Source organism: Chenopodium quinoa, unplaced genomic scaffold (genome assembly GCF_001683475.1).
Source record: "Chenopodium quinoa cultivar QQ74 unplaced genomic scaffold, ASM168347v1, whole genome shotgun sequence".
Classification (NCBI taxonomy): domain Eukaryota; kingdom Viridiplantae; phylum Streptophyta; class Magnoliopsida; order Caryophyllales; family Amaranthaceae; genus Chenopodium; species Chenopodium quinoa.
The window spans coordinates 2,257,056-2,359,829 of record NW_018742733.1 but is presented as its reverse complement, the minus strand read 5'-3'; the positions used below and the strand labels follow the sequence as shown (position 1 = coordinate 2,359,829).

General features: G+C 34.1%; 11 protein-coding genes, 1 long non-coding RNA gene and 1 pseudogene across 23 annotated transcripts; 5 read left to right on the top strand and 8 right to left on the bottom strand.

Annotated features, from left to right (window-relative positions):
• Positions 1-3,591: 3,591 nt before the first annotated feature.
• On the top strand, positions 3,592-5,335 carry LOC110723814 (fatty acid desaturase 4, chloroplastic-like). Its single transcript, XM_021903200.1, is given in 2 exon segments — positions 3,592-3,987; positions 3,989-5,335. Coding segments are annotated over 2 exon segments (927 nt in total). The 5' UTR covers positions 3,592-3,930; the 3' UTR covers positions 4,859-5,335.
• A 5,027-nt stretch (positions 5,336-10,362) lies between these two features.
• Positions 10,363-11,519, top strand: LOC110723571 (fatty acid desaturase 4, chloroplastic-like). The gene has a single exon (XM_021902920.1). The coding sequence runs from the start codon at positions 10,634-10,636 to the stop codon at positions 11,426-11,428; it is 795 nt and encodes a 264-aa protein (XP_021758612.1). The 5' UTR covers positions 10,363-10,633; the 3' UTR covers positions 11,429-11,519.
• A 4,652-nt stretch (positions 11,520-16,171) lies between these two features.
• On the top strand, positions 16,172-17,342 carry LOC110723537 (fatty acid desaturase 4, chloroplastic-like). The gene is made up of 2 exons (XM_021902890.1): positions 16,172-16,281; positions 16,581-17,342. Exons 1-2 carry the CDS (start codon positions 16,172-16,174, stop codon positions 17,170-17,172), a joined length of 702 nt encoding a protein of 233 aa, XP_021758582.1. The 3' UTR covers positions 17,173-17,342.
• A 6,549-nt stretch (positions 17,343-23,891) lies between these two features.
• Positions 23,892-25,312, top strand: LOC110723570 (vegetative cell wall protein gp1-like). Its single transcript, XM_021902919.1, has 2 exons — positions 23,892-24,024; positions 24,230-25,312. The coding sequence occupies exons 1-2, from the start codon at positions 23,976-23,978 to the stop codon at positions 25,258-25,260; spliced, it is 1,080 nt and encodes a 359-aa protein (XP_021758611.1). The 5' UTR covers positions 23,892-23,975; the 3' UTR covers positions 25,261-25,312.
• Positions 25,313-29,627: 4,315 nt separating this feature from the next.
• LOC110723813 (tobamovirus multiplication protein 1-like) lies at positions 29,628-34,529 on the bottom strand. The gene is made up of 11 exons (XM_021903199.1): positions 34,193-34,529; positions 33,742-33,832; positions 33,589-33,641; positions 32,397-32,489; positions 31,948-32,019; positions 31,239-31,311; positions 31,093-31,138; positions 30,945-31,008; positions 30,533-30,586; positions 30,178-30,255; positions 29,628-30,090 (listed from the first exon to the last, which is right to left on the bottom strand). Exons 1-11 carry the CDS (start codon positions 34,349-34,351, stop codon positions 29,998-30,000), a joined length of 876 nt encoding a protein of 291 aa, XP_021758891.1. The 5' UTR covers positions 34,352-34,529; the 3' UTR covers positions 29,628-29,997.
• A 1,698-nt stretch (positions 34,530-36,227) lies between these two features.
• LOC110723812 (vacuolar protein sorting-associated protein 22 homolog 1-like) lies at positions 36,228-43,636 on the bottom strand. The gene is made up of 7 exons (XM_021903197.1): positions 43,448-43,636; positions 43,240-43,350; positions 42,048-42,183; positions 41,680-41,834; positions 41,151-41,258; positions 36,792-36,881; positions 36,228-36,707 (listed from the first exon to the last, which is right to left on the bottom strand). Exons 1-7 carry the CDS (start codon positions 43,496-43,498, stop codon positions 36,597-36,599), a joined length of 762 nt encoding a protein of 253 aa, XP_021758889.1. The 5' UTR covers positions 43,499-43,636; the 3' UTR covers positions 36,228-36,596.
• Positions 43,637-44,649: 1,013 nt separating this feature from the next.
• On the bottom strand, positions 44,650-50,461 carry LOC110723811 (probable folate-biopterin transporter 4). Of its 3 annotated transcripts, XM_021903194.1 has the most exons (7): positions 50,381-50,461; positions 48,325-48,452; positions 47,405-47,626; positions 46,738-47,196; positions 46,075-46,272; positions 45,817-45,954; positions 44,650-45,281 (listed from the first exon to the last, which is right to left on the bottom strand). In XM_021903194.1, exons 1-7 carry the CDS (start codon positions 50,459-50,461, stop codon positions 45,020-45,022), a joined length of 1,488 nt encoding a protein of 495 aa, XP_021758886.1. In that variant the 3' UTR covers positions 44,650-45,019. The 3 variants fall into 3 exon arrangements, with proteins under 3 accessions (XP_021758886.1, XP_021758888.1, XP_021758887.1); XM_021903196.1 differs by lacking the exon at positions 48,325-48,452 and having other exon boundaries at positions 50,381-50,426; XM_021903195.1 differs by lacking the exon at positions 50,381-50,461 and having other exon boundaries at positions 48,363-48,434.
• Positions 50,462-53,092: 2,631 nt separating this feature from the next.
• LOC110723810 lies at positions 53,093-56,061 on the bottom strand. The gene is made up of 2 exons (XM_021903192.1): positions 55,671-56,061; positions 53,093-53,561 (listed from the first exon to the last, which is right to left on the bottom strand). Exons 1-2 carry the CDS (start codon positions 55,849-55,851, stop codon positions 53,281-53,283), a joined length of 462 nt encoding a protein of 153 aa, XP_021758884.1. The 5' UTR covers positions 55,852-56,061; the 3' UTR covers positions 53,093-53,280.
• Positions 56,062-57,388: 1,327 nt separating this feature from the next.
• Positions 57,389-59,152, top strand: LOC110723809. Its single transcript, XR_002511768.1, has 2 exons — positions 57,389-57,476; positions 58,797-59,152. It is a non-coding gene; the product is annotated as an uncharacterized LOC110723809 (long non-coding RNA).
• An 883-nt stretch (positions 59,153-60,035) lies between these two features.
• On the bottom strand, positions 60,036-66,780 carry LOC110723808 (cyclin-dependent kinase F-4-like). 4 transcript variants are annotated; one of them, XM_021903189.1, is made up of 16 exons: positions 66,596-66,780; positions 64,760-65,014; positions 64,606-64,657; positions 63,990-64,532; positions 63,823-63,901; positions 63,676-63,744; positions 63,493-63,582; positions 63,260-63,398; positions 62,741-62,843; positions 62,584-62,636; positions 62,379-62,445; positions 62,156-62,264; positions 61,238-61,303; positions 61,081-61,149; positions 60,663-60,948; positions 60,036-60,517 (listed from the first exon to the last, which is right to left on the bottom strand). In XM_021903189.1, exons 4-16 carry the CDS (start codon positions 63,995-63,997, stop codon positions 60,306-60,308), a joined length of 1,350 nt encoding a protein of 449 aa, XP_021758881.1. In that variant the 5' UTR covers positions 63,998-64,532; positions 64,606-64,657; positions 64,760-65,014; positions 66,596-66,780; the 3' UTR covers positions 60,036-60,305. The 4 variants fall into 4 exon arrangements, with proteins under 4 accessions (XP_021758881.1, XP_021758883.1, XP_021758880.1 ...); XM_021903191.1 differs by having other exon boundaries at positions 63,990-64,522; XM_021903188.1 differs by having other exon boundaries at positions 64,606-65,014.
• Positions 66,781-72,154: 5,374 nt separating this feature from the next.
• On the bottom strand, positions 72,155-79,037 carry LOC110723807 (protein FAR-RED IMPAIRED RESPONSE 1-like). Of its 7 annotated transcripts, XM_021903183.1 has the most exons (11): positions 78,743-79,036; positions 75,839-78,019; positions 75,693-75,749; positions 75,511-75,585; positions 75,369-75,437; positions 75,214-75,282; positions 75,061-75,108; positions 74,848-74,979; positions 74,206-74,261; positions 73,884-73,948; positions 72,155-72,481 (listed from the first exon to the last, which is right to left on the bottom strand). In XM_021903183.1, the coding sequence occupies exons 2-8, from the start codon at positions 77,993-77,995 to the stop codon at positions 74,923-74,925; spliced, it is 2,532 nt and encodes an 843-aa protein (XP_021758875.1). In that variant the 5' UTR covers positions 77,996-78,019; positions 78,743-79,036; the 3' UTR covers positions 72,155-72,481; positions 73,884-73,948; positions 74,206-74,261; positions 74,848-74,922. The 7 variants fall into 7 exon arrangements, with proteins under 7 accessions (XP_021758875.1, XP_021758879.1, XP_021758872.1 ...); XM_021903187.1 differs by lacking the exon at positions 74,206-74,261 and having other exon boundaries at positions 74,826-74,979; positions 75,369-75,431; positions 78,743-79,037; XM_021903180.1 differs by lacking the exon at positions 74,206-74,261 and having other exon boundaries at positions 74,826-74,979.
• A 4,553-nt stretch (positions 79,038-83,590) lies between these two features.
• LOC110723805 lies at positions 83,591-86,162 on the bottom strand. The gene has a single exon (XM_021903179.1). The coding sequence runs from the start codon at positions 86,006-86,008 to the stop codon at positions 83,918-83,920; it is 2,091 nt and encodes a 696-aa protein (XP_021758871.1). The 5' UTR covers positions 86,009-86,162; the 3' UTR covers positions 83,591-83,917.
• Positions 86,163-88,987: 2,825 nt separating this feature from the next.
• On the bottom strand, positions 88,988-92,116 carry LOC110723804 (annotated as a pseudogene).
• Positions 92,117-102,774: the final 10,658 nt, after the last annotated feature.

Sequence of the window (102,774 nt, the reverse complement as noted above, 5' to 3'; positions counted from 1 at the left end):
AAAACCCAATAAAAAACCCATAGTGCATCCTAATTATCATAATCATTTTAAGATGGAGATATTTGAAAATTATTGAGCTACTCAATAAAAAAAAACCCATAGTGCATTCTAAAATAATATCTAAAATAATAGTATAGTTTTTTAAAAAACTATATATTCTAACAAATTCTAGATAACTTTTTTACTTTTAAAATTGTTGTTCTATAAATATTTTCATGTAGAAACTTTATCACTACTCGTATATTCATGTATTATTGCTACTGCAAAACCCGAACACAACCACGAATATCACAAAACAAAACATAACCACGAATTTTACTTATCTTGTCGTCGGGGGGGGCACGCGCATCGCGCGTGCTCCAACGACTAGTTATAATAAAAATTAATAAGGTTCCATATAAGTTTAGATAAGATAAGATAATATAAGATAAGATAAATATACATAAGATAGAAGTTTATTTTAATAAGTAAAAACAGGTTAATAGAATATCGCTTCACACATTCATTAGTGTTCAATTTTTATTAGTTTTGAATATTAGCATTTAATTTGTTTGTGAAGTTCTTGAGCATGAAAATTTCTACATTGTTGTCCCTCTTTTTGGTGATACTCTTTGTCACTTCTCATGGTAAGTTTTAAGGAGCATTACTTGTGGTTGTTTAATTATTATTATTATTATTATTATTATTATTATTATTATTATTATTATTATTATTATTATTATTGTCTCAAAAACAAACTCATACAACCTACAAAAAAAAAAATTATTATTATTATTATTATTATTAGGCAAAAGCTAATGAGCGCCCCCGGGGCGTTAAATAAGAGAATTAAAGTGTAAATATTAGAGTAAAATTAACATTAATTACACCGAACGACGCGTGATTTTGTCATGAATTCCTAACTTAATACTATTTCAACCAATATAATTTATCCTTATCTAACGCCCCGGGGCGCTCGTTAGCAAGATCGTTATTATTATTACTATTATTATTATTATTATTATTATTATTATCTTTAACGATTTATGTTAGCCAATTTATTTTGAAACTAAGATGTTGTACTATGATAAATATTTTTTTTAATAGGGATATCAAATCAAGATCATTTAGATCCTTCTAAGTTGGCTTTGAAACCCCAAGCAGAGATTCTCGATCAACATCACAGATGTTATATGCTTCAAAATTGTGACAGCGGGTGCACTTTCTCCCCCCCCCCCCCCCTTGCGAAAAAGATGAGTGCTTTAGGGTTGGCCCAGGGCTGTTTTCTTGTTGCTGTAATGACTAGAAATTTTATTTTTAGATTTTCACCTTTATTTTTAGCTTCTCAAAGATCATCTGAATAATTTTTTTTTAAAAAAATTACAATGCGTTTTTGTGTCCGGGTGGCTACATTATATGACTGCTTGTAAAAGAAAAAATTAAACCCTATAACACTAATAGAGTAACTCATGTAATACTGACGGAATAACCTTTATAACACTGACCGAGTAACTCATATAACATTATAACTCCTATAACACTGACAAAGTAACCCCTATAACACTAATCGAGTAACTCCTATAACACTCACTGACGAAGTAACCCTAATAATAGCTGGCCACACAGTATGACCATCCCGCATGTTATCCTTTTTTGTATATTAAAAATAATAAAAATCTCGCTTTTGCAAAGTTACGCCTGTGGCATATCAACTTTTTTTTACCTTTGCTCTAACGTATCTTGGTATTTTATAGCATTCGTCTAGCTCAATCATCTGTTATATACTTTATGATTATTTCGTATGATTCATCTAATTATTGTAGTCTAAGAATTAACCTCTTTAGTTGATCATGCATAAATTTTTACAAAAATTATTAACTTTGTATAATATTAAACTCATATAATTCAACTATACTCGAACAAATACCACTATAGAGGACATGCAAGTTACGCTTTTAAAATGATATATAGGGTTGGAAATAGCCAAAATGTTGATTAAATCAATCATCAATAACTATATACTAAAAGACACACCAACAATGACACATGTGTGTCCTTAGTAGGGTTTTTTTTTTTTTTTTTTTTTTTTTTTTTTTTTTTTTTTTTGAAAAAATTATTTAAGAATCAAATCCTTTACATATATAAAGTATAATAGAAGATTTGATGCATCTTTCCAAAAAAAAAATATTGACAACTATGATGACTTAAATTAAGCAAAAAATAAAATAAAAAATAATATTCTTATCATATGGAGTATTTGTTTTAGGAAACACATAAATTATATATGTACGTATTTTATATATATATGTGTGTATCGCGTACGTAGTACGCACTACATACATTTATTACAATAAGATTATATATTTTCTTAATAGAAGCTAAGCTACAAGATTCAACAATGAAATGCCCATATTAATTAAACTAATAAAACTTTTGCTATTTCCTTGAATTATTTATGACTAGACTATTAACCAATTAATACTATACTATAATTAACTATGGATACTTCAATAAAACTTTCCAAGACCGGCACATGTTGATTATTATTAGTGCAATTTTTTTGTTCCATTTAATTGATATGAATATAACATACGAAAGTAATTTTTTTTTAATGTAGTGTTAATTTTAAAAATAGTTATTGGAAATTACAATATAGTGTTAATTTTAAAAATATTAATTGAAAATTACCGTGTATGGCACGGGAGCTAACCTACTTTTGACTATTTTCGACTTGCTAACTCTAATTTTTTTTAATTAAAATCTAAAGAGAAAAGAGAGAAATACTCTTTCTGTTTTAAGATTGTTATAACTTATCTGCAACATGCCTATTTTATTTTTGAGTGTTTAATTTGATGGTCTTTATTATATTTATAAGCGTAACGAGTTGTGCCACCGGGCCCATCATCCATCACCATTAGTCCATTATATTATTAATGAAATTAGAATCGAAATTGAAAAGAAAAAGGAAAAAAAGGTACTCCATAGACACTAAGCAATGTATTGAACACATATTTGCCTCATGTTCTTAGTAGCATCTTGGAATATACGGCTATTTGCCCACTATTTTGGCACATTAGCTCCTTTCTAACAAAGAAGAGCTATTTGACAACCAATTCCGTTTATCATTTTTCTCTTCTACCTTTAATTTTGGCAAGTTGAATTGCAAAATGCAATACTTGTAATTTTGTGGAGGAAAATAATTAGGAAAAAAGAAATGAGTTGGAAGTTTGATTACTTCAGAATACATTCTACGGAGTATTTCTTTGAGCTTGTTCCTTGATTCCTTCTACCTCCAACCCTTAAATACTTTTTTTTTTTTTTTTTTTGCAATAGTTAGTGTTACATTTGAATCGTAATTTTTTTTTAATCAATCTGTTGGAAAAAAAGCCATAAAGGGATTATGATATACATAGTATACTGGTTTTCAATTTTTATTATGCGTTTAGTACCATCGTGTATGTAAGACTTTCACTAATTAAGATTATTGACATCCACATTTTATAGATATTAATTCCATTTACATATTCAATTCTTCCTACTCACTTTTAGTTTCTTTACGTTTTTAGAATATCTAGCTTTGATACCAAAATATCAAATATGACTTACTAATTAATACGAAGTACTAACTAATAGACATGATCATAAGTCATAACTAATGCGAAGTATAACAAGTGACCCCCATATCACCATCCAAAAAGTTCCCTAATTGAGGCATCCAAATAGTCCCACGCATCTCTTCTCCATACCACATTACTTATCGATTCTATCTTCTCATCCACCACAAGTCCTTTCTCATCAACTCCAACCACATTTATTTATTTATTATTTTTCTAATTATTATTTTCTAGCAAACGTATTTACAAATTATATTGTCCACTTATAAAAATACCACCCTATTTCATATTAATCCCCTTAGGCACCCCTGCAAGTCTACCACCATCTTAATGTCCAATGTCAATCTTACCTCAACAAAAGAACCTCTTCAAGAAGTCTCCTTACCAACATGCTAACAAAAAACTACCAAATTATCCACATCATTCGAACTCGGGTTCATTGCACCGCCACCCCGGTAAAACCAAACCTTGGTCCGACCCGTTTAGTAGTCAAACCAAGTTCTACTCAACCTACACCGGCTCAAGTTCCAATAACCCCTAAAGGACCTAGGCCGGATGATCCGGCCTTAAAGTCCACGTGGGGCCATAGAGCCTGGTTGGCCAGCGGGTGCACGACTTTGCTAGTTTCCCTAGCTAAGTGTGTAGCTGTTTCAGCAGATTCCCATATTTGGGCCGAGCCTATTTTAGCTGGTTTAGTCGGGTATGTTTTGGCAGATCTCGGATCAGGAGTCTACCATTGGGGCATCGACAACTATGGAGATGCCACAACCCCGTTATTCGGAGGCCAAATTGATGCCTTCCAAGGGCACCACAAATGGCCATGGACCATCACAAAGCGCCAATTTGCTAACAACCTCCATGCATTAGCCAAAATAATAACCTTCACGGTCCTACCCATAAACCTAGTCCTCAACGACCCGATCCTACTCGCATTTGTCGGATCCTTCGCGGGTTGCATCATGTTTAGCCAACAATTTCATGCATGGTCACATTCAACAAAGAGCAAGCTACCACCAATAGTAGTAACGTTACAAGATATGGGGGTACTAGTGTCACGATTAGAACATGCTAATCATCATCGTTCTCCTTACAATAGTAATTATTGCATAGTAAGTGGAATTTGGAACAAATTTTTGGATGAAAATAAGATTCTTGAAGCACTTGAAATGGTTATATTTTTTCAATTAGGAGTTAGGCCAAGGTCTTGGAGTGAACCTAGCTTGGAATGGACCGAGGAGAGTTCTATACTTTCTTCCTTGCCTTAATGATGAAGTTTCTATTATATATTCTGTTCATATACTTTTTTTTTATAATTTTTTTTTTTTATTTAAACATTGGTTCTCCAATATATTTTTGTTTGTAGCACAATTTTATTTTTTTGGTGCAAAGGAGGGCCAAGCCCAAATAAGTTTGTACAACAATTCGTGAAGTATCTTCTATTCTTCTCCAATTTATTGTATACAAGAAAATCATTATGGAAGAAATTTTTTCATTTTTTTGCATACGTTACGCAAACTATTCTTTAATTTTTGAGAATTTTAGAACAATGTCTTATTAGGAAACCAGCAAAGTCAATCAGTCTCAATACTACGGACTACATGGAGTGTTTGTCGTTTCAACCATTAGGAAAATTATATTTTCAGCCCTTACTATACACAACCAATTACACCATTAAAAAAAATAATGCATATACATATATAACCAATTAAGAGAGTGAGGGATAGCTAAAGTGGTTAGAGTTTCCCTCCCGATTCCAGGAGATCTTGGGATCGATTCTCACATCCGCCCTTGTGGCTCTCTAAACAAAAAAATATATATAACCAATTAAGCTAAATTAATACAGTAAAATATTAAGAAAAAATATGCATAGTATAAGAAAATTAAACAGAAAAACTGAAGTCATGTTCACTACTTCATCTTAAAAAAAATAATGTTCAGTAAAAATAATTTCAGTTTGATAAAAATAAGTTCAATTTTTTTTTCATGTATTGCTGGATAGGAGCGGATTTTCATGGTGGGTCATCAGGGTCTAGCCCGCCAGTACAAGCCCAATAAAAATCAACATAGTTAAAAGCCCAACTTAAAAAGGAGCCAGCTCTACTCTCTTGCTCTTTATCAATTCCAAGTTTTTTTTTTAGTTTCTTGCTGAACTTACAAGTAGCTATGCTATATTCTTTTGAGCTTATGGGCAGATTTTAGCAGAGTTGAGTAGAGCAAGACTTCCAACACATTACAAAGCAGAACATAGTAGGTATAAACAAAGTAGGGCAGAGCACATCAGGTTTCAGCATAGCAGCAAAGCAGAGTAGAGGCATAACAATTTAAAAGAACAGGGTAATTATCTCATACACAATACCTACAAAATAAAGGAAAGCAAAAGCCCTGGATTGTATACAACTATACACATATTAGATCAGTGGCGGATCCACAATGGGTTCAAGTCGGTTCATTAAACCCAATGATTTTTCGGCGAAAAACAACTTTTTTTTTAAGCTTAAAATAATTAGAGAAAAAACAAAGAATAAATAGAATATGTGTACATAAGTGAGATAGGAAAAGAAGTGTAGCTCCATAGTAGCAAGTAATCCTGGGCACCGTGCCGTGCCGGGCCGCCGCGGGCCGTGCCTGGCGGGCCGCGAGCTGGTTCGTGCCGTGCCGGTCGTGCCGGCGGGCCCAGGATTTCGTGCCATGCCGTGCCGGCCATTTTCACAGGCCAGCCCACGGCACGGCACGGCCCTCGTGCCTGGCGGGCTCGTGCCGTGCCGGCCACGTGCCGGGCTGCGGGCTGGCCTGCGCGGGCTGGTGCAGTTTTCATTTTTTTTTTTTTTTTTAAAATGACAACATTATTAATTAATAAGTTTATAATGTATATAAGTTATAAAATTATAATTATAAGTTTTATAAGGTAACTTATAAGTTTATAACTTATAAGTTATAAGTTATTAAGTTATGAATTTTATAATTATAAGTTGAATATTTATGTTTTATAATTTGTATATTCAATATTTATATTTATATATTTACTTTATACTATTACTTTAAAATTTAATGTTTATGATTTATTAGTAATTGGTATAATTTTATTTTTTTTTAATATGAATTTACAAATTGTAACAAAACGGGGAAAAAAGGCAAATTGGACTTTGGATGTGAATAATGCGTACTTTATATTATTATTACTTGGGTTGAGAAAATTGTACAATGATAACAATGATAAAAATCATACAATGATGGTATTAAACAAAAATTGGAAAATGATAAAATTGATATTTTTAAAATCGTACAATATACAATAATTGTCTATTCTTCTTCTCCTTCTTCTTGCTCGTCTTCGTCTTCGTCTTCGTCTTCGTCTTCGTCTTCGTCTTCGTCTTCGTCTTCGTCTTCGCCTTCGCCTTCAAGGTCATCGGCTAGTTGCATAGATTGGGAACTAGCCGAACCCGAACCGGAAGCGGAGGTTCCTTCTTCGTTGTCGTTGTGGTCGTAAGAACGGTCTTGTGAGCGATTTTCCGCATCCAACCAATCTTTGAAACACACGCACATTTCTAGTGTTTCGGGTTTTAGACTTGTTCTTCTATCGTCTAAAACCCTTCCGGATGCGCTGAAAGCTCGTTCGGAGGCGACGGAGGAAACTTGGATAGCAAGAATGTCTCGTGCCATTGCCGCCAAAGTTGGATGCTTCGAGCTTTGTTGTTTCCACCATGCAAGGAGGTCGAGGCTGTTTATCTCATCGTCGTCCATGCCTTTGGTGAAGTCGTAACTCAGGTACATCTGCAACTCCGAGACGTCGCTTTGCGTTCTCTTGATTGATGAATCACCTGAAAACCTTGAAATCAAGTTAGTAGCTTGTGAAAATAAATGTTTGGCCTTCTTACTTACGTTTTTGGATGGTTGGGAAGGCCCTGAGCGAGGAACGGTGCCATATTTGGCTTCATAGACTCTATATAAAGCAAAAAACTTATCCTTCACATTAGTCTTATAGTTTTCTACATCATCGTCAAGAAACATGCATTGAAAGTAAATGTCAACTAACATAAATGTGTTTTCATACTTTTGCCTAGGATCTAATATGGAAGCAAAAATATAAATCAAAGGAATCTCACTATAATATTTACGCCACTTTTTTTCCATTGCTGGAAGATACTGATCATAATCACTTTGATCGCGATGATCAGCGAAAAGTTGGGCGAGTAAGCATGCATTAGAAAGAAAGTTTTGAGCACAAGGATTGTAAACAGTAGAAAAACAATACGTCATGTTATATAATAACTGTAAAAATTGCATATATCTTTCACAGTTATTCCAATCATCATCATACAAAGCATTTTGTGGAAATTTTTGGTTGTAAAATAATGTTAACGGGCCCTTGTACTCAATTGCCTTTGTTAACATGTCATAGGTGGAATTCCACCTAGTTGGGCAATCGGTTCTAATTTTTATTACCCTTATCTTTTGTTGTTTTAGAAAACTCTTCCATTCTTGGTATCTCATGTTAGAGCTATTAATAGACATAATAGCATCTCTGATTTTGCTGTAGTATGGGCCAATTGCCCGAACTCCATCCTGTACACATAAGTTAAGTACATGGCAAACACATCTAGTATGAAGAGCTTCACCGTCTAATAGTACATCGGTTAAGTTTTGTTTGATAAGATTAGCTGTGTATGTCATAGAGGTTGCATTATCAAAAGTCATAGACATCATTTTATCTCGAAGGTTGTATTCGTCTATTGCTTGCATTAAATGGTGAGCAATGTTAATGCCGGTGTGTGGGTATTCCAGCATTTTGAAATGTATTATTCTTTTTTGTAACATCCATTGATCATCTACCCAATGGCAAGTCACACATAAATAGTGATATTTATAACCACTATCCCAAGAATCGGCTGTTAAAGATACTCTACAGTTAAGGTTACTCAATTCGGCTTGTAACCGGACTTTGTACTCTAGGAAATTTTTCATTGCGGCGGAACGAACGGTTTTCCTAGAGATTCTTTTATGTTGGGGTTGTAGTGCTTTGTTAATGTAGGTGTTGAATGCGTCACTTTCCGAGAAAAGAAAAGGTTGTTCGGCGTGTACTATCATTTTTCCTAGTTCATCCCTATCCCTCTCATAGTTGTATGTAAAGCCGTATGGATGGAATTGGGAAATTTTGGGCTGGGTTGGATCACTAGCTGGTTTTGCACAAGCTTTCATGTGTCTAGATAAGTGTCCCGTCCCGTTTTTGGTAACTGCCGTGAATACACTATTACATGTTTTACATTTTGCCCATTGTCCACCATCTTTACTTAGGACAAAATAACGCCATACCTCACTCCTTCGGTTTTTCAAAAGTAGCATCTCGGTTTCGGTTAACCATTCATGATGTGTGTGATGGTTAGTAGGGGGACTAGTGGGAGTGGCAGTAGAAGGGGTAGAACCGGAGGGAATTCGGGTACTTTCTTGGCTACCTTGGCTAGAACAATAGTTTTGTTGATTACCGATATAATTAGGTGGAAATTGGTATGGTGGTAGTGGAAATTGGTTTAGTGGTGGTGCTGGAAATCCCGACGTATTATATGGCTCATAGCCCGGGGGGAAGTAAATGGGGTCATTGGTTTGACTCGTAATTTGGGGGCTCGTTGTATTTGGTGGTTCCCTAGAACTACTACTACGGATAAGTCGGCCTTTCCCCCTAGACCTAGATGATGGGTTGTTCGATGCCATAATTAACAATTAATTTTTTAATAAAAAGTGGTTAACTATAATAATAATAATTAATAACAACAATTTTAACAATAAAAATATCAATAATAATAATTAATAACAACAACTATAACAATAACAATAACAACAAAAATAAATAATAACAACAATTGTAACAATAATAATAATTAATAACAACAATTATAACAACAACAATAACAATTAACAACAATAATAATTAAACAAGATTATTCTAATAATAACAATAAAACAATAATAAATTTAAGATTAGTTTAGATCTTACAACCGTGCTTCAACGCTCCACTAATTACGATTACGAACTTTTTAATTTTTTCCGATATTAGGAAAATAATTAGAGAATTTAAGAGAATAATTAGAGAATTTAAGAAAATAAGGATTATTAGAGATTTAGAGAATATAAGAGATAAGAAGAAGAGATTGTGATTTTGTGATTTGGGAATGAAATGGAGGTGAGTATTTATAGAATTTTTGGCAAAAAACTAGCCGTTTATAGCCGTTTTATAGCCGTTGGCCCGCGGGCCGTGCCTGCGGGCCAGCACGGCGGGCCATGCCCGTGCTCGTGCCGGGCCGTGCCTGGGAATTCTCCACCGTGTCCGTGGCACGGCCCGTGGCACGGAAGTCGAACTTCGTGCCGTGCCGTGCTTGACTTCGGGCCGTGCCGGGCTGCTCCGAACGGCGGGCCGTGCCGGGCGGCACGCGGGCCAACCCGGCCCGTGCCCAGGTTTAGTAGCAAGGGTTTGGGTTTGTGCACTTGGGCCAAATATAATAGGGTTGCTTAAATGAACAAATGGAGTTACTTATTTCTAAATACTTGAATTCACTCGTATAATAAATTTGGGTTACTTTTATGGACAATATGAGATTACTCTTATGAAAAATTGAGGCTACTCATATATATAAATGAATATTATTATTATAATTTAAACTAATGTGGTCACACTGTGTGGTTAGCCAAATATAAGACTTACCCTTTAATTTAATGGCTTAAAAAACATTTCTTAAGGAAAAAAAAAAAAACATTTTCACATAAATGTTGTATGACTTGATTAACTTATTCAAGATAAACTGTAATAGGCTAATAGCCACTATTAGCTTAGAGAAATCCACATGAATATTGTATGATTTGATTAACTTTTTCAAGATAAACTTAATATTGTATAATTTTTTTTGTTACCCTCCACAAGTTTGGCTAGTTTTCCCAAAACATTTTTTTTTTGGGTATAAATTTTATTATTGATCTTCCGTGTACGTATTTCCACCATATCCTTTATTTATTTAAGGTACCACCCCTTCTCAAACACTTTTCAACAAGAATGTGTCCAATGTCAACCTCCTCAAAAGTCGAACCGAGCTCTACCCAACCCATAGTGGCTCAAGCTAAGATCACCGAGGGGCTCAAGCACGATGATCCGGCTTTCAAATCCACATGGGTTCACCGAGCTTGGTTAGTTAGCGGGTGCACAACCGTGCTAATTGCCCTAACCAAGTCAATGGTGGCCTCAATCCATTCCCATATATGGGCCGAGCCAATCATAGCTGGCTTAGTTGGGTATGTTGTAGCAGATCTCATGTTCGGAGTCTACCATTGGAGCGTAGACAACTATGGAGATGTAAACACCCCCATATTTGGAGCTCAAATCGACGACTTCCAAGGGCACCATGACATGCCTTGGTACATCACAAGACGTGAAGTAGCCAACAATTTTCATGCTCTAGGCCAAGCCGCGACCTTCATTTTCTTACCTATTAACCTCTTTTTTAATGACGCGATTTTAATGGCATTTATTGGATGCTTATCGACTTGCCTCTTATTTAGCCAACAATTTCATGCATGGTCTCACTCAACAAAGAGCAAGTTACCTCCAATAGTTGTGACCTTGCAAGATTTGGGGGTGCTAGTGTCACGCACACAACATGCTGCCCATCATCATGTTCCTTTTAATAGTAACTATTGCATAGTAAGTGGAATTTGGAACAAATTTTTAGACGAAAATAAGGTATTTGTGGCATTTGAAAAGGCTATATTCTTTTGGTTTGGAGTGAAGCCAAGGTCTTGGAATGAGCCGAGCTTGAAGTTGACTAAGGAGAATATTACACCTCTTTCCTAGTCTCGATAATAAAGTGTCTTTTTGAATCACTTATTTTGTATTTCCTTGAGAATTTAAATTATTGTGAACTATCTAAACAATGTAATCTTTGTAGCGGTTGATGTCATTGTATTATAATGCAATATAAATATATAATTAGTTTCCTGGTCCGTGCAATGCATAAGATACTTTATCGGTGAATATAGTATTAGAAAAATACACATAAATTTGCATGATATTGTGTTTTGTGTATAAAACATTATGCCAACACAAATTAGTGATTTCACAAAATGCAAAGATTAGTAAAGTAAGTAATATGCAATAATGGAGTATGCCATTTATAGTGAGTGTAATAGTGTAGCAAATTATGTTGTTTCTGAGCCATTTTATGCAAATTTATTAAGATATTGATATGTTTCGTATCAGCAGTTTATTTATTTATTTTTTAAGTTAGGGTATTGTTTTGAGAGAATATTATTCTAACTTCTTGATTATCTTTCCTTAAAAAAAATAATAAAAAAAGAAAAATTTGTGAACTACACGTTTAATAGAGGTATTTGAAAACAACTACCCACTAAAAAATTTTATCAAAAAAACTACCCCTAAATTTAAAAAGTTAGAGTAACACTACCCATTTGCATTTTCCGGCGAGAATGTCCGGCGCATGGGCCCACTTTTTCAATTTTTCTCTGAAAAAACACGATGAAATGACAAATTGGACCTTAATTTGTAACCCTAAGATAACCAATTTGAATTAAAAGCAATAAATTCAACCAATTTCAAATTATCCCCAATTTCTAAGAACCCTAATTTTTCTAATCGTTACACCCTAACATCAAAATTCATAATTAATGGATTAAAAGAGAAGAGTTACCTATGAATTGAATACCTTACTTGTTTTCACTTCTTCAATTAGGAATTTTCAGAAGAAAAATTGAAAAAGTGGGCCCTACACGCCGGACTTTTTCATTGAAAAATGCAAATAGATAGTGCTACTCTAACTATTTAAATTTAGGGGGTAGTTTTTTTGATAAATTTTTTTAGTGGGTAGTTGTTTCCAAATACCCCTATTTAGCATGTAGTTCCTGACAATTTTTCCTAAAAAAAAAAGCAATGGAGTATGCCATATATAATAGGGGCACGTTCACTATTTTAACCCTTTTCAGTCTCTATCATGTATTATCATTTATCTTGACCTCACTTCTCAACATGTCTCATTCTATTCATCCTTTAATTTAAAAGTTTTGAATACCACACCATTATTAACCCACTTTCATTTAACCTCAAAACCTTTTGGATCTTCTTCTCTATTAGTATTAATGTATTATACTCTCTTACAGGACTCTGCATCTGGTGAACTATAGGTTTTTTTTTTTGGCAGTGTGGCGACATGCCGACATAGACTATACTACGTACGGTAGTATACGCAGGTGGAGACTGGAGATGGAGTATCGTTTTCCCCCGACATAGATGAAAATGATATAATTACTCCCTCCATTCCATTTTAATTTGATTGTATCAATTGCTGAAATCTTGCACAGCTTCCAGTGTAATATTGTTGTTAGATACAGGTCTGGGCCGCACCCGTCATGGGAAAGTACAACTCGTGTTCAATGCTTGAAAATGTAAGTCAATGCTAGAATTTCTATAAAAGGTCCTTAAAAGAAAAGGTTAGCCATTATGAGTTTAGACTATGCCAACCTAAAACTCTACGAGACTACATACGTATCAACCTCTTAACGATAGAGTATTTTGAATTTTTGACTACTCAAGCTTGACCATAGATTAGGATATGTACTCTTGACTCTAGGTTGGAACTTTGCATACTTAAGTGATAAACTTGTTATTTGCCTATATGCTATATATTGATTTATGCGTACAATGTACAATTTGTATTATTCAATGGCTCGATGCTAACAGTGCGTCGCTTTTCCCCCTGTACCGGTGTTGTGTTTTCCGATTCGGTTTCCTGCCCTCCACACCGAATCTCCCTTATAACCCCTCCAACCATTCGAAACACCCTCAAAACCCCTCCCCCGGCCCACTCCCGAAAATCTCCCAACAGCCACTTCCTCATTGTCAAAAACCCTACCCGCTAGGGTTCGGGCCGGAGTAAGCGGAGTGGTGGTTGGAAGTTTTCAAAATGGAGGATCGATGGGTTTTATAGGTGGTTGCGTAGGGGTTTCAAGGAGGCCGGGGGGACTGTAACTTAGGGGAAGCATCAGAGCGGCGATGATCCGACGAGGGTGGTGGCTTCTAACAGTGCGTCGCTTTCCCCCTGTACCGGTGTTGCGACCCACCTCCACCCCCAATCCCGTCATTTTCCGATTCGGTTTCCCGTCCTCCACACCAAAACTCCCTTATAACCCCTCCAACCATTCGAAGCCCCTCCCCGACCTACTCCCGAAAACCTCCCAACAGCTAGGTTTTCGGTCGGGGTAAGCAGAGCGGTGGTTGGAAGTTTTCGAAATGGAGGATCGATGGGTTTTACAGGTGGTTGCGTAGGGGTTTCAAGGAGGCCGGGGGGGACTGTGGCTTAGGGGAAGCGTCAGAGCGGCGACGATCCGATGAGGGTGGTGGCTGGGCTACAGGGGTTGCTGGAGATCTTAGGGTGATTGGGGTTTTGGCTGGGTTTTTTTAAAAAAAATTTTAACCAATTAATTTGCAACACGTGTCATTTTAACCAAAAAAAATTCAACCAGTAGTCGATGTTTGGGATTGAAGAAAAAGAACTACCTCCAAAGTTCGGATTATTCCATAATAATCCATATTTGGGATTAATTTAGCAAAATTAATGACAGTTGGAATTATTATTTCTAATTTTGTTTATATATCAACAATTTAATTTTTTATAAACTTCATAATTATAAATTACTTGTAATATATATGGTTAAAGTTATGCATTATCAAGTGTGCCTAAATCAATTCTCTAAGGATTGAGTACATTATAATTTCTATGCATAGTTTTGATGGAGAATGGTAAACCGCCTCTAAAGTCTTCATCTATGATAGTCAATGAAACCTCACTTTGCCTCTCCATTCAAGTATCTTCCTCAATCCGGAATCATATGAATCTTGTTTCTTTTCTTCCTTTGTTAGTTATGATGTGTAACAAAGATACATTATTCTTTAGTGTATTGAATTTAATAACAAGAAGGCGATCATTTTGTATAATGTCCTTCCACGTGTGTACTTTTATTTTTTGGTGCAAACGTGTGTACTTTTATTATATAATAAATTATCTTATTATATTAGAGTTTCATACAGGTCAACTTGACTCCTCACGTTACCTTTTTAATTTTTTTTTATAGGTAAAGAGATTGTCTTATTGGACCAATCCAAATATCTTAGAAATCAACTCAACTTGAGTTGGTAGGCTAGTCCATTTGAGAGTTTGTAAATACTTTTACTACTCCATTTTGCAACACTAAGTATTTTACACTTGTCAATATACATGTTGGAGTATACAGTTGGAGCATGACCTTAATTGAGTTTGTTAGTCTTAATACATAAAAGAATTAGTTAAGGGATAAAGTAGTTTGGTAAGATTAGTATAAATACATTCTTGTAATTAGAAGTATAGTAGTATTATATTCATTTTGGTAATAATATCACAAAAACTCTTTCTCTCTCCTCTTCTCCCTATATCATCAATTTCTTCTAATACAACTCCACCACCTTCAAGCTAAGCCATTTTCATGGCTTCCTACCACTTCTACTATACCCACCATAAACGCCCAATTTAACAATACAATTTAAAGTACTACTATTTTTTTATTACATTTTGATAAAATTATATTCTAATAAAGTCTAAATTGAGACGAATTTAAGGGTCTGTTCACATTTACTGAACTGAGCTGAACTGAACTGATTGGAACTGAACTGAACTGAACTGATTGGAGCTGAACTGAACTGAAATTAAGTAAATGTGAAAAGGCCCTAACAAAATCACATGTGACATATTTCCTCGAATATAAATTACAATATGAGGTTATAAGAGATAGTAGAAATAAATATTGCAACTTTAATTTGCAAGCAAAATAGATTGAAGGAACGTTTCGTAATGGCTCACACCTCAACGTAAATACTAGAATTTTCTACGGAATTTCTTTCAACCAGATGACATAAAACTACTTTTTTCCCAAAGCTAATGTGGTTTTACCTAGAATGGAAAGTTCTTGTTGCAGACTACAACCAATTTATTTCCAAAAATAGGAATATAAAAGTACCAAATAACAAGCTTGACTTGATTTTCTACGTAAGATTTTTTGAATTTTGGTGAAGCTGTTGCGTTGAATAAAGAATATATATAGTACTTTGTTTGTTAAATTGGATTATGCCTTGAGTTGGGCGTTGACTTAGCACATAGCGTAAACATCACTTAATACTTCATAAGTATAATGTAATTAAATAGTCTGGCTTCAATATTTATTAATTAGGGTATGTATTGGATTAACAAGAAATCAAAGGCAATCATTTTGTAATACTATGTTCTTTCGTGTACGTATTTCCATAAGCAAAATTGTCTTATTTGACCATAATTTGTAACTTAGCTTAGTAAGTTAGAATATACATATCTCCTCCATGCCCACTAATTATATATACATATCTCCCCATGCCCATTAATTTTATAAGTTCAAGTTATTGTCCCACATCAATATAATCCTCTATCATTACAAAACTTCTTCGAATTTGCACAAAAAAATCCTATCAAAACTTATCAAATTACTGCCCACACTTCGATCTTGATTAATAACCCTAATAATGGACATCCAACCGAGCACCACTCGAGCCATTCGAGCTCAAGATAAAACCACTAATGAGCATAAATCCGATTATCCAACCTCAAAATCTATATGGGTGCACCAAGCATGGTTGGCGATTGGATGCATCACCGTGCTTATTGCCCTAGTCAAGTCCATAGCCCTTTCAATCAATTCCCACGTATGGGTGAAACTGTTAGAGATATCGGAAAATATATGTGTGATATATTTTCCGTAGATATCATTTAAGAGAATAATATATTTAATTAGGATATTTATGTTAAGATATTATTTTGAGAATATATCTTTAGGGTTTATGGTTAGACGTATATCTTTTAGGAAGATTGTTTCCTATCTTATAAGCTTAGGTTTTGTATAAATACTCAACCTATTGATTAATAATAATCAAGCAATACAAAAGCTATTCTATTCTATTTCTCTCTAATTTGTCAGAAACCCATCTTAGCAGGCTTAGCTGGATACATTTTCTCAGATCTTATCACTGGAGTCTACCATTGGAGCATTGACAACTACGGAGATGCCAAAACCCCAATATTTGGATCTCAAATCGAGGGTTTTCAAGGGCACCATGAGAAGCCTTGGATCATCACTAGAAAACATATAGCCACCAACCTCTATGAACTATCCCAAATCATTACGTTAATTTTCTTACCTATTAACCTAATTTGCAATAACCCGATTTTGTTAGCATTTGTCGGATCTCTCTCCACCGGTGTCTTATTTTGCCAACAATTTCATGCATGGTCCCACACAACAAATAACAAATTACCCACAATAGTTGTGGCCTTACAAGATTTGGGGGTGCTAGTGTCACGCTCACAACATGCTGCCCATCACCATGCTCTTTTTAATAGTAATTATTGCATAGTGAGTGGAATTTGGAACAATTTTTTAGATGAAATTAGGGTTTTTGAGGCATTTGAAAAGGTTATATTCTTTTGGTTTGGAGTAAAGCCAAGGTCTTGGAATGAGCTAACTTGAAATGGAATGGGTAGAATATTGCATCTCCTTCCTGAAATTTACGCCTTCTTAAATGTTTTGGAGGTCCTGTGCTACTACTGAAAACAAAGAACCTTAAATCATTTAAATTTGTACAAAGTAATCTTAGTATTACATAAAGGTGGTATTAATAACTACCAACAAAAATTGCGAATAATGTAATTATGAACTTTCTAAATACAGTTTAATTTTATTTGTACATTTTTTTTTGTGACATACGAAGTACTTTGTACATATGTTATTCTCCTTTTGTTGTACTTCCTTGCTTGTCATTGGATTATTCATCATTTTTCCTTTTATATCATTCATAATTTAGCTTTGAGTATACATTTTCTTACATATATGAATACATAAAAGCCTAAAAGAGCATTATTGCTTGCTTTATTCATAAGTGCATAATATAAAATTTTCAAGTTTTGTGTCATTTTTACTGATATAATTATTAATGACCTATTTACCACTCACCAATAATAAAATTTATCTATTAAATACAAAAACTAACTTGATAATTAGTTGATTTGGCATACTTGTATTCAATTGTAGTCAAATAAAATATCATATATACTATATATAAGTTCTCTATACATTTGCTCAAAGTGTATACATAAGAAAATTAGCAAAATTTATCGCTTATAAATGGTTCAAATTAACTTAATTTCATACTCTTCTCATATTTATAGGTTTAACTTAATTTAAACAATATAATAGATCGAGTTCTATATTATGAACATTTGTTCAACTTAATAACATTCAATGAACGACGACAATTAACATGCTAAAATATGAGAGGATGTTGACGAGCTTAATTTTCTACACCTGAAAAATTTAAGGGCTAAACACCATTTACTATTTTGATCCCCCTTAATTTTCCAAAAAATAATGCATTGTTCATAAAGTTGGAAATGCCTCTTGTGTATAAATTGACATTTTATCATCAGTCTTTTTCATAATTGTTTTTACGTAATAATCACATACAATAATCTAGTTAATATCACAAAATCTCTAAAATTCAATCAAGATCATCAACAATATGAAGGGATCAGCAGTTTTCCTGGCTACAATTGTCCTCTTCAGCTTTTGCTGTAATAATTTAATTTTATACTTTCATTATTCATATCTTTCACAATTATACATATCAAAAACAATATTAAATAATTATTATGAATTAATTTACGTTATTTTTTTTTTAATGAAATTACAGGCACAAGTTTAGCTCAATCATATGCGGATTTCTTACCTCTTTTGGAACCAATGTTGAAACAACAACAACTTGGTGACGCTCCAAGCCAAGCACCCGTGGGCAACGATGGCGAAGGCGAGCCGCCTTGTATGGAGACCGCCGGTGAATGTGATGTCGACAAATGCAATGAAAATTGCCAGACATTTTATGGTCAAGATGGAGGGTGCATGGCTGTTCCTGGTAGAAATGTCTGTTGTTGTGGTATGTAAACACATACATTAGGAATAAAAATTAATTAATTACCATCATATAATAAAAATTATATATATAAATGACGGTCAGTTAATAAGCCTACTTTGTAGCTGGGCTTTATCTTACGTATTATGAGAGAAATTGCTACATTAGATTGAGGCAATTTAGTAGAAGAACCCTTAATTTTTATATTTTTGTGTTCTTTTCAAATATCAAATATTTTGTAATTTTTTTACATTACTTGATGATGTACTTGTAGGATTTAATTATTACTCCGTAGTTTGTAATTTGGGATGTATACATCTTATCGAGAAGATGAGAATGATATCTTTTTATGAGATAATATAAAATATTTGTATTCATTTTGACAATAACATATACTTGATTCCTTTATTTTAGCTTATTTACTTACTCAATAATCTTTCGTATGTCCTTTGGAAATAACTATTGTAATACATACCTTGACTCAAATAAACTAATAATCTTATTGGTGGTTGTTCTTATCGATATCAATACTATCATAAAGATATCTCATGCACGTATATATTTTAATACCCATCCATATACTACTACTACAACAACAATAGTAGTGTAACAACAAAAAAGCCTTATTTCCAAAATTATTTGGGGTCGCCTATACTGAATCATCATAAGAAACTGTATGATAGAAAGAGACATAACAAGATAATTAGTTAAAAGAGTGTGCATAATATAATTATTTGGGGTCAGCTAATATGAATCATAATAAGAAGTTGTATGATAGAAAGAGACATAACAAGATAATTAGTCAAAAGAGTTTGCAAAAAAAGTGAGTAAAGTGAGAAAAAGTAAGAGCGTCTATCCAAGATAAAATAAGGGAGTTTTAAAATTAAAGAGAACCACGAATAAAATTTTAGAAAGTTTTAAAGGGGTGGTACATTGGAGTAAGATAATATGTATTATAAAGGTTTTGAGGAAACTTTAGCATAATAAAGTAAATGCCTATTTTCAACTGTTTTTTTTTTTTTTTTTTGAAGAAAGATTCAGTTGAAAAAATTAAATCGGAAAGAAAATGCAAAAACATCAAAAAGATGAATAGAAATTTGCATGGTTCGTCCAAAAAAAAAAATGCATGGAAATTTATTGATGGAAGTGTTGAAACTTTGCAAGTAACATTTATTTATAAAGAAAAAGACCCTAAAGAGAGAAATAAATCAGGAATACAATGCCCCAAATATGATAGCTCTAAATCTCTAATACTACGTACAACGGTTGTTTCAAAAAAAAAAATACTACGTACAACACTACAACGGTACAAGTAAACTCAGCTCATGAACTTCAAGTATCCTAAATAAATCAAACACGTACTACGTACACTCAAGGAATGGAACCATGGTCAATGAAAACCTAAACACGGCTAAACCTATGCTAAACCACATGTCGCAGTCCCAAACAAAAAAAGGCCAAATTTCGTACTGAACCGCAAAGTAAGTCACACAAGCCTAAGCTCCTCCCCTCATAACATGGGAGATACGGATATATTACTATATTAGTAACATTCCAACCTGCACCAACACTATGAGCCACCGGATCCCAAGCACCGTCAAACATCGTACCAAACAGACTTCAGAAATAGTCTTAGAAGCCCGGTGACAAAAGTTGTTAGCAGTGAATATAGAAGACGCAAATCATGTAGTGCATCTGTGCATGCATGCGTGGATCACTATCCCATTTGTTAGTTTTTTGTTTTAGCTTATGTATGCCTATATAATATTGGTTGTTATTGAATTGATTGATTTATTTGAATGAGAATTGGCTTTTTCCTTGTGTTTTACATTCTTACACTTTGTTTGGATAGCAGATAAAGAAAGGAAGGGAATGGAAAATAAAGGGAGTTGAGAGGTTGTTATACACCCTGGTGAAGTGTACACCTAGAGCTGTCAAAAGCTGATCCGACCCGAAATACCGACTCGAACCCGATTATTAACCGATCCATCTGAACCCGAAAAAATGGTGACCTGAACCCGACCTGAAACCAACCATAGACCCGGGATGACCCGAGTATTTAAGACCCGAACCCGAACATGAACCGACCTGGAATTGACCCGACCCGAATATAACTCGTAAATTATTGACCTGAATCAAACCCGACCTGAACCGAAATTGACCCAAACCCGTTTTAACCCATCAAAACCCATTTTAACCCTACCTGAATTCAACCCGACCCGTTCCTAACCCGACCCGAATTTAACCCGACATGTTACTAACCAGACTCGAAATTCAACTTGTTGACCCAACCCAAATTCAACCCGACTTGTTATTGACCTGACCCGAATTTTATTGACCTATTACTAACCCGACCCAAAATTCAACCCGACCCAAAATCAACACGACTTGTTATTGACCGACCTAAATTCAACCAAAATTGTTCCTAACCTGATTTCAAATAACCTTAAATTCAATTTAGACTACCTTATTATTATTGGATTGATCAAAACATTTTGTTAGGTAGACCAAGTCGGTCCAGGCCAACAAAAGAAATAAGCATCATCTCCAAATTTAAGAGTTAGATATATTATATATTTGTTATATGGTCAAAGGAGATAATTATCTTCCTAAATTATAGGCTATAGTTCCCTCGTATGTTGCCATAAACTTCCTCCGTTTCTATTTAGTTGACGCGTTTGATTTAGGCACATATATTAAGGAGAGGAGAGAGTGTGAGAGAGAATGAAAAAGCAAGTGGGGTAGCATGTAAATGCAAGGTAAAAAGTTTACCTCAAAAGGAAATGTGTCAAAATTTCCTAAAAAGGAATACGTGTCAACTAAAAAGAAACGGAGGTAGTATATTGTTATATTGTCATTAAATGAACGGTTAACAAACCGACCCAAAAAATGTATCCGAACCCAAGATGATTTGACCCGAAATCAACTCGAAACCCAAATTAACCCAATATTTGAGACCTGAACCCGAACATGACCCGACTTGGAAATTACCCAACCTGATAATAACCCGCAAATTATTGACTTGAATTGAACCCGACATGACCCGACTTGAAAATGACTCGACCTAATTGTAACCCGCAAATTATTGACTTGAACCGAACCCGACTTGAACCCGAGAATGACCCGACTTGGAAATGACCCAACCTGATTATAACCCATAAATTATTGACTTGAACCAAACTTGACTTGACTTGAACCCGAGAATGACCCAAATTGGAAATAACCGAACCTGATTATGACCCACAAATTATTGACTAGATCCAAATCCGACTCAAACCCGTGAATGACCCGACCTGATTCTAACCCGCAAATTATTGACTTGAATCGAAGTGGACTCGAACCTAAAGATGGGCATGGGCCGTGCCGGCACGCGGGCGGCACGGGCCCGGCACGATTCCGGCACGGCACGGCGGCCCACCTATGGGCCGTGGGCCGTGCCGTGAACAAAATCCTGGGAATCGGCACGAGCACGGTACGCCGGCACGACACGTGGCACGGTCTGGCACGACAGTGGTAATTTAATTTTTATTATATGTATTGTTGTTTTTTGCTAAATTAATAAAATTATTTATATAAACTTAAACATAATTAGATAAATAATTTTTATAACCTTAATTAAAATAAAGTTTGTTCAAAACAAAATATATTAACATTAACATAAACATAAATTAATAACATTATTTATATAAAATTAAGTTGTACTAAAAAATATTTATATATCGTTTTTTTTACGTTCATTTAAAAAAAAAAAAAAAAAAAAAGAAAGTGGCACGGTTTGGCCCGCGGCCCGGCACGACCCGCCAGGCACGTGGGTCGTGCCGTGTCGTGGGCCGGGGTGTGCCAAAAGCACGGCCAGGCACGGCCCGTTGCCCATGTTTACTCGAACCCGAGAATTACCCTAAACCGTTTTAACCCGTGAAAACCCGAATTAAACCCGACCTATTATTCATCACCCAACCCGAATGTAAGCCAACCTATTATTAACCCGACCTAAACCCGATAGGATGTATGACCCGACGTGACCCGACTCAAGCATGACCCAACCCGAACCCGACCCGCATATGTTACGACATTAACCCGAATTGATCTGACCAGAGTTGACCCGACCCACTCTTACCCGATACAAACCCGATCCATTTACCCGAATTGACAATTCTACGGTGCACTCATGAGTATTTGTTCTCATTTGATGGTTGTTTTTCATTTTATTATCAAATAAAGAGCAAAAACTAACCTTAGGTTAGTGATGTACGGTACACCCAGGTGTATATAATAAATTCTAAAGAGGGGGTTAGCTAGCTCCATTTAAATCTCTTCAATTTTGGGGGATTAGGCTTATTAAAGAAAGATGGAAAATGAATCTCTCCCTCTCCTATCCTTTCTTCCTCCTGTCATTTACCCAAACAAAGTGTTCGCTGCTCCGATCTAACAATTGTTACATAAGTTCACCTAATATGACCCATGTATTAATAATCATCAGTAATTCAAGCCAAAAAGTTAAATTATTGATATCTCATTTGATAGGAGGTAATAAATTGTGATATTATTATTGAAGGGTTTTTATTTAATTTGTAAGGAAATAAGAAATTAACAAATAAGTGCTTGTCATAGTATTATTAATTTGAATTTGAACATTATTGTCAAATACGGGATGGACTGCACTTGAGACTCAACTTCACAAGTTTAAGGAAGTTTAATCTTGAAAACATATAAAATAGAGGAGTGGCTTCTTATCATTATAAAGTGTATAAGACAACTTTTGTCACTATGTGATATTTACAAGTATTGTTTGAAGATGTTGTATTTTAACACTTTCCTCAAACGTAGGGTTACATTAACTCTGTCACACAACACATTTGATGTTTTTATAGGGCTTGAGCGTATTTTCACACTCTCCCTTACATGGACAACCCACTCAAATTTAGCCCAATGTACAATACTTAATTAATGGTCCCAAAACATTGGCCATGTAACATATTAAGAAGGGCCTAAAGCTTAAGATCAAATCTCAAAATACACCTTAGATAAAATCCTATCCTAACAAATCCTATCCTAATAAATGCTATATTAATTTAGGAAACAATCCTAAGATAAGATATCAAACATAAGTGCTATATTAATTTAGGAAACAATCCTAAGATAAGATATCAAACATAAATGCTATATTAATTTAGGAAACAATCCTAAGATATGATATCAAACATGATCTTCACAATTAATTAGTTGTTAATTCTCCACTATAAAAAGAGGTCATTGATTAAGCATTGTCACATATACAGTAAGAAACAATCCACCACAAACTAGCTTTTAATCAAAAGTGTTAGTTCATAACTTCATACATTTACAGTGCTCTAAAGTGGTGAATAAGATGGCTTTTCTCCCCCTTCTAATGCTCTTACTCCTTGCTGCTTCCTCTGGTAAATATATAATTCGATTAATTTTCAATTCTGAATATTTTCTAATGGTATATTAATATGACATGACGTGACATGTATACCACTTCTTATATACTACGTATGTAATAATGTTATTAACAAGCTAAGACTCGTTAATTCTTAATTAACTGCTAATCAAAAATCTATATATGACCTCTTTTATTATTTTATTTTTTTATAAATAAAGGAACAACATCGGCTCGTGAGTTTAATGTAAAGCCATCTCACTCTAGACCATCTCCTAGCACACCACCGAGTCTTTCTGATTTTACACCAAGCGATGTAAAGCCATCTCACTCTGGACCATCTCCTGGCACACCACCGAGTCTTTCAGATTTTACATCAACTATTGATGTCAAGCCATCTCACTCTGGACCATCTCCGGGAACACCACCGAGTCTTTCAGATTTTACAGCAACTACCGATGTAAAGCCATCTCACTCCGGACCATCTCCCGGCACACCACCGAGTCTTTCAGATTTTACAGCAACTGCCGATGTAAAGCCATCTCACTCCGGACCATCTCCCGGCACACCACCGAGTCTTTCAGATTTTACAGCAACTACCGATGTAAAGCCATCTCACTCCGGACCATCTCCCGGCACACCTCCGAGTCTTTCAGATTTTACAGCAACTACCGATGTAAAGCCATCTCACTCCGGACCATCTCCCGGCACACCTCCGAGTCTTTCAGATTTTACAGCAACTGCCGATGTAAAGCCATCTCACTCCGGACCATCTCCCGGCACACCTCCGAGTCTTTCAGATTTTACAGCAACTGCCGATGTAAAGCCATCTCACTCCGGACCATCTCCCGGCACACCACCGAGTCTTTCAGATTTTACAGCAACTGCCGATGTAAAGCCATCTCACTCCGGACCATCTCCCGGCACACCACCGAGTCTTTCAGATTTTACAGCAACTACCGATGTAAAGCCATCTCACTCCGGACCATCTCCCGGCACACCACCGAGTCTTTCAGATTTTACAGCAACTACCGATGTAAAGCCATCTCACTCCGGACCATCTCCCGGCACACCACCGAGTCTTTCAAATTTTACAGTAACTACCAATGTAAAGCCATCTCACTCTGGACCATCTCCTGGCATGCCACCAAGTCTTTCAGATTTTACTGTAACTACCAGTGTAAAACCATCTCACTCTGGACCTTATCCTGGCACGCCGCCAAATCTTTCAGATTTACACCGAAGTGATTGAGTGTTAACTAATGGTTGAGATAAGGGCATTTTAATACTTGCCTTTTTGTTGTTGTTTGAGCAATAAAAACAAATTTCCAAATTCTAATTTAATTTTCTGTTTAACTAAAACTTATCAATGCTTTATTATATTGTTTGTTTATCTTGTATTTATTAATCCAATAAGGGGATGTCAATGGGGCAGAGTGAAGCAGATGTTGACCTTCTCATCCCCATCCCACTCCCACTTGAATATTCGTACCCACGAAATTATCGTCTCCAAAATACAGCAAAACTACATTATATAAATAACAATTAAAAAATCACATAATAAGTTAATATTCCACAATTTTTTTTCTTTATAATACGACTAATATATATATATATATATATATATATATATATATATATATATATATATATATATATATATATATATATATGCAGGTATGGGACGGGTACGAAGTGGGGCGAGTGGAGTGAGACAGGGATGTGCGGGTCGTTTACAACCTAACTAAAATTCACCCTACCCCATCACCCATGAAAGATATGGTTTTTATTCCTATCCTCGCTCCACCACCTGCCAAATTAGATCGGGACTTATCCTCGTCCCATTAGATGGGCAGGTCTCCTATTTGACTTGCCCCACTAACATCATATCCCTAATTTATCCAATATTGTTTATCAATTTTAAATATCTCCAAAGTACTTAATTTCGTATATCATCTTGAAGTACACTCCTCCATCACTCAAAAATTATGGAGTAGACCACCCTTCAATTAACACCGTCTCTTAAAATCATATAATACATCTGTTTCACAAAGATGCAACATTTTGACTATGTGCACTTTAACACCACTTTTTTACACATGTATAAAAATTAAATATTTATATGTATACTATTGTTGGATTTATCTCAATGTTTATTTTCAAAATAAAATTGTAAAATTTTGCTTTAATTTATTAATGTATAAAAAAAAATAAAGGTCAAAGTACTGTGTTAAAAAGAAATTCAAAACATTGTATGCCTATATGGACTGTATCTATTGTTAAGTAGAGGTATTACTTTTTTATTTTATCAAGTTAAGTGTCAACTTTGCGATATTCTCAAGTCCAATTCACCATTTGTAGTCTAGCCCATAGGTGTGCCAAAATTTTAGCTGGTCTCGAGCCCAACCAATTTTCTCAGGTCCCTCATTTTGAAAATAAAGATTTAATATAAAAAAATGAACATATTCTTACTATAAGATATTTATTCTTACAAAATTAAATGTTTATTTTCATACCGATGTTCATTCTTATAATGTTAATGGTCACAATATTGACAATATATTTTCATAATTATACTGACTTAGTCTAGTAAGCTCTGACACTCAATATCTTAAAATATTCCCACTTTTCCCAATTGGTCTAAGGTGCACCCTTGTGCACCTTAGATAGGTGTAACAGCAGCCTAGAAGCCCAATTACACACAACCCAATTAAAAAAGGCCTTAAAATTAAAAAAAAAACATGGTAATTACAATATACTCACTCATACCCAATACACACACCCACACCCACATCTACACCCACACCCAATACAAGTAACGTCACTTTCAAACTCAAAACTCTTCTTCTATATGATTTTCTCTCTCCTCTTTTTCACTTTCTCTCTTCTCTATTTCATTTTCTCTCATTAAAAAACTCAAAAACATCAATGGACATTAAAGAAGAGATGCAAAATCAAAAGGATCTTCCCTAAAAAAAAGGCAATTTTATGTAAATTTCACTTAAGTTTGTTTGAATTATATGATTATCACTGAATTTTGTTTGAAATTGTTCGAATCTCTATTCTTCGAAATTTTTTATTGGAATTGTCAAAAAAAAAAATAGTGAAATCAAACGGATACTTATGTTCACATTTTAAAGTTCATATATTCATAATTTGAATCCATTTATAAACTTTCTGAAGTGCATATATTCACTTTTTAAATCCATATGTTCATATTTTTTATGTATCTGCTCACCTTCTCAAATGCTTAATTATGTTCATACGCATTCAAAAATGAACCAATGTATATGTTCATATTTTGAATGCATATGTTCATAATGCTTATGTAAACAATCTGAAATCCATATATTCATATTTTTTATGTATATGTTCACCTTCTGAAATGCTTATGTTCATGCGCATTCAAAAAATGAACCAATAATGCATATGTTCATATTTTGAATACGTATATTCATTTTCTAATATGTGTATATTCATATTTTTAATGCATTTTCATATTTTTTTTTTTAATACTTATAATGTGTATCTTTCATAATTATTTTATTTTTTATTTCTTCAATTTTCTTATGTTCATAATTAAAGGCCGTAAATTCAATTCAAATGAATTACATGTTCACAAACCTAATCGAATTGATAAAAATTCATTACAAAATCACCACATAATAAATCGAAATTCATACATAGATCAAACTGATATAAATTTAACAAAATACAATTGCAATGGAATAAAACCTTAAAAAACACTAAAATGAACACATACAAAAATGAACATGATAAACAAAGTTATAAAAAATTAGTTTATTAAAGATGAACATGATTTTCATATTCAAATAGTTCAAATTCATTGTTTATAATAAAATTGTTCATTTTTTTGTAGTAAAATGTTCATTTTTCATGTACTAATGTTCATTTTGTATTAAATGTTCATTTTAAATTATTACATGTTCATTTTTCTAACATAAATTATACAAATATTCGATTATAGTTATTCCAACTCAAAAAATTGATTATATATCTTAAATCTAATCCTGACTCATCATAGATAAAATAATTACTGATCTATGATTAAGAATAAAAACAAAAAATATATATAAAAAAAAAAGAAAAAAAAGGAGAAGAGAGAAAATAAAATAAAACCCACCTTCTTCTCCATTAGTTCTCTGAAACTCAAAATCATTTCACAAAATGACGAAGGGATTCATTGTAATTATATCATCAATATTGCAAATTTTTAATCAAGATTAATCTTCAACAACATTCGTGGTTGGATTTGATGAATCAATTGAAATAAAAAAAAGAAGGAGAAAATACAGAGTTAAAGAAAATATAATGGAATTTATGATCGAAAATTTTGGTGAGAATTAGGAAAGAAAAGAGAAAAGATAGAATTGGGAAGAAGGAAACTAAAAATTTTAAATAAGAAACAAACTAATGCGGGAAAAACATTTTGTATGATTTGAGTTTGGGCTGCGTTTCATCCATAAATTCCTGCGTTTCATACTGTTGCACCTACATTAGGTGCAGGAGGTTACACCTAAAAAATATGCCCACTTTTCCAACACAATAAGCCCAACAACACCCATATAATCCATTAAATTAAATTTGAAAAAAAACCCACCAAAATTTTGTCTTCATCTTCCTCCAAATCTACCACCATTTTCTCTCTCCAAACCTTCAAATTCATCCTAAAATGGCGGCAGCACTAGAGCCACATCTTTCGCCATATCACGAGCAGTCACCTTAGAACTCCGCCATTGATGGGTGGAGCTCGGTGGTCGTCATCATCGACGTGGTGGGGTCATGTGGATCCGGCACCTATATTAGACCCTCTTTTGATGTCACTGAAGCTTTTTTGGCCGATCCTTCTCCTAACAAAGTCAATGTTTATTTTATACGAAACATTATATTGTATGAAAATGAACATTTAATTATTGAGAAATACAAAATTATTGTAAAATATGTTCTATCAGAAAATATTAATTTTTGTTATAATAAATGTTCATTTTTGAACGAGGAATCATGAATATGTTCTTGGTCTCGAGATCAGCCTTCAACAACTGCTTGGGTGTGGATTAAGTGGGCTGGTTACGACTCATTGTTAGTCCACACTACAACTGTGCCTGGACTGCCCAATAGCCATAGTTGTTAAGTCCAATGATACAACAAGCAAAGCATAATTCTTTCTAATGTTTTAAATTACAGCTAAACTCTCGTGATCAAAGATACACTTTTCTAACTCTCCTGATAATTTTAAGAGTTAGAAGCATAAAGTTATAGGTTTATAGACATGTTAATCTAATACAAGTACACAATCCGAGTATTAATGATAATCATGGCCTGATAATCCAGCTAAATTGCCAAAATTATAATGTTACTGATGGATTTTTATGTAATTTGTAAGATATTTTTCATGTCAATGCTCGTCTTAGAAGCCTTAAATTCTATTCTCATGTGAGAACAATCTTAGCAAGATTTCTTTAGCACTCATTATTTTAGAATTTAGATGGTATAGAAACACCGAAGATGCAACTCAATGGAAGACGCCGAAATCAGAACCAAGTTCTTCATAGTTGAAGAATCATGTGATTGAATGGCAAAAATAAAGAGAAGTAGGAGTTTGGCATTTGAGGTAGCTGAAATATAAGGCGGTGATTTCGACGGAAAAACACGCAGTACAAGACTAGAATTTCTGTATCAAAATTGAATAATGGAACTTTATACAATTTGGGACCTTTTTAAGATCTATTAGTAATTTAGTACAAATAAATGAAGTAACACCATGCCCAAGGTAGTCACCTGAACTAGTTCTAACCAATATGGCACAAAAAACTGCAAACAAGATGCATGCACACAGATGGGGCGAGTACGAGGAGATACTACTTGTCTGGCAGCGCAGACAGTACATTGGGGATTCGGATGATACTCTGATCCAAAATTCAGCTCAATCCTAGGCCAATGAATCGCAGAAGATGGCAATAATTTAAGCTCACTGGATTTGGTGGTATTGACCAGATGCTCTTGTTTGAGGAAGCTTTCGCAGAATATAGAGGACAAGTGCGGAAGGTAGTATCTCAACTACCTAATATTCCAATATAAGTAAGAAATAAATATGTTGTGTTCAGATCATAGATGTAGATATGTTCAAAAAAAGATAAATAAAATATACCGTGTAGTATATGAGATCCAAAATTGGATGATCCAAGACTTCAAGTGATGCGTCAGAATCAAAGGCAGATATTACAACCTGTAACCATATTTTTTTATGCAATGAGAACATCGTCAAGCAGATAAAGCATGTGGCAAGTAAAGACAGACACCAAGGAACGTAATTCTGAATACTCGTGACAGGTTCAACGCATTAGATCATGAGTATACAGAGAAGAAACAGATGAAAGGCAAAAACAGAAGATAGGGACATGGCATCAATTATATGATCTCATCAATAATTAAACCAAAACATCAGAAACAACAGAAAGGCTAAATGTGCCCATATGATTCAGATGGCCGAGATCCAAGCTTACCATAACACAGCGAATGAGAAAGCAGGTGAAACATATTGCTGTAACTGATCCAACCTGCAATAATATGTTTTAGTTAGAATGTTGGCACTAACTTGATCATCTATTCCCTAAATTAATACTGATACATCTTGAACGTTCACAGACACACTATACAACACGAACTGAACAAGCAATATTTCCTCGTGGCATATCTACAGTTCTACACCCTCAAACACCAATTCTCAAATTTCAACTATCATTCAGTTTGGGTAATAAAGTTGTGCTTTAGTTTTCGAAAGTTTATAATGATTATTTAATTGACACTTCAAAATAGATATATAAAACACAGCAGAAAGATGTTTTTTTAATTAATCTAAATGGTAATGATCTATTGTCTTGTGAAATATGTTGTCATAGGGATAGGAAAAAAAACCTCATGAAGTTTCTTTCTTCGCCCCTTTGATTCAATTGGGAAGCGCCGCAACATGTTAAATAACCTATGAAACCAAGCAACAAGAATTATACTTCTCTAGATTTTAAATTATGCTTATGCACAAAAATTAATGAAGATTAATGTCTACCTTCCCCCGTACAACAGGAAACCAAGTGCTGCTATAAAGGACACCACTGCAAAGAAAAAATAGCGTTATGATGAATTAACAATCCACACCATGGATAAGATAAACAGAAAGCTAAGTTCTGTAAAACATTAAACTGCACAACAAACCTGCGATAAATATTTGTCCAATGGTTTCAGAAAAACTGCTATCATGTATCCATATGTATATCCAGATTAAAGCCTGTCATGCCAGATTCACTTAGTGCATTGCAGAATTAATAAGACTGTATAAGGTATATGTAAAACAATGCAAATACTGATCATCATAATCACACTATTTTCCCTGCTCCTCCAAGATTATTCAACATACATAAGAGCACCTGCCTCAGTGCTAATCCCTCCCGCCTTAAGATCATTATATCACTTATCATTTCAAAACCCATAACTTGCCAAAATGTTTGATCTTATTAAATAGTTCCAACTTATACAAAAATGTAATAAAGGAGAATTATGCTTATTATTCAAATGAGTAAGCAGTGTCCATAACCAAACAAGTGAAAACATATATGAAGTCCATACAGGGTTAGGATCATCAAAAGTCTCCTATAATCCTTGTCCTTGTACCTTTCATGAGGCTTGTTGAGGGCAAGGAAAGGGAATTACTAGGACATAAAGTAGATAACATTGGCCTTTTCTATCTGAGGTAACAACAGGAGTATAAGTGCATCCTTAGTAGTTCATAAATCCTGTTACTTTCCCATATCCCTTTTTTGTTTTGCTTATAGAAAACATGCACTATACCAGGACTGACCTCCCCTCTCCCAAGGTGCTTTAACCCGCTCTCACAAGATCTCCCAAGAGGATAAAGAAGACTGACCTGTATAACATAGACTATACAATTAACTGCAATATACCAGGCCCTGAGCTTGTTTGTTGAAAGACTTTTAGCCTGTTAAAGAAACAAAATTTCAAAATCAGGAAAACATGCATATGCATCATGATTGAAGAGTACATTAAGTTATTAGAACAACTACCCCTCAAAGAATTGCATGAGCAAGATAACAGATAACGCAAAAATATCAGTCAAAGTGGACACTGAAATCATGTGAAACAATAAAAGTTGCATCGAAAAAGTAAGGTTCAGTGATGCAACTCAGTTGTTTCGTGCTCACAATAATCATTTCAGTAGTGCTGATATCCTACACAAGCAGATAACAAAGCAAGCCAAATATACACCATATATCTCATTGCATGAATAGGTTTTTTTAACATGAAAATGCATCAGAATGGTACAGAAAAATAGATCAAGAACACCTCCACACTTGCCTGATAATATATCTCAGCCCAGAAAAGAACCAAAAGTGTGTATGTCGTAAAGAATAACAGCCCGGGGAAGTCCAATAACACTGATGTTAAGACCTGTGTAAAGCATAACATAAGACTATTACCATGAGCAACATCACACATTTATATCTTAAAAAGTAATAAATCAACATCACGTCATCACAATGTAAAAGAATGAATATAATGACCAAACATAATGACTTTCCACACACAATGTCGTTTGTGATAAATCGAAGCACTGCTTTTTCTTGGGAATATGCTTAAGCGTGATGGACTCGGGTCAGCCACAGCCCATGAGGGTCTACGCCAGAAGGAAAGTCAAGCAATAGGGGCTCTAGGAAGGTCAACCAGCAGCAGGAGTGGTTTCCAACGCATCAAAACTCCGATGAGCAAGAGGACAAGTTTAATTAAGAAAAGAAGAAGGAAAGAAAGCAACTCACTTCTAATATGTTTTTCTATGGTCTTCCTATTTATGTTAAGTAGTCACATGTTAAGAATTAAGGTCACCTTTGAGGCTTTGACCATTAGTATTCTTAGTATAAGTAGCATGGTATGTGTAACTAGGAAGGCATCCAGAAATTTGTGAGGAAACTGAGATTGGCAGCCTCAAGTTGCCAAGTTGCTAACTTGTTATCTTAATTATTAATGAACAATCAGTCCTCCTTCTATATTGAGAGTAATAATCTGTTAAATTAGTCTAGTCCATTACATTAAGCCTATCGAATCTCCGGGTCTAAATAACAGAAAGTAACAGCTTAAACTTCCAAAAACACAAACACTCCATCTTTAGGGCTATTTAGTGTATGTAATATTATCCTTGTGATGTGCACTAAACGATGACAATGTTTGTATTTTTGTTATACTCTTTTTAACAAAGGCAAAACAACATCATGGTCAAAACTGTCGCTGGTGTAAGCTTCAAAGGTTACTAAATCATCAATATCACACACATACAGCTACATAATAGTATAATACTCGAAGTACGAAACTTCTCTTGGATGGAAACTCCATTAAGCATTCTGATGTAAACATTACAAAATTAATCTCTGAGAATTTCACTTGGCAACATTGTTGTACCATGTTGCTTTTGACTCTTAATATATAGGATCTAATCATAATCATAAAGACTCAAATATAACTTCATGAAGTAAGAGTAACAAAAAGGTTTGCTCACCTTGGGCTTCAAAGTAAATACAAACATGTGAAACCCGAAAATCACAGCGCGCACTGCAACAAACAAGGTACCAATCTTAACACCAAGTAATTACACAAAACTATAAGAGGCAAGAAATAATATAAGCAAGCTAAAGAGTCAATTTTCAATCACCTCCATTGACAATAAAATTCATCAAATGGAAAACCTTCTGCGTTGTCCAACCATATTCAGGCACTCTCATTTCAATCCTTATAAGTTGAGTCTGCTCATCATCAAATTCAACCAAACCCAAATAAATTTTCAATATTAATATCAATTTAATCAACAAAATCCCAACCAAACCGAATTTGATCAAAGTCAAAGCATTGGAATTAGCCAATTAAAGTCAAATTAAACTCTGACTACACCTAATTTTAGCTCAATTTTAAAATTACAATCATCTGAGCAAGTTAATCAACAAAAACCCAGATACCCAAAACTCAAAGAAAGTCAAAGGATTGAGCTTTAGCTAATAAAATTCAAATTTATGCAAGACCCAGTAATTAAAAGTAAAAGAAGTTAACTTGAACAACTAAAATAAATAAAATTGGCAGAAAATTGAACAAGAGGAAAGAAAGATTACAAGAGCAACAGCAGAAACGATGGCATAGATAGCACAAAGGGTGAAAAAGATGGCATCTTGCCACTGAGTTGACTCGTTGATCTCGTCCCACCAATTCAACACGAACAAGGGGCGTGTGAATCCAGGTGACGCTAAGAAGTTCAGCGCCAAAGTCGCCATTTTTACACCAAGAAACAGCAAACAACACCAAGAAAGAGTAGAAGAAGGTGATGATGATTCTGGAAGACAGACAAAGAGAGAGAGAAAGAAAAGGTCCTACCAATGCCAATGGGTAGTTCCCACGTTGCCGAGATAGAAAGATAGAGAAATTTGAATTATTAGGGGGAGATCAATATACGTACTCCTCACGGGTTATTTAGGGGAATTAAGTATGGAGTTTGAACTATGGAGGAGTTTTACTTGGTTTAAAATTTTAAGCCAATTATAATTACTTTCTCCGTTCTTTTTTACTTATCGATTTTGATTTTAAACTATTTACTATCCTTTTTTTTTTATTTTTTTTGTATAATATGTAAAGAAAAACAAATTTATATGATATCTTTTTGAATTCGTCTCAATTAATACTATCTTTAATTATGGAGAATTAAATTTATTGATCGTTAAAGTTTTGCATTGACAATCGTGATAAAAAAAACAGGTCAAGTAAAAAAAAAACAGAGAAAGTATTATTTAATGCTTTATTTTATTTTTCTAGGATTGAACCTCGGTTTTTTTTTTTTTTTTTTTTTTGTTCTGAATTTGTAGACCACATAAATTCTTTGCTGAAGCTCATAGCTGGTCCAACTAAAATAAGCTGCAATTTAGGTATTGTTTGGCTGACAATTGAATTAATTTCCTATGGGCATTTATATTTCATGGAAATTAAAATCACACATCAAATTTCCTAAGAATTAACTAAACTTGTGTACTTGTATATGGGTGTTTACAAACCATGAGAGTTTTGAGTTACCATGACTAATAAATTCCCATGTTTTGTGGAAATTGGAAATTTCCATGATTCTACACTTTTCACAATCTCACTAAACAAGTCCTTTATTTTCTAAATTCATGGAATTTTTCAATTCCTCCATGTTTATGTGCAATCAAACAACACTAGTATTTTATGGCTTTACTTTTCTCGCTTCTTTCTCAATGTCACTCATTCTTTTGTTCTTTCATATCGATTCTTTGTGTCCCTTATTGTTTGCAACATTTAATCCAAAAAGCTCTCATATAAAGTGGACCCATGATGTAAACAAAAGGAGAATAATGGAGTTATAAATTACCATTTCCACTAATACTAACAACTTTCTCTCTCCTCAAGGATATTCCTCTGTCCCTCAAAACTCTTCTCTAGCAACAATCATGCTAGGCTTCAAAAGAGCTTGGAAGTTGATTATGGCTGCAGTTTCCATAATTTTGCCCCAATTTTTAGCGGTGTTTGTGGTTGCAGTTAGTCAACAATGATTGTGATTTAAGCCTACTAGTAGATATTGTTCGCCCAAACCCTCAAGGGTCTACTTTGATGCAAGACAGATTTTCTACCCAAAAGGGCTCTACTAAATTGAGCTATTAACCCAAAAGGATTTTACAATATGTACAGGCATACGCTGCCTTCATTAGGGCTTTTTTACACCATATGAAAAAAAAAAAAAAAAAAACATGTAGCAAATGTACGACAAATACTTAACATGTATGTAGTTACTAAGCATTGGATTTCGAGTTCAAAAGGGCAAATGTGACTAATAATCTGATGGAAACTATTTAAGTTTGTGGGGCTTTGGAACGAATATTTAACTAAAGGAAATTAATTTGCTTGGTCCCCTTGATTTAGGGCTTTAAATTTTTGTTAGACTGATTGGATGGCCCAGGCCAATACAATACACTAGTATTGTATGTTCGAATCAACTAAATGCAGATTTGCAGATAAGACTTTCATACAATTAAGTAGTTTTAATTTGTTGTTTATTTATTTCTGTATATATAAACCATTATCGTCTAAATTGTGAAAAATTTAATGCACAAGGCCATAAACAATGGAAGAAAAGACAAGGTCTTGTGAGAAAGAAGTAGTAATTTTGGAGTAGGGTAATGTTACGACTTTCACAGATTTATGTAGCGTAATTGGAAGCCTAGAAAGCAATACAAATTCCGGTTGCTACATTGTTGAAAGAAGGTGAACAAGGTGTTACGATGGCTTTAGGACTGGTTATCTATAATGTCAGCAGCCGTAACATCAGCAACAGACCACATTTCTTGAGTAATAAATGGAGACCACGAAATTTACTTCAGAGTTGAGCAACCACAAATTTTATAGAGTTTGGGTCCGATAAGTGGAAGGCTGCCCCACAGCCCCAGTCATGTATTGTTAGGCTATTATCCATGTTGTGTTCCCCTTAAGATTATATAACATGCCTTGAGAGGATCACATTGCGATAGTATCAGCTTCCACAACAGCGGAGATGGAAGACACACAAAGAAACCAGTATCGGCGTTTGCCATCTTTGTGGCCGTCATCAATCATTGCAAGACCTTCCTGCAATCATAAACACAATTCCCTAAGCACCAGCTGAAAGTTTTTAACAAAACTGAGATCAGAAGGCATAGAATAAAGACTCGCCTCTAACAATGTATCAAGAGCATCAATTGCACGCCCTGCTGACCAAGAAAGTCGTCTTTCTACCTCTTCTACAGTCACATAGCCTTGCGCCTGAAAGTGATATACAATACAAATTGAAAATAAAATCAGTCATTTAGACAAGACCCAAAAATAAAAAATGGTCAGTGATATAGAGCAAGTTCATATGAGCACTGGTTTTCAGATAAGATGAAGCGCACAGCCATCTCAGTTTGACAACTTTACATGATTGTAAGACTTGCATCAGCTATCTGAATTTAACAGACCACCATTCATATACTTTATCTATCCACTGCCCTTTTATTCTTATAGGCATATGAAGATGCCACTATTCATCAAGAGCACATAGCTTCCAACTCCAAACTAGGAAGAATAAGCATACAAAAGTTCAGAACAGTTAAAGAATTTATACATAACCTAGAAAACTACATGCGAGTATTAAAAGAAAAGCTAACACAAACCTCCACAGCCATGAAATAGGATGATAACAGGATATAATAATTTCACCTCAAGTTAATTTACGGACCTGTCAGACCTCTTCAAACTAGAATATTAATGATGCTAGATCTATCCATCATAAGAACACAAGGAAGTATGGACAGAGGCCAAATAAGGACCAGTAAAAAGCACAGGATTCCCCAAACTGATTGATGACAGGGATGGATTGAACCCTGTATACCAGAAAATAGAGGAGGCTAGGATAAAAGAAAATAAATAATACATAAAATATTGTCTCCTTATATGACAATTACTGCAGCATAATCTGCTTTATAATATAAAGTCGATGATTTCATAAGGGAAGAAGCAACTAAGAGGGCTCTACCAGCAAATCCAATGCAGAAGCTATTAGCACTTTAGCGGTAAGATAACAGAAGTTGTAAGCACCTGTTTTAGAGGGCACACTGCATATATACAACACAAACATCTCCGGAACCAATATAACATTAGAGATCAAAATTCAAACAGGTCAGATCAGCTTAGACAAGATGAACCGGCCACTCGGCCAGGAACCAGTCCTGCTTTAACTTGAATGCCTGGACCCAAAACTTGTCTACCCTCTACCCACAATCCAGCAATATCATCTAATGGACCAAATAGGATTTGTGACTCAGACAGGCCTGCCCCAGGAACCAGGCAAGACAAGGTGAGAAACTACACAACACATGCCATGTAATTTCTTCTTTAAGTAATTCTTAAGAGACACAAGGAAAAAGAGTTAGCTTGGTCTGTCGGTCTCTTGCCTGAGTCAGATATTAATTTTCCAGAAAGAACATTGTTGGGAGACGAATTATCCAACACTAAACAAACACAATAAGTGCGTGAATCAATAAATAGGAACAACAACATAAAGAGTCCTTTATTTTCATAGAAGTTGCATTTAACTAGCAAAAAGTTAATTAGTGACCTTTGAATAAACACTTTAGATAGCATAATTTTCAAGTTATACAAGAAAAGGTGCAAGCAATAAAAATATTACATTGAGATCACTAACGAGTTTATTAGAAGCTCTATCAGGTTCAAATATAAAAGAGTATGTTTATGTTAGTATCCTAAAAAACCTACCCCTTTTATCTTAATAAGTAAACAGCTCTACTGTGTATACTATGTTTGCAAATCACATCAAAAGCCAACCCATCGAGCCCCATTGAACTTGAGGGCAGAAATTAGAGCATAAATAAAGAGAGTATCTCTCCGTTGAAATGTTAATGACATGGTCAGGCTTATTTTCTTCTAACATAATATGGCCAGATAGAAAGGATACAAGGATTTCACACAATTGAGATTATGAATCCTGAAAGATACATCCTCCTTTCCAATACAGCATTACAGCAACACTAAAAAGAGCCATATAAAGTTAAAGATGCATTCTAACAACTTAAGATCCAGGTTCTCAACTGGAAGTTTGTTTGGCAAATACTCAAAAGTACAGCTCTACAGCTACAGCTTCAGAATATATTGAAAAAGAAACAGTATGAACTTATACAGTCAACCATAATTCATTCTATGGTCAATCATCACCAGATGTATGACATGTATCCACAATAGACATTTGCACCCTTGATTATTATGTTATAGAGCTCATTATCAATCAACAGTCCAAGAGGGAAAAGGAATTATATCATTGAGGTCATAATACATATCCATTATCAAGGAAAGATGCAACAAGAATGGCATGAGGATGTAAGTACTTCTTAGTCAGGTTTCCCTAAAAGATGATAGGGCTCAAGTCTATGGTAGAAGTGAGGACTAAATTCATACAGGTAGATAAAACCAAATCAAGTTAGCCAAATATATGGGAGACTGATAAAGAGAAACTTTTAAGTCTCAAGATACAAACCTAATCTAAACCTATCAACCAAGCTTTGAAAGAGTGCATGCTGATCATTACTAGTAAAAATCACATGGGAGTAATTTGGACTTCAAAACAATGTGGAGAAGCAATTAATAATGAAATTGCTACAATCAAGGGTAGGACACTGCCTAAAGAAAAATTACCAAGGTCAACACTAATTCCTTTTCCTAATTTATTACACTAATGAAAAATCTAAGCAAAAAAAATAGAATAATAGATATATCAATGGTAAAGCAGTCCTATATAACAAAATTCAACAAATCTAGAAACACTTCCTCCAGTAGATGGGTTAGGAAGGGAAGTTACCTTAAAAGTTCCAAATCAACTATAATCATTAGTTCTTAATTAGTTTGCAGTCACCAACATCTTAGCTTTATAAGCCATCAGTAAACAAATTAACAAATTAATGGGGAGCTTTTATTCCACAATCCTTTATTACTTCCCAAAAAAAAGATATTTTTTTTTCCTAATGAGTTGGTTCATCCGTTCATGTTTGTCCATAGAAAGTCTCTTCCTATTGAATTTGAAATGTAATGAACTGAATAAGGATTTTTTGTTTTTTTGTTTTGTTTTGTTTTTTTTTCTGGACTTTCTTCAAAACTTTCCTCATTCGAGCTCTAATAATGCATCTGATGAGTACCATTTTCCGCTTCAAAGAACTGAGCACAATAAATTTAAATACAGTGAATTAAGTAGCCTATCTGTCCATAAATGATACACCCTATCAATAGTTTTACATCCTCCCCTTCCCTTCCTCTCTATCTCTTGCAATCTAGTCTTATGTTGTTTCTTCAGTAGAAGGCTCAGAATAATCAGAAGTCAAAAAAAAAAAAAAAAAAAAAAAAAAAAACCCAGACAGTGATTCATATATCATAATAAAAACCATGTTTTTATACTCAAAATTCACGGAAGAAAGCCAGTCTGTAAATAAGCACCTTATATCCCAGACAAAATTGATTATTATCAAAACCACATAGGGCATAGCTAGGATAATTTCATAGTGCTCATTAGAGTATGAGGCATAAAAGTTTTCATATCTATTATCTACCCATACAGAGCTAGAAATGGCAGGAGCCACGAGATATCATTGGGTAAAAAATGTCAAAGATTCTTGAAATGCACTAAATAGCTATTTTGGACTGTGTTGGCAACAAATTAAGAGATATTCCATGATTCCATCTTGTCATTTTACGATCACATAGAATGCTAGGAATCTCCCGATTGGATCTTTTAAGTTTTATCTCTCTTCCATTCCCTTTCCTCACAAAAAAATTTAACAATGCTAAGACTCTTCAAATCGACACCGCCACCTTTCCTTCCTTTTCATGGTCCCCAACACTCTGAGAGACGATACAAAAATCAGGCAGAGGTTTGTAGCAGATCAATCTGGGCTCTTGTGGAAGAGACCCTCCCTTGGGTCTCTGTCTCCATTATTGCTTAGGAAAAAAGAATCCAAGGATTCACAATCTAAAAGCCCTGATTTATATCCTCTAACAAGGGAGTGCTCACACTTTTTGCCTACGTTATACGAAGTATATGATTACAGAATCAGTCTGTTCTGATATGTCAATCTCCTACTGTTCACTCCAGGCTTTGCAATATATTTATCAGTTTGAAATAACACAATTTCTAAAGCAGGTCCCAAGGGAAGATAAAGTTAGAGTCTGATAAGTGATAACCATCAATGCGTACCCAGTCTCAGAGTTATCCACTAGCATTATAGACTACAGCATGTAAAAAAAAATTATATACAAGAAACAAATTAGCTGTGTCAAAGTACACTTCCAAATTTCAAGCAGGTATACAGTCCTACAAACAAATCTCTGACAGGTAGGCTTTGTAAATTAGTATCCACTAAACTACAAATTTACAATATCACATCAACGAAAAACTATTATAAAATAATAAGTGTGGATTGTAGACAAAACAATGAAATCACACAAAGTGTAAAATAAGCAATTTTCAAGAAAATAAAGACAATAAACAACCTGAGCAAGCTCCAAGATTTCATTGTGATCCTTGTTCAACTCAGTTGGAACAGATCGTATGAGCTTTTTCTTGCCAACAGATATCACCTCGAACCCACTACCTAAAACCTAACAATGGGCACGACAAATGTAAGTCTATTGCAATCACCCTACATTAAGATTAATAAATGTGCGAATTGAAAGCACAATGGTGCACTCAGTAGCTGCAACTAGGTGTTTTGAGCTTAAATAATTTAAGTTGATTAAAGTGCCCCATTAGGATGGTATGGAACTTTCAAAGCTACAGTCATAAGAGTAATTATTTGAATTAGTACGAAATTCTGATCAAAGTCACTTTAGTAACTATACATGATGCATTAGTAAGGATATTTTCCATAGCAAGTGCATCCAAGTAAAAAGACAATAACGTTGAAGCTATAAATTGACAGCCATGTGCACTTGCTGCACAATATCATAAGTAAATGTATATGATTTTTTACATGTTTTGACCAAAAAAATAAGTTCTAGAAATACAAGCAACTTGCAATACCTTCAGCTTAGATATAGCACGTAAACAGTCATCCTCTGATACAGGTTCACGGGCATTTTTACGCTTCAAACGTAGCAGGTCTAATAACTCCTGCAAGTTTATCAAGCCTCCATTGAGGGATCTAGTGGCCAAACATATTTCAACAATTTGCACCCCTTTCTAGGCAACAAGAAGATGTATCAGAAAATACTAGACATGAACAAAAATACATCACACCAAAAGCAAAGGCAGATATCATCATATGCCAAAGCAGGTAAAGCACCATAACATATAGTAGTAGTAAAATTTAGCAAAGCCACAGTAAATATACTATATCGAATGGTCAACAAATGAATCACACAAAAGAGCTAAGTCAGAATGACACTCACCAAGTTCATAATAAAAGTCACCAATTCCCAAAAGCTCTGCCCAAAAACCCTTGTTTGAGGCAAGAGGATCCACCCCTACTTTAGAGCACATCTCATGAAATTGAGCTCTGAACGTCGGGTTTTTCCGTATATCATTCTGCAGATCAATGAAAAGTTAAAAGTAGAATTACATTAACATCTCTGCTTTATGCCAATTTGCACAGTTTAAAAGGATTCTTCTGCATTTAAGTTTTAATAGTTCAAGGTCCCAAGCATAAACTTTGTGGTTACCTAAAGTTCAAGACCATGTAAACAGTAATCCTAATGTCTACTTAGTCAATCAATGGCAGTGAATGATAAAGAAAGGGGCCAATGTGCCCTTACTTCAAACCTCCCCCCCCCCCCCCCAACACCTCCTCAATATACACACACACACACACAAAAGGAATTATCACATACTCCAATGCTTACCTTATCTGTCTAACTATTCAGTACAAATCACTATGTTATTACCCCTCCCCCCTCTCTCAGTACACGCACACGCAAAATGAATTATCACATACTCCAATGCTTACCTTATCTGCCTCACTATTCAGTACACTAACTAGTATAAGTCTATCCAGTCAAATTTTCATTTCATAGTACATTACTTCATCTGACTCGAGAAATCAATCTTAAATTCAAGAGATAATAGATCAATGGAAGCTTCTAAAACAAGAACTATATCCCTTTTCTTCCCTAAAAAGATGCCTCTAACCAGGAATCCCATTGCAATGAAAGAAAGCTCTAGTAATTCTTTCTAGCATCTTTCGGATGGGGTCCGGGACTTCAAGCAAATAACTTTTTAAGCTATATACAGTATCTAGACAATCTAGTAAGTCAGTTGCAGGTAGCTTATTTCCCTGCTTATCTTATAACTCACCTTCACATAAACAATCACTACAAAATCTATACTCAATGTTATCTCACCTTAACATCAATAACTTTACTGTAACAATCCCAACTAATACCATCTAATTTCAGAAACAAATAAGATAAAAGTCAACAGCTCATAAATTAAGAATAGGGGTAAACAAAATGTAATTTTAATCCTACCACAAATTATTTCTAAAATTATTACCAAGAACATCAAAGAAATTCAAATCATACCCTAAATTGTTGCTACATAATAACAATCAATAAAAATATCTAAAACTAATTATAAAACAAAAACCTTATGTTTGCGGGCGAAATCCTCGAGCTGAGAACGAAAAGTGGACAATTGCTCCTTCATAACATCGGTTTTCATGGAGGCTATATTTTCTCCAACTACTCGAAATTGATTCTGCAATATTATCCAAAATCAATTTTTTTTTTTTTTTTTGGGGTGTTGTTTAAATTAATCGAAGAAAATTGAAAGACGAAGATGATGAAGGACTAACCCTAGTAGCAGCAGATGACTGTAAACCTCCGATTCCCGGTCGCCGCCTCATTTTTCCGGCGAGATTTCACACTCTTACGCCGTTGGAGAAAGAGGAGAGAGAATGTGTTTGTGAGTTCAGTTTTACCGGTTTTACCAGTCTGATTTTGATGCCAACGAATCAATAGCTTGGGGAAAGAGTCCACCAGCGCGTGCCAAAATCAATTTTTATTTTTGACTCCCGACTAAACTCGTAAGGGCATGTGTTTCACCCTTTGGATTAATTTAGATTCGAGGGTCAGTTATGGGTGATTAGGTTCTATTCCCCTCCTAATTATCGTTGCGGGGGATTTAACACGAGTGTTCCTTGTAGACTCAATCACCACTACACCAACAACCAATTGGTTGAATGGATAATATTTTAGAATTCAATTGATGTGATTCTAATTTTATCATCATTTTTATAAAAAAAAAAAAGTTAATCAACATCAAAATTGTACCATTTGTTGGGAAATGATTGCTTGGGAGTGATTGAATCGCTGCGTGAGGGTCGAATGGCTCAAACTCTTTCCATCTTATTGTTGATGATATCTTAGATTTATGTTCTTTTTTTTTTTAATGTAGTTTGGTCTTTTGTTAAAAGGAATGGGAATAGGATAGCGCATGAATTGGCTCATTTCCAACCTTGGAAATTTGGTCAACGAGTGTGGAATAATAATTTCCCTGCTCGCATTTTGGATGTTACAAACAATGGTTCATTAATCTAAGTTCCCCTTTGTGGGTTTTTTCAAAAAATAAAAAATAAATAAAATTGTACGGAGTACCATTTTATCTTTATAGTAATCAACTAATCACAATCCTAATTTGTTTTGTATGTAAATCGAACATTTTAATAAATAGGAGTATTGGACACCCATAAACTAATAAACTTTTACTCCGTATATAGGTATGAGTTTATGACTTTGCATTTCATTTTAAGAATAGATGAGACAAGTTCTTGGGAAATTATGAGTACATGCTAAATTTATTGTGGTCTAGCCACTCCAACTAAATTTCCTTCAAGCAATTTTCGAACAAGAACATGTGGTGACAATCAATTTCTCTTGTTTAAAATTTATCTTGGCAAACAAATGCTTTAATAATTTATTCATAAGAAAAAAGCTAAGATTTTTTGTTACTGCATCAATTTCTTTGGTGCAGCAATTACCTGCATCACACTATGCATGAAGAAGCTACAGCTACATCTGATTAACCTTATACTCATCCATGAACACTGATAAGGCAATCAATTGAATTCCGGTGGAAAGCAGAACAGTCATGCTACAACTTCTCGTAGCCTCATAGTTTACAACTAATCATTATACAAAATTTCCAAGAACAAAAATCTAGCTCTAAGCCAGAGCTATGAATCTACACCTCTACATTTTCTATGGTATATTGTGATCTCTCAACAATCTAATCAATGATCTTTCTATACTGTGCTAGCTGTGAAAAGGGAGATAACAAAAGGCAGTGAGAACGAAATTAAGAGACCAAAGATGGGTGTCTTCACTGTATAGTCTGTACTGAATAGTAAGTTTCTAAATTAACCTATCTATGCGGACAAGCCAGTGGCATCCTTAGGTATCAGAAAGAGAAATGCCAGGGGGATGAATGAACAAAAGAACTGAATGACGACTCCAAGAAGAAGGTTGTCAAAAGAACCCGAAGAAATGTTCAAAATCGATGCCAACCAAGCACCAACAAATGAGCCCACGGTGGATCCAAAGTTGTTCATCGACATGAATAGAGCAAACAAGGTCCCTTCAATGCCTGGAGGACACAGCTGTCCTGATAAAATCAGAAATGGCATTAACCTGGTTTCACAACAAGGAATGAAACCATGTCAATATCACAGTATTTAAATAAAGAAAAAAAAAAGGAAAAGAAATCACTACATTAACAAGCAAGCACAAGTATTCCTGACACAACCAGTACTCCATCAATCTCAACTGAAATGTTTTCCTCACAAATGAAATCAGAGAAGAAACAGAGAATATATAACAGCATTCTTTCGAAGTGAAATCAGAATATAATGATATCAAATGTGGCTGGCTGACTGCAACAGACAGCAAAACTATGGGAGAAAGTCCACAATCAAAAGTAAAAACTTCAAAGTGAAATAAGAAAATAACAGTGTCCCATGCAACTACAATCGACTGGTTTTGTGACTGTGTCTCTGTGTCTCTCCCCTCCCAATTGGAAATAAGGTGGAGAAGCAGAAAATAATAAAAATAATGTACAAATGTCTGAATGAGTCACCCAAGATGTTGTCTACAAAAAGAAAAAAAAAAAAAAAAAAAAGCAAAGACAGATGCAGGTTCTGATATGCGAGTAATAATAGAAGCTTACTTGAACTGGTTGATTGCGTCAGCAACTGCAGTCCCCCATAAGACCAACATTTTATCTGAAATCCCGAATGCAATATTTGCTCTAGAAACTAAAACCATGTCTATGAGAATTAGCAAAGACAATGCAATCTGGGCCCACCTGCACAGCATTTTTGACAGAGCATCAGACACATCACACACAGTCAGTATGTGTACAGAAAGGGAAGAGTGCAATAAACAAGAATAAGCATGTATGCAATAAAATTCACAAACTACTTACATAAGAGTTTTTTGTAGCTTCTTTCTCTTCAAGTACTTATTGTAAATGGAAGTTCCAAGCATCAGGCCTAACCAGCCCACAACTCGTACATTTCCCAGGAAGGACGCATCCAAGTTCAACAACTCAGTCTGATAGTAGAACATCACAGTTGAAATGTTGGGGAGGGTAATGTGTGCCAAGAAAAACCAAGCCATGGATCTAGCCTTCCAATTGAAAATAATGATTAGAGGTTGAACACATCCATCATGCATAATGGAAAATAAAAAAAATTATTAACATGATTCACTTCACAAGAGACATGAGCACGAATGAACCAACATTCTAAACATGATCTTATCAAGACATTATGGTGAATTGGGAAGAAATGATGCCAAGGAAAGCAAGGACCATTTACCTTACACAAAATTGACCAAACTTATGTCAACCAAGTTTACCAAATCAAGCCAAGATTTCAGCCAATACAACATCGTCTTAAAAAACAGAGTCCACAGTCCAGACCATATCATGTCACCATACTAAAATTCCAAAATCAAGATATCTTTTTAGGTCACACAATCTAAGTCATTTACCTGTTGACGGTTATCTAATAAAATGGCCCAAAAACATAATGTTTAGCTTTTTGGTGCCGATGAGTAAAATTATTACTCCAAGTAATTTTCTTACCTCAATATGATAGGCTGCCTAAAAGCATTGAATAAACTGTAACTGGCAGTCTTCAACGAGTAAAACCATTGTAATGAAAATGACTTATTCTTGACTTGTTTTGGAGAGTTATTGAACGAAATTGCTTTCTTTCTGTTTTTTTGGCTCTTCTTTCTCCTTGAAGTGCTAGTTTTGGAGAAACCATTAGTTAGACGGTCCACATTTGCTGCATTATCATCACCATTACTCATATGCAAGCTTGTCGAATTTGAATCTTCACTTAAATCTTTGGAATTTGCAGGACTCTCCTCAACCAAACCACAAGACACAAGCTGTAAAGCTGGAAGAATGGCAAACAGCAGAAATATGGCATCTATTTGCAAGTTACTCAGTACATATCCTCCCAATAAACTCCCAAAGATTCCTCCCAAGGCCATGGACATCCAAGAAATTGACTGAAGATCTCCAGCAAATGCAGCCCTATCAATAAATAAATAAATAGATAGATAAATAAATAAATAAAATGAAGTGAGACATAAAAATATTTACATATATGCATCTGGCAGAAGCAGGCTGGCAAGCAATAGAGAAATATTATGATGTTTACAAGAGCTCTTCATTTTATACTAAATCTCGAATCAGTTCATGCAACTAGAGCAAAGAATAAGATTGACATTAATATACATACCTCTCAAACCTTACAGCTTCTGCAATCATTGCATCAGCTACAACATCAGCCATGGCAGAGCCTATATTCTGTGCTGTTAAAAAAAACATGAGTGGCACTTTGGACGATCTCAGTGATGCATTTAGGCCTAACATAATCCATGGCACTAGAGATAGCACTGTCGAAATAAATAAGTATGGAGTCCTTCTCCTCCCTCTTATGGGTATACAATCTGATATAATTCTGCAAACAAGAGCAAACCACAAGCATCAGCAACAGAAAGAACAAATATACAGAATGCTCTATTACCCTCATTATGTGAAGCAACAAAGGAAGGTACTACTTAATAGCTAATGCAAATCTGCATGGTAAAATTATACCACAATATTACTTTAGCAAATATACAGGATGCTTCAGTACCCTTCCCCAAATGTCATTATGTGAAGCAACAGGGAAAGTCATTACTTAGTAGTTAATACAAATCTGCATGGTAAGATTAAACTACATTATTACAATACTGATAGAAAAATTTAATATCTTGATTACATGCATAATCAAGAGCATGCCAGGAAAACACCACCTTTTTATCAACAATTATTCAGAGACATCATAAAATCTTCATATGGATCAAACTATATGTTCAACATACGGAAGCATACAAATGGATGTTTATTTGGGGAAAAAAAATATTTCTTAAAATTGAATCCTTGGAAGTTGGTTATGCATTGACAATTCCCTTGAGGATTACCTCGTGCGAATGGATCCCTTGGCAATTGGCACACTACGCAAAAATGAAGTGTATACTTTGACTTAGTATGCATATGCACATGCCAAGAACACTAAGCTTGTCTAAAATAACTAGAATTGGCAGTATACGGGTACAAGTACGTCTGTTTTTATAGGAGTAGCATACTTATTCAAAAGTAATAATAAAATCATACCCATATAATGGTTTTATACTCCAAGGAAAAAATGCTACCGAGGTTACAAACTGGGATGCTGCGGGAGACAGCTTCAGATCGTCCTTTAGATGGTAAGAAACTGCTGTCCACACAAAGGATCTAAAACCCTGCATTGGACAAATTTCAAGGACAAAAGCCAATCATTAAAAACAATAAGGAAGATTCAGCAGCATTGCTGCAGAAATTCCAGGCCCCAACAGCACTAACACATCACCCCCCCCCCAAACCCCCCTAGGCCCCCAACCCCCCAAAAAATAGAAAAAGGGGAAACAAAAGGTCACATAAAACTGACGAATGGGAAGAGGGTATTAGTGTTTGCTCCATTTCTGACCCTTAAACACAATATTCCTGTCAGAACATAGGTCACTATTCTGTCATAGTGTCATGTGTCTAAGTGGAAGACAGAGTGACAGATAGAGGGTAAAAGCTTGATAACTATACTCCAGAACACTAATGAAACCATCAGTTTAGTTTAGTAAAATGCTAAAGCAGCTTAACTACACTTAAGGAGAGAAGTAATAGCCAGATTAGCCACAACCTACAAAGATATATACATTCTATTATCTATAGATAAGTGTATTGCAAAATAAAATATCGGATATCAGCAATCAGTGTTAATTTTTCGCAGGCCATATCCTGGGAGACACCTATACCCCCTCACAAAAAGGTCAAGAAGATAGAATTATGAGGCCTAATCAACATTATAACCATTGAATATATGACCAAGATTGCAAATATAAATCAGCCCTAACATTCAGGTAAGGAACCTTCTTAATAAGAATAGCTGCTCGCAAACACAAGGGTTGGCCCTAATTAAGTATTTTTCGCTTTTCTTAATCAGACTTTGCTATCACTCTCTACTGTCTACACTGGCATAGGATTACTTTTTCCTCAACAACTTCACTCCCACACCAATGAAAACATCTCTCTTGTTTGTAAAACCCAATACCCAACTTACTCCAAAAGACAAACATAGATATGCACCGAGACTTATGAAGACTCATAAACATATAAAATAACCTCTTTAAGTTAATCAAATCAATGAAAACCTTCAAGACTTCATACACCAGAGCTACCTGCACCAATGTGCTGCATTTATAGCTGCTTTCTCGCCCTTCCAAAGCATCAATATGTCACTAAGCCAAGCACAAACTTTAATTCACCTATAAATTTGAAGCGCCACATGTCTGATCTGATTTTTTTCAGCAGAAAATTGTAAGCTACCAATCTACCACCCCAGCAACAAACTTTGGGAGGACATTACATCCAATCCTCTACAAGCTATGGAATAACTTATCATTGTAGCATGCTAAATTGATGTGCCAACCACATTCTCCTATTAGACTCAATATGTTTCATATGTATCCTATAAGCCTATAGATCAGCATCTCTACTAGTCTTGGTCCCATCCGAAAGCAACTAAACAAAATTTTCTTAACGTTACCATCAATTCAAAAGTTCCACCAACAATTTCTACCAAGGTAATTTCTGTAGAAAAATAAAAATACCCTAATGAGGCGGCCGGGTGTGAATCAAAGCCAGGGACTTCTCTACCTCCTGAAGACCTGAACCCCTATACTTTCCATATCATTAAAAACACATTCTTCTACCCCATCTCAAGATTGGCTGATCCAACTGGAATTTGCCAACTCTAACCAATTCAAATAGGCCAACTATAGAAGATTAACCATCTACTATGATCTTAATATAAGTATCTCACTTCATAACTCCATCAACTACTTACTACTTCAGGCCAAAATCATTAAATCACAACGACTTTTCCTATAAACTGGCAAATTTAAAAAATTAAGTAGCAATAACCATGAACATTATCAATCCTAGGTCTAAAACACAAACCCAGAACCACATAATCGCAAATTTAGCCCAGATAAATCTAAAATTAATTAAATTTAAAAAATCACACCCCACTTCATAAAACTAAAATGTCATCATACCCAGAAAAAAATAACAATCAAATTTCCCAAAATATCATCAACCCAGAAAAAAAAAAATTGAAAATCATAGAAAAATTAACCTGGGTAAAGTAGATCAAACAAATGAGCCATATGAAAGAAGCCCCAAAGGCGGATTTGAGCTGCTTCGACCATTCTATCATCGTCGATTTAATTTTTGCGCCAAATGATCAATGTCTCGACCTTTGAATAATAGCTGCATAAACCCCAGAAATTAAAATTAAACAATAATAACTACTGGGAATTTTTTGTATAAAATATTTCATGAACTCCTCAAATTCATCAGCATTTGAAGTTTTTCTGGTGCGAACTGTTTTCTGGCAATATAACGGGCGAAGTTAGTTTTTTTTTTTATAAATAAAAAGGGAAAAGAGTTGAAAGAAAATTCCAGCAAGGATTGAGGGGTGCACGTGGCGGAGAATCATTGGGTCCTGTTAGTTGTTCCCTCCCTTTCATTGGTTTATTGAATGAAGTATTTGTTACGTCCAACTTTGTGAAAACTTGAGAACAAACCTATTGACAATAGGGGTAGATCATTCAATTATGGATGTTTACTATTTACACTTGTTACTCCACCCAAAAAAAAAAAATCATAATTGTTTACTTGCTTTGATTCGGTTACTATCTTGATGGAATAGACACGTATAAGTTGACTTTGAGTCATTACGATCTCTAATAAAATCAACTTCGAGCCCTTAGAATTAGAATGGTTCGTGAGGTTGAAGTCTTCGACACTTCAATTATTTCCCCAACAATGTATATTTGAGAATATGTGAAGGCGAGTCACCTTTCCCCCTAAGGCAATATGATTTATTTGGCCCATGTTTGCTCTAGCCAAAAATTAGTTAGGTCTCAACATCTAAGCAACATTTTCTTTTGTGACTTTTGTTAGAGTGAAATTAAGGGCCTATTCTCTTACGTTGAAATTCAGTTCAGTCCAGCTCCGCTCCTAATTTCCTTTTCTTATAAAATATTCAGTTCAGTTCAGCTGAGTTAAGTCAATGAGAACAGGCCCTAAATGGAAATTAGCTTGGTTGTTAAATGTAAAGGGGCAATATTTTATATGTGATCGAATCTTGTCCGAAGCATTTGACTACTTTTACACAATTTACTTAGTTTATACTTTAATTTATAGCATGAAATTTAAAAAAATAAAAAATAAAAAATAAGTTATTTCTTATTAAATTATAAGTGAGATTGATGAAATAATGCATTGGCATACATAAAATATGAAATAGATTGATGAAATAATGAATTGGCATACATAAAATATGAAATGGTGCAAGTAAAAAGAAATAGATTTAGGAGTAGGTAGGACTTTACTAGTTTAGGGTTTACGAGTTAGGGCTTAGATTAGAGTTTAGAGTTATGGTTAAGGATATAAGTCTATGGTTTAAGGCTGTGGGTTAAGTCTTAAGGGTTAGGGTTTGTTTAGAGTTGAGGGTTAGGGTTAAGAGTTAAGGGTTAAGGTTTGGGTTGGATTTAGGGTTTATGGTTAAGGCTTAGGGTTTAGGGTTAAGGGTTAGGATTGGTTTGGGTTTGATTTAGGGTTAAGGGTTAGGGTTGGTTTGGGTTGGGTTTAGGGTTTAGAGTATTTAAATTACTGATTTGTCCTTATTTTTCTTATTCTATTTTTGTGAAATTTTATTAGAAAACAATAAATTAAAAATAATAATTCCAATGAAGGTTCTCAATTAAAAAAAAAATCAAAAGATTAGATTCACCACCATTTAATAAGATCAACCATTTAGACTGAAAATTGCCTAGAAAAATGAAAAAAATAAAATAGCCAAGCAGAAGATTTCCTTTCGCCATTATCAAACTGAAACTAGGTTTAAAAATATAAAGTAGTTGTAAAAAAAGTAGTGGACCATTTTTATTCGATTTTAAATTATAGGAAAATAGAAGAAATTGAAATGAAAAGAAGGGTTTATATTTCCAGAATTTGAAGACATTGATCTTGTTTTCTAAGAAAGAGGGAAAAAAGGGTTAGGGTCTGTTCTTATAGACTGAATTCAGTTGAACTGAACATAAATGAGCTGAACTGAACTAAACTAAACTGAACTGAAATGAATATTTTATAAGAGAAGGAAATTAAGAGTTGAACTGAACTAAGCTGAGCTCAACTGAACTGAACTTCAACGTATAAGAACAGACCCTTAATATGGAGAAAAATCAGGGGAACGAGAAGAGAAGACAGGGGAATTAGAGGAGAGAAATAACGGGAAGAAAATAAAAAAAATAAAATAAAAAAATAAAATAAAAACTGGGGAATTAATTAGGATATTAAGTCTGTATATTATTATGATGATCCATATAACTCTGAAAATATACTTCCATGAGACCTTGTGTACATCTAAATAGGCAGACCTTGAGTATTTCCATTAGAGGTATTTTTAAGCAAGCTTGTATAATAATATAAACCTACTAAACTTTAACTAATCCAAATTCAATTCGAGCTTGGTCAGGCCTCATTTAGAGGAAAGTTCTCCCAACACATGTAACTGATTCAAACACTTGTAATTTTCATATTTATGAGCTTAGTGGGTTTAATTACAATTGTTGGTTAGGATGTGGCAAAACTCCAAAATACTATGATTTCCAGGTATGCACAAATCCCTATATTGTTAATAAAAATTAGTGAAGTTGAGGGCACAACTTAGACTTTTGAAATCGCATGGGCACAGGTTAGAAACCGAAAAAATTTGGGGGCATAACTTAGAAAAACCCCTTTTTTTCTTATCGAACCTTGTATATGGCAAACTTCAACCTCCTTTAGCCTTAACTGTAGCAACGATTCATTATACTCACACAGGCTGTCTAAACAAAAAAAAAAAAAAAAAATACATATATATATTCACACAGAGAAAACGGAATAATAAGTTAAGCAGCAATTTGTCTATTTATCTTCAATGTATGCATTGCATACAGATTATTACACACCATTATGTAGCATGTTAACTTAGCAGTACATTGGGGTATTAGCAAACTGGTAAACAAACGGCTTAAGAGTGTAGGAATAACCAGAAGGACGCTTATAAGTGAACTTGACTCCAGAGCTGCCATCCCCAAGATGATTACACCGCTCATGAAAACTACTGATTGGCCGTGCTAGGCATGCATCCCAGCGTTCACTTTCAGACATTGTTTCTGCAACTGTATATACTCCTTTGGAATCAGTGAACGCCTGATAGTTCACAACCTCCCCAGATTTAGTTATGCACAGGACAGCCACCTCAGCCCCTGCATGAATACAATTATGAAGTATGACAAAGTTAGCTACTTCAGCTGCTACCATAGCCAAGGAGCTTCTATGCTGTATTTGCCTCCTATACATTTGATCACTACATATTTTCTTTTTCATTCATGCATTGCTAGGCAAGCCCATGAAATAAAAGAGTTAATTACACCTAGTTTTGGTAATTTAAGCTTCAAAAAATTTGTCCTATTCTTATCTTATATTAGGAACTAGAATGAGACATGCTCAATAGTCAATATAGCAAGTGAATGGAACCTCCTACCATAGCACATGCCACCATAAGCAGACTAGCACCATTTGGCAGCAGTACAGCAGCAATCACGTCAACAACTACTAACTTCTAATAAGTATAATTTTAATTGACATTTGAATCTCTATCTAATATAGTACTGAATATGTTATCCAGAATCAAAAGCATTTGGCACATTTCATACTGATTGTAGCTTTTAGCTTCATTAAAGGCAGGATGTAAATAAGCTGAATGCTAAGATGAATCTATCTCCTAAGAATAATATAATGACATTGTTGGTAGAGAACAGACACGTATAGGGATGATGGGTTGGCTGTTAGATTAACCAAAATAGGATAAGAATCCCCAAGATGGGTAGCTTCAAAGGCCCAAAACAGCAAAGAAAATATAATTAGTTTTTCAAAATCACTTAAAAATACTTCTGTACAAGTTTTGATGAGTTTATAGTTTGAGATCACTGTACAGTTTACACGCTCCTAGAAGAACATTCATGAAAGCCCCTAAGACTTGCCCTCTACTCAGCCAGGATGCTGCTGCAATCACAAGGATTGTTACAGTACTCGTCTAACCACATTCCCACAAAAGCTCTTTTCTAGACTTTGAATTGTTTGATTTAGTAAACAATTACAAAAAAGAAGCCTTCCATCATATGTGAGTGTCCAATCAACTTCTCAAAGTTCAACTTCATCCATGAGATATTGTAGACCCACTATCCACCTCCAAAGAGCCACCTTTGAGAGTTTGAGGGTGTAAAGAGGAGAAGAGGGGACAAGAAAGAAGCACAGCAGGGGGAAAATCAGCACAATGTGACAAAAGTCATCAAGGAAACACTAAGGGAGTGGCATCCTTGGTCTGATTATTGATGGTGAAGAATCGTAGAAGACATAGCTAATTAAGAAGTAGATTACCTATTGTAATGAAGCTTGTGTATATAAAGAAGTTGTAGAATTAGAATGTAAAGGATTATATGGAAATTGTGAGAGAACTTTGGAGAGAGAATTATAGCCTAAAGCTACTAGTTGAGAGTAGTAGCCAAGCTACCTTTTGTAAGCTTTCAAGAATTATTAAGCAATATATCAAGCTTTCATCTTGTTTAATTCTTACTGTTCGTATGATATTTACCATAAGAAAACCAGTCTATTTCATGAGATATCATATAGAAAAGACAATGATCTTTTGGTACAGGTGTACAACAGACATGGTTGAATGCCCTTGAATAAGTAAGTAGTCCCACATCACTACAAGAACAATATTTAGTATGGATTTTGTCAAAGTTCAGATTATGCAACAAGAAAGTCCCACACATAGAGCATTACATCCATTCCCATAAAAATTCAGAGTAAGAAAGTCTGCAATGCCGGAAGGGATTCATGAAATACATCCTACATATATCAGCTAATTGATCACTTTCCCATCAATTGATCACTTTGACACTTTCCCACATCAAAACTATCCTCAATCAACACTATCACCATATTTCCATGAGTATAATAATAAGCAAAACCCATATACTGTAATTTGATCAAGAAATCAATGAATTACTCTTAATTAAGAAGTACTAGTCAATTACTAGTAAAAATGCAATCAGAAGAAACCCCATTTCACACTGTCGGCAACTCGGCAATACCTAAAACAGAACAATTAAAGTGTCGGCAACAACAAATTCCATCAAAATCAGTATATACTTTTGGTAATCCAAAAACCCAATTCATATAATCCATAAAACTCGATTATACTACATACCCATCAAAATCCCCAAAAATAAGCAAGAAAACATTATTAAATACATAATCAGAAATCATAAAGTAATCCATAACACAGAATAATAGGAAAAAGATGATACCTTGAAGAACATGATCTTCAGGGCCAATTGAAGAATCCCCACAAACATCACAAACAACTCTGCCTTTAATTTCACCAGTCCAAGCAATGGCACTAGGAGTCAATACCAGTAGCAATAAAAAGAGAGTAAAAGTAGTAACAGAAAGTTTGAGATTATGACCAAAAATGGATTCTTTCTCCATTTTTATCGGTGTTATTGAATTTTGGAAGACCAAATTATCCTGATTTTTGGGGTTGAATCCTGCTTCTGGTATTGCTTTGATGGAGTTCAACCAGTTTGTTTTTAAGAGGTTTTCTTGTTTCACTTTGTGTGCACTTTTCTTTTGTTGACCTCTTCTCAAGATTTTCAGTGACTTTGGCACTTTGGGCAGTTGGGACTATGAGAGAATTTGGAGTTTTTGGACTCTCTCTATTAAGGTTGTGTCAGCTCATGTATTTTGGTTTTATTTTAATGTAAAATTAATCTAAACAAGATTTAATTCACTTGATTTTTACTTGTATTTGATGTTAATTTTTTTGTAATTTGTAAATAGGTAATTCTTATTGGATCTTATTTTTCTGAATCATTTTATAAACTTATAAGACATGAAATACCACTTTCTTTTCATATAATATTTTTGAAACAAAGAAATTTTTATTTCCCACAAATTATACCCCATGTCGCAATTAATATAAGAGTATAAGACGGAGTTAGTAAGTGAAACTAAGGTGAACAAAGTCCTAATATATGTTTGGATAGATACCCATTGTTTAGATGGCTAATGTAAGGAAGAAAGGGAAGGAAAATGGAAGAATCTATTTTCCGTCTTTGTTTAATAAACCAAACCCCTCCATTAAGTGGAGAAATTTGGAAGGAAAATGAATAGTGACCTTCTCCCTCCCCTTACCTCCCTTTCCCTTCCCTCAATTTCCTTCCCCTCCTATTCCCTTCACTATTGTTATCTAAGCATAGTGTAAGTTGGTTTAGTTAAATTAAAGTAACCAAGTTTTATTTATATGAAATTAATATTTTTGTGAATTGAGTGAATAAAACAAAATTTTAAATAATATAAGGCACAACATCTGAGAAGAAATAAAGTTTTGATGTATGCAAGAAACTTTAAAATTAAGACTCGTACTAAATGAGTCAAGCCTTGCTTGGTCCATTTAAGTATTATACATTGGAATACTTGGTTAGACTTGCCTACAAGTTTTGTGTGAGCATATGGTAACCTTAGTATGTTATGGTAAGGTTGTGGCAAGCAAGGTCATTCATGTGTTTTTTGAGATGCATATTATATTATTATGGCATAAATTTGAGTAGTTTAATTCGTTTTATGTGTTATGTTAGTAATACGTAATCCCATATTTACACTTGCTCCATGATTATCAAATACAAGCATAAGGTACTTAGATTGAGCATGCTCTTTTTTCCTCAATACCTTTGGAAGTACGTCCACAAAAGACACTTTCAAATCAAAGTTACAATAAAAATCAACTTAATGTCAATTCAACTCAAAAAATGGAGTTGACCACCCATTTAACATGTCAACTTTGAGTATTGCAAATCCTAAGATTCCTAACTATTCCCAATTAGTTTTACTATGGGTCAAAAATCAAAATTACCCAAAAATAGAAACACTACTTAGTCCAATATGAATTGGGCTCAAACATGGGCTTGATGATTTGGTATGGTTAGGTTAATCACTCATCCATCATTATTTCTAGGCGCCGGTATTATATAAACCAAACTAACAGATTATTATCTCCCATTCCCTCTTGTTCTTCAAGCTTCTTCTATGCTATATCAATCAATCGCTTTTGTTGGGTGAGATGTTCTTGTATTCTCGCCCTTTTCTGTTTCTTCATCGTAAATTCATATTGCTCATATATTATGCTGTTTTAACTCTTGTTTTCTGTTGATTATCAATTGATGTTGTCCCAATTTATGCTAAATTACTCTGTGATTTTAAAATTTTATTTCTAGTTAGTAAAGGGGTTTTCTTATAATTTGCCAAATTAACATCTTGAATCTCTTTCTTCTTTGACAATTAGTGACCAATTAATCTGGGTTATAATTCAATAGCTGTTAGTTTTCATCAATTTTTGTAATTCTTAAGGATGGATTTTTCTAAATGATTCAAAGTTTGAATCTTTTTCATTAGATCTTGTTATTTATTGTGTTTGGTATTCAGATGCTATTGCTGTTGTTAAGGTGATTTAAGGTTAGAAATGTACCACCTTTGTGAGTTTAGTTGTCACGTTACTAGTTCAAATTACGACTATTGGAGTTTTTGATTAGGTGTGTTTGTGTCATTATTTTATTTCATTGAGTTATAGGTTACATCCCAATGAAGAATGACTTATGTCCAAAATTAAAAGTAGTGGACTGATACATTCATGATGAACAATGTTATTCTGAGGGATATCTTTAATTACTTAAATATTTTCTTAGGATAAACTTAGTTTTTACAAGTGATTAGATTATATATAAAGGGCTGCGTGCTAACAGGGGAGAGTGTAATTACTTGACTCTGAAATACCTGTAGGTTTTCTACAGGGTGCCCGGCAACGCTTGCCCGAACACGAATGAATGGCATCATAGTACAGGCTTGTGCTTTGGTAATGGGTGTTTGTTTCAACTAGCCTACTTACTATGTTCTTAACAAGCCTGCCTCCAAAGGCCATTACAATCTTTTAAACAATCGTGTTCGTGTATTGAAATTGGACTCTCGATGAGTAAAAGAGAGCAGGCGAAATGATGAAATCAGTTGAGCTGAAATTCTTTTATGTGGAATTCATTCATCCGAAAATTATGCCTTCAAAGTTCTCTGATTGCTTTGCTCTCTTTTACTCAACATTTCATTTGTTGTATGTTATTTGGGTTGTGAGCACCAATTAATACGTAGTTTGGCGTGAAAAATTTGTCAAACGCTACACGAGCTTGGTGCTAAAGCAAAGTATATCTTCTCTAATTTTGGCGTGTGCTTTTATTCCATGGCTAATCGGCAAATTGGTTAGAAGAAAAAGATGATGATCAACTTCTACTTTACTTTAACTAATGCTTTGTTGTATAGTCTTTGTTCTGTTTGAGTGGCTTGCTCTGAATCAGCTGAAAATGGACATTAACTAATGCTTTGTTGTATAGTCTTTGTTCTGTCTGAGTGGCTTGCTCTGAATCAGCTGAAAATGGACATCCTTGGACATACTGCAATCTGGCTCACTCTATTGATCTGTTGAAAATGGATGGCCTTGAAACCTATACACCTAAAAAAAATGTATAGGACATACTTCGATTCCACTGGCATTCTAAGTATCTCGACATGGATGATGGATCGATTGCTTGACATATTGGACATTATTTAGCTTCAAGAATATAACACTGAAACTGGCCAAACAGCTGATCGCAATACCTTAGAAGTGGCTTGGAAGTTGGACTTGAGACAATGATTCTTGTACTTTGTAGACAACAACTCATTTGATGAAAATAAAGATGCATTGTGCAAGTGATATGGCTTAGGATATGTTTTAATTCAGATTCAAGTAAAATTTGGTTGTTGTAATGAAATAAAGATGTGTGCAAGTGATGTGAGTCATGTGACTTATAGGCTATGTTTTAATTCAAATTCAACCAAACCTATCAAAGATATTCAAAAATAAGTAGACACAAATTAAAAGATACGGAGTAAAAAATAAAATTTGATATGATCAGATCAATTCTGAATTAACCAAATATTTGCATAAGTAAACCATTTGAACACTTGAACATAGCCTTAGCATATTAGCATATGACCTTATTTATTTATTGCTTAAGTCATTGGTTTAATTACAACCTGCATCACTAAATTTACAAATTGAAAATTGATACTGCACAACCGGTCGAGCTCGTACTGCTCGCGGGCTTTGGGAGGAAATTTGGCCAAAAGGTCACGACGGCCCTCTCCATGGTGAGAAGAGGCTCTATCTTAGAACGAAGATCGGCCTTCTGCCGGGCTAACACATTAATACCATTTAAGGGAACATATTTTGACCTCAATTGAAAAAGCTGATTGAGCTGAATCTGATAATTTATGAAAGTTCAGTCTGTTATTTTCATTCTTACAAAAGATACAAACAGGATTATAAATTGTTCAGCTGAAGGCATACATCAGACTATATTAATGTTGGAGAAGATTTTAGCCAATTTTATCACAAACCGGACCTGGATCATCAATTCATCATTGGTGTAAATAATTTATTACTATCAACAGAGCAGCTCGCAATAGATTAAGGGAGGTGATTTCATTTAACTACATGACTCAAGTTCAAAAAATTCCTAAGAGGAAGCTGTAATAAACAAAAGAACAGCCAGGAAGGGGGATATCAAGCTAATGCAAATTCTTGAAAGTATATGATAATATAATCAAAGCAACATTCTCCATATATAAACTTTAAAAGTTATCATTGTTTAAGTTGAGATACACAACAGGTAAACACAGGTAATAAAAACTAGATAGTCTGACATTGTCACTCCTCCAGTAACACTTTTAGCGAACACCACACCAGTAGTTAAAAAAAAAAAAAAAAACAAATTTAACACACTATAGAACTGCAACTGCCTGAACTTTAGCTGTATGTTGCTTGTTGCTTTATTGTAAACCTCAGTAATAAGAACAGATCATCCTGCAACTTTTCTCGTAAAAGTTCTGCTGGGTTGGATCTCCTGAGATCGTCCCATAAACATGTTAGATTGGCCATGCCATCCTCCAGCCTTCATAGGTGGTGGTACTGATTGCCTGATTGTTTGTCTGCCAGAACCCAGAGACATGTTGGACAGCTTCTCTGCTGTTTCACTTACTCCACGAGTGGTCCTACCTGGGTATATGGAGGCTACATACCAATACCTTTGCATATTAGTTTCCATAGCAAGCAAGTTTTACAGGGAAGAACAAGCAAAAGAGAAGGCAAACAAAGATTTTATGTATTGACAAAACCTAATAACAATACAATTAATTCAACATGAGAAGTGACCTACATGGGCTGTTCCTAGCTGGTGGCCGATATTTTGGCTGTTTAACAGAGCTCTTAACAGATTTGTCATTCTTGTTTAAATCCTTGCCATCCATTTCCAGTTTGCGTTGTACACCCGCACCAAAGGCAACATGAGGTTTCAGATTTGTGGTCTTAGAGACGGGATGAGTTCCAGGACCAGAACTCTTCCTCGCAGATTTCTGATCAAAATATCCCCTGGTTCCCAATGATGGGGGTGTTCTGTTGACAGTTGCTTTAGGCCGTAGAGATGGCGGGACATAGAAACAATTCTGTAAAAAAAAAAAAAAAAAAAATCAATTGTAACTCCCATCTACATCATCCCATGCTAATCAAAACCAAATAAAATGTACAAATTCTCAGTTCTAGAAAACTGGTGCAGAAAACATGTCAACAAAGAATACCTTAAAGAAGGGATGCTGAAGGACCTCTGCTGCTGTTGGCCTCTGAAAGGGGTCCCAGGAACAAAGTGACTGAAAAATGCAATATATTTTCAGTTACAGAGATAAATATCACAAGCAAGCCTTGAGCTGGATTAAAAAATTAAAGCATTCAATTTACCCTAATAAGGCTGATTGCATCATCACTTGCAGAAGGTATGAGACTTGAAAGATGCATGCCAGGAAGCTGAAAAATATAATCAACATAAGATCAGTAAGGGGAAGAAATTGAGTACTAAAACAACAATGATTTGGGGATGGCTAGCATGAATCGTCATAATGAACCATCCGCAAAAAATTGATCACAGAAAAAGAGAAAAAACGAAAGTGCAACAAAAACAAAACATAGGACAAACCGACTAATACGAGGGCAGTGCAAAGTGAAAACCCAAAATCAAGTACTGCAAGAACTTAAAATCATGACCAAAATAGGTTGTACAATATTTTACAACACTGCACCACATAATGTATGATATTATTCACAATACTAAGTATTAGAAGCTTAAGTTTTAGAAGACAATTCATCAAACATTTTATTGGGATGCATGAATCGGCTGCTGAAAAATATCTACTTCACCAACAAAGATAGACAAGGACACTTACAGACTAGATGTTGATTAAAAAAACATACTAAAGAAATAAGAAACTAAGGAAATTTAGATGGAAATAAAAAACACTTGAGCATTGTTGGTACACTTAAAGACAACATGGAACTTGCAGTAAAATATTGTGAATAGAACTAAGCCTCTAGAAACATTATGCTATCAAGCAAGATAGTATTCTATAAACAACAGATAAATACAAATAGTCCTAGAACTCCTAAATATTACGACCTGCTTCATATAAACTTGTAGGAGGGTCCCATTGGTGTGCATCTAGGAGTTAAATTAATAAAATGCCTAGTTGTATCATTGGATGCTGAGACCTAATATAGGGTGATTGGAGCAGAAAGATATCCCTCTCACCAATCACTCCAGAACTCTAGAGACAGAAGAAACAGAAAAAAGGAATGTACACAGTCAATAGGCTTCTGACTCACCTGTGGAAACTGGTAATTCATTGATCTAGAAAGCATGAGCCCGTGAGCCCAAGAGTTCTCTGTTGGAGTTCCGATGACACTGCATATTTTATAGATTTCATCTGCTTCACTGCAGTAACACCAATGACAATAAATTATAAAAACAAAGGGATGAATGGATGACAAGGCAACCAGAATTCATGTATTAATATGTGCTCTTAATAATTAAAATTGATGCCCATACCTTAACCCAGGAAAAAGTGGATGAAGAGTAAACAGTTCTGCCATTATCGCACCCATTGCCCACATATCTAAAAGACCAAAAATACAAAAAGAATTCAGAATATCATAATTAATGACAAAGGTCCAACTATACAGAGACTTGGCTAAATCACTTTTTATGTCCTTATTTTAATATATTTAAAGGGGACATTAGCCATATCACTTACCCACAGCAGAAGTGTAAGTGGGAGACTGCAGCAGAACTTCAGGAGCCCTATACCTGCCACATCACAGAATTTTCAGGTATATACAACCCGGAAAAATAGGCAAATAAAGAAGAGATAGAACTCTTTAAAAAAAAAAAACAGAATAAAGAATGCTTACCAGCGTGTGGAAACATATTCTGTATAAGGTGGCCCAGAACTTACTTCTTGTGCAAGACCAAAATCAGCTATTTTGATAACATCTTTTGATACCAGCAGATTCTCTGTAGTAAAACAAGAATACAGCACTTAGCTACTAAACAAAGTAATGAAATTTGTGAACGTTAAAGAGTACTTAACTCACTGCAACTAGCACATTGCAAAGTTTACACAGACAACAAACTTAGCCAAAAAGTAAGGCTGTCTACGAATACAAACCAATACTAGTGATACTGGACAACACAGTAAGCCTATGAATCGATTTAATACCCAATTGGGAAAACCTAAGGTGTAAAAATTAGAAGGGAACTACATCAACCAATATAATTTCTGAAAATGAATGGTCAAAGTTCAGAGTTAGATTGATGCTAGTTTAACAATGATGAATTAAACAAATGTAAAGGATGAAAAATTCAAAGCCAAAGATGCCTAAAATCATGTCATTTCTGACCACGACTAGTTTTATTCAGGCAGCACATACCTGGTTTCAGATCACGATGAAAATATCCACGCTGGTGCATGTAGGCAAGGGCTTGAAATACTTGAAAACACCAATTTCTGAGCTCATTTTCAGAAAAGGGCCTTCCTCTATCCTTCATAAGTTGGTACAAATTGCACTCCTAGTAAACAAAATGTTACATGGACTGGTATCAGAAATCAGTTCGATTGTACAGAGGAACAAAAAAAACCAGGACCACGCACAAGAAAAGTTACCATATATTCAAACACAAAATGCAGAATATCATGCTCTCTAATAACTTCTTTCAGCTTCACAATATTTGGATGGCTCATCTTCCTTAGTGACTGCAACATTTCCAAATAAAAAAACTCAAAAAAAAAAACAGAGAAATGGAAAACAACAAATTCAATAGCATGATGTAATTAAAATAATGTTACCTTCACTTCTCTTAGATTAATGCATTCATCCCAGGAATAATATTTTTTCTTCATTTTCTTTATAGCAACCTGTGAACATATCTCATGATATCAAATTGCTAATCAAAAAACAATATCCCAATTTAATAGCAAAGGAATGTAACTTACAACTTCTCCACTCTGTTTATTTATAGCACGCCAAACACACCCAAAAGTTCCATCACCAACTTCCTTAATTAGCTTGTACCTGAACAAGCAAGAACTCACCTTAATTAGCAGTGCTCATCACAGAAACACAGTAAGAGGCCAAAATAATGAAGGTAGAATAAACTCACCTCTCCATTGTTAAGTCAGAAAACGATAAAGCTGAGTATCTGATGAAGGTCTCTTTATTCAACAAAATTGATAAATCACTAACACGAGAAACATAAGAAGACGATGCCCAATAGATGTCTGTAAATAACACTATACGATAATAGATTGTGTGGTTGTATTGATCCAGCAGAATCCACCCTTCGATTTTCTACCCCAACAGCACGGACACAAGATGTGAACTCCTGTAATCGGCTTAAGTTGTGGGACTAATCACAGTAAATTCATGACCAGAGACTCTGAGACAGTCCAAAAGGGTAAATAGCAGAGATGCTTGGAGACTCAAGAACATGTTCTTTAAGAAAATTCCTGTTTCACGTCATAACACCAAGGCTACCACAGAACTCCACAGCTGTCTGGAAATTGACACCTACTCACCTAACAGACACCCGGAGAAACAAAGAAAATACTACGGGCACAAAGAGTCTAATTTGATAGGCTTATCTAGTGGTGACTACAAAAGCAATCTGCATTCCTCAGCCTGCAATTATCAGCCCTGCAGGAGACTGTTTGATATTAAGTACCAAAATTATTTTACGTATCACAAAACTGAAGTCAAGATTAAGATATTGGTAGTACCCCACAAGATATCTTTCTGAAACTCTCGACTTGATATATACTCCACAAACCGCTGATAAGAGATTCAAAGAGGAACGAAAAGAAAGTAAAAAAAGATCAGAAGGAGCAAAAGCGGCATGAAACCACCTCTCAACACCATGAGGAGACAACTTACTCATATGAGAGCACTAAAGATCCAACAAATTTCTTAGTAGACAATTGCATTAGGCCTCCTATACTGATCATTTAGGAAAATTTGGGCACTAGGTGCTGTTGACAAAGGAAACAAGAAGGAATCCAAGAATTGAGAACCTCCAGTCAAGAGCTTTCTGGAATGAAAGGACCTGAAAATGGAAGCAATTTGACAAGAAGTGGACATGCTCCATATCTTAGTAAAACAAATTGAACTTCTTAAATATAATTCTGGAACCTGCAAATCAAGAAGACAAGAGAGATTAAGATTAGTTAATGAAGCTCATATATATAATTTAAGTACGTGAAGCTTAACAAATAGAATTAGACCAGTTTTAATACAGGAGGAACAAGTACATTGCATCAGCTCTATTGTGTTCAACGTTAAAATACAACGATGCCACAACCATTGTGTTTCAACACAAATAAATAATGGTATTCCATTATTAAACCCCTGTCTCCTAAAATGTGCTTTCAGTTATGTGATCAGCAATATGGAAGAGGTAAAATCTATATACTTGATAAACAATTCATTGTAGAGGAAAATATCAACATATATAGCATCGTAGCATGAGGAATAGAATATTCTGTATAGAACTGCGTCTTGATTCAAAATTAGTTTCAAGGGATCATTTCAGGCAATAACAAAATAACTCTAAATAAATAATTAAAAAAAAAAATTTGAAGTTGTCCACAACCCAACAAGGCAGTCCTGAATCATGATAATTCTATTCAGAAAAGGTATTCCCTTTAATTCTAATTTTGAAAGCACATCTAATGGCTATAAACAAAAACAAGTAGGTCCATGTCCAAATTACATGACAATTTCAACCAAAAAACAATCAAAGCACAAAGTTATCCCTAATATTAATTAATTGAAAAAAAAAAAATAGATCTCAGTTACACAACAAAGTTATCAATCCTCATTCATCAAAAAGCCAAATAACTCAACTAGCAGCAATCCGATTTCTATTCATTGGTTAATTTCATATTTTTATATCTAATCAACGGTGTATCTCCTAGATTGCCATAACCCAAAAATTCAAATCACAACATCCAAAGCCCCAAATCATTCGGCCGATTCCAAAATACAAGCCAAACTGAAAAGTTCCTTAGACGATGTAAAAGTATTAGAAAAAAATACAATCATACAATCGAAAATATCATTCACCTAATTCGATCACATAACCTAAAATCATTCGCCTAATTCAATCACATAAGCTAAATCCCAACAATCATTCACCTAATTCAATCACACAATCTAAAAGCCCAAAATCATTCGCCTAATTCAATCACATAAGCTAAATCCCAACAATCATTCACCTAATTCAGTCACACAATCTAAAAGCCCAAAATCATTCGCCTAATTCAATCACATAAGCTAAATCCCAACAATCATTCACCTAATTCAATCACACAATCTAAAAACCCAAACTCATTCGCCTAATTCAATCACATAATCCACAATCCCCCCCCCCCAAAAAAAAACCTAATTAAAAAGTTCCATCAATTAGAAAAACTCAAAAATCACACAAATCCAATAACCAGAAATCATTCACATAATCCCTAATTCAATCTCCATCTCTTGATACATTGAACCAGCTAATATAAACCCAACGAATCAGAATACACCAAAATCAAAACCCTAGCTCCAGATCTAACTCCAAATCAAACAAATAATCAAACAAAAATCAAAAATCGAAATAACCTGAAACTAAAATCAAATCAAAAACACAAATCAAAACTAACTCCAATTAAAATAAAAAAATAACAAAAAATCAATCTAGAAAACATGAATGAATAAGAAAGATCGAGAAACCTGTAAGCCAAGCGGCAAAAGTACCTCCCAAGACGCGGAAGGGAATGGGTCGACTCCAGAGCGATAATATTTTATTCTCTCTCCTTCCAACCAATTTGTGTGTTTCTCTCTCTAAAATATGAAGGAGTTTCTCTCTCTAAAAATAAAAAAAAAAAGCGAAAGAAAGTAGGAATTGTAATTTGCCTAAAATTGGAGATCAAGTGTGCTTTTAAGCCACGAAAATTATGAGGACCCTACCAAGTACCACCCTACCGCCCGCCTTCCTTTCTTTGGATTAGCCTGTCTTATTTATACCTTTTTTTTTTTTACCCTTTACCTAATTTTATTATCACTCGTTTTCCTTTCCTCCCTTTTTTCACCGCCTTATTTTTTGTAATTTTTTTAAATTTTTTTTTTATTTTTTATGGTTTATTAATAATCTCACCAAAAAAAATAACAACCATAAGAACTTGGTTACTAGGCTAAACCAATGTATTTTAATTATATCTTTCAAAAAAACATATACTTCCTTCGTTTTTTAACTATTGCAGCACGTGTCTATTAGAGAAGTTTTACAAATATTGCACTATATATTCATTTAAAGAAACAAAATATCTTTGTTCACAACTGCAAATGCCCTGATCTAACCTCACTTTAAACTTTTGATTATTTAGTTTATGCTAATTTCACATGGTTACTTTTGTACTTCTACGGTTCTAAACCCCCCCCCCCCCCTCTCTTCCTTTTTTGCATTACTAAAAAAATCATGCCCAACCTATATATTGTGATAAAAAAAGCACGGAGAAGTATATACTTATTTTTTAAAAAGATATTGTGTTTTAAAGTTTTATTATCATGTACACCATTTTATTTGTATTTTTTTTTTTTAGAAAAATCTTATTTAATTACATTTTATAATTTATACTTCAAAAAGTAGTTATTATTAGATCCGTCTTGATATATACAATATTAATGTAATTGAAAAATTAAATAAAAATTCATTGTTGATTGAGGTAGTGAGAATTAAGGGTGAGTAGGGTTGTTCATCGGTCCAAGACCGGATCGGACCAACCCGGATAAGACCGAAGACCGAAAATTAGAATTTTAAGAACCAAAGACCGGACCGAACCGAAAGAATCGGTCCAAAACCCGAACCAGACCGTTTTGGACCGATTTAAGAATTTTTTTAAAAAGAATATTAATTTTTAATAAAGTCAAGGAAAACACAAAAAAAATATTGGAAAAACGATATTGTAACGTCATTTTTGCGTCTTTTTTTGTATGTTTAGTGCAAAAAAACTTATAAACTTAAAGTATTCTAAGCTTATTAAGGATAATTTTAAACGTTATTTAAGATTTCACACATTTTTTTTATAAAAAATTCGGTCCGATCCAAAACCGGTTTTGATAGGGTTTTGGACCGGACCGGACCGAAGACCGGGAAAATGAATTTCAAGACCCGAAAACCGGACCGATTAGTTCGGTCTGGTCCGGTCTGGGTTCGGTCCAGGGTGGTCCGGTCCATTTTTCCGGTCCGGACCGATTTATGAACACCCCTAGGAGTGAGTATGTGTTGGGTATTTGAACCCATTATCATTATTGAATTGGGTTGCTAAGTGTGAGAAATCTCATCATGACTTTCCATTACTATAAGTTGATAAGACAAAATTTGACTTAACTCTAAACTAACCTACCTAGGAACCTACATACTAGATAGAATCATTCTAAATTGATTTGAAATCTTGAAAATTCTATGCTAGAAGAATTTGTTAGGGATATTGGGTACATTTAAAGAATTATATCATAGGTGATTTGGTGATATATTATCCACATGGATTTAGATATGATTTGATAAATAATACTATCTTTTATGAAGTTTGATATTGAATTATATGATTCATGGAATATGTTCTAACTTCCAATTGTCTAGGTTAATTAAGATAAATTAACAACAACAAGCTTGACATTGCCACCTTTTAGTCTAAACTTAATTGACTTCACTTTCAATGTAAAAATTGAGCTTGATAAAAAAAATTACTTAAAATATACATAATCGGTATATTCAAGTAAACAACCTAACCATATTCCAAAAACCCACTAAACAAAATTACCAAATAGAAATTTGACTTAAATTTTCAATATAATTTACACGATTCCAAACTGACTCGAATACCAATCAATCCTTTTTCCACAAGGAACAAGATCGACCCTTGCGGCAAAGTACCCATAAGCACGTGGGTGACCCAAAGTAGTAAAATTGACACAAAATTTCCTCTTTTGTCTGACATATCTTATACTCCAAGAATGATCAAAATACTCGTAATTTGGTTTTAGTTTGAGTTTAGGTACAAAATTATTAAAATCTGTTCGCCATATAATTGCGTTTCATCGATCTCATAGCCACCCAGCTAATTCATACCAAAGACATTTCTAAAATATATCTATTATTACTTCTATTCTTAGCAAGATTTGTGCTTATCTATCCTTAGTTTTATATTTTGTTGTTATATATTATTATTAAAAATCTTATAACAATCATGATTTGTGAGAGTATTTATTCTTATCTAGCTTTTCATGCTAATTACATAAGTTGCTTACATGTATCACATGATTAATTACTTTATATGATGGAGCAATAATTAAACATTCCCCCACATGATGATATCATAATCCCTTTACAAAATTAATTTAGTTTGCATAATAAATTAAATTACTAACTTTATAATATGGAGTATGTTTCTATTTTTGTTTTCTATAATGTCTCAAACTACTATTAAAGGATGCTCGTCTATACATACATGTATTTTTAACTTACTGCTCCATATTTATAAGGATTATTCCATATAAATATACTTCACAATTAAAAAAAAGTTTCACGCTTATATATTACGAGTTTTCCGTTTATAGCAATGAGAATTCAATCCCTCTTTTATCTTTCTTTATCCCACCATGCATATACATAAAATTAGTAAAACATGTACTCCGTAATTATTATTTTTTATTTATTTTTTGTATATATATAATTAGTGCAAAAGTCAAACCATGACAATTTATTAGTTTTCGTTAATAAAAGAAAGATTTAAAGAACACTGTATTGATATGTATTATGAAGATGATATAAATCAATTTAAGTCTTAAATACAATTAAGTTGGGGAAGGTTTTAGAATTTAAAACTCAAAGTGGAGGAAGTCATCGTTCAAATGAAGCATAACAAATTATTAGCATTCCTTTCAATTCCTTTAAGAAAAAGTATTCCATTAAGATTTGACTTAGCAAATTAAATTCAGAGAAAATTGTTAGGACAAGCGCATGCCATGATAAAACCATGGATCATGCATGCTAGAATCTAGATTAGCCTTCATATATATTTTCTAATTAATCAAGTTATTAAACTTGACCAACCTTATCAAAATTGTTAATTTATCATAATTTTATTTGTTACTTGTCTATTTCCTTTTAATTATATATCATGAACTTATGACCTATAATTCCTAACCAATAACTTTACAACAATTGCAAGTCAACTACTAGGAATATGAGATACACTGCAACATCTCATTGGTGACATTTTAAAGCACCCCTATAATTTCAAAAAGGGTAGTTAAAAAAGTTGATGTTTGACTTGACACTTAGATAACCGGTGTACAAAGTTATACTGAGTACATGATTAAATGACACACACGTTAATTAATCGATTTTTATTAATGTTTTACTTGACTAGATATATATTCTTATATTTACAATTTCTTAAATACACACATCTTTTCACGAAAATTGTAATTTTCCGACATAATTATATTTGCATTGAAAAAATACTCATAAAAACCGTATATCCGTACTTCATATTGTTTGTAATATATTTATAATTATAACTTAAGACAAGGACAATACAATACTTGTTTGCTTCAATTTTTAGCTTCATAATGAAAAAAAGAATAAAGTTCAACAAAGCTATTCATACAAATACAAATAATAATGTAACAATATGAAAATAAACAACATATTGAATCAAGGAGAGCTTTAAGGTAACGGGATAATTACTAAACATCATTTTATTTCTCAAGAAGCCCTTTGATTGAGACCTATACAAATAAATCTAGGACACACTTTAATCACATTGAAGATATAAAGAACACTTTAACTGAAAATTCTTTTTGAAGTTTAGGATTGTGGACCTATTGGTAATGATAATAATGAATTAATGATGGAGTTTGAACCCTCTTTTAATCCTTTCAAAACTAAGTTTATCACAATGATATCAGATTCATCATAAACTCTAAAAGCTTGGGTTATTAAATAATACATTATAAAAATATTGTAATTGATACTCGGTATAATCTATTCACAATTTCACACCATATAACTTTGTTTGATTCACTTATTTTTTTCCCCTGTAACATTAGGTCTTCGATTAGAGATGTTTATCACGTAAAAATGTAAAATGGATAATCTACTGAATGAATAGCAGAATTATGTTTCGATTTAGATTATGTTTGGATTGCACTTAGCTTGAAACTAGGAAGGAACACATTATTACACCTACATCTTTATTTCAAGTTTGATGGTTAAAGTTGGGTAGCTTTAAATTGATGAGTGAATAATTGGTGTATTATGATGAGAGTAGGCATAAAAATCAGAATAATAATGTCAAAAAGAAGTAGCAGCCAACTAGATTAGAACTAACAAAATGTCTGCAAATATTTGATGAAATTGGGCCAATAATCAATTAAATATTGTCTAGTCAGAAACACATAATAATCAGAATAAAGAATAAAAATGGGATGATTTCACAGTGGATGAGTAATAGATAACAAGTGCTGTAAATCAACCGCCCAAATTGCTCAACTTCAAAGACATGCCAACCAACAATGAAGAGAGAGAAAGAAAGAGATCCATCTCATAATATGCTCATTTGATTCCTACTTTATCTTATTTTGCCAATAACAGCTAAACAACAAAAAATATGAATTAAAAATATAAAAAAAAAAATTAAAAAAAAAAAAAACCAAACCTAGTCAATTAAGTTACCAAATTCTTTTAAACTGATAAAAATCATCATATAATTTGAAATTCTCTACATATACAATAACTCAATAATTGTGTACCTAAATTATTTTGTTTTGATCAATAGTCGTGTACAAAATAAATAGTATTTTGTAATACTATTTTAAGTTTTAAACGTTTTTTTCGAGAGTACATGGAAGTGTTGAGTAGGATTTCACTGTCATTAAGGCACTAATCTCTATTAGAAGTGGGTAATTATCTAGCGAGTAAATGGAGTATCTTCTGTTACAATTCTCTCTTCAACTTGTCATAGTAATTACTGAGTAGTACTCTGTAGCAACCACTTGATAGACAGTAATGAAAAAGTTCAACCTTTGATTAGGTAATGAATCTAATGATGCCTGGTTTTTGGGTAAAATAATCTTCTTGTGTTTATATGTTGAGGTATTCTATAACTGCATGAGTAATTTTAGAAAAACGTTGGAGTATTAATAAGCGGGAAAGACACTTCAAGATTAACCTAACAGATTAATACAGTATGTGGACAAAACAAAATTAAGGATTCACAGGAGATATAATGAATGAATGAAGTGTTTAACTCCAGAAGTGTAACAAGCAATACAATATATTGGCAATATGATTGAATTCCCGGTTTCCAATCCATCAGAAATGGAAAATATGAACTAGGGTTAATTCATGACGGAAAAAGGACACCTTAAATACTGATATATAGATGAAAGATTATGCATCAATGTGAGGTTTATCTGCATACTTGTCATTACATTCTCTAATTGCTGTAATAAAGCGATATAGCTTATTAGCATCAATATTCTTCCAGACTTCCGGTACAACTGAAATACACGACTCCTGATTGAACGAGCAGTGCCAAAATCAGCAGCTACCTGGAGGAGGAATAAGCAGAGGTAGGTACAAATCAGATACAACAACATCATCCAACCTTGCAATGCTGAGATTTCTTTGTTAAATGAAATTTTACTTGCTGAATGCCCAGGAAAACAGATCAACTTTTCATGAAATAATTATATATTCTTTAATGCCATAAACTTTGCACAAGTGCATACAGTCTAAGTTCATATGCATGTCTGCAGATGAAAAATAAATCATGGCATTATATATATATATATATATACTCTTGAAATTGCCATCAAACCTTTTACCTTGCCTCATAAAACTACCATAATCAACTAATGCCAAAGTATGGGAGATCGGATACTTGGCAACTGCATTTGTCAATCCAAGACTTAGGATACATTTACTTAAGGAAGGCTATTTTGATCCGGCAAGCTAGTTCTCCTAAGCAATCTAAAGTTCGGCAAGGAAAACCTACAAAGTGACAAAGCTTACAAATCCGGTAATAATATCAGGTTTAAAAACCAACAGCCAAAAAAAAATCATCTGCGAAACCATATCAAGATGTCCTTTACGGCTTCATCCCACATTATACTAAATAAATGCACTTATTCAGTTGTTTTTACGCATGCTTCATATGTCATCCAAGTTTAACTTCCTTGTGCAGCTTGTTACAGGCTTATTTCAACTAATTTGAACCCAACATTTTGTCAGGGGATTAAATAAAAATATATTATAACACCCTTACTTTTTATACTTGCTTCCTCAAACTCGTGCAAGTATTTTCTTCAGTAGTTTTAACTTTTAAGTAATTTTATCCAAGGATAACACAACTTTTAGCTCAAACCAGCACAGCAAAATATTCCTTCCAGATAGGAAACAGATACTTGCATATAAAGCAAAAACAAACAAAAAAGCATTTGCACTTGCAAGCAAATGATATTTGATTACACTATTTCCACTTCAATCCATTCCATAGAGAAAGCTAGCTACATATCATTTGAAGTAATCAATATAAAAAGCAAATGAGATGATGAAGTGGATACTTGTAGGAATTAACAGAAGCCAAGATGATAGATGAGTATATAATGAATAAGTCAATATAAGTTAAATTTGACTCCAATGATCCAATCATAAATTTGCATTAGGAAAACAACATAATCATAAGGATTCCCGTGAGATTATTAATATTTTGCAAGAAGATTATCATAAAACTTTAAAAGAAAGAATCAAACAAAACTAGAGGAAGTAAATTGGTGGAGATAACGAGTATAAAACTAGGAGATATACAGGAAACCAAGATGAATATAGGTGTAATTTGTAAATGACAAAAATGGGCAAAAAATTATTTACTTTAGGGAGGAAGATGGAAGGGGTGGGTTAGGGACTTTAGAGAGAGGTGGAGGAAAAAAAAGGACAGACAAGAGGAAATACCTGAGGCAGAATTTGTATTTTCTCCTCAATATGGTAGTCACATGGAATACTTCAGCTGAGTCACTCTGAAATGAAATCCACATAAAATCATGATACTACAATTCTATAGTAACATGGAAGTTCTGATATAGTGATATCAACAAGTCCGAACAGCAGCAACCAAAAAATCTAAAGAAGCTAAATTTGAAATAAAAAATCTTTTGGTTAACCAAAAGTTTGTCCCAGGATTATGCAGTGTTGCCCAATCTTGTGGGCAAAATAGTCATTTCATGTTATTTAGTTTCAACTAGTAGTATATAAATCCATTTTCACAAAATCATACCTTCATTATTTTGAGTAGTGGTTCAAAATAGTGCCAAAGCTGGATCCATTCCTATGCTAATCAAATAAGTCAATAAGTGTTGGAATAGGACACAATATTCGACAAATATAGATCTAGTCTATAGTTTTTCCAAGGCTTTCTAGTTTCTAAAAAATATTTTGAAGGTTCATGACACAGATATAACAAATTAAGTGAAAACAATGAGTAATGCGTGATGGGTCCATAATCCATATCCTGTCATAAACATTGCAATAATTAATTTTATTTTCTCCCCAAGAGGCCAAGATAGACAAAAATCTCCTAATTCCACACAAACTTATCACCCTTATTGCTATAAGGTCGATGATCTTCAATTGCATTGTCAATATACTAGATCCAGCTTCCTTTGGTATCATCCTACCATTAACAAAATTTTACATTTGTATATATGAGCAACTTGAATTTACTAATCCTGTCTCCCCTATCCTAAATCAATCCATTTCTTCAGGGATCTATGCTGGGTATATGGAGATTGTCCAGATTAAAAAGAAAATCTAGAGTTTGAAAAGAGCACACAAGGCATATCTAATACTTCAAATGATAAAAGAACATCATATTGAAAATAAGTCCATAGTAGATACCTCATATAGTACCAAATCTAACCTTTAAAGATATCTACAACTTGATCAATACACGAAGATATCTACAACTTGACCAACACATGAAGAAATCTCATTCTCAAGTGTGCCTAGAAGCATCTCCACGCAGCTGTGCAGATCTTAAATCATGGTCATCCTGATATAGGATCAAACTACGAAGGTAAGAATCATAAATATAATAACATTGTTTACAAACACGACATTTTCAAAAACTTACCTGTGAGCTGTAAGAGAAGCTAGATGATGATCGAAAATCCAAATGTCCCTACAAAGTATAAAAATTAAGCTGGAGGATTCTTTTCAGGAATGGGGATCACAGTATATAGAATTATTGGCTATTAGGAATTTAGGATAAAATTCGAGAGTATACCAGCCCATGTACAGTTTGTTGAGCCCCAAAAAATCCTTCATGATTTGGTCCTATGGAGTTTAATTGCCCCTGTGTCATAAAGAACAGATTAAGAAAAAGAACCATAAATTATATACGTAGTACATAATATCATACAAAATTTCATAATCGCATACCAGCCCTGGTATACTTTCTTGATCAACATAGTAATTATCATGTGGTGGCTCCATTAAGTTCAACTGCACCTGTAATTTTGACAGATTATTCGCAAAACAATAAACAACTTTGCAAGAAACTCCAAACAGTGACTTGGCATACCAGTCCTACTCCTGGCACGTTCTGTTGGGAACCATAGTAATTATTGAGCGATATCCCATCAGAGGTTAAATTTTCCTACAAGTAGCAACAATGTTAAATCAGAATCCAGAGTGCACACTTACAAAACTAAATACAGCCAAAATGGTGCACTATCTAATTGGGGAAATAGCTGAAGGACAAACCATTTGATGCAAGTTGTCCTCAGCATCAGTCAGCATCACTTCTGTTTCTGAAGCTACCTGCACAACAAGATAGCTGTAACACAATCTACACCAAAATTGCACCATCATTCGTGAGCATAAATATTACTCCTAACCATAAAAATTACCTTCCTCTTCTTCACTGCATTCTTTTTTTTGCTAGTTCTAGTTGAAATATTTCCGTGGTATGCTTCAACAATATCATGATCACAATAAGTGTCCCCAACTTCAATAGCACTTCTATTCATGTTATTCACACTAACACAATTTTTCAGAGTATCCACCAGTGTTCGCAGGGTAATGTTGTGGCTTTCTTGAGTTAAAGATCCTTCTTCACTCAGTTCAATGGCTTGCTTACACAAGGCCACATAACGCTGTGCCCTGGTCTGCAACCTCTCAGTTCCAACTACCATCAACTGCGTAGTTTTTGCATCTTTTGTCCACCTCCTCAATATGTACTGAGATGGTATTCTAGAGATACCACAGATTTGTAGAACAAGCATTGCGTGTCTACACAAAAAACCTCTGTACTCAAATGAACGACATAAACAAGAAACCTGAGACTTTGTTTCATCCCATGCTACAAAAAAAGTTTCATCCTTTTCACAGTCATCTACTCGATAAGTAATGGATGTTCCATCTTCACCTTCTTTCCTAGGATGACAGCCGACCACACCCAGAACTTCAACCTGAAATTTTTTGAATATTGCATGTGTATATATAGTTGACATTTGTTTCTCCCAAGGTGAAGGAGACTTCAGTGCAGGTTGCTTGTGCCATGTGTCAAAATCTGCTATAGCCTCTTCCTCATACCTATTCTGCAGAATTGCACCATATTGTTTCACAAACTCTTTCAAAGTAAGTTTTCTTTGAATATATTTGTCAAAAAACGAATATACGCTATCAGTTCGATGAGGAGGGGACATTCCAGCCAAGAAAATATCACTTAAATAAAGAGGAACCCATTTCTTACGATCTTCATACAGTGACCTTATCCACTCATCTTCTTGAAGATCAAACCTACCAACCATTTTCCACCATCTTAAATCAAATTGTTCATCCGTCCATGACTTGAATACGCACTCATTGAATTTTCCAGTAAAATTTTCGTGTCTCTTAGTGACATGTGCAAGATTTTCTGGGAATTTCTCCAGAACATTACACAGATGAAAGCAATGACGTGTATTAGGTAAGACTTCCTGGATGGCAGATTTTATTGAAGGATGTTGGTCAGAGATAATCACCTGGGGTGCACTCCCTCCCATTGCCCTGAGCCAAGTCTTCAGCAACCAAACAAATGTTGACGTCAATTCCTCTGCAATCAAGGCACAGCCAAGCAACATCGCCTGGAAGTGATGGTTCACCCCCAAAAAGAGAACAAGTGGTAGCTTGTCATTTGTCCTTATATATGAGGTGTCAATAGAGACAACATCACTAAAACTTGCATAGTCACTCCTACTTTTAGCATCAACCCAGAAAAAATTCCTAAGATACTGTTCTTCGTTCAAATCTATAGCATAAAAAAAATTAGGATTTTCTTTCTTGACACACTTAAAGTAATCGAGTAAGAATTGGGCATCTCCTTCATCTAGAACCAAGCGATTACCTTTATCAAGTAGAGAACTGCGCGCATCCCTAAGGGATTCATGATTCATAAAACTAGCAGACTGTCTAGACATATCAACAAACATCTTCTTTGTTCGCTCACTAACAGCATGTAATATATCAATATTATTCTTCTCAATCAATTTCACATTTCTGTGAATACGAAAATAGTATGCCAATGCTGGTAAAAGTTCGTGATTATGCTCCTTAATGAACTCATGTATGACCCATTTTCCATACTTGTTTCTCTTGACATGCATGCTAGCCTTACAATCAGTCTTCTTAACACTACAACGCCGGCTACTACCAACATCAGATTCTGGAGTGACCCCATATCTGGAGCATGCAAACTTTGCATCGATAAAATCTTTCGATTTCTTTGAACGTCGACTGTTCTTTATTGAGGTCGTGAATCCCATAGATTTGGCATATTCTTGGTAGAACTTGTACGCAGCTTCATGGGACTCAAATTGAAGGTCACTATCAGGCCCAATATCAATGTCTCCTTCAAGCAGAAGACTGCTTGTCGCAGATGTAGCAGCCCCTACATCCTGATCATGTACCACATTGACAATATCAACCATATTTCCACTAGCCCCTTCACCATGACATATGTCTCCCCTTTGATCAACTATACTACTAGCAACACCAGGGTGACTATCCTTTGTTAGCATATCCATCAACGAGTATATTACGATCTCTATCTACATATAAAATACAAAATTTCCCAAGTGATCACTAACATTATAAAAGGCAAGAAGAACATATAAAAGCAACACAATAAGCTACACAACATTCATAATCTTTATATCTCAGGAGAACAGGAAAGCAAGGTTTCAAATCATTAGATAAACCCAAAATTCCATAGTCTGTTTACTTCAAGCCTAAATTAGGAATTGAGATTCGAGTCCCATTAATTCTTTTTGCTGGTGTTTGGTTCAATATATAGCTAAATTAATTCCATGAAACTCAATACAAATACTAGCTTAACCCGAACACCAAAATACTACCTCCGTTTCATATTATTTGCAAAGATTAAACATTTTCCCTCTTTACTTTATGTCAAATCATTTCAAATATTATGAAACAGAGGTAGTAACAAACAAAAAGAACCCCCCCCAAAAAAAAAAAAAAAAAAAAAAAGCAGTAATGGAAGGTTTACCAGGCGAAATTAAAAAATTCCATTTTTCATAGTTCTGCCATAACATTCAAGGATTTTGCAACAAATTAGCAACCAAATTTAAGTCAAATATCGAATTAAATTCTTCTCGCTTATAAATATGAATAGCAAAATTCTAGCATTTGAGTTAAATTGAAAGCGATAGTTCAATAATCAATTCACCTTAGAAGAACCCTAAATTGAATTAAATTAACGATTAACACAAGATTGTGAAACTGATATTCGATGATTAATAGAAACATCTTACCTATGCTTCAATGGAGGAGAGAAAGCTTACAAGCTGCTTTAATGGAGAATTCAGAGTATCTGCTTGCCTGCTTCAATGGAGGACTGGAGGAAAGAGACATTTTTTTTAGTGGATCTTTTAATTCATTTTGAGTAACATCTTGAGTTAGTTTTGTGGCATGGCCCATATGTATCAAATTCTCATAATCTCATTAATAAAAGTACCGATTAGTCCGGTGCGACCGAAGAGAACCGATCCGGTGTCCAAGTCAAAACTTAGGGTAAGTTTATCCCTAGTTTTAAGATGAGTTTTTAGACAAGTGTTAGAGCAAGATTCTAGCAATAATCTTTATCAAGACTACATATAGTGTTGAGATGAGTTTTGAATTCTAAAACCCATCTTGAGAGTTGAGACTATACAAATGAGCAAAAATAATTATGTTGTCCAATAGTGAGTTGCCAACTCACCATATTATAATAATTAATAAATATATAAATAAATTAATGTTATAAATATTAATTAGATAAGTATATCTGGAGTAGGTCTTGGAATAATGTGTGAAATTGGATAAAGTCTTATATGAGTATGAATAATAAAACAGTAATTAAAATTTAGTGAAAATTTGATGTGGCAGAGTTGAAGTATAAGTCTCAGTCTTGGGATAAACTTACCCTTATACTTCGTACTTTCTAACTTTTATGGTCCAATCTGACTAAAACCCTATAATGTAAAGGCAAAAGCTAATGAGCGTCCCCGGGGCATTAGATAAGAGAATTAAAGTGCAAATATTAGAGTAAAATTAACATTAATTACACTGAACGACGCGTGATTTTGTCATGAATTCCTAACTTAATACCATTCTAACCAATATAATTAATCCTTATCTAACGCCCAGGGGCACTCGTTAGCAAGATCGTAATGTAAATCTGTAATATCCAATTAATTGATACGTGTATTTAAACTAGTATTTGGTTGAAAATTATGCATAAAACTCTTAGATTGGACACAATTTATTTAATTGCATACCATAAACACTTAATTTAAAACTATTTAATTACTAGACAATTATAGTTGATATTAATAGCCAATCAACTTTGTACCAACTAGCTCAAAACCCGATTTTTCATGAAAAAACGTATATTGGATGTTACTATTTGACTATTGGTAGTTTAGTACAGCTCATAGCACTCACATTAGTTGCTCATTCTCTCTCTTCCCAACCGATTTATTCATGAGCTGGTAATAAAAAAATAATTGAATTGCTCGTGAGCATATTTTATTTTGTTCATTAATGTAGTAACATTTCTACCATTTTTGCTCATCAATTTTGGATGAATGCTAGGGCCCACGAGATTACTATTCATCATGAAATTTGCTCATTCAATGAGCAAATTCTGAAATGCTCATGAACATTTTTCATTTTCCTCATTAATATAGTACCATTTCTACCAAATTTGCTCACCATTTTTGCTCATGAGCAAAAAAGTGCTTACTAATGTGAGTGCTCTTAGGCGCTCATGTAACTACAAATGCACAATTGGAAGATATCTTTACAAACCCTTGAAAAAACAGTTTGATTTTCTACTATATACGTTAACAAAATCTGTGACATTCATGCTCTCCTACTTGAGGGGGTTGTTAAGGACTTCATTTAATTATAATTAGTGTTGTATTATCTATCCTCTAATGTTACGTTTTGGGCTTAAGGCTTTAGCATAATCTGCTAACTTGTAATTAATTTAGTTAAGGTCCAAATTTATTCATTTTGTCTACATAATTAATTTAGTAGTATAACAACAAGAAGAGCAATCTGAGCATTGAATTACTTATGTGCAAAGGGGCAACCATAGATAACATTATTAGTTTATTGCTAGCTGAGAAAAAAAACTAAACAAGAGACATTATATGCAATACCAAGTAAAACCACCATTTACTGTGATTGTATTGCCTTTGATGAAAGTACAAGTACATATAAGCAGAAAATATAATGCTACTTGTAAGACTTTTTAAGGACTAATGAGAAATGGAGAAGTAGAGGTAGCAATACTACTAGGAGAACAAAAATCGGAATGGGATTCGTCAGAGCAATAGAAGTGAAGTAGAGATGTTTCTTGAATGGTAAATTTGAATCCAGTAACAAGAAACCGGAGGAAAGAAAAATTACTACGAAACCCAAGCAGATAGATGAATATGCAGCACAGACGCGCCTGAACCTGTAGTTGTCTCCTCTGAGCAATCCCAGGAAACAGGAGAAGAAACCGATGGCTAGAAAAACCAAGGTGCCTATATATAGTGAGGGTATGTGCTGAAAATAGTCTGCCAATCGCTGGGGAAGTAGTGAGATCAACCAAAGGTAGCAGATTAATAGCACCTTATTGATCTTCTCATTGCTGTCTTCTTTACTGTAACTGTTGCTGTTGCTGCTGCTGCTGCGATGATCTTCCATTAATTCTGTACGAAAGGGGATTTCATTCAATTTGAATAATGGAGTAGGATTGTTTGGGAAATGAAAAAACAATGGCTAAATGTCTAGAGGTTGCATTATTACTTGGTGACAAGTTGCTTATTTGAATAAGGGAGTAGGATTGTTTTTTATTTTGGCTGACAAGTTGCTCTCCTCGGTTGCCATGCTGAAAGCACATTTCCGTGTTGACTGAGGCTAACTAATTAATTTAATGGAGTGATGTAGAATACATCAGTTGCTCTGACGTCGATTAAGGAAAAAAATAAAGAGAATGAGGCATACATCAAGGGATATAGGGAGTAGTACTACATCAGCTCAAGCTACAATGTCAATGGATGGTGGCATATAATAAGCGTGATACATTCATCATATCAGCAATACATCATTAAGGACAATTGATCATCACCAACTTGATGTTATAAACTTATAATGAAATACAAGTTGATTATTTATTTGGTCAAGTAATTATATTTGAAAGCATATTTAGGTGTCGAGAAACTTCTACCTGCTGCTTAAAAAAGTCTTATTTTAGCCTTGGCATCATTATATTAAACTTCACAAGATTGTTTTTGTATGATTAATTACATTGAATTACTTCAAAACTTCAGACAAAGAGAAAAAAGATGACAGACTCCATAAATCCAGTGATTACCTCGATTGGGTCGAATTTCATGGTGGGTGATCGGGTAATTGTATCTGATGTTTCTCCCCACATCATGGTTACTGGAAAATTAATTGCATTCGGTCCAGAGCTACTCTTAAGATCTGTTCCCATATTTCCCTCAATGCATGAAAGCAGTCAAATAGGAGACGGAGGCAAGTCAATAATAAGCCGCGTTGGTGACAGCTCAGGACGGATCTTTGTGATGCTCACAGATCACTCGAGCTTCCAACGAGGCCATGAAGAAAGATTTCAAGATTTCATGAAGGACCAGCTTGTTAATCATGATAATAAAGAGTCACAGTTTCTTGATGATGCTGATGAAATCTTACCTTCAAACAACTTTACATTTGCAGCAGTACGTGATGAGGCACACTTGGAGTTTGAAAATGAGATAAAATGGTACTTAATTGGTAATACTACTAATAACGATATCAAGCTATGTATCGATGAACAGCTTGCATCATCCTGGTTCAATGGAGAGGGTAATGATTACTCAGGCATAATTAGACCTCCCTCCAGAGGTTTATCTGGTTTTCATCAGCCTGTTGAGTTATCCACTGCAGACTTGCTGAATTCCCGTCTGCATATTGGTGAAATCAAGTTTTCACATTTGGATTATATCAAGCGATGTCTTAGAGCCTGCGAATTGGATATTAAGGGGAGTCAACTACTACAATCTACAAATGAGAAGAGGTTCAGCAATTTTTGTTCACCAGCAGCGCCACAGTTGCTCACTCCTGTTGATATATGTCTAGTAGACATGCCCCCATGTGGTGGATCTCAAGAAGACAGTTTTCAGGAACCCAAACAGATTATTAAGATCACTTGGTCAATCTGTTTACAACAAATAATTCAGATGATGAAACATGCAGGGACGAAAGTAGACAGTCAGATAGGCACCATGATCATAACTACCTTTGTCGCCAACACCACTGTCAACTGCGAGGCTGCCATTCACAGTGGCTCCTCCCTTTCTTGGCTTGATTATGTCATGACTGGAATTTCTGGCTTGATTTGTGTGCTTATGATCTCCTCATGGATGATTAAGCCCACTAGGTACAAAAATTCGTCTTCTGCAAGCTCCACTGCTAATCCAGCCAAAGACAGGAGGGAGGATATAAGCCATCTTATGGCTGGTGCTTCTGTTACATTTGCCTCCATGGGCATCTTCTTTAATATTTTTAATCGTCTTCCTACAGTATATGCTGTCAGCACTATCTGTACCTGTATGACTCTCTTGTTGACTGCTTTGTTTTATGGCTCTACTTCAAAGTAAAATCGCGCTCTAGGAAGAAGGTAGGTACTGCCTCTGATGTCAAATTAAAGAAAAATTGAATTTTCTGCTATAGCAATTCATAGTTTATGTATGTGATTAATCCTCGAGAAGCTTATATATCATAAATAAACCAAGGCAACTAATTACCAAATTTTCCAAATAAAGTAATGTACTTGTAGATATTAATTTTACTCATAGCTCTTCTAGTAACAATTTGTCTTATTGCCTTCTAGTTAAACCCCATGTATGAAGTATAGACTTTTCTAAAAGAGAACACCAATATATGAACCACTGCTCAGTGCTCACCATTTGGCTTTAATCCAGAGTGGTAAACCATGATGTGAACAACGACATACATTACTTGATGCAGAGTACAAGGAAACAACATACTTGGAAATATATAAGACTAAACAAAGCTAATCCATTGCTTGCTTCTCTTGCACTCGTAAATTTCAAGGAGACGAAACTGATACAGTACAGTTGCATTGTACTTAAGACTTCAGAAATATGTTTATAAAGCAATCAAAGGTATAAACAACAAAGGAGAACATAATTAGTAATGATTAGATTAAGGCTCTTTGGCAAAAGATTAATAAAATTAATTACATTACATTCGATTTACTTGCATCATGCTGTCTAGCAAATCAGATAGCAAAATATTCAACCTCTGAAATGCCTTCCAAGTTCAAACCAGCCTATCTACAACTTCTAACACTTTGTAATTACATCTACTTCTTTAGCCTGTACATGGTACTACCAAGCAAAATATATAAAGATAACTGAGAATGCATCTTATTCGGATTTAACCCTAGACTCTAGAGAGCCCAGTTTTGCCGATTTGTAGATGTCAAAGATTTTCTGTACCCAGGCAATCCGATCTAAAATATCCATTTTTGGAGTCTCAGAACTGTCAGGACACTCAGGAGTGCCATTAAAACTAGTTTGAGCTTTATTCACTTCAGTGCTAATTGGTGTTGTGACCTGACATTCTACCTTACTCTCATTTTTCTCTTCAACAATAAGTTCTTCCCTTGAAGACTCTAGACTTGGCAAAGAATTCTCTGAAGTTTCTTTCGCTGGTGTTATCTCTTGAATAAGAGCATTATCTACTGCAGAAGATTGAGGGCTCTCTTGACGGTTTACTGACAAGGTTTCCCTTCTACTTTCCTTTTGAGTACTCTGAACTCCAAACAATTCAGTCAATGTTAGGTGATCATCATCTGGTTCTTCATCTGATTTCATCCCTTTAGAATGAGAAGATAAAGAAAGTGAAAAGCCAGAAGATTCGGATTCACTGATCTCAATAACAGTTTGAGGACACCATGGAGTTACTCGAGACCTCTTGGAACAAGGTTCAAGTTGATCAAAACAATCACTCATTGCCACCCCTTCGGATTTTGGACTAAAACCAGGAGGCACTGACAATGATATTGGTTTTGTAGTAGTTTCTGCATCTTTTTCTCTTTTCACACTATATACATGGTCCTTCACATCTTTTAAATCCTTCCACCACTCCAAGTAACTCATTGTAACATCCGACTCAAAGAGCCTGGATGGAATATACAGTTTAACATCTCCAACAGGCCTATTGTAATCATTCCAAGCAAGATTTAGGCTGTCACTTACCCTAGGGAAAACACAAGGGATGTCTTGATCAAACCCAAACTGCATCGAAACACGATGAGGCAGGTATTGCTCAACACAATTCAACCCAACCAACTTACTATTCCTTAAAATCCTAACATAAGACTCCAAATCAATAGAAACATCAGAACTAACAGACACCCAACCAGCCTCTTCTACATACATTTTTCCACAACCCGAGCCATTATTCAAATTCGTCGTATAAGGCCTCCATCGAAAGCTCTCCTTAGCAGCATCAAAAGCCAAACCAACATCATCATTTTTCGGGTTTGCAACTTTGTGCCACTTCTGTAATCTAGACATACCATCAGTCACATAATTCGGTTTAGGACTCAATGTAGTAAATCTTTCCCAAATCCAAACCTGCAGCAACTGCAACGGCGACGACAGACACAGTCTGCTTACACTGCCACCATCAACCTGATCACCCAATTCTCTCAACCACACAATCTTTTCTTTCAACAACCTCAAATCTTTATATATACTAGCAAGAACAGCAGGAGCTAATGCAAATTTAGTACCTCGGGCTAAAAGTATAGCAATGGGTAAAACACCCTTATTGATAACACCATCAGCTTGAGAAGGCAACACATACCTTGACAGCCAAAGAGTTAAAAAAGCTTCGTGCTCGAATTCGCTCCCGTTTTTCATCCAAACATCCATCCACTGATAATGGGATACCTTCCTAGACTTACTATTATTGAGTTCAGAGTAAACTACTTCCAAATTACGCTTAACTTCCTGCAATTCACTTGAAGAAATTTTACTCAAAACAGAGTCCCCTGTAACAGAGTAACCACCCAAAACCATAATATCCTCTAAAGTTATAGTAACTTCACCCCAATTGAATACAAATGTGTTATTTTCAGGACACCATTTTTCACAAATTGAAAAGAGAGAATCCCTGAATCTAGGTATTTCATATTTTGAACCCATAATTGGTTCATAAATTGAAGTGTTTTTCCAAGTAGATTGAAATTTAGGGAGCAATTTATCAACCCAATTACTCCAATTTTTTGCTGGGTTTTTCCAGCCATTGAAATTGATTTTATAAGAGAGAGATTTAGCGATTTGGGAAATGGGTTTAGTGGGGGTAGAAATTGGAGGAGGGTTTAAGTGTTTTTGTTGTTGTTGTGAAATTGGAAATGAGGGTTTGAGAAAATGGGCAATTCTGAAACTGGGTTTTCCTCCAGAAGGTGAGATCATTGTTGCTTCTCTTTCCTCCATTAACGTTTCCATCTTCAACTGTGTGACTGTGTGATTGTTGATCAGAATTTTGGAAAGATGGAAGTTTGAAGGTTTGAAAAGGAGAGAGAAAGTTAGATGGGGAAGAATTGGGTTTTGTGCAAACTGAAAAATGCTCTGTGGTGGGTCAAGAGTTTGAAAAAAAGGACTATTGTGTACCCCAATTACTTTAGTAGAGACTACGAGTATTTTAGGTTGATTTATTTACATGTGTTGTTTCCGAGATTATTTGGAAATAAAAGGTTTTCTTAGAAATATCGATTGTTAACCTTTATGTAAGGGGAGAAAGAAATCCGACTAGTGAGAAACATTCCAGAGAATAAGGGAGCTCGAATATGCAATCTTCAAATGCACTTCTCATATCTCCTTCATCAATATTGCCAGTCGTATTTTTTATGCTTCTTTGTTTTCCATATAATACATTAGTTTGGCGAAACTAATTATAAAAGTGTAGTAATTAATTATAAAACTGCTTATCTAAAACCAAGTTCCTTAAAAAAAATACGCGCCTTTTATGAGATACTCTGACATTATGTAAGAGATTTTATAATTCGCACAACAACTAGAAGTAAAAAGATAAAACAATTGACTAACTTGATTCATTGACCTTTTTTTTTTTTACAAAATGATTCGACTTCTAAATGTTTTAATAGAAGCCATCATTCCTTCAACCATAAGTTAGAGTTTTCATTTAAAATCCTAAACATTCATGCATTTGTCTATCTAAGTACAAACTCATAACCTAATGCACTTATCTATTGCCAATGGTAGCAACTGCAAGGATAACAAAGCCATATTAGTAGATTTCACAAAAGTGTTATCCTTCATTGCTTCAACTCTCAACTTATCATGTTGTACAATCAGTGCAAAAAAACTTATCACGTTGTACAAGGGCACACAACATAAGCATTTCAATGAATAATGACCAATTCAGTGTGATGATTCTAATATCGATCACATCAAGAAATCATTGAAATCAAAGCACCCCCCAAGTGTAAAAACAAGGTTATAACTTATAAGCCACGAAATCAATGAAAGTGAAGCGCCCCAAATCCAACCATAAGGTTACAAGCCAGGAAATCAATGAAATTGAAGCACCCCCGGGTCCAACAATTAGGATATATAGATAACCCTAATTTGAGCTCCACGGTATAAGTGCAATAGTTGATAGATTATGCCAAATGTTTTTGTCTCTACTCTTCAACTATATCAGATTAGCAAAATCATCTAATATGAAAATCTAGAGAAGTAAATAAGATGAATTAGAAAGTATGATAAACTATAAGAAAACGGTATGGGAAAAAAGACTTTAAAAAGGGCAAAAGCCAATGAATACTACTTTGTTAGAACCTTGCTTGGGCAAATTCTCATAATTGGATATGTGCAATTATCTAAAGTTGAGGTTATTTGTTTTTGACTAGAAAGCTTGAGGGGTTTGATAAACAAATTAATGTGGAAAGAATAATATACCACAAAGCATGTTAAAACTTTTAATTTTGAATAAATGTAAAAAGTTAATTAAATAAGTAGTATTGATAAGAAAGAGAATAAAAATAAAGATAAATGTATAATTAGGATCTAGACTGATTAGATGAGATGCTAGACTATTACCTTGTACTTTTGAGCTTATGAGCAATGCAGAGCAGGAGCACATCAGTTATTATTATTATTAACTACTCATATTAAGTATTACTCCATAAGTTTTAATGATTAATTATTAATTATTAATTACAATTGGATATTGAGCCTAGCATAATAGGACTCGGTAACAGGTGTCAATATAGTAGAGAGAAATACAACCAAAAAGAACATGGCCTATGAACAACAATCTGAAGTGCATATATTGCACGTAGTACGTATTAAAGAACACTTTAAATTGACTAGACTAGACCAGATCCTCGTGCAATGCATGGATATAACAAAAGATCGATAGAGGTAGAGTTTTAGCTTATATATATACACAGAGAGAGAGATATTTAGTTATACAACATTACTTAACTTTATACCTATACTTGGGAAAAATAATAAGGTTAACACGTATTGCATGCAATACTCTCTTAATTACAACTTTTAGTTAGTTCTATATCAGTTTGTAAAAAAAATAAAATAAAGAACTACTACCTCCGTTACACATTATTTGCAACGATTAGACATTTTTCCTCACTATTTTATATCAAATCATTTTTATAAAATGAATAAGATAACTTAAATTTTATAACTAAGTTAACAGAGATATCTAGTTACTCATGCAATACTCTCTTCATAACTATCTAGTTGACATACTTTAATTAGCACATGATTAAGGTAATAATATCTCAACCATTCATTAATAGCACAAAAGATCGGATGGTGTACAAGCTCTAAGATCTTTCTAACCTTACATATAATCAATTCAACCATTTTAAAGGTCACTATATACTAAAATGAGGTAACTTTTTCTAAATTGACGACATTTATATAGAGTCACTATATATAAAAATAACGTAACTATATCAATTGTGACGATATTTACACAAAAGTCATTATATACAAAAATAAGATAATTATATCAATTTTGACAAAATTTACATACAGGTCATTATGAACATAAATAAGGTAACTATAACGACTTTGAATCTTTGACACCATTTACATAAAGGTCACTATAAACAAAACTAAAGGTCACTATACATAAAAATAAGATAACTACATCAATTTTATAACATTTCTATGTTGCTAATGTTATTATATACAAAAATAAGGTAAGTATATATAAACTTCGGGTAATTATATCAATTTGACCCCTTATCCAGAGGTCACTATATACAAAAATAAGCTAACTATATCAAATTATAACAATTTTGACGACATTTATATAAAGGTCAATATATATATATATATATATATAAACAAGGCTGCAATATCAACTTTGATGAAACTTGCACAGAGGTCACTATATCTAAAAATAAGGTAACTATATTAATGGTTTCTATATGCAAATTAAGTTCACTAAATATAAAAACAAGGTATCCATATCCTTAATATGCACAAGTATATACAAATAAAGGTCACTATATAGTACTCCGTACTAGTATAAAAACAAGATATCACCCCATGCCACAAAAGAGTTACTATATGTAAGCCTATCACTCAAGTAGCTCCACCTCCGCACTACCAGCTAGTCAGCTACCGTGGATCACCCTGCAACTAGCAGCTCGCCACCGCACCAAATCTCGGCCGCTGCACCGCTCACCAAACAACGATTTAAGCAGCAACAACTCCGGAACCACACCACGAGCAGCCACCTAAGCAAACAGCAACAATAAAGCCAAGTATTATAACTTGTTCACTTTCGTTTCTCGAATTTAATTCCCAGAAAAAGTTACTACCTGTCAAAACCATCTTTCATATATCATATAGTCATCAAAAAAAAAAAAAAAAAAAGTAAGCAAAACAACTATGACAATATGGCAATCATGAGCTTAATTGGTGGCAAACGACTAATCGAGGCCTTGTAAAATTAGATTCAGAGTGCTATGCATGGAGTGATTGGAGTCTATAATTCATCATTTTCCACTTAATTTAGATAATGTACTCAAACAAAATACAAAGTCGTAATAAAATTCAAGTAATCAAGAGATATGAAAAATCTGATCAAAAAAAGTAAAGCTAAACACAAAGATGCAAAACAAGCTAAAAACAGAATCATATGAAAGAGAAAAACAAATTAACACCTCGCACTTGAATTCGGAATCAGAATAAAATCGAGTAATATAATCGATTAACAACTGAAACCTAATAAATATTATCTTAAATCGATTAGAATTTTAATAATAACCAGCAATTATCCAAGTTATTATATCAAAGATGTTAAATCAAACTAAAAATCAAAACCCTAAGTGAGAGAAAATCAAAGTAACAATAATTAAGTGCAGTTTACGAAAGCAAGAGAAAAATTTGCTCCAAAAAACATATTTTAAAAGCTTGTATTAGCAATATCATCACCATTCTTCAACAGAATCATCAGATTCGTACAAATTCTAAAATACAAAATAATTTTCGGCAAATTTCAAGATAATAATAATACTCAATTTTTGTTAAAATAACCATAAATTGATAAATTTAAAATTTACCTGCCAGCTTAATTGCAAATTGTAGAAGAAAATTTGATGAATCGAAGAAGAAATCAACAATGTTGAGAAGAAAGAATTCCCAAATTGTTGAGGAAAGAGATGAGAAAAAAGAAAAAACGGAAGGTCGAGAGGAGAGATAATACTACTGTCAACTGTGAGGGGGTAAAATGTATGAAAATGCGTTTAAACTTAGATGGAATGTCATCCGCTAGATTATAATCTACGGCTAGGATAAATTGTTTTCAGTATAAGAGTTGTTTTCACATTATCCACTCCATATATATATATATTTATACTCTCAATTTAATCGAAATAGAATTCTAAACTAACTTTTTTTTTTTTTTTTTTTTTATCTTATGAAGTCTATTTACATCCATTCAACGTGACGCGACACTTTGCAAAAAGTTGAAATGCCAAGTGTCGCTGTCTCGTGACCTGACTATATATATATCAAGACCCTCTTGGAGCTTGGTTCAAGTTCATTTTCTGCCTCGACAATCGAGATATTTTACAACTATCTTCATCATTTGAAGCTACATAATTTCTCCACTGGCTAAAGTAACAAAGTGTAACACCTGCCTTGTAGGACTTTAATGTCACGTATAGCTTGCTATCCATAATTGGCTTATTGTAATTATTCCTTTGTGTTACCACTTGGAAAAACAATATTAATTGGGATATCTTGATCAAACCCAAATTGCCTCGCTACACGATGAGGAAAATATTGCTCTATGCAATTCAATCCAACAAGCTGACTAACCCTTATACACCTTCCATAAGACTGCATATCAAGAGTGATTGAGTAAGGCCTCCAAATAAAATCACCATTATCATGATTACTGACTAAATTCACTTCATAGTATTCCGATATTTCCACTTTATGCCATCTTTCAGCCCAACATAAACCGCTAGTCATAGGATTCGATTTTGGGCTGAATTTCGAAAATCGTTCCCAAAACCACATTTGTAACAAATTCAAAGGTGCACATATTTGAGTTATTTGACACATTCCCGTGGTCCTTTTCACTCAAAGCTCGAATAGCTGCAATCTTTTCCTTTAAGTCTCTATATATACTAGAAAGAACAACTGGCGCAAGCGCAATTTTGATCCCTCTGGATAAAAGTATAGCAATTTTAAAAACTCTTTTATTTATCATCAGCAGGGAGAATATACCTAGACAACCAAAAAGATAAAAAAGCTTCATGCTCAAATGCTTGCCTTGTTCCCATCCACTTTTCCATCCATTGTTTTTGGCTTGGCTTCCTACTCTTAGTCTTAATTAACTCTGACCGCACCGCCAACAAACTCTCCTCAATTTCAAGAAATTCCTCCGAATGAATCTCATCAGTCAAGAAAAAGGCCCCTGTAACTGAGAATCCTCCCAAAACCATAACATCTTCCATGTGGATTCGAAAGATGGTTGCAAATTCTCAACCCAAGAACTCCAATCTTTTAATGGTTTATTCCAGCCATTAAAACGAATTTTTGAGGTCAAAGAATGGAAAATTGGGGAAATGGATGTTGTGGGGTGGTACTTTGGAGGCGGGTTTATGAAAATTTGTGCCTGATTTGAAGGTGGAATAGAAGGGTTTAGGAAATGACCGGTTTTGAAAATGCATCTTCCATTTAAGGGTGACAAAATCAATGAAGGACTCTCCTTGATTAAGGGTTCATTTTCAACCATTTTTGTGGTGTTTGTGTTGAAACAAATTGTGCTTTTGGATTTTTTTTTGAGTTTGGAGAAATTGATTTGAATGTAAATTAATGGTGAAAACTCATCATAACATGTATTTTACATACCATGGTGAGAGAGTGTGGAAGTAGAAGGAAGAGAGTCAAATTATTGGTGTTTAATATTCTCTCTCTAAAAAACGGATGTGTTGTAAGAAGTGTGGAAGCAAGATCAAGTAGATACATGTGTATCATTTGTTTATGTTCTTATCTTTCCACCTCTAAGAGATTGTCTCATACAGTCATACTAGATATTTTTTTAAAAAAAATTGTATGTTGTTAAAAGATTGTCTAATATTGGTAATTTTCCCACTTGACCCCCCTCTCTCTCTCTCTCCTCAATTATTGTGCCCATCAAATAAATAATAAATATAATGATAAAAGGACAAATTATGGGAAAACTGCATAGCAAAAGAAAAGTGATGGAGGTGCATATGCATGCATTACATGAATTTACGGATAAAATGATTCAATGGAGTAAAGGAATAATCTTATTTGAAAAATAAAGTATCAGAGAAAGTGGTGCATATTCTAACAGATTAGTACTCATATATGAGTAATAAGTATTTAAATGTACTAAGTATCTAATAGCTAGATCGAGAGAGAATTCCAAACTCCCATTTTCCCCCTTATGCTCTTATTTTTGAATTGGTAGCTCAGGGAAATAAATTTGTTAAATGGGATAAATTTTTTTATAATTTTAGATGAATATAATAAAAAAAAATGAACTTGACCATTCTAACATAAATTTCCTAATTTAATATAAGATTTTAACTTCAACTTAAATTGTAAGAATTTGTCTTATTATATACTAAAAACGGATGTTATTAAAAGATTCTTACATATCTTATGGAGTAATTGTAAAAATTTGCCTATTGTTCTCTCTCTATCTCTCTCATCATTTATTTTAAATTTTCATACTTGTTCTTTTTATCTCTCTCATCAATTATTGTCCCCATTCATAGTGTACAAGTGTACAACCCATTTATAACGTACAACTTTGACTTTGTTTCTTAAAAACGTTTTTCAAAAATGAAGGATAGAAAGAACAAAAAAAAGTTGACTGACAAATTGGTTAGAATTTAGAAGTATCGTAGGTGACCATGTGGTGGGGTAAGGGGGTAAAACCGTAAAAGTATTTTAAAAATCTTAAAAAATCAAATTAAAATTTTTTTAATTTTTTTTTTAATTTTTAAAGAAGTAAAGTATAGGTAAGAAAAAAGGAGAACTATTGGCGCATAGGCCCTCTATATTTCACTTGCAAATAATTAAGATGACATTTTTGTAAATAATGGGAACTAGAGAAAAAGCGATGGTGGAAAATATGATGACAAAAAGTACCACTTCATGCATAATAGCTAGTACATAAAAAGTACTATGTAGACAACTTATATTGTATTGGTACATTATACATGCAGAATAATACTAAAAATATACCGTTGTACCATTAAAAGAGAGAAAATGTACCACCAAATTCCAAATCGCCCTTCTATATGCATGCAAAATACATAGATGCACTCTAACAAAAAAGGACGGATTACTAGTGCATCTTGGCGCATAACGCCTATATTTTTTCTTTGCAAATAGGAGGGTAAAATGGACATTTGACATTTTAAATGGTACTTTTTATGGTTATAGTGGTACATTTTTGTGTATTATTATGCATGTATATTGTACAATTATGTCTTACTAGTACTATTATACGGAGTATCTCACAGTGGTATAATATTTTGATGTATTATTTATATACTTATTTGTACCAATAGCAAAATATTTATATACATCACTATAACATTTAAAGGTACTATTTACCTATGAAATGGTACTTTTTTCATGGCCACCTGGAAGCTTATCCCCACCACAACTTCAACTTTATTACTACATTGCTCTTATATGTAATGTTAGTAAATAGGCCTTATGCACCAGGGGTTCTCCGGAAAAATACATTAAGAAAGATTGTGAAGGAGCCATTGAGATGTATATATATGTACTACATTGCATGATTTTGCGGATAGAATATTTCAAACTGTATTAACAAATTACTCTATATGGAAAAATATTTGAAAACTTGTATCAAAATATAGAGTATATAGGGGATACAAAAAGTTAGATTTCGGTACGTAATGTAGTATTACATGATTCTAACAGTATTTATTTTGAAAAATGAGTGTCTAATTCGTCAAATATAGATACCCATATTAGAAACGTGATCCTAATATTTATAATAAAAGGAAAAATTCTCCGGAATAATCCGACCTTTAGGTCGTCCGCTAAAAATAATCCCACATTTGGGTTATTTTTAAATAATCCAACCTTCTCTTCAAAAAAATAAAAAAATCCAACCTTTATACACAATCCGCTCAAAATGGTCACAAGTGCTTATAACCGGTTGAGTAGGGTTTTTTTTTTTAATTAAGTTTAATTTACACGTGTTACTACGCGATTGGTCAATAAATAAGTGTTAATTTTAATTTTTTTAGAAATTATTATTACTAATTAACATTAATTAATTATTTTAAAACTAATTTAACAATCACCACCAGTCCCAGCCACCTCTACGCTGCTACCATCAGCCCAGACCAAACTCTTCGATGCTCCCAGACTCATGTCGATCGCTGCTCCTCCCCCTACCCCCGTCCAACGTCTTTAAACCACCACACCCATTCCTGTTGGTCGAAATTGATGGTGAAGGTTGGGGAAGGGGATTGGGTCGAAATCAACGGAGGAGGGGTGGGGAAGGGAAGAGGCCCGGAAAAGGGTCATGGGAAGGGATTGGGTCGAAATCGACGGAGGAGAGGAAGGGGATTGGTTCGAAATCAACGGAGGAGGGGAGGGGAAGGGAAGAGGGTCGGAAAAGGGTCATGGGAAAAGGAGGAGGTCGCGAGGCCGGAAACGTGGTGGGGGAAAGGTCGTTTTCTGGGAATTCGCGGGGGAGGAAGGTTGGTTGTTCAGGGAGGAGGATCGAGAGCGGTCGGAGCCACTTGATTGGTCGTCGACGTTGAGGTCGAGTTTTGGTGGCCAGCACCGCGGAGCAAGGGACTCTGGCGGTGGTTTGGGTGGTTTTTTTAAATATTAATAATTTATTTATTTTTTCTTTAAAAAAATTAATTTTTTTTTACCAATCACTGGTCGCCACATGTCAAGTAACTTGTTATAACTAGTTACATGACCGGTTGTGAGCTTGTGACCATTTTGAGTGGATTGGACATAAAGGTCGGATTATTTAAAAAAAAACCCAAAGGTGGGATTTTTTTTAACAGACGCCCTAATGTTGGGATTATTCAGGGTAATTTTCCAAAAAAAAAGAAAAATACAGTACTCAAACTTTTGACATACTCCCTCCGTTTTAAAATACGATACTTGCTCCATTTCTTCATCCGCGGAGTTTTAGGAGAAATTGAAGTAAGTTATAAAATATAGAGGTAGTGGGGTAAGTGGAAGAATAAAATATTGTAAAAAGCAAAAGTAGTTGAGAGAATTGGAGGAGAGAGAATATGAAATTAATAAAATATGATTTATGTTGGGTTCACTATGAGAGAGAAATGAATTAAATATTGTAAAAGCTTTCCAAATAAGAAAATAAAACAAGTATTTAAAAACGGCCGAAAAAGAAAAGTGGAGCAATTATTTAAAAACGGAGGGAGTAATACTTGAGGGGCATGCCCCACTTCCTCTTCTTGAGAAACAGGGAGTGTTTCTCTAATGGCATTTATGAAATTATAGAACATTGGGAATTGTAAAGTAATAATATTATAACAAAAAGAAGCGCTGTCTCAAACTGGTGATGTGGTGAGGTTAGACTGTGTAAAATCAGAATTTACTGCCGTTAACGTTGTTCTTCAACATCCATCCAATTTATAGTTACAACCACCAAACAGCTACGAATTGCCATTTTTTCCGTCATCGTTTTGCTCGTAAACCACCAGCACCCTCATTGCATGCCCCGATCTTCTTCACTCTCCTTTGCCTTTCCGGCGGCGAAAATCAAACGAAAAAACCCTTAAAAATGGAGAAATTATGGCATGGCAAGGTTTGTCTTCCTCCTAGGTTGTTCATGCGTTGCAATTTCTGTATTGAAGATTTTGATTTCCATTAATGAAGGTGAGAGAATGGTGGAAGAAGAAGACTAGAACCCATGGATGTTGGTGGCGCACACGACTTTGCCTTGCATTGATGATAGGAAAAGTGGCAGTTGTGGTGAGGTGGATAGACAGAAGGCGGAGTATCAGGGAAGGAGAGAGAATTTGGTGGTGGTGGTATTTCCATGGAGGAAAAGGGCGGTGGGTTAAGATGAGGAGAGAGAAAGTGAGTTTAATTCCTTACCCCAAATTCCCAATTCACCGTTTATTAACCCCGTTATCCAAATTAATCATGTGATAATTGTCAGAAAGACCAACATACCCTCAATTTCCAACTTAAAAATACTAATTTAGCCCCTTGAGATACATTTCATGTTTATCAAGAGGAGAAACTTGGAATTACCCATACTTGAGGATATTCTTTTTTAAAGGGGTGATACTTTGGTAATTTAACTGAATGCTTTTAAATTTAATTAGATGGAACCCTGAAACTAACACATTTGTGTTTCCATGGGGTGAATCCACCATTTGTTTGGAGGATATTATGGTTTTGGGTGGATATCCTGTTTTGGGTATTTCTCCTGTTCTTACCTCTTTTCACAAGGGCAACAAATATGCTGAAATTGAGGGTAAATTGCACAAATCTTTTTCTGTAATTTACAAAAATTGCTATAATAATTTATCTCATTATGGATGGATGGATCATTTCAAGGGAATGGGAGGTGAAATTGAGCATGTTGCATTTCTTGTTTTGTGGTTGTCAAGGCATGTTTATTCCAGTAATTTTTATACAATCCTAATGTAATTGGTTTTGCTATTAGTCTTGCTTTGGGTACCAAGATTGCTTTAGCACCTGCAGTTTTAGCTTCAATTTATAGTGACTTGACTTTGTTGAAGGAAAAGATTGTGTCTTATATTTTGGAAGGTGTGGATGATGGTTCAGAGCTTGTAGTTTGGGCACCGTTTCAATTAGTGCAGCTATGGGCTTAGGAGAGGTTTTCGGAGTTGAGTCCGAAACCGGTCTTTTTAGTTCAGGGTGAACCAAGAGTGGCTCGTTGGCACGAAGTAGCGAAGCTTAAAACTCGAAATTTGAGGTTGGATGATGAGTCTGTTGCTGACAATTTTATATGGAGGCCTTATGTGTTTTTTTAAAAAATTTGGGTGTTACCTATGTTTTATTGTAATGATGGGATGTGGGTGTTGTTAGATTCTGAGGTAGATGAGGAATTGTTGTCATTTGTAAGGTGTTTGAGAGCAAGTGAATTGGTAGGTTTTGATTGTGTGATTCAATACTTGCCTCATAGAGTAGGATTACTATTTGGAATGGATCAAGATATCCCAGATTTCGTTGCTAGATTGAATGTTGATCTCGAACTTGCTTGGAGTAGCTATGAAAGATCACTTGAAGGTTTGAAGTTATACTTACCTCCTAGATTGTTTGAGGGAGATGTGACAGTGCAGTATTCTAGGTGGTATAGGCCTTTGCATCTTGATGATAAACTGATAGCCTATGTAAGGCGGAAGAGAAGTCGAAGGAAAGTTAGGAAAGTAAGGAAACTGTCTCAATTAATAGGAGGCAGTTTTAGAAAGGCTCATTTCTGTTCATCTTTTGAGGGCATGACATCTCAAAGGTCTCCGAATGTGGTTAATGGAGTTGCATCAAATGTCACATTGAATGGATAAGAGGATGCAAGAATGTGTGCTCATACAAGTGCTGAGGAAGACTAAAAAAAAGAGGAGAAAGAGAGCTATCTGATAACAATTGGTGGCTGCAAGCTTACAGAGGATAGCCAGTCTCAAAATTTGGATTCATCAATGGCCCTCAATGAAGCCGGAAATGTGCAAGAGGTACCTTTAGTCCCAGAGACTAAGGGATTGTGTTCAGTGCTTGCTGAGGACAATAATCTCGGCAAAGATACTATGGAAGTGGTCATGAAGCAAACATGCAGTAGTACATCTGCTGATGTTGAAGAAAGGAATGTCAACAGCTATCTTAAGACACGATTTCTTCAGCTTGAATCTAGGATTAATATGCTGGATAGAATTGTTTCTATGTACAAAGAGTCTAAGTTTGGGTCCTCATAAGCTAGAGTTTTGCATTTTGGTTTGAAAACAGGAACACTTAACATAACATCATATGATATTTATTCAGTTTTAAACTCAGTAAGTTGGACACAGTGAGAAGCAGCAGCATAGATATTATGTAGATGTAATGGACATTGACTCCAAAGCTGATGACCTGTGGTATATATAGCTCTTTGGTCTTGAGTAACGAAAATCCTTGAATTTCAGTTATGCTAGCAGAAACTTTAACCATAAGAATGTTAAGATTGATTATGTTTTGTACACTATGGTATGCTTTACTTCAACCAACTCTAAATGGAAATGCAAGGTTATATCTGAATCAAAGGCTTTTCGATGCATAACAAGTACTACGTTTATATGGTATATACTGAAGCATAACACTATAACAATATATGATTATTATGGTATGCTATTGTTACTTCATTAGGGTATACAAAGTATTTTAACATGATCATACTAGTTAAAATCATTCTGCAAATACTCTGGAGGTGCTTCTTGTTTTGCAACTTGATATTGACAAACTAAGGAACAAATATATCAAAATTCTTACTGAGTTTATATATTAACAGTAGAATCTGTAGCAATCCTTTCAAGTTTCGATGTCTCTCCCAAAACAGAAACCTGATGAGCATCCTTTGTATTATGTTCTTGCAGCACAGTAAAGATTCAGCTGTTTGCCAGTTAACACTAGTTTTAAGATGTTCGACAAGTATTCCTGAGGCGAATGTGTTGTAATTTGAAATATTTTTATATTTCTCATGAACACAAGATGAAGATTCAGAAGTAAATATTAGTTTCGATATGGCAAGCTAAGGCTCTTTGATCTCTTTTGGGTTGCTGTCCTATCTGCATTTACTCTGACTGAACTTAATCATATTATTGAATCATGAGATGCTTGCTGAATTTATGCAGCTTATGTAAGTGTGATTACTTATCCAAATTTGAATATTTCAGAATTTAATTAACCATGCTCAACACTTTTATTAGGATAAATGTTGCATCTTATAGATGACAATCAACGACTATTATGTTAGAATTTTTTGTAAAGATCATTGCTATAAAGAGTATAACATGTTCCAAGATAGATTCAGTTTTTATGTGTTTATTTCCTATACAGTTTGCTTTAAAATCATAAAAATTACTTTATTTTTAGTATTAGGAACTCATGGTTCATGAATTCATGTAAATTTTGTTACCTGAAAAAATGAAGAACATTACAGATTGCAAGACAAACTCACACAAACTAGATTCATGGCTTAATAAAGTATAATCGATTTCCACGTTTTGTACAGAAACATTCAAAAAATATTTAATTTTCAGAAAGGATATCACAAGCTGCAATAAGATGTAGTGATCAACTAGAATTTCTATTTCACCAAATCATCCTTCAAACTGCATTTATATGACTATTCTGTTCCAACAAGCGCATATCCTCACTCAATTAGCTTATCGATGATAGGGGTGTCAATTTGGATAATCGGATGGAGTTTGGATTGACCCACATGGCCACAACTAATCAGGTATGTTTGGCTCAAGGTTACCTATTAACCCACCTTAGTTTGGATTGGGTCAACGGTCAAGATCTGTCGAGTTAGGGTCAAATCAACTTCAAATCGATTCATATTCGATTTGGATAAATTCGTGTCAAGTTCAAATCTAGTTTGACCAGGTTTCGAGCTTTGGGTCGTGATTCAAGTTCGATTAAATTCAGTTAAGTTTGGTTAGGATAAACTCTAATTCAGATTCTTTTTTAATTTGTCTGCATTTAGGTTGGGTTGATCTAATTCAATATTTAAATAAGGCCATTTTTAAACTTTAGTAATTATTGAGTCATTACAGTATGATTGAGTCACTATTAAGTCATTTATGTGTAATTTTTCATATCGTGTCATTAATACTTGCAAATTATAAGTTCTCTTTAAATCGGTTCTTGTGTCATGTTAAACTTTAGGCCAAATTAAAATTCAATTATTATGAATTACTTATTTAAGTTAGACAATGAGTAATGAATGACTAGTTGATAGATGATAGCCACATATTGATTAAATTGAATTTTAGTATAGTAAAAACTCAAATTGATCAAATTGAAGAATATACCTACAATATGAAGGTAAATGAGTGCTTTCATCAAAATAAGTTTAGCGCGAAGATTAGAGTAGGATTAGATATCACGTGTTAAAGACATTTGAATAATTTGTCCATTTATATTATATAAACTTGACCTAAAACGCGTGGCACAAGGTTGTGTTACAAAAAAATAAAAACGAAGGGAGTGTATTTTATTTTATAGTATTACAAATTTAAAATTGCGATGCTCATGGCGCATTATTCCAATGGAAAGTTCTTAAGGATTAATGAAATTATTAATTATATGAATCAAAGTAATTATGTTTAAGTAAAAAGGGGGGGGGGGGGGAGGTCAATAATAGGTTGCATTGGCCTGGGTTTAAAATTATGTGCGGTTCGAAATTGTTTAGAGTTAAAATCAGATTGGGTTAAAATTAGGTCAGGTTGAGATGGTAGGATGAGACCAACAGTAAAAAGTGTATAATATTCAAGAACATTCAAAGTTACTAAGCTGGTTTGAAGGATTCACAAATGAATTAAAGAACAATTGATTATGATCATCATCAGTTATTAATCTTTATGCTTTGGCCTTTTTTTTTTTTTTTTTTTTCTCAAAATGCAGAAAGAATCCAACTGTAAAAATTAAAAAAATGACAGAGGGAGTAATAAATCTAATCTAGGTATTTGTTGATAAACGATCTTCATTGTTTTGACAATGTTGACTGGGTTGGCTGACATATTCACTATTTAAAATAGAATTAGTATATTAACATCTTCACCATTTAGGATAGAATCAGTTGATTGACATCTTCACTAATTAGGACAGATACTTTGAATTAGTTGATTGACATCTTCACTAATCAGCTAGGATAAGTTGAATTAGCTGATTGACATTTCACTAATTAGGATACTTTGAATTAGTTGATTGATATCTCCATGTGGATTCGAAAGATGGCCGCAAATTCTCAACCCAAGAGCTCCAATTTGGGAGTGGTTGTGTCCATCCATTAAAACGAATTTTTGAGGTAAATGATTTGAGAATTAGGGAAATGGGTTGTGTGGGGAGGTACTTTGGAGGCGGGTTCAAGAAATTTTGTGCTTGATTTGAAGGTAAATTTGAGGGTTTTAGAAAATGGCCAATTTTCTCAGTGTATCTCCCATTAATGGGTGATGAAATTAGAGATCGTCTCTCTTTGATTAAGGGTTCATTTTCAGCCATTTGTGGGGTTTGAGTTGAAAAAAATTGAGAATTTTTGGGTTTTTTTTTTTTTTTTTTTTTATATTGGAGAATTTGATTTGAAGGTACACATTAATGGTGACAACTCATCACTGCATGTATTTCACATTCCAAGGTAGAGGAGTGTGGTGGTAGTACAAGGAAGAGAATTAATTTATTTGGGGTGTACTTTCTCCTTAAGAAAACGTATATGTGGTAAGAAGTGTGAAAGGAAGAGTACAAGACACGAATATCACTTGTTTTGTTATTATCTTTCCATTTGTCCCATATACTAAAAATAAATGCATTTGAAAGAGTGTATCATATTTTTGGTAATTTTTTCCACTTGTTCTTTCTATCCTTCTCTCTCATCAATTATCATGCCCATAAAAAAGTAAGAATAATTGATTAATGGAGAAAAGGCATAGATATAGATAAAGAAAAGTGATGGAGGTACATATGAATGTAAACTTATTTGAAAACATGTTTTGAGGTATGTATAAGCTACTACATATTTAGGGAAAAATAAATGGGTACATAATCTATCGAGTTATTCGTATATGGGTAACAATTGTAATTTTGAGCATAAATATGTAGAAATGGAATCTCAATTTTTGTATTTTTTTAAAAATAATTTTATTTTTGAACTAATTTTAAAAAATTTAAAAAGTTTGTTAATTGGGTAACAATTTTGTTATAAGTCTAGATAAGGGTTGTGCGATGCACGATATTAGATTTTTTTTTTTTGAAATATAGAGTATATATTGTATGTATTCATATTACTTAATTACTTCATACAAGAAGCATAGAGTGTGTATTGGATACAAATAGTTGATAAACAACAAAATTAAATAAATTAAAGAGTATAAATAAATTGAGAGGAGAAAAAATTTGAAATTTGAAACCAACGAAAAATATAATGACATCATTTTTTATTTAGGCAGGTAAATTTTTCTTGTAAAGCTGCCATGTGGACCATATTATGTCAGTAATTGCTATTTTAATTATATTTATATATTAGATGGATGTAATAAAAATTTCAACTTCTATCTAATAGTCGTATAACAAAATTGACTAAACTTGAATTTTCCAATAAAAGACTCTGACTTTAACTCGAATTTTAAAAGATTGTCCTATAAAACTGATGTTAGTATAAGAAGATTGTCGCATATCTTATTTGTTAAAATCTTCCCACTTGTTCTTTCTATCTCTCTCATCAATTACTACTATACATTATCCCACTCACTTTTTCTCTCTGTCATCAATTATTGTTCTCCCTGATCAATTATTGTTCTCATACATATTGTACAACTTTGACTTTGCTTCCTAAAGAGGTTAAAAAAAAAAAAAGGAATACCCCTCTATTTTTAGGTAAAAATGATTCAAAATGGAGTTAAGAGCTATGCAAAAATATTCGAAAACTTTTCAAGATAATTATATATGGAAAAAACATTAGATCTCATCACATA

Bases quoted from the DNA above. Each gene is read 5' to 3' on its own strand.
- LOC110723571 (XM_021902920.1), top strand. From the start codon at position 10,634: ATGTGTCCAATGTCAACCTCCTCAAAAGTCGAACCGAGCTCTACCCAA.
- LOC110723537 (XM_021902890.1), top strand. From the start codon at position 16,172: ATGGACATCCAACCGAGCACCACTCGAGCCATTCGAGCTCAAGATAAA. The intron at 16,282-16,580 runs GTTGGCGATTGG...ATAATAATCAAG, and splicing joins ATATGGGTGCACCAAGCATG to CAATACAAAAGCTATTCTAT.
- LOC110723570 (XM_021902919.1), top strand. From the start codon at position 23,976: ATGGCTTTTCTCCCCCTTCTAATGCTCTTACTCCTTGCTGCTTCCTCT. The intron at 24,025-24,229 runs GTAAATATATAA...TTATAAATAAAG, and splicing joins ACTCCTTGCTGCTTCCTCTG to GAACAACATCGGCTCGTGAG.
- LOC110723812 (XM_021903197.1), bottom strand. From the start codon at position 43,498: ATGAGGCGGCGACCGGGAATCGGAGGTTTACAGTCATCTGCTGCTACT. The intron at 42,184-43,239 runs GTTTTTGTTTTA...ATTGATCTGCAG, and splicing joins ATTTCGCCCGCAAACATAAG to AATGATATACGGAAAAACCC. The intron at 41,259-41,679 runs GTATTGCAAGTT...GCCCATTGTTAG, and splicing joins GTGCTATATCTAAGCTGAAG to GTTTTAGGTAGTGGGTTCGA.
- LOC110723805 (XM_021903179.1), bottom strand. From the start codon at position 86,008: ATGGAAACGTTAATGGAGGAAAGAGAAGCAACAATGATCTCACCTTCT.
- LOC110723811 (XM_021903194.1), bottom strand. From the start codon at position 50,461: ATGATAGAATGGTCGAAGCAGCTCAAATCCGCCTTTGGGGCTTCTTTC. The intron at 45,955-46,074 runs GTAAGTAGTTTG...AATGCTGTGCAG, and splicing joins AAGCTACAAAAAACTCTTAT to GTGGGCCCAGATTGCATTGT. The intron at 45,282-45,816 runs GTAAGCTTCTAT...TTGTGAAACCAG, and splicing joins GACGCAATCAACCAGTTCAA to GTTAATGCCATTTCTGATTT.
- LOC110723807 (XM_021903180.1), bottom strand. From the start codon at position 77,995: ATGGATATGCTAACAAAGGATAGTCACCCTGGTGTTGCTAGTAGTATA. The intron at 75,283-75,368 runs GTATGCGATTAT...TTTATGACACAG, and splicing joins AAGAAAGTATACCAGGGCTG to GGGCAATTAAACTCCATAGG. The intron at 74,980-75,060 runs GTAAGTTTTTGA...ATCCTATATCAG, and splicing joins GCTTCTCTTACAGCTCACAG to GATGACCATGATTTAAGATC.
- LOC110723810 (XM_021903192.1), bottom strand. From the start codon at position 55,851: ATGGAGAAAGAATCCATTTTTGGTCATAATCTCAAACTTTCTGTTACT. The intron at 53,562-55,670 runs GTATCATCTTTT...GTATTCATGCAG, and splicing joins TGAAGATCATGTTCTTCAAG to GGGCTGAGGTGGCTGTCCTG.
- LOC110723808 (XM_021903188.1), bottom strand. The intron at 63,399-63,492 runs GTAACTTTTCTT...TTTGTTTACTAG, and splicing joins ATTTTGTGTTTGAATATATG to GAGTGCAATTTGTACCAACT. The intron at 62,637-62,740 runs GTAAGCATTCTT...GTGATGTGGCAG, and splicing joins GAATATGTTTCCACACGCTG to GTATAGGGCTCCTGAAGTTC.
- LOC110723813 (XM_021903199.1), bottom strand. From the start codon at position 34,351: ATGGCGACTTTGGCGCTGAACTTCTTAGCGTCACCTGGATTCACACGC. The intron at 32,020-32,396 runs GCAAGTGTGGAG...TTTCTTTAACAG, and splicing joins GGGCTGAGATATATTATCAG to GCTAAAAGTCTTTCAACAAA. The intron at 31,009-31,092 runs GTAGACATTAAT...TTGGTTTCATAG, and splicing joins TTCCTGTTGTACGGGGGAAG to GTTATTTAACATGTTGCGGC.